General features: G+C 41.5%; 1 protein-coding gene across 3 annotated transcripts; it reads right to left on the bottom strand.

Moving 5' to 3' along the window:
• Positions 1-20753: 20753 nt before the first annotated feature.
• Positions 20754-122544, bottom strand: PAG1 (phosphoprotein membrane anchor with glycosphingolipid microdomains 1). Of its 3 annotated transcripts, XM_057370099.1 has the most exons (10): positions 122259-122544; positions 121208-121274; positions 98437-98496; positions 60108-60172; positions 37287-37498; positions 34567-34618; positions 33948-34044; positions 30689-31278; positions 26195-26254; positions 20754-24666 (listed from the first exon to the last, which is right to left on the bottom strand). In XM_057370099.1, the coding sequence occupies exons 5-10, from the start codon at positions 37409-37411 to the stop codon at positions 24316-24318; spliced, it is 1275 nt and encodes a 424-aa protein (XP_057226082.1). In that variant the 5' UTR covers positions 37412-37498; positions 60108-60172; positions 98437-98496; positions 121208-121274; positions 122259-122544; the 3' UTR covers positions 20754-24315. The 3 variants fall into 3 exon arrangements, with proteins under 3 accessions (XP_057226082.1, XP_057226081.1, XP_057226083.1); XM_057370098.1 differs by lacking the exon at positions 121208-121274; XM_057370100.1 differs by lacking the exons at positions 98437-98496; positions 121208-121274; positions 122259-122544 and adding an exon at positions 62730-63075.
• Positions 122545-134127: the final 11583 nt, after the last annotated feature.

Below are 134127 nucleotides of genomic sequence, written 5' to 3'. Positions count from 1 at the left end.
TTTTTTTTTTTTTTTTTTTTTTTTTTTTTTTTTTTTTAATATGCCTCCAAGAGAAGAATATTTTTTTTGTTATTGTCGTTTGATTGTTATTTGATATCTGAATATTTTTCCCCTTATCCATGAATGTCAGCTTTTTATCACTACAGGCAAGATTCCCGCTTGCTCCTGCCTCCCCCCAGACTGATGCTGTGCTTCAGTTCTAGTCTTAAAAATATTCTAGCAGCAATAGGAAGCAAAGAAACCCTCAATTTACTGCACATTTAATCACCTTTTTTTTTCAAATGTAACCTACTCAAGTAGTCATTCACTTTTCACTTTTTAGTGTGCAACAAATTATTTGTTTGAGCTTCGGTATTCAAACCAGCATGTGCGCTAGCTGTGTGTGTGTGTGTGTTCCACTTCCCTCATAATCCCAGGCATTTGAGCCCCTGCCAACTTCTTTATTCGGGGACCTGCCTTCTCCACACTCCCTTTGTAAACTTTGCATTTGTTTTGCTTTCTAGTGATCATTGAAGTTCTCACTCCAGCTGGGAGGACAGCCAGGCACCTTCAAGAACAAGGGAATGATTGACAATATTAGGCAGAAAATTGTCTACCAGATGCTCAAAAGGAGAGGTGGCAACCTTGCGACCCCCTTCTCAGTATGCGAAATCATCGCTTCTGTGACACGSCTCTGCCCCACTTGTCAGCTGAGTGGGGAGCACAGGGTCACTTCTGCGCCTGGCTGTTGTGCAGCGAAATGCCACCCTGCAGACAAGGCTGTGCCTTCTTCGTGAAGGAGGTCCCAGKGCCAGCCATGCGTTGGAATGAAGTGGAAAATTCACCAGACATTACACATTACTTTTCAGTTACCACTCTGAAATATTGACTAGATCTGAATAACCTTACTGGTACAGAAACAGAAGGAATTTTGGACAGTCCAAACCTGGACAGTGAGAGAATAAACACCAACCAGAGCTGCATGGCTTTTAAAAACACCCTCTCCAGAGGTCTTCCTGTTGCCATTAGTACTTTACCACAATTTRCATGTTTATGTCTCTTAAAAGGCTTTGTTTCCCCTTTGAAAAAAGAGGTGAACTCACTGGAGTTTCATGCTAGTAGTAATACAATGACTACAGTTCCCYTTTTTACACATTAACTAGTCTGAGAAAAACAAAGGGATGAACTTGAAAAAAGATAACAATTTCCTACTAAATGAGCTGACTGAACAAAAAGGGGGAAAAAAAACCAACCAGAGAAAACACTTTTTCTTAACCAAAGCAGTGCAGGACAAAACATCCAAAGACTCTACACTGAGGGCAGACACACAGGATACATAGACCTTGGCAATGCAAATGTTTGAGCACAAAATAGAAATAACTACATATACATAGTTGGGTTTTTTTTTTACATACAAGCACAGAAAAAGCTATTTGATGAGTTTGTAAGTTATTTGTGCTCATTCATGTGAGCTAACAGCAATGTTATAGCAGTGTGAATAACAATCCCTGAAATGACACCAGAATTAAAGGAAGGATATAGGAAATGAAAGATGATAATTGAAATGCTATTTTAAGCAAGCACWTTCATTAATTGTCTTAATTCAGGTGGAACTTCCCATGCAAATTAGATTGAATATATACTGAGAAAACAGCAAGATTGGCATGYCAACTTCCTCTTTCTCACTGAAGTGTCAAAGAACTCAGCTTGACTCTGAAAGTCAAAGCTGAATTTGCAGAGGTAGCAATTAGAAAGAAAATAACTAGCTGTTCCTTTCAAAATGAACAAATTAGATCAGGTTCTCAGAAAAACATAAATATTACAGGACCCGTAAAACTTTCAGTCTCACTTTTTACATGGAAACTCCTATGTAAATTTTATAGAAGCAAGAAAAAAAGGACTACATAGCTACCAGTAAACACCAGAATAAAAATATTTACACCAATAAATCAAGCAACGGGTACAGTTTTATTTTGATCACTTTGCTACTTATCATAAGATAGTATAGTTTTAGTTATATGAATTCTTTATCTTGGAGAGGAATAATTTGCTTTGAAAAAAGGSACTCCACGTTTTTTGGCTTGCATACCACTGACATCAATCCTAAAGGCTCTAAGTAAACATCACTGTAACCAAAATTTTAGTGAAACACCAGATAACCAGATAACTTGAGGATCACCGGCACTTGAAAGATTCCTTCATTAATCAGCTGAAAGCCAGTTCATTAGCTGGAGATGTAGGAGATATTTTCTGTGTTGTACATGTTCCCATTTTCTAGTGAGTGCACAGAAGAGCTAATTCTTGGTGCTGGTGGAATTTTCTGTGATTSTATTGGTGTTTTTCTCAAGGAAACTCCCTGAAAAAAATGGGTTACTCTGGAGGTTTTCTTTCCAGTCAACTCCTTCACAGTGTCCAGAAAAAAGTGGATAGTTCTTGTGGCCCTTTTTTTCCTAAAAGGCTGAACAAGACCAGTCCAGATTGTTTGTTCCGCCTTACTCTTCCGTCCTCCTTCGGGATCAAGCTGTTCTGKTCTCCATGTGGAAAGTCGGCTGACCTCTTCCTGCCTCTCCCCCCCTGCTCTCCTCCATGAAGAAAAACCCTGAGTAAACAAACAATTCACACACACAGGGAGCTGGACTGGCATGGAARGGGGCTGTGCCCGCCAGGCCCGTGCCCCTCGCTGTCCCGCCGCACCGCCCCCGGGTGCTGAGGGCCGGCCGAGCTCCGGCAGCCGCCGCTCCATGCTCCCGCCCGCGATCCTGTTCGGCTTTTGCCGCGGATTCCCGCTGCCGCTGCCGGCGGAGCGGCGCATAAACACGCGTGGCGGGGCCGCCGWGCCGCCCGGCGCGCCGCGGGAGGGGGTGCGGGGAGCGCGGCGGCGGCGCCGGGACGCCCCCGGCCCCGCCCGGCCCCTCGGAAGGGGAGGCCCGAGGGCTGGGCCCCCGACAGGGAAGGAGGGCCCTGTCCCGCCGGCTGCGGTGTCAGCGTATTTCCTCAGCGGCGGCGGAGGCGGGCGCTGGTCCCGGCTGCGAACAGCCTCCCCGGCAGCAGCCGCCTCCTCTCTGCCCCTCTCCGTGGCCCCGCGCGGTTCGGGCTCTGCAGTGATCGGTGCCACAGCGGGCTATAAATAAACACCGTAAAGCCCCCGCTGCTTACACGTCGGAGAGTTGTGTAAGACTTTCGGCTTCCTTAAAAAGAGATCCGAATAAAGCCATTGTAATCTTCCTCTGTGAGGGGGAAAATTTTTTAGAATCTTTAATACAAGAGCTTAGATATCGGCAAATACGTAAAATGACCCAGCCTTGCATCTGTCACACCTCATGATTGTTGAGCTRAAATTGATGACCAGGGACCCTCTGACGTGAATGCGGTTGGGACAACTCGTACTCGAGCAGTTACCTGCCTTGCAGGCACAATRCAAATGCAAGCGTGTACTACTAAACATGTAGTGGGATTTGGGTACCATACACATAATGTAAAATGCAGTCAAGGTCGCAGCTAATGGCTGTGGCAAGTTCAATTCAACAGCAGCAATCCCCCTAGGAAACAGGAAAAGGTCTGAAGTTCCATGTACTAAATCTCACTCGTTTCTCTTCCTGGAGATTAAGGCTTTGGTTTTGTTTTCAAGGGGAAGATGTAGTAAAACAAAAACTGAATTTTGAAATAGTGTTTTAAGCATTTTCTTGTGATTATCTTTTCAACGTTAATGTTTTGGCTTGAAGTTTTAAATCCTTTTAATTACTTTTTTTTTTTTTGTTTTGTATCTAAATGCTTGGGCTTTGTTTAGAAACACTTCATCTGTTCCATTCTGCTGGCTTCCTTTGGTAGAGGTGTGTTGTATTTTARTCTATGATTTATGTAAGCAGAAAGAAAACCTTGTGGGTACTAGCATGCTACTAAATACAAAGGGTTCTTTTCAAGTGTTTATAGAACAAACTTATTTATATATAATTCTTTTAAAAATTTGAATGAACTGTCAAGTCAGGCTTTATTGTGGGAGGAATGGAGCAGCAGAGAAGGGCAGAGCAGAGGGAGAAGCCAGCATGAAGGCTTCCTGAAGGCTTTCCATCCTGTTGGTATTAAAGATATTTGGCCAAAAGGTGCTAAAACAATGCACAAGTTTGGTGTAGATGGCAAGACAAGGAGTTTTATTTGAGCTAGATCTTAATGAAGCATCTACGGCCTTGTCTGAAGTACTAATTTGGAACATGTTACTTGGGTAAGACAGTCTCAGAGCAGAAAACAAAGGCAGAGTGAAGCTGCTCAGGGAAGCCCARCATAGAAAAGAAGGAACAGGAATGGCAGAGGATTGTTCTAGTCAGAGAGGAAGGACACAGAAGAAGACTGGAAGGGCAAGGGGATTGAGTAGTAGGAATGGGAGGCTAGCCCCAGGGCAGTGAAGGACAGCAGAGATGTCGATGAAAYCAAGAATTTTGTTTTCTAATACTTATTTCCTCACAACTTTTCCTTGAACACAATTCTTCTTTATGGGCAACTTACTGAGACAGAAGAGAAGAGGACTAGACACACTCATGAAAGAGACATGTGATAAATACTGATAAACCAGGCAAGTGTACGAAAGATACCTGATACCCGTTTTTAAAAGTTTGCATAGTTTCCTTTTGTGCCTCTATTTCGTGTCACATTGCTCTTTGTGCTGCTCATTTCAGCTGTCTGAAAAACCCAAATTTAGGAGAATTGGGACCTAGATTACCATTTTCCTCAACTTCTTATAGAATAACGACACTGATTTTAGAGACGAATTAACCTCTTCTGCCACAGAGCATTAGGTGAACAGCCTGTTACATGAATTATTATTTTGAGTGTTTTAATTTTAATAATGAAAGTGTAGCATAGTTATTTCTAAAAGGAGCTTGGTTAACTGACTCCACCTAACCTTGCTAGTTATCTACAAGTAGATTACAGAGAATGATTCTCCGTTTGCACATGCGTTTGGCAAATGTTCTCCTCGGTTGTACCCTTTATTTTGCAAATTGCAGACATTGAGATGAAGGGTCTATAATTTCCTAGCTTGCCTTTCTCTTGGAACACTGGTGCTGCACTGGCATGCATCCACTTTGCTGCGACTTCATTTGAATACAGCAAATTCTTTATTATGATGAACAAAGGGTTGGTCTCTGGTCYGCTTTAAATCTCAGTCTGCTCATGGAGATTAGTGGGTTTTGAGCAATGCCAAGTGCTAAATATCTCCGCTTCACTGATCTCAAAGACATTTGTGACAATGGATTTAGTAGTCATTTTCATGCAYGTTCTTGCCTTTGAATGRATAATACCTTAGTAGTTCTACTTCCCGTTGCTATTTGTGTCCATTTAATTCAAAAGGGTTTAAATTCAAAACTTCTCTTTACTCATATGTTGTTGCTTTGAGATACATGAACACATTTGTTTGTGGTTTTAATCCTCGAATACAACTCTCCTTCACCTCTTTGCTTTTATTTGCAATTTAGGGTTTACTGTTATTCATACTACTAATACCTTGTGGCTAAACARTGTCTTATATTGATGTTTATCATATTGTTTCTGTCAGTGCACTGAACAAAATCTTGTATAATAATGCAGGATCCTGAAATGACAAATTTTAAATTTTCTGAGAGTGGTGGTCAGCCTTTTTCTCTTTCCTGAAAATTTCTTAAGGAGTATTACTTAATCTAATACTAGACAGAAAGTGATTAACGCTTAAAAAAACATTGGGTTACATTTTCCAGAAGTGGACAGATTCCAAAAGCCTTGTRTTGTTGCCAGGTCAAGCTGTAGGCTTCTCTTTTAGTTGTTCTAGGAGTACAGCAATTAATCTTCAAAGSTGGGTTTGGTTTCATGAAATGGATGAGCATTGTGAATTCGTTATTAAATGAAAGAAATTTACTAAGCCGACTTCCTTAAAAGAGTAAAAGCAAAAGTGTTCAGAGCTCAGTTTACAGAACATTCAGATCCACCAACACAGACATAAAATAGATGAGAGAAGTAGTAAGAAATGCTGGRAAAAAAACGGAAATAGACCTTGGTGGTTGTTTCTCTACAATAGAGTTGCACCTAGTTCAGGATTTGGCTGTTGTACCCAAAGTCCATGCATAGCAAAGGATRTAATTTATTCATAGTACTTCAGAAACTTTTCCTATGTGAATCTTTGAAGATTTGTCCTACTCAGTACCTTTACCTGCATTCCAATGGCCTGTACTGTCCTCTGAGGTGCAGGTTTCCACTGATGAATCCAGTGGATCAGCCAGGGCCTTTGCTTCTGTACATAACACTCTGACATCAGCAACATAAAACCAAAGTGGATGGCACAAAAACCCTTCAAGAAAGCTGTGTCAGTGCTGTGCTACACTCACAGCAATAAGCCACAAAGAATGTGTTTAGAAGGAGCAGCCTGCCTGGAAGAATTGCTGTCACATCTCTAGCTCCATGTACAGATCAGCCTGAGCTGTGAGCCACTGATCACTTCCACCTGCTGTTCATGATAGTGGTCAGCAAAGATACCTAGCCTCAGGCTATTAAATCTAGGGTAAGGTTTCACTAAGGGCTGTGTCTGAACTGCCACCCAGCAAAGTGAGGTCCTCCTGCATCATTATTTGTCCAGGCATGTAGTAAATCTTGCTTGGTGGGATTTGTGTCATTATAAGGTGTTAAAAAACTGACTCTTGTTTTTCTACTCAAATAGAYGTTTTGTTGCAATGTGACCCTGGTCTTTGCTTCTCAGGTAGCCACCTCCAGCTCTTCCTACCAGACCCAGGGTTTGCACATGCCTGTTTTCAGCTGTGCTCCAGAAGGATCCCATCACCTTTACAGATTTACATAGCTTCCAGCACAAATGTAGTTAAAACATCTTCYAGCATTTCCATCCCAGGGGAAAAACATAAGCAACTCCAATCCCTAAATTCTAATCATGTTCCAGTCACCTTGGTTTCAGTGTTTTGACCTGGCCTGAAGATGCCAACAAGGGCAAGAGATGCTATTATTTTGGTGCATTTCTTCCCTCAAAGCATAATTATAAGCCACAAGTTTTGCATGTAGACATGTACTAATAGGTGCTAGGCCTGCAGAAAATTTTCCATTGAACAAACTTGAATTCCATTCACAGTTATAGTCAGGGAAGCAGCTTCCAAAGCATGCACAGAAMATTTGCTTGGTAATGAATAATATTGAACCTGTCCATGAAACTTTGTAGTACTAGAKGAAGCCAGAAGGATTGTTACTGTATATCTACCCAAAATGCCYACTGCTATAAAGAGCAAGATGATTGAATAAAGGCAAGATTTTCCAGTTTGCCTGTCAACAATTATAAGGAACAGGAGATAATGAGGAAGAAACTAATGGCATTAATTTCAGACCAGAGTGGAAAAAAAGAATTCAGTGCATGGTTCATCACAGGGCTAATACTCTAGARTGATTGATGATTCTGTAATCAGAGCCCACATAGAGAGAAACARGCTGTAAATTAAATGGTGTATTTCACAAATGGTTTGGAATTGTAATGCAATGATCAAGAATTTGCAGAGAAAGACTTTATGCCCCCTTATAACAAGCTGCAGTGCTTCTAACAGAAATAATTAGGGTTCTGACAATGTATTTGTTTGAATGAAGGATTGAGTTTGACAATAAMAAATAGCCTGTAATCTGCATGTCACATGCAGCTTTCTACTGACACAGAGCCTCATGGTCTAGTGCACCAGCATTCAWAGCAAATTAGTCTCAGTTTTACTGTATTCCTTAGTCACACCAAGTGGTACTTAGAGAAATAAAGTTCTTTTTACATGTCACTGCTAGTTGGATAGCTCTTACAGYTGAAAAATCATAAAATGAATCAGTGATAGACTTAAAATGAATGTTCTCACTATGATTTGAACTTTCTTTTTCAGACTTAGTAGTAAGGAAAAAGGAGGAGGAGGAGGAGGAACCCAGCTCTCTTTTGCTTTTGAAATCGCCTGTTTGGCAGGACACTGGCTTTCTCAAGCAATTCACTGCAATTCCTTCCTGGAAAGCTTCCTCCTCTCTAGAAGCAAAGCACCACTCTTAGCTTTCACAGAAGTGGAGAAGTGGATATTAAAAATAAATTAGAGCATTCATTTGAGGASATGAGTAGAAGAGTGGGATTCTGGTTAGGAAACTGGACTAACATCAGCAAACATGCACCAAAAAGTCCATATCAATTTGAGCTAAACAAAATAACTCTCCTTTGGTCAAACTCAGCTGTGTCCAGCACATGGGCAGATCAGCCATGCAGCACACCTAATGGCTCTAACACCTCTAGGAAACAAGAGGGTTGTTGCAGCCTTTCAGTAAATTTGAGTTATCCATGAAGTTTTGGATTTGTCTTGCCTGTGTTCCAAGTAGCATATGTACATGTTCTTTTGGGAAATCCCATAGGCAGCAGCTGTGATTCTTTTTAATGTTGGGTGTCATTGTGTCACAGTTAAGATAACCTCTTTCTTAAGGCAGTCTAAGATGCTCTACAAGTGCCACCTCTCAGAGGTCCTGAACACATTTATTCACCAGCTCATCAGAGAGCTGGACAGTGTATTACCCATCTCTTAACAATAAAAAGGGATCTTACATTCTGTGATCATCCAGTCTATCAAAACACCATTTCTGAGTTACTTTTCCATTTTTGTGGCCAGCTTAATTGTTTCAGGTCCCGAGGAAGGTAATTCCAGCAATGACTGTTTTGGGGCATTCAGAAACTGCTTACAGAGAAGTCTGAGTCTCTACTCAGGTTGGGGCAGTCCTTACCGGTGGCATCCATAATAGTGAGAAATTTATAAGCCTTGTTAATACCTTCTTTTTTTCTGTTTTAATAATAATTTGTAAAAAATTTTGTAACTTAAATAYGTGACAGAGTTCTTGTCCACCTGTGGTGATGCATTTAAGTCAGATTTTTCACTGGTGCTGGGAAGAAGGTGTATGTTAGCATGTGGAGGAGACATCCATTCACAAGAGTTGTATTTCTTGGCTAACTTTTGCACCAGTCTGGTTATGACAAGAAGTGAAAATCTGTCTGTGTGGTAGCTATCAGTGAGGATTTCAGTGGCTGTCCCCAGGTTTGCAGGAATGAGCATGTGACAACTGTGAAAAGGGGCACAGCCTAGGGTRACGCAACCTCCTGTCTGTTGGCCTCTGATTTTGATCATCAAGGGAGTTGAGAGAATTTACAATATAACTGTATACCTCAGTGTGTTAAGGATTTTTTTTTTTTTCAATATGATTTTGTGCAAAGGTTTTATCTTGAATCTCCCTTGTGTTATGCATATACACTTGCATGCACGTACCAAATTGTCTGATGTGTGTGACGGATTGCATGGCTGTGGGGATGCTGTGCTGTAGCCACCTACCAAGCCATCTCTGAGGGTGAGGGATGTGACAATAAGAGCACTCCCCATTGCTTCACTTTTTGCTTGTTTCTCCACARTAGCCACCTCACAGTGAGATGTTGTATTGCTTAATCCACTCCCACAAAAGTTTAATAGAAGTCAAAAAACTATTGGTTTTATCCTGCGGTCATAGGACTCTCCCAGGYGTACATCAAGTATGTGATGAGATATTGTGATGAGATACTGTGAGAGATCTCATTTTCTGGAGAATATGAAGATATAATGGTACAAAGTGCTTCTGTCCCCTGTTAGCTCCCAGATGTGGCCAGCCATGCATGGCTGCCCCTCAAAAACCGTTTCCAGCTACTGCAACCAAAAAAGTCTCCTTCCAGTGCTAAAATCAGTGGTCTCAGACATGTTGGTGGCAACGACATCTGTGACTGCAGTGAGTTCAGCAGACCCAAAGTGAGATCTGGGCAGCCACTAAAGACACAGAAATTAGAGAAATATGTTCAATTCCAAATTTGCACAAATGAAACAATCCTTYAACATTTAATCCAGGGAGGGACCTACTGTGCTTTTGACTTGTCATGAGTGTTTAATGCTCTCATGACAGTTTTAGGGCTAGAAACAAATTTGAGGGGTGTTGAGCCAACACTTTTCACACATACTCCATTTATTTACACTGCAGCTTGTTTTGTACATTGCCTACAAAATTATGCTTCATAGAAGAAAAGCCTGACAACATGAGGGAAATTGTTGTAAACAACCAGAGTGAAAGCTCCAGCCTGTGTACAATAGACATGCTAGAACTCAAAATAGCATCAGAGAAAAAAAAAAAAAAAACAACCTCCCTTAACAAACAGTAAGAACATTGTTTGTTTTTAAGAAACACTGAGCTTTGTTTTCAGTTTCTAGATTAAGCCTAATTGCCAAAAATGCCTTTGTTACTGCCTAAACCAAACTCAAGTTGGGAAGCATAGTCAAGAATTATTTCAACTAAGAATGTACTGTCAAAAACCTAAGGGTGGGAATGCAAGAAGTGAACAGTTATTCAAAATTAATTCTTATCCTTTCTCTGTCCTTTGCCTCTTTTTTTTCCCCCTCAGGTATAAAAACTGTAGCTTTAATGAACAGGAATAGAAACTGATTTTCTGAGAAAAACTAAGTTCAAAACGGAGAGCTTTTGGCAGCAGTCTCCCTCCCCCTCTTTTTGAGATCCTTAACACATGCCAAAGCTTTCCTCTTAACGCTTGCCAGAGTTATTGAATGCTGAAGTCACTGTTTTGAACTTAAAACCTCCSAGAACTATGAGACATCTGTATGGAGGGTGCTTGCTGCCCTGCATATCTGCGAGAACCCAAGACTAAAATGTTAATCATAGATTCAACTTTGCAGTCTCAGAAATGAAAATTATCCTGGCTGCATTTTGTCTCCCATCATTTCCCTTCCCCTCCTGGCTCTTCCACCCCATCAGGCACAAACAATAGAGTTTCTTGTACCCTGCAATACCCACCTTCTTCCCATTAGGAACAGAACATTTGGCAATCTTCCTGGATGGCTGTGCTGGTCCAAAATTGTCTCTGGGACACATGCCTTCTTTTGTGGTCACTGGAGTGAGGGGTACATCTCTTGCAGAGCAGATATTACTTAGTAAAATGAGCAGGAACAGAAGTTGTTCACTTGTGGCTGTTCCAACAAGCGGATGCATGTTGTATAAACAGTAAATAGGCTAAAGCTGTCCAAGCCCATGGATTCTGGGGATKGCCTCTCTTCTCATCCTTTTGCTACTGAATCTGTTCATTGGGGACAGAAATGAGTTAGGGAACTAGGCAACTTAATGGCAAGTTTTTTATTTCTGCCCCAGCAGGGATTGCAATTAATGAATTAAACAGCCCTGAGAAAAGCTATGAGGGRGCCCCAAAACCTACCTACAAGGATGAGAAAAGCATTTGAAGCTCTGAACCCTGTGGAGACCACTGATGGGTTCAGAGCAAATCATGCCAAGGGCTCRCAGCTGTCTAGGAAAAAGAGAATACTTTTTCTGTATGGTGAGACAAACATGCAACAGCGCTTACTTGATAGGCCTTTAGTGAGAAATCCACAAGCTGGGTGTAGTAATGTGGCAGATRCTGGCAAAGTCTGATTGAAGAAAATTCCTGTAATTTTTTCGCCTACCTTAAACTATCTCTTAAACTTACTCTTAAAGAGTAAGCAGCAAGAACCCCTTGAGATGTGATAGCATTCTCATTCTTTTTCCTTTGTTGCAAATGTACAGAGTTGAAATTGAATTAGCTTTATCATGAATTAACTGTACTTCAAATGGCACTGTTTGGCTGTCAGTGCTGCAGCTTTCTTCTTCCTGTAGGTATGAAAATACCACATGCATCACTGGAGGCAAGTCCCTCAAGATGCAATTTCTGTTGTTTTTTCTGAAATGCCAGAGGGAAATCTGGACTTCAGTGTTATCCGTGAAAGATGTCCTAGCCTGACCAGATCTTAATTGAGTTCAAGCACTCCTCTAAATCAATTCTGAATGCAGCCTAAAGTGTACAAASCACTTTACATTTCCCACCATACTAYAATGGAGRTGACACWTGCTTTAAAGTGTTGGATTTATGCAGATTTGCCAAGAGGGCAGTGGTGCACAAATAGAGATGTTTTCAACTGAAAGGACATGTGCTCCCCATACGGATGCGGTCATGGTTGCTTAGTCTCTGAGTGAGTTCATATTGCACTTCTCCAGAAGAGAACATGTGCTAAGTATTTCTTCAGGCTAATTTTTTCATGCTACAAATAGTAGTTGTCATCATCTCACCCAACACGCAGGTTTCAAGACGCAAGCTGTCAGAACATACTGGAATGGTTTGYGTCTGTGAAAGATGAGTGCCAGGAAGTACCTGCCTATCCTATACCAGGTGGGCAAACCCTTAATATCATCCTCTTGTGTTCCTCAGTGACTACCTCAAGCAGTTTGTTCTCAATACATTGCCTCTTGGAGACTCCTTTGAAGTCACCTAACTCTATCAGTGCTGCAGGGAACCCAAACACTCAGCTCTTATTTYGTGTAAGGATCCAGAGCCTCACAGGTATCCTCCATACATGTTAAAGTGCTTTGAAAGCAAATGAAAGTTGATYGGCTTGAGTCCAAAATGAGGTCATTTATTTTGAAGGCTTTTTTTAGATTAATCTAAAATTCATTTATTAAGAACATGCTTGTACAGCCACCTCAGGCAACAAGATAGTAATTTTTGTTTTAATTTTGTCATTTATGTGGCTAAAAGTGAGAAAGTAGAAAGACCTCTGAATGCTAGTTTGAATGCCAACCTTCAAGTATCTGCTTGGCTCTCTGCTGGTTAACATGCAATGTAATTGCTGCCTTAGAAAGTTCAGGTTCATTTTTATTTGTTTGTTTTTACAGACTCCCATAATTTCTCAGAAAAATTAAGGAAAGAAAAACGGTGACTTTTAGGATGATCTGACTTTCGTAGCTCAGCCAACCCCTTAACAGAATTTTATGGCATAAAGGAAAAACAGAATGGTAGCCTTAGAATTTTGTCCTTTACAGATTTTAAGGATTAATTACATAAATATGGAGCATGTGTGTAGTTTTCAAAACAGGTGACACAAAACTTCTGCATACAGTCCAGATTAGAGATTGCTACCAGATCTTCCTTATTTTTACTTCATCTTGTGGTAAACTGAAATCTTTAATAATATTGATCCTTGTTATTATTAGTTTATATTATCCTAATAATATCTAATTACATTAACTGGTGATGGGATTTACATGCCATTTCAGTCACATCTGTAAGGACACAGATCTTGACTACTTTGGTCAATAAACTCWTTAGCAGGAGCTCTTTCAGAAGAAACTGTTGTAGCTCTAATATGGTTTCTAGCACACGATACATGTAGGATCCCTGTTTTCTGCCTGAACTGACAGTTCTCTGTTCTTGCCTATCAGTCCTTCCACAAAGGCTGCACAGAAATTCCAGTTGTGTGAGTTATACGAAGGGTCAACCTCATTTATGTAATAGCTAACTGAGAAGAAGTAGTGTTAAAGTATCATGCCAGCTACAGTGCTAGGAAGATCATGTCACTGCAATTTGGGGCTTTTGAAACAGATCTGTCAGAGACATTTTCTGYGAAGCAATGTCAAGCCACTCTTTAGCTCCAATGCTTTCTAGTTCAATATAATGCTACGCTTCATGGACACAGGGTGAACTGTRAGTCTTTGAGTGAGTATGTACCCAATTAAAAGTAAATTGTCAGCCACACTTCACARGGAATAATTCTATTTTAAACACCAGGTGTCACTGTAGTGATTCCTGCACCGAGCTCCCATTAGGTTAAAGCGTTTTAAGTGATGTCAAAGCTCAGTGGAGAACAAAGATTCTCGTACTTTCTGTTCTTCCCAAGCGTGTGCATGCAGCCTCATGATTAGTGAGAATCTGGGCAACTTGTTCAATATTTCAACAAGCCACATTTACAGTTCTGTGTGGCTGGCCTCAAACCTGAGCTATCCATTGTAATAGAGCTATTTTATGGATGGTAGCAACTGTTCAGAATGAAGAAATATTTTTTTTTAAAAAAATCTGTGAAACAGTTCTCTTGATAATAATGCTGTATGCGTGTTTTTTTTTTTTTTTTTCAGAAGAACAGCTCGTATTGGATAGTATTGAGCAGTTGCTTATTAAAAAAATTGTATCAAATTACATGTTTTGCAGCTTCCTGGCCCATGAACAAATGTCCAGTAAAATGCAATCTTCTTCTACACTTACCAGATCCCGAATGATTTTGCACATGAAATATTCCTTATTTTTACAAATTCTCTAGTTGACCTATAACCTTGTATCTTTTGAGTATTGAAATATACTTACCCAGATTAAACATTAAAGAGCCATCACATTGACAGTGAACAGATACTATTAGACTGTTCCTGTCTAATTTCTTCAGCCTCCCAGCTTGCCATAATTAATCCTTGTCTGCACTGTGAATTTTCCAGAACTTGTTCATCAGTAACTACTTTGTATTAAATAGGTAAAGCTGCTTTTTTCCTATATGTAATTAAAGATAATGAGAAGTAAGGTGCAAGATACGGAGAATGCAAGCCCCAAAATGTTAGGTACWACTTCAGTCTCATGCTGTAGTGTACAAAGAAGTCTTGTTCCAGTGATGTGCTTAAAAGATGACATTTCTTTGTGTTAGACTTGCATGCAGAATCTGTGTTACATATTCAGCAGTGGTCCTAAGTCACCTGCCTCTGAAATGCTTCAGGATGCTCTTAAAGTATTTCTACACAAATGAGTCTTGCTACTGACAGAGCAGTGCAGCAAATGGCTGGGGAACATTACCTAGAGAGCATCTTTAACAAAGGAAAAGGAATCAAATGCCATGGCAATTTCAGAGGATAATCCATAGGGCTGGTAATTGCAGCACTTTAAAAATGCTGAAAGCTGCACAAYTTTCAAAGGCTCAGACCCAGTGTTCTTACCTGCACTAAAGAGCATAGTGCCACTGTATTCGTGAGAGTCCCTGCTTTAGTCTAGAGACAACTTACAATTTTCAGGATGCTGTTGTGAGCATGCCTGAATCTTGAAAGGATTGTGGCTTTTGGAGGAGTAAGGTGCTGCACAACACAAAGAAGTCTTAGTCGTTCTTGTCAGATAATGAAATCAGCACAAAATGACCAGAAAAAAACTAAATTCTATAAAATAATGCAGATTTTAAGACCTGCAGGATGAAGTGACTGCAAGAACTGAATAATGTATTTGTTAAGAAAACACCAAAATGTGGCACAGGTAAAAACAAACAAACAAACAAACAAACAAACACTAAAACAGAAAACAAAGCTTATTTATTGTGGTTTATTCTGTCTGGCTATTGATTTTATATAGAGGTTTCAAGCCAATGAATTTTGCCAGGATTTTTGAATTAAATTAATTTCATTGAAATGTGACATGTTTCCCATTTGACATAATTTACTTGGATTTCCAATAAATTCAAAATTTATTTGCAAATATATTAACCAGAGAAGATGGCAGAGCCTCTTTTAAATGCTTTCAGAGAATACAGTACAGAATATTATGATTTTTTTCGGCATATAAACAAGTAAATATTAGGATGCTACTGTACATAAATAAAACCTGTATTTTATATTATTGACCTATGTTCTTACTTTTAGATAACTGCTTCATATGTTCATGTAGCATTTTCCCCCAGAAATATTTACATAAAACTTGCCTRCATTTACAGTAAATAACCATAATTGCCTACTGTGCTTTCAGCAGCCAAAAGCTGAATTGGCTATAGAAACATCTGATGAAGATTCTTGGAACAAAGGTATGATTAAATTTCATCAACTCGTATATACTGTTACAAAATGTTGAGAATGTTGAGAGGAATTTAATGGTGTTTGTTAATTTACAAAATGCAATTTAGTGTTGGATGTGAACTGCTCTAATAGTGGGATAAGCCCTGCAATTATAGTTAAGCTACAATTTATGGAACATATATTCTGCAAAYGACAGTATTTCAGTGTTTGCAGTGGTGTGGATAAAACTATACTGATTTCAAACAGGTAGCAAGCCAAATAACCCTTCAGGCAGCAAACAAGCCTTAGCTTATGCCATCTTGGAAGTCTGCATGCATTGACTCCAGATGTACATGGCACAGTCATTGAATCACTGAGCTGCTCTCAATGCCTATGCATCTGAACTTCAGTATATTTAACTGTATCCACTCTAAGACAGGCAAGACAGTTCTAACCCTCTCTTTTCACAAGCTCACACTGGTTTGAGGATGTTTTGCAGTTCTGTGTCAGTGATCAGACACTCAAAATGGTTGTCCAGAAAACACATTTTGTTGTTAGAACACTATGTGAGAGAACTTTGCTGAGAGATATTCCAGAAAAAATATACTATGTGAGAGAAAAACACTATGTGAGAGAACTTTGCTGAGAGATATTCCATTCTAAAGCAATGGATAAAATAAGCAAAAGTGTCTGTAATTACAAATTCTTATCCACTGTGTTCTTAGTATGCAATGTTCCATATGTAAAGCAATTTTATGCTGAAGCTCAAATAGCACCCAATTTTAAGTGACTCTTACTGAGGTATGATTTTAATAATTAGCTAATAGACATAATTATTCATATAACAGACTATTTTTGTTGTTCTTGTGGAAGTCATATCAATTCACTAATATAAAAGAAAGAAAATACATTTCACTGGAAATACAAGCAGAAGTACCTATCATTAAACCAAACTTCTAAACTCTTAGGGCCCAATCCTGCAGCCTGGCTCAATTCTATTTAAATAAAGTAATCCAGCTAGAGTTGGTTTTTGTTTGCTTGGTTTTTTATTTTGGTTGTTTTTTTTTTTAATTTTTTTTTTTTTTGCTAAAAACCTCCCATCGTGCAAGTCCAAATCTACACATGGTTACTTACATTAGTGCATTTATATTTGCCCATGTTGGGTTCATTATATAAAGAAACCATGTATTTAGAATTTGTTTGTTTCAGTTCTGTTGATGTGGAGGCTCAATAAAAGATAACCCAGGTGCATCATAATTGGGCAGAGATTACTTGCCCTGACTCTCTGTGTATAGGGAACACYGAGAAGAATAAACAGTCCTATCTGTCTCCTCTGAGATTCTCAGCACTTGTCCCTTTACTGTAACCTTTTCTACTTTAAAAATATTTCAAAACAGGTGGTTTGTGAKATGGGGAAAGTGCAAATGAAACTTAAGATATTGTTCCTTTACCTCTTCCTTCCTAGCTGCTGCAGTGGGCCGTACCTGTCTTGCCCTGACAGTGAATGCTCTTTTCTGGGTCTGAAGGTAGGCTTTTAGCACCCTTTCATCTAGAAAGACGAGTCAGACTGAGGAGAAGCAACTCACATCCCCTTCCTTAAATGAAAGGGGTTGGGACTGTGAAGCAAAGGGCCATTCCTAAGCAGTCATCACTGCAGAGTGAGATGAGATGAGATGAGATGAGATGAGATGAGATGAGATGAGATGAGATGAGATGAGATGAGATGAGATGAGGAGATAGGCCCTGCTGGAAATCATAAAGGTAATAAATGCAGAAATTCAGGAGCCACCACAGTGGCTCCAAGACCTGTCTACTGGTAGAATGTTGTGAGGAGACCGGTTATGTGACTTTTCTCAGTCTCAGATATAAAGAGCATATTCCAGTATCCTCAGACATATGAGAAAGAAGGTTCTTGTGCTCTTAGGTGWCTCTTTAATAATATATTTAAACATTGTGACAATTCACATCTTACATATATGACTATGAATGTCACCTGAGTGCTTGCAAGCTACAGAATTTCTTGCCTTTAAAGAAAGTGAAGACCTCCACAGATGTCCTCCAGACAGGATGYGATTACCCCAAAACTGAAGTCCAGGCTCCTAAATCTCACAGGTGYATTTAAAAGGTCCTATTCAGAAGTGTTATGTGATGCAGATTCTGTGCCCTCTGTACAACTGTCATGTTTCAATAAGGACAAAATAGGTACTCAGATGGTGACAGCTGAACATAGTGGGGAAGAGCAGTTCCATAAATAAGAGRGTAGTCCAAATCCAACCTAAGCTGAAAGTTAAAATATGAAAGTTAAAATATTAAAATCGTTCTCTTTGTAGACATTAGGAATTGAAAATATCAGCAGTATCTCTTTTTTTTTTTAGGTAGGAACATTTGCATGATTTAAGCCCCCCTCCCCAAAATAACAAGATTAAAAGGAGAGGAACTGGTTGTATTGTTTTGTAGTGAACAGGAGGCATTCTGAAATCTCAAATGAAGCATTTTTAAGTCAAGTGATACTTACAAACTTTATAAATAATCTAAGCTAATTGTTGCATTATTATAAACTATAAGAAATAACCTGTTTTCTAAATGAAACAAAATCTCATTTTGTATTTTCTGTACAAACACATGCTAGTTAAAATGAGCCAATGAATTTGCAGAGACAAAACTCTTGTCAGACTGTGCTATTATAACAATAAATGAACATCACAAATGAAAGACTGTTTAGGAATGTGTATGGCAAGAGAGTCCCACATACMGTAGTCAATTGGTTGTGCAATAACAGTGAGCATGTTTATCTTTACAGAARCATCTGTATTTTTAGGCACTTTGCTATTATGCTTGTAGTGACTGTCCTTCTGGCCAGTTTTAGAGTGAAGACCTCCAGAAACAAAACCTCACAGCTTGAAAAAACAGAACTGTAAGTTCTGTTGTTATTATCTGTAAGTTATTATCCATAGACTGGGCACAGACCAATGGGTAAGTAATGCAAAGACAATCTGTGCATTTGCTATGGAAATTGGGGTGCCAGAGCTAAAATATATCTACATTGTGTAGACACTCTTGCTGACCTTTGGATTATATGTAAATTAAGTTTTATCAATTAATCAATGGGAACATTGATTCCCATCAATAGGAATTACAAGTAAGGTTCTCATCTTTCTGCTGTTCAGGAGAAAAGAACAGTGCCTAGTTCTGTAATATCCTAATGCACTCCTGGAAAATTAYCACATAGGCAATTAATTTGTTTCATGCTTTTTGTAAGACAGGGATATTTCATGCTGATCAACCAAAGGGGTTGTCTCTCCTTGAAAAAAGGGAACCCTGTATTTTTAGCTCTATGATGTTCCATTTGCAGCATTTAGCATWATCCTGAACACATATTGCTTGCTAGCAAGGGATATATTTTATATGTATTTTCTTTTCTGAGGCTGAGATCTGCTCTGGCAATGTCTACAGCCTCCACCATCCCAGAGATGCACAAATTGACTTCAGGGTATGAAATCATATTAACAGTAATTATGTTCTCTGCTCCCAGGAAAAGACGTGCCCTTAGAARTCTTCACCACCACCACCAAAGGAGCATCTGTCAGGCTGAGCATCTATCTGCATTCTTCTGTTTAGCAGCAGACTACCCCACCAAATTACTTGTGGGCACGTAAAAGCCTTATTCAGGCATATTCCAACCTCAAAAAATAACACTAATCTGAAATAACCGGTTATTTGCCTAAGAGCACAAGTGCCTCATTGGCGTGTGGTCTGAATTAAAAGGTTTGTTGCAGAAACAGATTTCTTACAGTCACATGGCAAATAAATGTACATGCACAATAGGAGACAAAAAAAGTCCTTGGGCTGGGCTATGATGTTTCCAGTGCCACAGTGCACAGATCAGAGTCGTGTCTCTAGCTGTTTCCAAGCCAAGTTGCCTGGCCTGAATGGCTGCTTTTAAACACCCGTGCCCCAGCCTAGGCTTGTCACACGTGGTGACTCCACTTTGACTGCGGTGAGGTGAACAAGAGACAGGGCAGCACTGTCAGCTTTTGTAGGCAAGAGTAGCACAGTTAAAGCCAACTTCTGGGGAGCAGACAATACCAGAGAGAGCACTCTGTGTCACAGCTTTACAYGTCAAGCTTTCAGAAAGCACATGCAAACCATTTATCCAGCATCTTATAAAAGCACCACTGAAAGGTTGAACAGAGAGCACCGCAGATATGGAATTGTGTTCAAAACAGCAGACACGAGCTGTTCAGGGAGCCATGGARAAGCATGCAGCCCAGAAGCATCCCTGCAGGATGGATTCCTTGAAGGCACGATAGATGAGGGCTTAGAGAACAAGGCAGCTGGTCATCAGCCAGTTGAAACTGTGGGGATGGCCCAAMTCTGGGTTATTTATGAATAAGAATCCCCACACCTGCTCATCTCTCACTCCATGGATCCTGCTACATRTAAGCAAGCCTGCAATTTGTATTAGTAGAAAGACTGAAGCAACTAACTGTTCACAGTTGACATGGACACCACCTCCCTGAATGCTCACTATTGTAAAACTTAGGTTCTTCAAAAGATTGRTAATTCTTATTGCAAAGCTTAGTCRTTGTAGCTACATCACTGGGCWTTTTAGTGGATATTTGTCAGTGACTATTGCTATTGTAGGGCTAACTGAGGTGCAGTACATTAAACTTGTTTCTATAAAGATGCTTSCACCTTGGGACAAGTAAATGCTGGGGTTGTCCCTTTGTACTTTTGCATTAAACATCTACARTATGGAAGAGAGTATGGAAGTACCAGCTACTATGTAGAGAAGGCACTATAACTGATCTAACTGKGGTAATTGGGTACATGCCTGTGCTACACGTATCTGCAAAGAATTATTTCTCTCTGTGACTGAGAAAGTAATTCTATACTYACGATAGGAGAGGATGACTGGTTTACATACAGGATTAGCACTTGCTTAGGTATGTGGTAAGAACAACTCTCATGGGAGAACACAGGTTCATGGAAGAGATGTCTGAACTGCATTTCTAATTTTCTACCAGTTCCCACAGGGAAATCAAAAAGACCTTTTCACTAGGGCAGTTATATACACATTACAGCTTCTCTTGGACTTACTGTGGCATTTGATGTGTGCATCAAATCTGTGGCATTTGATGTGTGCATCTTATTATACAGCTGTGCCAAAAAATGGAGGCAAAGAAATAGGCTCCAAACCTTCCACAGAGAACATCACCAGGTAACAAATACTTCATTTTGAATGTTGACATTTTATTTTGGGATATGGTGAAAGAGTAAAAAAATAGAAGTAAAGAGACAAGTAGAAAAGACTCCCTTTTCTTTACAGTCAGATTAATCTCTTTGGGGATTACTGTTGAAAAAATCTTTCTATTGAGTATATTAGTGAAAAGGAAGCCTTGACAACAGCCAGGAACAGATCTTACTTCTGGGAAGAGGGAACTAAACCAGAAGCTTGAGAATTCACTTGAGAATCTTGGGTTGAATTCTAAAACATTTTCCTTTAGCATTAGACTATATAATAGAGATTGAAAGGGAATTATGGACTTCCCTGTACATCCTTTTTCAGGAGGGTAATTCTCTTTTGCAGCTCTGAAAGTCCAGTGTGTGTGGGTCTCAAGGCTGAGGGCAGGTATACATCTGAAAAGCAGCAATCCAAACTGTGAACTGCCTCTCCACGAGACTGAGATCTGATGGACCATTAAAAGGTTGTGACCAGCCTGAGAGCCATTTAAACCAGAAGGAATGTGCCACTGCCACAGGACTGCAGACATGGTACCAACTCCCAGTGCCAGCCTGTATGGGACAGGTTAAAAACAGAAAGGAAAGAAAGAAGAGAGGGGGAGGAAAATTTTTCATTTCACTATGAAAAATGGAAGTCTCGGGGGGTCTCAGGAGCAGTTGTCAGAACAGAGGAAAGAAAGGAAGGAAGGGCCCACATCTTGTGTCCCTTCCTCCAAATCAATATTCTTGCTCCAGCTGTGAAAGACAACAGAGTGACTGGACAGGCCTCCACCATCCTTTGACCTGCTGGTCTCAATGGGGGCACTTGKAGAGTGATGTTTGCTTTTCTTCTTTTGCACCTTGAAATTTTACAATCAAGAGTTCAGTTTTATTTTTTGCTATCAACTGACATTATCTTTGTATTGGTCTTGAAATTGAATCTGGGGAACCTGGCATACCTCATGTTCCCACTGTTTCTTCAAAAGCAGTCACCCCTGTGAGGGGATAATTAAGATGTATTTGGGAATTTCAGGAGTTGAGGTATGCCTGCCACTGAGCTGCAGAGTCAGACTGAGGACTACATATATAAACTGGTACCCCTGAGAAAAGACAGACAGCAAACACAGAGTTAAAGACTAAAGAAATTCTCCAGAATGAGCTCAACAGATCTTCTGAAACATGGTGCATCTCATCTTTGGCATTAAACAGTGTGAAGTAGAAGGAGAGAACAGTCAAAGGGGAACTTCATGAATTCACATTCAAGGAAACAGAAACTTTCATAAAGGGAGAAACTCCAGAATGCAAAGCCAAAGTCATCCTTAAAAAGCACTGAAGTGAAGTGGAAGCAAAGAGTTTGCTGCAGCTGTCAAAACATGGCAGCATGGTAAAGAACAAGATGGATCTAGACTCGTCTGAACTGCTTCTCCTCCAAGGAAGAGAGTCAAAGATCAAATGTGCTGTGCTGTCACACAAGGTCAGGATCCCTGAAGTTTGAACTCCCCGTGGGCAGAGTTTGACTGAACACTTGCACTGCTCCTCAGAGCTGTACTATTTACAGGCAAAGCCCATAAATMAGCACACTTCTTTCAGTTATGAAGTTATTTCTAATAAATATGCATAACCAGATCTGTGTTTGCTCTTTATGGTACCAAGTAATGTTGAACACTGACCAAGAATCCAAGAAGGGCTCAACCTGGAATATCAAAACCCAGTACCAACTGAGCTGAAAGTAAACCTGTTCTGTTTACTACAGAATAAGCCAACCTCAGTTTATGTGCTATTCATTTTCAATTAAAAATAAACTGCTCTTCAAGCACATGCCAGATATTACGTATGTGAATGTCACCAAGCTCAGACTATAATTTATACTTGTGTCCAAATTACAAGTGTATGCTTATATACATGGGGGTGTGTGCACATGCATGTCACACMATGCCAATTCTCCACCGTTGGACTATTCTCGTACCATTGTACTATTTATTGTACTATTTTTGAAGAAAAGAAGTACCAATCCAGTACCTATTTATTTCATCCAAGCACTGTACTTTGTTTTTCACAGTAACAGAGTAACTCGGCATTTTTGAAAAGCTAGTGGCTTTCAAACTGCGTGTCAGAGACCCRAGAAGGTCTTGGTTGCCCTCCTGCTCCTTTCAGCAGAAGAACAAGGAAGACCATGGCTATGCCTGACTAAATCCCACTGTTTCTTTTGCCTCCTTTTTGCCCTTCAGCAGTGTCCTTTTAYGTAGACTCCATTATTTTGAGCTTAAAAACAGCAAGGCATGTTCTATATCGCTGCTCAAGGAGACAGAAAAAGCCAACAAAACAACCTCAAAACAATTTTCATTTATCTGCTTCTGAAATAAGAAAAAAAAAAAAATTAAAAATCCTGAACAAATAAAGCCCAAATAAAGAATGGGATTCCTCCTGTTACAAAACCCGGTAAGTTAATCTACAAAAACTTTGAAGATGAAAAATATATTGTAAAAAATAAAAATACTATCCACTCAACACAGTACATAAATTTTCCTATATAATAAACTAGACGAACATATTAAAATACTTTAAGTCTTAAAAAAGGAAAAATTCTGCAAAAAAGACTCAATACTATTAAGATTAGACTACACATTATGCTAAAGCATTCATTTGCACAACTTTTTGCAACATGACAATTATCTGGGGTGTGAATGTGTAGGTGTTTATGTCCATTTGAGGCAAACAGTGCAAGAACACTAAGGTTGACCAYTGCCATTTTAAAGGGATATTTCACAAATAATCAAACCAAACCCCCACAAATATCAGTACACATCTCAAATACTGCAAGTCACATTCTACAGCCCTTGACATTAGAAAAAAAGAAAAGGAAAAAGGAAAAGCCAACAGAATTAATTCAAGTACATTTGGAGTCAGTCCCTTGTGAAGTACTGTTGTTTGCACTTTAGTTGCAGTGAATGTGGACAGAGGTCCCCRAGAGACACAGAAGTGAGTGCACCTTCCCCAGCCCTCCAAAGTAAGTCTGAGTTGAGGTACAATGAGCTGTGGTTTGCTCAACATCGTGGATGCCAAAACCTGAATGAAAAATTATGCTTGAAAAATGCTTCGAAGAAAATGACACAAAATAATTTCTTAAAATGARAAGCTATACTGGTGAAAAGGCAGTCTTTTTGGTACGTAATCCTATCAGGATGACAAGCATGGCACTCCWTCCCAAATTACATTTGCCTTGGAGCTAATCATAAAGAAACCTGGACGTTGTCTTGGTCATCATTCAGACTTGATGTACCCTTTCCCATGAGCCTCGATCCAGCACCCAGAAAAACCAGAAGGTATCACACCCTGGCTGAAACATACATTGCTTCTTCACAACTTGTGTTCTAGACTTCAGCTTTGTTCCTCAAAAGAAGATGCACTTCCCTCTCCGTGTTTCACTTGCTCCTTTGAAAATAACAGTGGGGAAATCTGCTGCCAGAGAAGTTAAAGTCTGGTGAATTCCCTGTGGTGCTGCAGGTCCCCTATGCTCTCATAGTCATTCTCTCCTGAAAGAGCAGTGTGGTTTGTGTTAGGCACGGACAAGGTCCTGTCTTCTTCTTGGCTCACTGACTGGATAGCTTCATAATCCGGCTCTAGCTCCCCGTTTGGTCTGTCTGCTGACTGAGGCACGGTGGTGGAATTTAGGGTGTTTTCAAAGTCCTTCACRCTTGCATAGAGGCCACTGCAAACAGACGGGGACCTCTGAGATGTGATTTCTTGAATACAGGTGTAAGGAGAATCCAGTGCTTTGATGGCCTGTCCTGGCTTACTCACCGATGAATACATGGCTGAGATCTAGGAAAAGGAGACACCTCCTGAGTATGAAGCATGGCATAAAGCTTGTGCACCACTCTGTACCCTTKTACTCCAAGGATGTTGGCTACTTAAGAAAAGACAGGATCTTCTGATAAAAACGTATCCTTTCTTGAAAGGATATGTTTTTTTCTTGAAAAAAAAATTATTATAATATTCCTTACAAATCCTTCCTTTTCGGGCATGCATTTATAAATTGATTTTCTTTCAAAAAAAAGAGTGCTTTATCAAGTAAGTTTATTAATGKGAAACTTCTTTGAATATAAATCCCTGGCAAGAAAATTAGACCTGGACAATAGGGRCTGGCTTTGTGAGCAGGAGCTCTTGCAAGTTTTGGTATGGTCCTGGAGTCAATTTAGTATCAGTAGGGAGACAGAGATCAAAGGGAGGATCAGGTTGAACTTCTGTAACGAAGGAAAAGAATGCCGTCTGATCCTTAGGGCTTTTAATATTGTTAATTATTTTTAATGGTAGTGGCTATTTTTCTGCTTTTAGAGACACTGCAATAGGCAGGACTAAATAGGTACCACGTCATGTGAAGACAACATTAAAAATCTGCAGATAATTTACACCAGAAAACTGCGAACAGTCAGTGCCAATACAGTTATGCAAGGTCTGTTCTATTGACTAAATTCTCTCTATAAAGAAGAGCTGCTTCTAAGGCACTGAGTATCTGGACTTTAGACTGGAGACTGAAACCGCTCAGCTGTAAACACCAGAAAGGGAGCATTTCACTCCTAACCCTAAAAATCCCCTCTGCTGAGGTGCTACACATCAACTTGGAGATGGCAACACTTCTTACTTTTTACTGATTTTAGCTAACCAAACAAAAAATAGCTTTTCTGCTCATTTTCATTTTAACTCTTCTCAATATTAGATTACATTAACCCAGTTCAAAATCAGCTTATTCGTTAATGCCTGGGAATGCTTCTCCCAGCAGAGAAGCACGTAGCTCACTGCCAAGTTTGTGTTTACTTTTATGTCCRGAGAATGTATTTATAAATGGCATGGGTGTATTGGAGATGATGACAAACAGCCTTGTTTCTGTTTAACTTTTCTCTTTGTTTAAATCTCCTSCATTTATTTGACCAAGAGACATTTTAAAGAACAGTTTATGTTCCAGTGCTTTTATTGTGTTTCAGTTTACTTCCCAGAGCCCCAAAAACTTTGCATGGGGAAGGCGGTCCATGTTTCAAAAAGCTGCTGGTTATTCTTCTTAAGAAAATCTTGTCATCTAAATCAAGAAATTWCCCTAACGATCAACTAATTGTGGCTTCCTAGTATTTTCTGACACCTTTTTCAATCTATAGGCCTCATACAGCCATATGTCAGAATATTTCTCATTTTAGGAATATGGCAATAAAAACTGTGCAGAGAAGCTTGGGCTTTMATTTTCTCCTCATAGAAGTTTCACCTTTCTTAGATTATGCTTAATCATGCAGAGTTTATGCTAATTTCTGCCTAAAAACTGGTCTCTAGTTAGTTACTGAATTTCATGCAAGGAACCTACCTCATCTTCTGTAAGAGATGGATCTTCCTCTCGAGACTTGTAAGACACTGAACTAAGCCTCTGTAAAAAAGGAAGAAAGAAAGAAAATAAAAAGCTCGTTACCCATCAACAGTGTGAAATYTGTAACAAAACCCTCCCATTACAATCAATACATTGTATTTTTTTGGTCATTTGCTCTCAAGTTCCATTATACATARCTAATATCCACACTATTCAGAGTACTTCTCTGGAGAGAACAACCSTGAGGTTAGTAAAGCTTTTTAATGGATCTGCTCTTGTCCTGACCTGAAAAGGGTAAAAATAATGTAATGGTTAAAACAAACTTTGCACTGCTGTATGGCTGCATTTACACTTCTTATGAAGTGTCTGCAGAGACTTCTGAACAATTAGAAGTYAGCTGTTGCAATACACCAGTTGCCCTTTCACAGGATTTTCAGATATGCTTTTAAAWAACAAAAGAACAACACTCAGCTGACACCTTCCTGTTGATTATTGTCCTTCATTCTGTGGATTCTTGAGGTGCTGCAGGGGAGAGCTGTGTCCTTCCCATCCCTGGAATGCAGCCCCTGTGCAGAGATGCTCAGCAGCCCAGCCTCACAACCATTTGGACCTGCTGTAGCCCACCCTGAGCTGAAGGACAGAGGGCTTGGTTTGGAATKAAGTTTAACTTCAAGCATGTGAAGTATTCTGTGGAAAACAGGCTATGAAACATCGGGGGGAAAGCATTTTGCTCTTATGAAAAATGCCTTAGGACCTTTATAACAATAAAGACCCTGCAGCAGTGGGATGCCTCCTCCCTGGGGCAAGAAGGCTTTGCCAGACTCCTGCTCCACAGTGATTCAGAGGGAGCCTTCCAGCACTATAAAAGGCCATAGTTTGGACTTTCACACAACTTCTCCAACTAAAATATTTCATACCACTCCCAGGGCAAACCAACATGGAGAAGTAGAGCTATTTTTAGCACAGTCAATGAAATACCACTTCCAGGCACACAGAACTTGTTTTCTTTTGTTGTTTTTTTTTACAGAGGCACATTATGATAGATTCTTTTGTCCTTTCATCTTCTCATTGTTTTTACTTCTGGTAAATACCAAACTTCAAGTTCCTGGGCACTTCTGACAGACCTTGGCCCAAAGCACACTGAAGTCTGCCTGCTGCTCCCCAGGAGCTTCCCTCACTGACAAACTCCCTYGCTTCTTTCTCAGTGTCTGGAGAACAGCACTCTTTAACCTGTGGTTTGTTTAAAAAAAAAAAAAAGAGGAAATTAAAGGAAAAGTTCAAATGTATTTAATTATTTTGGCCTTGTATTAGATCTGCTTCACTACAGCAACTTAGTTTAGTCTTTCCTATCTGCAGTATATTTTTTGTGCTGAGGAGTAAGTTACTAATTTCATCCTCACACATTAAAACAAGTATGTGTTCACAAAGTTCTTCAGTGATTTTTCTGTCATCAGGGTTTCTGTAAGCACCACATGTCAGGACCCCTTCTACAGTTTCCCACTCAAGTACTGATAAATACCCCAGGGTGTTTGCCATCCTGTACTGTTGCCCTGGATATAGCRTTCTTTCTTCTAAATGTGAAGCCTGTGACACATCAGTTTTGGAGGACATTGTTATCTTGGTAACTTAAAAAAACTCCACTTGCTCTTGAACATTTTGCACCTAGTGGAATCATCAACTATGCCTGAAACCTCAACAGTAGCAACACAAACATGTATCCTTATTTGCCTTCCAATTCCCTTTTGTTCCTCAACAGCACTTGATTTTTTGCTCTCTGGCTCAGCTGCTGCTCCTGACTTGGGCACCAGAACAAGAAGAACATTCTCCTTTGGTGCATTTGTAAGAGATGCTTTGCCCTCCTCAGGCTGCACAAGGCTGAAATCAGATGGCAGCAGCCAGATGTACACACAGAGATAATTTCTTCCAGGGCTCACTCTGGAAAGATCTGGGTGAAAAACGAGATCCATACTGCCCTTCTGTTTTAAATAAAAGGAAAAAAAAAAAAAAAACCTGAATCTCTTCTGCTTTTCCAGTTTTATTAGAAGAACTATGCTCAAATTTTTGCAGGTGTTATTAAAGATACCTTTCTTCACTGAGTCCTTCCAAGGGCTTTAGCTGGGTCACAGTTTAAGTAAATTTTCACCCATTAATTGCACACCTGGCCCTTAAAAGGATGCTTTGTCCTTTTCATGTTGTTATTATGTGGGAATGGTCTCTGGATTCACCTAGCTCCCTCCCAGATTTGTGCGTTTCAGGAACTCACACRGGCTGGGGATCACCCTGGCTGCCCTCCTTTAGACAGTGAGACTGAAACAGTCTCAGACTGAAACAGCTTGGACACAGACTGTTCCCTCGGTTGTCAGGTACAAGCCTTGGTTACACAGGTGGCCTCCCTGCCTGTCCCTCCTTTGTGCACTCATTGTAGTTAGGGAGACTTGCACGACTTACACACAACCTCTGTCTTCATCAGGGTCAGGGCAGGTTTGAGAGTTTGGGATGCAGATGTCATGATAAACAGAGCAGCTAAGTAAATTCACCGGAGGGGAAGCAAAACCAGAAATACGTATGGAATCTAACTAAGAAAGTTATCAATATAATATATATCTCCATAAACATCTTGTTTTTGGTTGCCACATTGAAAGAAAACGGGCATTGATCTGCATGGCTTGAAGCAGCAAAATAAAGGGAAAAATTATCACCATCACAACAGAAAAACAATCCCATAACCACCTCCCCACACAATGCCAACAATAATGACATTTATATATTCCATCAATTACCATTTCCAACTCTGCTGCAGCTGTAGCTCTCAAGGACAGGACAGGCGCACGCCTCGATGCATAATGCATGTACCCAGCAGCGAGCACGGCAATGATCTGATGCTGCTGAAGCTTTAACTCGGGGTGGCTACAGCTCTGAATAAATTTTAATTAGACAAACACCTTTTTTTCTGGCATTTAGGGGACTGCATGTGTCATCTCTTGATTAATCCTTCAAAACCAGAACCATTTWAATCAATTCCTACTCCTTGCAGTTACTGACACTGCGTGAACAGTGTGCTCGGGAGCTACAGAGCAGCAAAGGCTTTTCCTTTGTATTGGTGCCTGGGAAATACAATTACTACTTTCTGCAAGTCTTTTCACACGTGGTAGGAAAAATGTCACTGCKATGCAAAGCTGTTTATCTAAAAGTTTAATGAGAAATTACTTTTGGCCTGAATGTGGGAGGGAAGGGTGTTGCTGGATTGTTGTTTAAAATAACATCTTAATTYTTTACTTAACGAGCTCATTATTTGTAAGAATGTGCACTGAAGAGTCCAGCTAAATAATTTTCATATGGTGAGTAGTCTTTAGTGTATTCATCTGGACTCTGTTGTGCTTTACAGGTTACATGGTTWGTTAGTTATTTAACAAGATATTCTTCTGCCTTCTTCCTGGATTACTGAAATTCTTCAAATAAGATAACCAGAAACAAGTAACAATACCTCAGCTGTGCTGTGATTTTTCAGGTAAACGTTTACATTAAAAAGTCACGTTGCATCTTAAGAATTTCTTTTGAAATTTTCATCAATACCTACCTAATATTACTTGATGGCTCAGACACCAAAAAGATGCTAAACCTACAGTCTTTCAGTCACAATTAATAAGAAGATAACTAAACATTCTGAAAAATGCAAACTCAACAGTTTAAGAAAAGTCTCTGCTATGATCTGAAAGCATCCTTAAAATGACTTCTGATTAAAAACTACAAGTGGGGGAAAATATACGGTTGAAAATTTCATAATTCTATTTTTCAAGGGGTTCACCACAACTTGCTCCCAGGGAGGACGCATAAGCAGCTGAGAAAACTTTTGGGTGTGGTATCAGCACTTAGAAATTCCTTTGTCTGTTTATGTGTGACATACAGAATTTGACAAATATAAAGGCATACAGCTTTAATCTCTCTTTCTATCCCTCTCTCCTACAGCAAAAGACAAGGTSAGTCACTTGGAGCAAGTGCCTAACACTTGCACAGCTCAGTCAAGGTGGCCCTGCAAAGGAGGCACATCTAAAGTTAGAATATCCACCAAGGATGCCTCCCTCTCTTTTTTGTAAGTTGTGGTTTTATTAGAAAAAAAAAAGAAGAGAGGGATTCTGAACAAGCTATAGATCCTGACAAAGATACTGGATACTCTTTGTAATAGCTTCCACAAATATAATACTATCACACAAAGAAGTAGAGGCCTCCTATGCAATTCCTCGGTAATATTTGGCAAAAGCCTTATGTAGTGCATAACTGCAACCATCAAAAATACAGGCTGCAACAGAATGAACACACACCTCTAATACAAACACTATACTGTAAATTATCATATTTCCACTTGCAGTCTTGCTTCATCTCGAGTGGTGTTTTTGTCTTGCTATTTTTTGTTACTGAAAAATAAAATCCTCTACCACCCATATGTTCTCATAATTATTTGGCTGTTTGATGAGGACAAATATTTGCAGTATTTACCTTTTCTGGTTTACTTGCTCCTTCTGTCACTTCTTCTTCCATTTCTTTTTCTTGCACATTCTCATTTTCATCAAGAAGTTTCATGGGTACCGGAGGGGGCAGCTCGTCCTCTACAGGTGGTAGGTTGTCAAGAGGACTTTCTGAGTTTGCACTTTGGCGACTCTTCTTGTTTCKGTCAACAGATGCATATTCTGCTGACTCAATTCTGCACTCAGGAATCTGATTCTGACCTTCAGAAACTGTCAGTGAAGCCTTYGATTTGCTGTTGGACTTCCCTTCCATGCTGACTGCTGCTCCAACATCTTTAATTTCCTTCACAGTTTCATACAAGCARTCTTCAACTATGTTCTCCTGCGAGGAGCTGTCTTTCAAGACTTCATAAGGCCCTTCCATTCCAAGACCTTGATCATTTTCTGCATTTCTAGAGGAGATGATTGTTTCCATGGGGTTGTTAGGGGGAATACTGGGTAGTTCACGGCTCTGGTGACATTTTATGGACTTTCCAAGACTATCCTGTTGATCTAGTAGATCAGATGTCTGCACTTCTTCATAAGGCTGGATACAGGCAGCTGTACTGTCCTCAGAAAGAACTAAAGAAAATTACAGAGAAGTATTACAAACAAATGCATAACTAAAAGGTGTGAATTAGTACTCTCTGCATCACTTTGCTTTTGTGACACGCTGGAAAGGATAAATGATATGAATGCCTGGAAATGCCTAKTGATCAACATGCTTTTTGCTTATCAAAAGGTTTCAGTTACAGACATTTCTGTTCTCTACTGATAAAACATCTTTCTCACAACATCTAAAATAGTTTGTGCACCCCCAAGTCACATTATATGGCAACAGCATTCCCTATCAGAACAGGGGATRGGAGGGTAGCTGTGCGTGGGTGTTCAGCTGCTTTGTACACAGTTTCACTGAATGATTACAGAGTGCTCAGTAGTCTCAGATGGAAACAGGTGGGAGGCCTCAAAACAAGTGCCTTAAAAAAAAATCCTAGTTAGATTTTCCCCTTTGCATTTCCCCATTCTTTGGAATCAAAAGGAAAGCATTCCTACTTCCTCCCTACCATCCCTCAGCTTGTTTAACATGCTGGCCAAATTCTCGTTGGGATTTCACTTCGCTCAGCCCTCCCTGCATGCTACACCAGAAGCTCCTCACCGGAAGGCTGTGCCATACTTCTCTTAGTCTCGCAGCACATAATGCAGGCTGACAACCTACTAACGAGCTGGCCATATGCACAAGAGAGAAGACTAGACTTCAGAAGGTAGTGTTAGGCAGAACATGTTGTTTTAGGTCTCAGAAGTGGGCCACATGTCACTGTCACTAGATGGGATTAGGGACTGAAATCTATGGGGCTTCTCATCTTACACTGCACATGTGTGACATTTGCATGTATTCATGGCATATACAAGTATGTTTCAGGTAGCACATGGTATGTAACTTTACCTCACATGATTTCTTTAAAAAAAATCACTCTTGAACAGCTTTACTTAGGGTAGTTCCTGTGGCACTATCTCAACAAAAACAACCCATTCTTCTGTGTCCTTCAGTGAGTTTGACATGGTTGCCAAAAGCAATCAATGCCCTTGATTTGGTGGTTGCCATGGACATTACTTTCTCCTGTGGTCAGRGCATGCAGATGCAGTCAGCACCTGCAGGGAGCCATATCCTGACTGCAAAACTCAGGACACAACTGAAGGAGTAAACTGGTAATCACTGACTGAGTGGAAGATGGGTGTTTTGCCTTTCTAGACCTTGATTCCAAGGATTTCTGTGCTGTGCAGAGCACCCTTACAGAACCCAAAGAGCACACACCTCATGCAGCCTGGAGGAGACAATCAAAAGCAATGAGAGCTCAAGTTTCTGTGCTTCTGTAGTCATGGGTAGTAGCACAGAAGGGGTTGGTGTAGCTGAGGGGCTGGCATTGATAAGACAATGCTGGCAGGTTGGGTAAAGGAAAAAAAAAAACCAGCATTTGATGGTTCTGCTTCCATAGGCATGCTCCTGCTCAGAAAGCTAGCAGAAACAGTAATAAAAAGAGCTATTAACAAAAAGTGCATAAAGTGTAAGTAAGAAATTAAAACACAGGGGTTCCTGTTATTCAGAAGGGCTGTTATGCAGAGTTTAAGACAAGTATAATACCAGGCAGTCTGAAAACTGTCTGCTGGTTGACAGTGCACCTTTTAGCAGCAGCTCTGACAGCTGCACATGTGGTGACTCATGGCAGAGAGAAATACTTCCATTCTGCAGGGCTTTGCTCTGCACATCACGTCCCTCAGGGAACCACACACCTACACACACAACAAGCCAATGGATGGGAGTAGCAATTAGCTGCAAAAACAAAGTTTAAAAATTACTTTGGATATTTCTCTCTAAGGGGTAAAGTCTGAATAGCTTAGCCTCTAGCTGCAGGAGATGAGGAGGAGAGCTGTAAGTTGGAGTGCAGCCCCTGGTGTTGGTGTTAGTGTGAAGACAACAGTTGGCTCCCAGTGGCTCTGAGCTGAGAGTGAGTTTATTTTTAGGTACAGCTGAGTAAAATATTTTCCAGTGACACTTCAGGGTGAATCATTTTAAGTGTTCAGCAAAGCAAAGACTAAGGAAAAAAAAGGAAGCCTATTTATGTTGCCTGTTTTCTAAAATATAAAAATATATTATGTGTGGCAACATAGCACAGAATGGATCCTGTAATCCCTGGAGGAGGACCTGAAATATTCCTATGGCCTCCTGGAGCAATTCTGAAGCTTTAAGATGCAACTTCATCTTTTGGTTTTACCCCGTTCCATAGCTTAGTAAGATTAGGGACTGTCCCATTCTTTGGCTGATGGCCTGGTCAATCTGCAGGTATGGCTTGGTAGCMCACACCTGTGGCCCAGAAGAGGACCTCAGCACCTCCCAGTGCTGGCTGGTGTGGAGAACTGGGAGTGGGGCTGTAGGGCTGTGGCAGAGCACACCCAGTAGTGAAGATGCAACCTAAACCACCAGAATCTCCAYGGGATGATCACCTCCACTGACTTCCCAGCAAGGCAAACGACTTCACGGCATTTTTTAACTTGGATATAAATTCTGTGTGATCTGGTGCCAGACCTGCAGAGGTGCGCAGAGTATTCAGACAAASGGCTTGACTGCTTGGAAAGCTGATGGCTGGAAACCTAAAAACTGAGGCATCACCATGTGCTGTGCWGCTCAGGTGGGAGCTGTGAGCCCTGGGACGGTGCCGCTCGCTCATCCCACCCACAGCGGTGCCACTACTCACCCTCACCGTTGCTGAGTGCTCCGTTCTGCTCACTGTTTGGGGGAGGTTCTGTCACTGAACTGGTGATGGAGTGGCTGAAAACCTCCTTGTCRGAAGGCTGCAACACAAATCAGTGATCATGGGATCAGGATAAATGTTCACAGGAATRGCTGTGCGATGAATTTCACTCTGATCTCCAGAGCTCTGACTCACAGGCATCATWAGCAGGAGAGCCAAACCATGCCAACTAGGTTTAAAGATTTAAGTGCCTGTGTTTACAGATTTAAAAAAAAACTATAAATGCAAAGATGTCCAGAGTGATGTCCTTTCCAAGCTTTATGGYAATAGACATTCCTATGGCTTTAACCCATGGGAAGATGGCAGCTGACAAAGGGTACACTGCACTTCCCTTCACTGAGTGAAGGAAAAGAAGGAGAGTTAAGAGTACAGTGGTAGCAGAAAGGGCACTGAGAAATTGCTGATTATCAGGATCTACACAAGTTTTCCTCCTCTTCCTGTTCTGCAACTTTTAAAGTTCCCCATGCTCAACCATCTTGAAATTCCTGAGCTATTTTCTAATCTGTAGTATTTTGCAAACCAACCACAAGACAGTCACAAGCCACCAGAAATAAATACTTACCACATTCATCAGATTTTCATGATCTCCATTCTGATTTTTGGCCTTCTTCTCCCTTAATGAAAAAGGCACATGAATTTTTACTACAAATTATGCTAATATACAAATGCCAATCATTAATAGACTTTATACCCCTGAAAGGAACAAAGCTATGATTCACAATAATATTGAAAATRGAATAACTGAAGATTATTACAGGGACTGGTATGACCACTGTGAAAGGACACCATTGAGGCAGGATGGTGATAAACATAATTGAAAAGGTAAAACACACACAATTCTATTTCTCATTCAGTAAAAGATTACAGTGAGGAGTCACTGATGATAATTACAATATAATGTTTACAACTATGCAGAGACAGGACAAGGGGGAATGGCTTCAAACTGAAAGGGAKTAGGTTTAGATTAAATATTAGGAAARAATTCTTTACTGTGAGRGTGGTGAGACACTGGAACAGGCTGCTCAGAGAAGCAASTACTTATGGATATCCCATCCCTGGCAGTGTTCAAGGCCAGACTGGATGGKGCTCTGAGCAACCTGGTCYAGTGAAAGGTGTCCCTGCCCATGACAGGGAACTGGATGATCTTTAAGGTCCCTTCCAACCCAAGCCATTCTATGATTGTATGATAATGAAAATATTATTATCTTAAATTTAATCATATCTGAAATACACATTTTGGTSACAGACTACTTGGGAAGATCCTTAAACTGTGTCAGTAAAAAGTGTGTGAGGAATTAGAAAAGGCCAAAGAAAATCCAGCCAACTTCCACTGAAAATGCTAGTCAACTTAATAATACACATGAGCAGTTCAAAGAGGCATACAAATTTCATAGCAACAGAGGTCTACATTTTAAAAGGAATTCTACTTCCCTTCACAGGAGTCTAAGTATGGATTATGTTTACAGGTTTTACCATTTGGGAAATAGAGCTCTTACTCAGAAATACTGCAATGAAGTATGAGCTTAAAAAATGTTAGTCCTTCCCCTAGATGAAAAGTCAAGTAAAAAGGTGAGAAAATATTGACAATATGAAATCTGTGCTGCTTCTAAAGGGAAGCAGGGAACTGTACTTCCACACTAGCAACTGTTCAAATTCTACCTAATTGGGAAACAACAAAGAACAAGTGAGCCTGCACCAATGCAGAGACGAGAAAGTCAAAAGCTGCATTTCCTCTCTGGAAGTTTTTCTGACTCTGATATTTTAGAAAGAGCAAATTCCATTCCGTTTTCTATGTCCTCATCCATTTTTGAAGAGTAAGCCAGGAAGAAATTCTGCATAATTGCATTTATGCATAAACAACTCGCYCTAGAGAATGACCGGAAACAAAAGATACTACGTCCAAGCTAGTGACACAAGAATTTATTAAAGAACATCACAAGAATGTTTCAGGCAATGTACCTCTGTAACTGCAAAGACTACTCAATGGTTTGACTCATGTTCCTAGAGATGTTTCAAGGATTGGTGTGTTACAAAATAAAACACAGAATTATAGAACCATTTGGGCTGGAAAAGGCCTTAAAAGATGATACAYAGTACCTACTTGCAATGTTTGTGGAGTAAAGAATATTTGAAATAGGTGTTCTACTTTTAAATAACTTTAAAAATATATATTTCTACCAGTTTTTACACAGATATCACAGGAAATTGTGACAATGATACTGAAGTGCCAACTCACAGTTTACCATTACCATTTGATCCTTACTCACAGTTTACAAAAGTGTTTCTTCTGAATCACATGAAATTTCAAGTTCCAACTAAAGCTTTTTAGGGTTTCAGCCAACTTTTGGGGCCTGTTTTTGTCCTTGACTGTTTTTTGCATGGTGGGAGTTACAGAAATCCTGCTGAAAACCAGGAATTTCCACTGCAGACTACCTTGTTCCAATAGAGTGCATTTTATGGCTGCAGTTTCCTCAATGCTCTCAAAGCTGAATGAGTGAAAGCACATGCTCCTCATAGGCACGTGCATCCAAAGTGCAGATTTTGCTGCTGTACTGCGTTTTTTCCCCCCATATACTTGGCTGATKGAGCTATGCTTGCAAAATACAGCARTATGGCCCACAKCAGTCCCAGTCCTCACAGTGAAGGTCTGACTGGTCTCTRGCCTGGTGGAAGGGCACCATGAACAAAGTCCAGGCTGCCCAGGCTGCTGTGCAGGCAGCAGGGCTCAGCKTACATGTCATGAAGGAGCCTTTAAATGTGAAGAAACAAAGCCAGTAGAAGTGCCTGTATTGGTGAAATTGAATCTTCTTATGTGAAGAAAATAAGGATAAGGTGTAAGACATTAATTAGCATCACCATTTGATCCTTACTCATTTTGCTTGAAAGGCAGGATCGATTCCCTGTACTTCAGGAATGGCCAAAGCAAAGCTGAAGTACATCATCACTTCCCTTTCCTTTTTAACCTCTACTTTTTCAGCCCACCTCATGCTCTCACTTTCAGCTTAGGGGTGTGAGCTGATAACACTCAGTGTCCACCTGTGCACCAGGCTTCTGCTTAGGGGAAACCACCAAATATGCACAATGATGTACCTCCTCCACAGCAAAAGAAAAACATAATTAGATTTTAGAATGAATAGAACTGTTCAAAATCGGGTTTGCTATGAGTACCTTTCTTTATATCTGTATTTAAGTCCTCAGTATTTCCTGCTAACTATTTATTCATGAAGCTGTGTCAATCCCTGTAGAAAGTAAATCAAGAGCCATTAAACCCTGGAGCCTTACCCATTGCAGCTGGAGCAAAGRAAGATGAGGAAGGTGAGGAACAAGAGTGTTGTCATGGCTGCCAAACTTCCCCACAGGATCACRTGGATCTGTCCACTGCCCAAGAAACCACCCTCTGGCCCCATGGTACTAACAGGAGCTGGTATCACTCGGGGCTGAAGAGGTTACTCCTTGAAAAAGGCCGACATCTGTGCTGCATGCACCTTCTGTTTCTGCAGAAAAAAAAACAAACCCACCATCAGAGGTTAAGAGAAATTTTGAAGATAATGAATCTGACAGCTACAAGTCTGGCAGGAGAGATTTTCAGATCCAGATCTTACGAACACCAGTTTCAAGTACAAGCCAGCCAGTCAAAGAGATTTTCAGCTCCATTTCTGACAGCAACATGGAACAGATTTGTCAAATATTAACGCAAGCTGTTACCTATCTASAAGCTCAACATGAATAAAAGGTAGTACAGCATCTCTGTACTTGTATTTTCAGGAAAAGGTTTATAAATCAACTTTGAGGGACAGAGTAATCTATTTTGTGGTCCTATTTATAAATTTCATTGCAAAGGGAGCTTTYAAAACTAATGCCAACTTCTGCAAAGTTAACAAGCCTACAAGAGAGCTGAAGTAAGTTTTCAACTCTTTCCCTCTCAGTGTCTCCTGCCTGCACATGACTCGAGGCTTAAAGYGCAGTGACAAATAAGCTGGGTAAATCTTTGAAAGGAAGACCCAGAAACCTTTCTCGCAGCAGGTAAGATCTGGTCTTATTTCTGTGTGATATGCTTGTTTTCTTAATAGTGTGTCTGGAGAGTAACCACAGTGAACTTTCTTTTTCAGCTTCTCCCCACATGAGTCTCAGAAAGCAGCAGAACAAARTAAACAGGGTGTTTTTTTAATAACTTGAATAAAAACAACTTTTGCTACAGCACAGCAGCCTCTGAGGAAGTGAACCCTATTTATCATATATAAGTTTTGGTATACAGTACATTCCAAAATTATGTACATATTTTTAATGCAATTCATTGCTGATATGGCAAAATTGAAAAGACATTATTAATTATTCACTGCTGAAGGTATCAATTTCTCCATCACTTGGGAATAGGTTATGCAAAGCCTATTTACAGGCTTTCAGCCTGACTCAAGATTGATAAAAACTGAAATAGAATACAATGGCTAAGAAATGAGCAGATATATTTCGGGAATGAAAAAGTAGCACAAATGTAAGATTGAAGACTGTCTAAAGCCACTAATGACTTCTTTAATGCATATATTTTCATAGATACATGKTTTTGTAAATGAAATATGTATGTACATATATTTATTTTTGCAGCAAGAGCATCCTTTGTAAAAACGAATTCAATTAGTTATTAATATCATACTTGTATATAAAAACATATCACCACTTTGTTATTAAAATCATATGAGAAAAAGATTTATTTCCAGAAGAAGGCCATTTAGATAAAAGGAAATCTGGTGAATCAGAGGATATACTTAAGAACTAAGTTATGTGACTGGGTAGCTCTTACAAGYAACATTTCTGTTCCTGAATTAAATGGGCTCATTGATTTCAACAATGCAGGATGAGACTTCTGTACACCTTCCAAAAACCAAACATTACTAATATATCCACAGTGGATAAAAGCTTTTTAATTTTTTTTTTTTAGCTAATAGTGGCATGGATATTGAAATGGGAAGAAGGTGTAGTTAAAATGTTTTTGTTCGGTCAAGCAACAAAAAAGCCATACAATGTGTAACTTCTCCAAGCCCCTAAATACACAGGAGGAATGTGTGCCACACTTTGGCAAAGCAAATACATCTTACTGGAAAGCCTTGTGCATAAACACCAAAGAGCCACCTCCCTTCAGGGATGACCACTGCCAAGCAATGTGCCTCTCCGGTTATCTTGGCAGAGCCTGACAAATTAAACATTTWAAACCAGTGGCAGATCACTCTAAAAATTATGTATACAGCAAAATCACTGACTGTGAAATGGAGAGACCTTAAGAGAAACAGAATCAGATTGAATCAGGAGAAAACTTGGTGTAATGCCCACAAGGTCATCTGTGATGGCATGCAAGGGCACTGTGCATTGGTGTGGATTCCTGTAGAGGTGATGGACTGACCTCATTTAGAGAACATTACAAAGCACACTGTGCTGGCTGCCTTAACTATCTCCAAACCCTTGTTAAGAAGGTTGAATAGAAAATACTTCACTTTTAAACTTTCTTTTTTTGGTGAATTTTCAAAGACATTTCCTGCCCTGCTAAAACTTACAGAAAATTCTTAAAAGATCTTTTMATTTCTTTTGCCCAATCCTTTTGCCTTTAAAAACCTCTAATTTTTCTTTTTCCTTGGGAAAAAAATGATGAAATAAAAATGGAATGTAARAACAAAGGAAACCAAACCAAATCTTTTTTTCAGTATTTTTGTTGTCTTTTCTTCCTTGGTTTTCCCAAGAAATAAAAAGAACACAAATGAAAAGAAGAAACTTCCCATCCCCCCCAAATATTGGGCAAAGAAAAGTATAAGAAAAGGAATAGGGATTTTAAAATATTTTTCTTAAAACAGAAACACATGTTTATTTTCTTTTAGAGCAGACACAGAGCTGTCTTGAAAGTTATTTAAATTATTTCTATTGCTAAGTTCCTAATTTTGTACCACTCTGAAGAACAATGCTATACTCCTCTCAGAAGACCAAGTAATGTAACTTAAGCTCACACTGTAAGAAAAGGGACTCTTTTATTCTAAATATATATTCTTAAGGTTCCTGGAATAAAGATAATATTTGAACCAAGGAAAGCTGAGGATATATGAGGAGCAGCCCCATGGAAAAGCTGCGTCTTTGAAGGCTTCAGTACTGAGTGAGGAAGTGTTAGGATGAGTGGAGCAGATGGAGTTCAGACAGAACTTCAAAAGGAGCRAGATCAGAAAGAGTCAGTCAAGGGAGACCTCTACGTGTGATGTCAGGAGTGGAGCTCAAGACTGATGCTACACATGAGGCATCCCACYGGGCACAAGTCAAAACAGCAAAGGGAATGACCAAGGCCAGGAGATGTAGTTAATTYACAGGAAAAGAGCACAAAATGCTTTGACTGTGTGTTGAGAGAAAGAGGTCAGCAAAGGACAGAAGAGCACAGTGACACTTGAACCAGGGGAGGGGACYGCTGGAGGCAGCTGTGCAAACTGAACAGAGTAATAATAACTAGGAACAGATTGATGATAGGTGAAGCCCTGAATGAAGGAMGCTGAGCAGGCAAAGTGTGACCAATGACTCCTCTTAGCTCCTTGAACAGCAGGAGTTTGGCATAAGTGCTAAAGGATCTAGAARCTGCTCAGCACAGGGCAATCAGAAGTAAATACAATTATAACACAAAAACATCCCGGTACCTAAAGGGGACCTATAAGGAAACTGGTGAGGGACTYTTTAAAGGGGTATGTAATGATAGAATAAGGGGGACTGAGAGTGGGTGTAGATTAGATACTAGGARGAAATTCTTGCAGGGAGRGTGRTGGGTCACTGGAACAGGTTGCTCAGAAAAACTGTGGATGCCCCATCCCTGGAARTGTTCCAGGTCCAGCCAGATGGGGATTTGAGCAGCCTGGTCTAGTGAAAAGAGTCAGGTTGGAACTGGATGATCTTTAATGTCCCTTCCAACCGAGGCCATTCCACGATTCTGTGGCTCTAGATCCACTCTCTGTGAATCCTTATCATGTAGGGACATCAGAGGGCTTACTCCTTCTGTTTAATGCCTTCCAAAAGATGAGGCTGAAATAATATTCACCCAGGCTGGTGCCTTTAACACAGGAGAGTTTCTGAAATGCTTGAAGCTGGACCAGTACCATCAGCTGCCCCAACCAGCCCTGGATAGAAACCTGGCAAAGAAATTCACTGAAAACACAACTGCCTGAACWCCCTCTGCTTCCACTAAGTGAATGCCTGGACATTAAAACATCAATGTCCTGTACTCTGGATTTAGGAGCTGCTCCATGGGCTAGCTTTGAAGAGAAACTTACTTGAAATCATAATGATGGAACAAAGAGCTAATTTCTAAGAGGCCTCTGACAGCTCAAATGATTAACTCCTGCTTTTACAATAGAAAGTGATATTGTGCTGCCCTCTGGTGAATCTCTCCAATCAGGGACTGGGATTTGTGGCTCTTTTGARGGTACTTCAGAGCTGGATGCAACGCTGCTCCTACAGATGGAGTTCACATGGGGCCCTTCATCTCCTGGGCTCAAAATGGTCCTACCTCCACCCCTGGAAGACTCTCAGACTCAAACAGTTCAACCTTGCAGAGAGACATTGCTGAGACAGAATAATGGTCAATGGAACTGTCTGGGGTTTTAAAAATTATTTTCCTGTGTGATGATCCTTTAAAAATGAAGATTTTTTTCACTGTACCCTTTCCACAGAACTCTGCACACAAGTTGCTGGAGATGCTGGACTCTAGAAAAAAAAAATAACAGGGACAAGCCTGAAACACTCGGTTAAGAAACCTGGTTATTTCATCGATGGCAAAATTTAAACAATAGTCTGTATTCACATTTCAAAGTCACTATCAGTTCAGAAAACTAATCTTTACACTATATTGGATAAAATTTCTTCTTCTTGTATGAACTTCTTYTTAGACATCAATATTTGCCATTACTGGAACCCATATGATAAATGATGCCTGTAGCCATTCCTCAAAATTGCACTTAAATGCCCAATTACATTTGTGGTTTCGGAATGACAGATATTTTTGTTGTATAATCCACACTTTTATGGTGAATAATGTTATTTTKGCTTGCAGCTGTTGCAGGGATAAAGCAGGGCTGAGGCAGTTCATCCTGAYTTGATGATGTGGAGAATGCAATTTTGCTCCCAAAAAACCTGTATCTGGAGTGAAGCAGATACACAGGGCTGCAAGTTTGAGGAGCACACGGAGTGTAAATTTTAACTGGTGGGGAAGCTGCAAAAGTTTGGASTGAGACCTCAACACCTTTGAAGACTAGCATCTGAAAGACCCAAAGAGTGCACCTGAGGTCCAGGATCTGGCCAGGATTTTCTGAGCTGAGTTCTGCCCGAGTTTATGGTGGTGCTTCACAGGATGTGCCTGCGAGAGGCAGACACTGTGCTCCGGTGTCCTGGCAGGAGATGGCAGCGTGTCCCCCGCCTGYCACCCTCCCCTTGGCTTCAGGGTTTACAGCAGTTCCATTCATGTCCTGCTGCAAACAATGCTCTGCCCACGCCTTCCAGAGGGAAAAGAGTGGGAAATGTCAACAGCTTCACCTCTCTGGGTTTCTTAATGAATTATAGATGGAGCGTAGGCAAGAGACTGAATTGTTCTGACAGCTGAGCGACTTTGAATGTGAGAAGCCAAACGCGACAGGACAGGAGAGATTGGTGGAGGCTGCGGGGATGGCGACTCCCTGTCCTGGGCTGTCAGGCTGTGTTCAGCTAACGGGGACACTGCCCAGGTGCTGCCCATGCTCACCCCTGGGCTTTGGTTGCAGGGCTCCCTTGTGAGCTGCTCAATCTCCTACTGCTCCCTTCCCCCTTGCCATCCCTCCGGCTCCCAGTGCTTTGTTACCCACTGCTAAACTGCAAAACACATCAGGGAGATGAGATGGTTTGGAAGATCCCCTCCACCCCACAGCACAGACCCAGCAAGGAGTGGGGACAGTGGGAAAGAAGGTTGGAATTTTTATATGAGATTGTTATTACTCTGGTAGCAAGTCCCTATAGAGCTGCATTAAACCAGGAAATAGTACAAGATATGTGGATTCACAAACAGTCAGTGGCTGAGAAGTATGAAGCTAATGTCCTCTTGTTGCCATCAAACTGCAAATGCTGTCATTCAACCACAAAACCAGACCAGAAACCTGGGCTACAACAAATGGGCAACAGCAGAAATTGTCCTGCATGTGTGACTATCACCTCCCAATGTAAGAGCCTTTCATCTTCTGTTCCTCCACATCCTGAAAACAGACTTTCTCTATGGAGATAGCATCCTACTGGAGACCTGAGGACTTAGTCCTGCCCCAGAAAATTCCCTCTGCAACTTCACACCCAGCTCAGGTACCATCAGGAACAGTATATCTCCGAGTGCCCAAAGACTGAGCGTATCCCTTTATGTGACACCCTAAACATCCAAAGGCGGGCAATTCACTCCTGCACCCACAAAAGCTCACACCAAACTATATACCTCATTTAGAGAAGGGGGAGGACATGACAAATGCACTTTGCTCAATCCAGAACCACATCCACATCAGGACTGTTCTCTGCATGGAAATACCATGGCGCTGGCAGGGAAGTTCCATTTATGCTCCTGAAACACCCTTAAGTGTAGCAGTGTAGCACGATGCTGAACTGTGTTAAAATGAAATTAAAGCACCATCCCTTCACCCAAACAACCTTTCTTTAAACCTCTTGACTTTCAATTGATTGTGTTTTTTGATCTTTTCCACTACGTGGCCTAATCAATCTTTAACAGCAGCACAACGGGAGGCAGCTCCTGACTGTCTCCTTTCTGTAACTTGCCACAGATGATGGATTCCTGACAGCATAACCTGGTATGGCGTTACACACATATTCTGTGACRTCATCAGGGTTCCATTTGTTCTGGTGTGGGCAAAATATTTGGGTTAAACTTTTGGCTTCCAGCTGTTTAAATGTAGATCCAGYACTGAACTGCACAAACCTTAAGGCTAAGATCACCTTTCTCAACAGTGCCTAGCATATTTTTCTTTTGGGTATCCTGTGCACTAAATCAGGAAAAATCCTTTCCTACAACAGTTTAAAGCCCTTTTGGTGCAGTTGTGTTTTGAGCTGCTTGGCTTGGCAGCACCCATTTAACAAGAACGTTTCAAGACAGACAGGTTCTCTTAAAATGGTGGAGAATTTCAGAAAATAAGAGATGTCACAAGCAAGGCTTTCTAGCAGTCTGTAAAACTAGATTTTCAAAGGAAGTGAGCATAATTGCATGTGAATGTGATTATGTCCCCGTAAAACACAGTCTGCATGCTGGGGTTAATACACAYGCATAATTATGCACCTAACTTGTCACAGAGCTATCACATTTATTTCCCATATTTACAAGGTCTTTCTGAGTACAAACCATACCCTCACAATCTCTGCCAAAGATAGCTTCCATTATCAATCAGGCCCTGAGCAAACMATTTTCAACCAGTAAATTAAAGTTTAAAGTTTTGAAATAAACAAATTTATTCCATGGTGGCTCATAAGGCTCCCTCCTTCCACTCCCAGCAGCACAAACCTTCCCAAGCAGCAGCAGAGAGAAAGGGAGCGCCGAGGCCACGGCTCTCAAATGCAGAGCATCGGCTGGGCTTGGCCAGCTGCTGAGGAACAAACCCATAATGAAGCCTCTGTGCAACAGCTCCCAGTAACAGCACCACATATTTTCCCCAGGCTTTAGCAGCCAAATGACTGCCTTGAATGTGACAGCAGAAAAGCTTTATCTGSTGAGTGACCATGCCAAAGATTGCAGCTTAATTGTAGCATTATTGTGTTCTTTCCCACACCCCCACAGTATCCCATATTGCTTTCTGGCTGCAGTGAGGTAATTAGACCACAGTTACTGCATACTTTAGAGCATATAGAAATGAAAGCTGTCTTTGTGAAGTGTTTTCCAGCTCTAACACAACTACTCCTGATAGCTTTGCTTTTCCTGGAACTAGATGCTCTTTCCTTTTAAACAAGGCTGTTCATAATTGCACTTTGCTGTTTATGTAATTCTACCATGCCAAGTGCCCTTTCAATTTTGTGCAGTGCAACCACATTTCGAGCATTCCCTTTGTGAACTCAGGTAATAATAATGGAAACTGAGAAATTCCCCCTAGCCTGGGAAGSAGGCACACACAGAGATTGCCCCAGTCATCTGACCAAAAAGACCTCTAAAATCCATGGCAATTGTACTTGTTCTCAAACTGGTGTTTGAATCAGGCCCATGAAACACAACAAATAGATGGGACTTCTCCAGAGACTACTTCCCATTTCCAAAATATGCAACAGCAAAACAAATGCTCTGATTGTCCCCAATGAAATATTGCCTTCTTTTTCCTAAAGAAAAAGGAGACTCCTATTTAGAATGGGATTCCACTTTTGTATGTTTATATTTATAAAACCAGGCTTTTGTTCACTCAGATGCTATCTACAGTGTCCCACCTGAGACATTTCACCTCTGTTTCCATCACAGGGGAAGACTAAGGGACTTCCACTAATACTGAACTTTTAGCTTTCTCAAATTTTATTGATTATAGTGAGAATAACTATCTAAAATGAGAAATTTAAAGAAGTCTTGTATCCAACTGCCAGGACACTACAGTATTTTAATATGAATTGAGTGAGATGCTCCCCACCCCAAAATGAAGCTCACAAAAATCCCAATTAAAAGAAAAGTTATCAAAATAATTTTAAATCTAAACAGTCCAGATTACTGAGTGCCAATGCTATCATAAAATCTATGGATATAAATRTCTGCAAGACAGGAGTGTTCCAAGGAAGTTAAGTGATGGTCCTTGGAGGTAGACTACAAATTAAATCGGAAGGGCCTGTTATACTTAAGATTAAGTAATCTTGAAACAAAAGGAATTAGTGAGAATTTGAGCTGTGTGATATCCCACAGCAAGAGAGGCAGCAGTCATTTAACTTGGTGACAGATCAATTTGAAGAAAACAGCGTTCACTTTGCAATGTGCTTTGTAAAGGTGAAGAGCTRTTTCAAGCTCAAATTTCATTTCACTTTAACTGATTCAATAAAATAGTTTTTAACTCTTTAGCATTTGTATCTCATTAGGAATGCCAGATTTTCTTAAGTATTTGGTGCATATATGCAAAGCCTTCTTCACTGATGGAGATGGCCCCTGTCTTGAAGAGTTTACTTTTTGTCAAGATAAGACCAAGACAGCACATGAGAGAATCCCTGTCCAAATAACTTCCTTTTCATGAAAGAATGTCCAAGATAAAGAAYGATTTGGTGGTTTTTGAAGAGCTCTTTCAACTCATCCAGATACCTGATGTCCCTACCTAGCACTGCTCTATGTGATCTTTGTTTTCTCCTTTGAGCTGGAAACACAGCCATGTGCTCCTTGAGGGAAGRTGCCACCTTAACTTCAATCATGTAAAAATGATTTAAAAATCTAAATCGAATCTGGGTGCCTGTATGCTCTGCATGGTCAGTAAAGACTCATTTAGGGAGTCTGGGGAGCAAGGGGTACCTTCAAAGTCAGCTGTGAAGGTCACACCTCATCTCCTCATACACACCAGTAAATTTTCAGATGCCTGGAATTAGGAGAGGAGATCTCTATAAATCATGGACAAAAGCAGGGAAGGTTAATGTGTGCTGAGCTGCTGGGAAGGACCTCGATGCACTGCTCTGATCCTCCCTCCTCCTTGGCTGGCTCATCAAACCAATTAATGTGGGTAACTCAGCCTTTGGGCAGCGGAAGCAGCACTGACACACCACACCTTTTCACACTGTGGCACCATTTCATYGCAATTCCTCTCTGGGACCAGAACAATGACATCATTCCACCCTTTTAATTGGAAGCAGAGCTGGGATAAATGAAAACACTGCTTGCTTTTGACAATCCAGAATATCCTGTGGATTCACGTCCCCACTGAACCACAGGCAGTGTCCTGCACAGCACTTGCAGCAGCGTGGAGTAGGGAGGGAAAATAAACCCAGCTGCGTCCTGCCCCTCCTTCACCAACACTGGGACTTGTGGTGCATTTCATCCACCTTCTCTCCTGCTCTAGAGAGGGAAATATAAAACTCTGGGCTTGATCCCAACAGACCCAGGCAGCAGAAACTAATGATGAGTCCTGTAGGAGTGATCTACGAGCTGGGCACCGCCCCCCTCAACACACCCAAACCCCTTACTCCCTCATCCTGACACACAGAAAATACAATTATAAGATCTAATCAASTGCAACTAATGTAATTCTGAAAGTCTTCACAGCTAATGAAAACCAGGTCTTCCCTTCTCAATTTAATTGAGATGTTTGGTTCATACACCGTGGAAAAGAAACCCTCCATAAAACTGTGTATGAATATTGCATTTACATATCCAGCCTGCCTGATTGGGCTCTTTCTCCTGACTGCTGGATATTTCACGGTAGGAAACGATCTGTGAAGGGAAACGGACTTCAGAAAATAAACACTTTCTCACGTTGTTTCAAGGGAAATCTCCAGTCTGAATGTCATCTACTAACTACCACTTTGTAGTTTGAACTTGGCATAAACAGAACATTTCCTTAACATGAATAAATCATGATCCCTAGTAAAAATACCCTCCTCTTGCATTAAAGCAAGATTCAGAAGACAGATTTTGGCCTATAGCTTGTAGAGCAAATAACTAAAAATAAATTTRAAAGAATCCCTTTTTCTTCCTTCCTCCAGTCTGTTTTTCTGGCTGCCTCTTGGCATTGTTTTTTCTGCAGTTTAAGCATCACTAATGCTGCGAGACTTTCCCTGCCTCTGTGTCTTCCCATGTTACTATCATTAGCATTATTTTCACAGGAAACTCTACAATATGGGCAGCACTGCAGAGATGAAGATAAATACATCATACCTCCTGCAAAAAGTTTTGCTACTGCTTTGAGTTACGAGCTGCCAAAGCATGATGACAGAGAAGCAATGGCTGGTAAGCAAGATAAGSAGAGCATCACCTCACCTCATGCAATCAATAACCAGCTGGGCTTTGCTTCTTCCAGGTTTCTCTGCCGTGCTGACCCCAATCATTACTTTYTCCCCACAGAATGTGGTCTTGTTAAGGTTTGGAAAGAGTAAGACTGAGATTTGATGAAAGCCTGTCAGGATACAGGATAACTGCTCTCCAGGGACAGCCAAGGCAGACCAGGTAAGAACAATCCTTCACTAGTGAGGGATGAGGGAAGAGCWGACAGCAAGCTCAGAACCTTTGTAGGGCTGATCAGCAGTAAGCACTTCTCATTCCCACAGCAGCTGAGAAGAGCTTTCCAGCTGTGCAGATGTGACCACAGCAGGGACATGAGTGTGCACACGACTGGAGACCTTGGCCCACATCCACATGTATGCTCACCACAAAAGCAGGTCCTGCCTCCCATCCTGCATGGCCAGGAAGCCTCCACCTCTGTGTCTTGCCTCCTTTTGGCAYCTTCAGCCACCCTCTGCAACCCATGGAACCTTTTCTTCCTTCCACAGATGCCTCCTCCTCCTTTCCAAAAACCATGCCAGTGTTGGCACAGTGCCACAGCTCCACGAGCTGCGTGTCATTTCATGTAACACCCTGTTCAGGCCCGATTTTCCTGAACAAWGCAGTCTGGATTTCATCTGCTTTATTCTTTGAGAAATGTGCCATGCTCAGGCCTCTTGTAATAACGTCTGAACATGGCTCATTTTAAAGGATAACCTAATGTTATATGGTGGAAAAAACCCTTTTTTCTCCTTTTTCATCACTTAGGGACACAGTTTTATTGCAAAGCAATCAGATACTGCAGAAGGAAACAATTTTCAAAGAAACCATTTATAGGTCAAGAGACTGACCATCGGTTATTGAAAGCTGAAGCATTTAAAGGTTGATTTGATGGCAGTGATAGTAAATTAATTTTTCCTTTTGTTGAACATTTTTGTCGACTACAATGAACACCTGGCAAAATGCCTGAAGAACAAAGGTCATCCAGCTCTGCATTTACTTAGATTCAATATCAAATTGATGTGCTACTTTCAGAAAAACAACCATGCCATCCTTTTAGAGTGTCCTTTTTGAATTTTCAGCTGACTTGAAAAAAATGATCGCAGACCTGAGTTTGSAACAGCTGTTAAACTATTTGCTTTTCTATGTAGTTCCATGAGTTATTCAAGACTTAGTTCATCTGGAGGAAAGCAGAAACAACAGCAAGACTCATCACGCTACCCCAGTTTCCCAAGTACAAAAATAGCAGAAGGTGCTAACAGATATTATGTGGGTAAGAATAASAACTAGATTGGCACTGGAGAATTTATTCTTAGAAAATCCCTCCTTTTGGAATTGTTACAGACATGCACTGACCCAAATAGATCATGGCTCCTATCATTCCCCAGTGYATGCGAACAGATAAAATGCTGACACGCACCAAAAAGGTTTGGGGCAAAAACAAGCATGTACAATCTGCACGGAAACTGCCAAAAAAAGAAAAAGCACAGCAGCTGGTACACAACTGCTAATAGGCAAAGACAGCACTGCTGGCAAACGCAGGTGAAGCGAAGAAAAGGAAAAGGCAAAATGATGTTGGGAAATGATGTCGGCCCAAAGAGATGGAGAAAACAAGCCAGTGACCATTGGGTACCTTCTGCTGTCTCAGAAGGACAGTCATTTTGAGCCATTTCAGGACACACAATTTATTCCACTGTGCTGGTGCTGCCCAGTGATCAAGCCTCAGGGCCACTGAGGTCCCCTTGGTGCAGCTCTCTGACCTGGCCTGATTGCCCAGTGGCCGCTCTGTGGCAATGCAGATGAGGCAGGAGGAGACCACAGATCAAATTCAGTGTGTCTCACCAGCTGCCACAGAGCACAGCACAGCGGTAACGTGAGCAGAACTAGAGCTTTCTCTCCTTCCTTCATCAGCCATTCCATGATTTTTTCGTTTCTTACCAAGTCCCAAGGCTGCAGGCTCAGTGAGATGTCACACTTGTGACATGGTGTGTGGGGGTTAGCCACTCATCATGAGGGGCATGGGATGCCCAAGTGTGACACGTCTGAGCCTCCTTTGCTTCCAGGGGTACCAATGGAGCCTCCTAAAGGATGCAGCTGACCAACCCAGGGGATGCCATTTAGTAGCCCAAACACTGGCACCAGAGCCACCTGAGCTGCCTAAAGCCATCCAAGATATCTGGATGTTTATGCAGATATGTCAACAGAGATGAACAACTTGATGCAGGAGATTTGTGCCCTTCTGGAGTGGCAGATGGAGGCCAAAAGGCATGGTTTATGGCATTTGAAACACCATTCAGTGTCCTCTCTTTAGGCAGATGAAACCTGCACCTGCATGTGGTCAGCACACATGGCACAGCACCAAATCCCATGATTCTCAAATAGCTGTGAGAAACTATGAAAAATGTACCAGGGCACCTCAAATGGCAGCAGCTCCATCTGCATGAGCAGCTGAAGGGGGCTCTGATTGCCGCTGACTGTAAAGGGGCCGTGCAGGTACTTGCCTAAATTTAGGAGTTTTCATTTGCACTTGAATCTCACACCAGTACCACCATGCTTTACTGTTACACAGGTACAGATAACTTCCCTAAAATCACTTCCTACACAAGGCTGAATGCTCTTAGCACTAAATCCTTCTCAGAAAGCCATAAGGATTTATGCAGGGATGAAATGTTTTAATCTAATATCAGAAAWACATTTTTCTCCAAGTAGAAAAATRCCAGAGCATMGCACTCCTTCCAGCTGACAAAACACAAAATTCATGTCCAGACTTTCAGAAATGCTCACTATCACAGACCCTGTAATATTTAATTATCTGGTGCTTAGGAATGTGGGTAGAGAAAAAAAAAAAGAGCAAATAAAACAACACAAATCTAGTCATCAAATAAATGTTTAAGACCCCTCTGCTGGAGCATCAATRTGTGGGCTCATATCAACACTGTGTTAAATGTCCCTGTGCAGCTACTGAACACATGTGTAAGCATAAAAGTAGCAAACAACTATCAAAAGACTTCTATTCGGGGGGAAAAAATGTTCTTTTCCCTTTATGAACATTTTTAAACAAAGTGTTCTTTCTTCCTCTAATTTTTCCCCATTAAAATTTTATGTTACTGCAAAGACAGAGCATGCAGGGAGCTTGTGGCCCAATTTTACTCCCAAAAGCTCTTGCATAGTAACTAGAGGCAGAATTTTGCTTTTTTTTCTGTAGAATTACGTGCAACTGTAGATTTCATTATATTTAATGCAACATTAACATACAGCTATACAGACTCAAATATTAAAACTAAATTACAGGCTACACTTCTCCAATTAGTTCACATAAAAGCAGAATAAATAATAAAGCCTCTTACTATCTAGTTAAAGAGCAAAATTTATAAAGCCACAAGAAAATGCAGAGACATTAAGAAAAATAAAAAAAATATTTCTGTTGCAACAGGAAGCTTACAGGCATTTCAAAATATTTAAGTCCAGTCATGGACTTCTTTTGTAGGCTATTATATCTTTAATACTGGTGTGCTGTTATTAATAAAATAGCTAAGTGTCCTGCAGTCAGTACTGAGGACTAGTTACTATTTTCTGAAAGTAAGTTGCARCTGAAAGCGTCAGCCTTCAAAGTAAATCTGCCGAGATCCAGTCTCTTCCCAGAGTAAATCCATTACTTCAGTGAATAGATGAGATACAAATAAAGAAGGAGCTCTGCAGAGTGTAAAACAGGCATTGCCACCACATTAACAGGCTTATGGCAGTCTTACTTGGCTGTATTTGTTTTAAAGTCTCAGCAGGCTTGTCCTGCTGAACGTTTTGTGTAAAACCATCTGCTGAACAGACAGAATCGATCTCCGAGTGTGTCCTGCTTGGTTTGTAAATTTACCTACTGTGACTAAGTACATAACTCATTATTAAAAACAGTCAGACCTGGTCTTTCCTGAGGGTAAACTAATGTTTCTCATCATCCTTAAAAAAACACACAACATGAGATAAGGGATGAGTGAGGCATTTAAATAAGAGCTGTTATTTGAAAGATTCACTCCCGTGGCCCGAATCAACATGCAAACGTGGACTCCYAATCATCTTCAGAAGATAATTATGATTCATAATTGGCACTTTAAAGCGTTTTCKCGGAGCTGTGCAAATATTGACTAATTAGACACACCAGAATCCTGTGGGGTAGGCAAGCAGGTACACCAGCCCCCTTTTTAACTGAGCAAATTGCTGGGGAATAAAACCCCAACCCTGACCTGCTGCAGGGAGGAAAATGTGGGGAGGTTTCCAGCCCCATTCCCCTSGCCCAGCCCACACTGCTCCCACCACTGACATTTTACCTGATCTGGAGAGGGAATGAGATGAGTTCTGTATGAGCAGAGCTCTGGAAACAGGGGACAGAMCTCAGTTCATTAGCTGAAGTCTTGTCAAGCAAAACGTCTAGATACCCAAATGTCAAAATAAAGCCTGAGGATTTGATCCAAGTGCATGCAGTATTTGCATGAGGAATGGTAGCCTCTTCTGCTGAGAAACACYTAAACAATGATGTATTGCACAATTATGGCTTACTCCTGGAAAAAAAATATTACACTGGAACTTATAACTATATAGTAGGRAAAGAGCTCTATATGTATGGAGTAAGACACTTCTTCATTTAAAATTTAGAGAAATCTTATTATTCACTGGGTGCCCAAGATTAGGGGGAGAAAGTGTGGTGTCCTGTTAGAGCCTCCAAGMGGCGCTACCTTCACCATGCAATAAATTGCACCAGGCAAGTGATATCTTCAAGATGGGTCTAAAAATGGACTGAAGATCCTTGGAGGCCACAGCATCCAGAAATGAATACTGAATACATCCCCCATTAAATCCAGCTCTTTAATTAAATTGCCCATAGGAAAGCAATGATTAGTCATTRGTGTCCCAGGTTTTCTGGTTTAAATCAGCAAACACTAACGATGGCTTTTTTTCCAGAGCTTTGTTACGAATCACTACATTCGGGGGACAAACATTTTTTTTTTCCAAATAACTGTATTATTACAAGCTTACAACATACACAAGATATGCAACRTGAACCGTTTTATTTGGTGTAATCCTGCTTTGTCTATTGAAGTAATTGGTTRTATGTTGTGTCTAATTTCAGCTACAATCTCTTTAGGGCAAAGACTGYGTCCCTGTGGTTTTGTAAAGCCTCATTCACAGTTATAATGGTGTATAAATTAAATAAATAACGAGAAATTATGAACAGTGGGAATTTATTCTGCATTTATCAGGAATTCACAAGTGAGGATTTACATATTTTTAAAATGGATTTTTTTAAAGATCTTCCAGAGATCTGGTTCTCTCTGCTGTTTTAGAAATTGGGAGATGCCTTTAAACTGCAGCAAGTATTTAGGTAAAAACAGTAACAGGAAAAATTAAGTTAGTGTGGTGACTGGTTGAATGATAAATCCAGGGTTATTCCTCTCTGAAGCTCATTCTTCTGCATGGTTCATGTATAACTGCTTCTGAGACAWGCAGGTTTTCATCCATGGCAAAGAGCATTAAGATGATGGTATTTTAACTACTGCATTAATTATCTACTCTGAGCAAGGCTAGACAAAACAAATAGCAGGAACAGAACYGGATGCCTTAGTGAGCAAAATCCATCTAAATATGCCCAAACCAGAGTACAGATTAGGTGGTTTGGGCTGCAACATGATAAGAAAGGCTTCTGTGCTCAGAAGGTTTGGAAAATCGTGAAACAGTTCAACAAAAATTAATGTTTTATRCATTTGGCACTCCTGGCCACTCATCCCCTGTATGCTGCAGCAGGGGCTGGGGGATCATGGCCACAACAAGAAACACACAATTGGCAGTAACAAACCAGCCTTAAGCCAAAGCAATCTACACTAAAGCTCTGAATGCTATACCTTTTTTTTTTTTTTTGGTGCACTGATTTTTTTTTTCCTTTTCAGGTGGAAGAGAAGGGGGAAAGAAGAGAGAATTTTTATCTCAGTAAAGAAGAATGTTCATGCAAACAAGCATTTAGCCTGCTCTGAGGATTCAATGAGCAGCTCAAAGGATCTCAGGAGTCTGCYGGGATCCCACACCTGGACCTGGCAAGTCAGTGAGAACCTGGGTGCCTTGGGTCTGTAAAAGACAAACACCAGCATGTGTGCCTCTTTCCAGGTACCCCAGTGTACATCTACACAGGAGAAAAATCAGCGTAACRGTCAAATAAGTTTGCTTTGTGATTAGAAATGTCAATTGTCCTGGCTGGCCCTCTGCCCTTGGACACCTGCAGTTTCCCAAGCCTGCAGGGTGAGAGGTCGGGTCCCCTCAGTCTGAACATGTAATTACAGAAGGACATTCCCCATCCTTCAAGATGCCAACCCAAACTCATCAAACATGCCATTTTTCTCATTTTTCTTTTTGGTTAACGGAGCCAAAATCTGCAAAGGGAACAGCGTGTGAAGTCAACTCTGTATGCTAAGATGGAAAATGCACTGATTGGCAGAGTTAATAACATRCCCTAAAATGGCCATTCACCCTCCAAAGACATTAGCACGTAATAGCAGCTGCTTATCCTCTGAGTGCAGATGAATATTGGAAAGAGGTGCTGAGAGGCTTTGTCCTAGAATTACATGTCACTGRTTTAAACATGATGTGTGGAAATTATCTTAATTGCCCATATTAGTCTGGGGCTGAAATGGTCTTGTATTGTTAGGACTAATGCAAATGTCTCTCTCTGGTCAGGGTGTTGTCTGAGAAGAACATGTACATACCTGAATGTCTAGAAAGCCTCACCACAAAATAAAACAAAACAAAAAAACAAAAAAACAAAAAAAAAAAAAAAAACCCAACCAAAAAAACAACAACAAACCAAAATAAAATCACCACAATAACATAGCTTTGAAAAATGTTAGCTAGTTAATGATAGTTTTTGACTGTCTTACTTATAAAGATCCAATGTCTTGCAAGTATGAGCACTGAAAGACCAAGAACTGTTTTTTTGGGACAAATGTTGCAGTTCAAACATTACAGACTACATTATGGACACTCACAATTGGCTCTGAGATTTAGGGAAAAAAATACTTACACTGTTGTATGAAGGTTGGCAATGATCACAGTGCTAATGACCACGAGAGAAATACGAGATTTTATTTTTTTTTAAGCATCATTATCTGGTGGCCTTGAGTGCTAATCAAAACAAGGACTATAATGCCTGCTTTAATGGGGTTTGTCTCAATAATGCTCCTAAATGGAATAAACYACATTAAACCCAGACAAGCTACAAAGAGAGACAAATGGCAAAACAATACACTGAAAACTCAAAAATTCTTTTAATCTATTATTAACTGAGTTACCATCCATGACATTCACAGTTAACTGYGGTTTTGTAATCCATTTGCTGATTTATACAACTAAAATAGAAATGTTGCTGTCCTTCTCTTTAAAACAACAGACTAAACAAGGCCCAAATTAACCCACAAAATGGYCTGGCAAAGACCATACTAGAACAGGCTGCATATCTGTTTTCTTCTTTAAAATGCAGGAAAGCAGCTCCTCTGGAGTTTTTTCTCAAAGTAGAGGGAATCTGACTCCACTGAGGTAGAGGCAATCCTGCACATAAGATGAGCCTGTGTGCACCACAAGAAGGATGCCCTTGGAAAACAAAGGACCCCACACTCTCTCTCACTGACCCAGTGCTGCAGGGACAGTCCCCAAATGACACCCAYAGGCTTTGGGTTATCCTCCTAATATTTACAGGAAGAGGCACTGAATGCCAGGAAGATGAATTCATCACCATCCTCCACCTCCTCCTCCTTGTTGCTTTAGCCTTACTCATCCCCCCTCTGCATATGCTGACCAGACATCCTGAATTTCTTCAGCTTGATACCTCAGAGGATCAGTTACTTTTGAATCCCTCAAAAGCAAGAAAATAGGCTTTCTAATGCATCTCTTTTGCTGTATTTCTCACACTGCGATGGGAGGATCTACAGTGGCCGAGGGGGAACGCAGACTATCGCATTTTGGGCAGATCCTTCAGGAAGAGGTAACAATTTACTGATAAAATGACAGCCGAGGTTTAGAGGTAGTGACACTTTTATGTTTGTTTAGATGCATGAGTGAAATATTTTCAGGGGTCCAGTCTTAAAAGGATGGATTAGCTCTTTATGGTATACACAAAATGTGAATCATGCATCTTATCTTGAAGGAATTTTCAATAAAGATCTTCACAGACTGAAGCTGTAGCTTAGGGAACATAAAATTCATTCTGTAATTAATGAGTTCCCCCCAGTATTATGGAGAARGAATTCCTGTGGTTTTATTGCTTTTGTAAAACGCTTGTTCTCCTGCTCTGAAGGGATTACAAAAGGTCAGAGGTGTTGAATATACATGATTTATAAAGTGCYCTGGGATGAGATGTGCCATGTAAATATAAAATATTATTAAAGCATACTCTCTTTAATTCACATGCACTGAAATGGAATTGGCTGTGCCACAGGAGCAGAACTGAGAACCCAAGCCAGCCTGATGACAGCAGCTTGTCCAAGGCTACTGACAGGGCAAACAGCACAAGTATAAATWCATTTCACAGACATATTTACCCAGTGCTGAAAGTTACTGCAGTTCATCTGGAACTGGCTATATGTAGATGTGAATGTGAAGACTGTGTTACACAGTGATGAACAGGCAAACACTGGGGACTGCTCTGTACCATAATCAAAAAGTGGCTTCTGACAAAGCTGCAGGCACAGGAGCAGCCCATGCAGCCCATCCACCRTGTGCAGAAACCCTGCCTTACACAATTCTGCTCTCAAGTGTATGCCACAGATGCTTGGGATGCCATGGTCCTCACGTACTCTATAAAGTCACACTCAGTTGGCACTTTCAGCCTCAAAATATGCATCCTATTTACCCCTGGCTTCGATGGAGCCTTCCGAGTTTCCCTTGCAGATTTGAACCTTGAGATTGGTTCAGTTCCAGCTACATCTGTCCAAAGGGGCTTCTGAAAACACAGAGAACTGAACTAGAATGAGCTGAACTGGACAAGCAGTCCYATTCCCTCTCAGGGAAGCATTAATTATGCTTTCAACCCACTTTTTGGGATTGACTCCAATTTCTCTTTTTCTTCTGTCCACAATGGTCTATATTTTCACACTGCAACAAAGAATCAGTTTGAAGTAGATATCAAAATATTTTAACAGCTGGAGCAATGACATTCTTACTCGACTTTACTGTAAATGGAAAAATTCCCATTCCCATCCCTCAAAGACAGAGATTGCAGATCATATTCTGAATTCTTTTCAAAACCTTGTCCAAAAGATATCACCAGCACAGTCTGTTCCTCTTCACATTATTATTCYCACTCTCACAGATTCTTTTATCTAATTCCCTTCCGCCCTGAAGTTTACAATCTCCTTCCAAAAATTTTTCAACTGCACTTCCCTTCTCTTAAACTCCCTCTCTCTCATCAGCTTTTAAATAACAYGACTTTATTTTAGAAAAATGATGCTGTGAATTCAGCACTGCAGAGCAATTGGTTCCTACCTTTTTCCTTGTGTTAAAACACAGAATCTAATTTTAGATCCTCTTTTTTTTAAAAAAAAGGCACAATGCAAAAGTATATGAGATCCTGCTCATAAAGGAAAAAAATGAAGCTCTCACTTTTGACTGTATTCATGCTTTCCCATGAAAATTGATACATCTGTCTGGGAGATAAAGGAGATTTGGATTATCTGTATTCAAAAGAATAATTACAAGAAGTTRTTGCATAAAATGATTACATTTTCTAGCAACACAAGTTTGATTCTGTGATAATGTTAAAGCTATTCTCATCTATGCTAAACACTTCTCATCCACACAAAAGGGGCTCTTAATTTCCTCTGTACTGAGAAAAATGCCATTGTATTTTCTCTTCACTGATGATGTTTAATATTTGGTTTCTTCTACTTTCTTTAGATATTTAAATAGATTTGCTCATTTGGTTTTAGCTAAACTGCTGTAGCAGTGGCAGGCARTAACACTCTTAGGGCTACACTACACATGATTAATCTTTGTTCCAGCTGAGAGCATTTATCATCTGGGGGTTACCCTTCCCATTTGACTTTTCTTTCTGTTTTTAGTTTGCCTTTCCTATCTAAGGAGARCAACAAAAATCTGTATGGGTTTTTAACCTAGGGAATGACATTTTTAGCTCTGAGGCCTATGTGTAAATGTAAATTTCCAGCTGTTGGAACAAAGAAATAGCAAATGTGAGGCAGATGTTAATATATTATCCATTGCTGGTAAAAAAAGCAAAAACCAACTTTGAAAAATCCCCCAGCTATGCCAGTAATGAAAGCTTACTCGCTTGGGCATTTACTTGTAGCTGTGCTTACAGAACTAAGATCTAACAAGTTTCTAGCAATCCAGGGAGTCTACACAAATCCTCTGTGTTGCTTCTTCCTCTTCTGATATTAACAGTTCATGGGCAAGAACATACAGCCAATGAAATAATCTCCAGATGTTTCTCCTGCTTAGCAATCTGATGAACACCCAAAGATCATGTACTCCACAATGAAGCCAAGTGGAATCTGGGACAGTTTTGGACAGTCCTATGCTGTCTTTCATGACCACATTCAGCACCAAAAGTTAAACCACGTTTGGTTTCTATCAAGCACCACTTGAACATAAGTTTTCACGCACTTACAAAGGCAGTTTAGGCACAGCCAATGAGTAACCACACCGAGCTCCCTCAGAACTCTGCTTTCCTTTGAATCCACCAGCAGAAAAAAAACATAGCACATCCGTGAATGCAATAAGGTGCCTCTTGCTGTATCCAGTTTATTTGCTGCTTCTACTATCCTCTGTCACTCAGAAACTTCTGAACTGACCATCCTGGCACAGTGAACACAACTCATGTCATGGAGGAACATGGATATTCAGAGCGTACTTACAAGTTTAGGTTTCCCTCCAGAGAGTCTCCAGCCTTTGTTTAGCTCTTACCATAGCTCATCTCTTATCATCTTATCKCTCTCATCTGGCATCATCCTCCCCATAGACCTCAGATCCCCATGAAACCTGAAAAGTCCTTCATTCTAACATTAATACAGCAGCAACTTCCCAATGCCTTGTGTCAGGCACATTTGTGTTTGTAATTCCTTTCACACTAGGCAATTCATTAAGGGCTCTGTTTTGATTATCAAAAYGTGTGAACACAATTTTGTATCTCATCTATACAGGGTCACTCTTATGTCAGCTCGTTTCTGACTGTGACAGTCTTTTCCCATCCTAAAGGCAAAACAGTGTTTACATTTGGTTGGTTAAAATATTTACATTACACATTCAAATGATGCATTTTCCCAGTGACAGGGCTCTCCCTGGTATTTCCTCCTGTACCTAGCATGCAGTGGAAATGATTAAGATGAACATTCTGGGTGTCTCTAAACAGGCAGATAAAGGAAAAATGCAGCACAGCTACACCACATTAACATTGTTGGACTTTGTCACATGCACTGCATGAAAGCCTCTCTTTTAGGGCCCCAAAATCAGAAGAGTTCCATGTTTTCTAGTCACAGTATTTAATACAGAGTCTTCATTTATTGACAATTCATTTATTTGGCCACTCAGTGTGTGAGGGAGAGTAAAACATGACAGACAGCGGCCCTGGGAGAGGAGGTAAGAACGGAGCTGTTTGTTGATCACCAGTCTGCGTGTGGATAAAAGCCCTGAGTGCACCCTGTCTCCAGGGGAACAGAGATGATGAGGCTGCTACCCAGACAGAAAAGAGTGGGGAAGGAAAGGTGACACTAAAGCTGGCAGGGGAAGGCCACAAAGTGATGGTGTTTCTGGCAATCAGAAAACACAGTGGGCATTCCTGTTTTAATGTAACACTGCCAAGTTGAACGAAACACTGCGAATGATGCTGCACCAAAAGGTTCTCCAGACACACAGCATGAGCCTTTCCCCAAAGGGGCAGTGGGAGGCTCACAGCAGAAAAACTGAAATTCAACATAATTTAAGACATATCATCATCTACACAGCAAACAGCTGGTCTTGCTCATGTATTTGTTACTACCAAACAAGGAAGGAGAACCATATGCAAGTCTGAAAGGAAATTAGAGACAGAGCCCAGCAACTTCTCACACAGAAACTCTGTAGCAATGCAAAATAAAAATCATAACAAACAACACTTAAAGTGTATTTCTTACCTTATAACATCATCCACACARGTCTTCATACAGGCTCTCCCAAGGAGGAAGCAAAAGCTTCTGGGCTGAAAAGATCATGAAGCACTGGTTAAGACATTACCTCAAAACCCCTGCCTGTGCTTATATYCATCACAAACTCTGCCGCATCTTTTTGTTTACAGAAACATAAACAATAGACTGAAGTCGACYTCACAAGCAAAAGCTATTTATTTTAAATTGACCCGGCCCACTTAGTGTCATATACTCTGGAGGAAATGGGTTATAAAAGTCTCTGTRTAAGTGAGGCATGCAACATCTAGCAAATTAACATTTTGTGGGATTACTTAATGTGTGGGAGATTACTTTAATCCACTTTTTAAAACTAACAGCAAATGAAACTTGCTTGCCAGTTAAAACCCATCAGTAAAGTAACAGGCTCTACACCAGTATAACGCATGTTTTCAAAATAATAAATAACCAATTCTGATCTAACCTAAACCACATTTATCCACATATGTATTTCCTGATATGAGTGCTTTCAGTAAAGCATTCACTGAAAAAATGATAGAAATTGTAATCCTCTTAATTATTCTGTTTTCATGTTTTGGTTTATGCAGACAAGCTCTGATTTGGGATTTCCACGCTTGTTTGTCCCCAACACGCATAAGAAAATAATTGAAAGACAGAGAATCTAATATAGGGTCTCAATTCTTTCCCACGTGGAGGTAATGACCATAAATATCCCTCATTCAATAAGGTGAAAAACTATTAGGCAGGTCTAAATATGCTTACTATTGCTTTAAAATGCCCTTCTTTACTGTAGCAGGTGTTTTGTGTGTCCCTGTGTCCCTGATGCAAAGGGTATCACTACAATGCTGAAGCCCAAATGRCAGGATGTGGAACCCAGCATCATCYGMGCCTGCTGCCCAGCCTAGGGGACTGAGGAGTGGGGACACTGGGAAGCCTCAGTTTCCCTCTCCCTCAGTGAGGAGAGGCAGAGAAAGGCTGCATGGAGGAACAGGCTCCTTGCTGCCCACCTGGTGCCCGAACCAGTCCCACTCCCAAGCAGCCGGAGGGCTGCACAGCGATGAGTGGGGCGGACACTCCCGCAGAAAGGGAACGCCACAAATCCCTGGGCTGAGGGCCAGGGTAAACACAGATTCTGCATTCTGAGCCAGCAGCTWGCAGCCTCAGTTTTAATTCAGCACTTTGAAACGTGATTTCCTTTGGGCATCCTCGGGAATACAGTTTGCAGCGCTCAGCCCTTGGCTGGCCAGCCCACAAAGCCTCGCAGTTTTTGGCAGAGGAACGTCCAGGATGATGGGCAGCGGCTGCCGCTGTCACTAGCAGGATGTTTTCTGGAGTTTCTCCTACAAGGCAACGTGTTTATTCTTTGAAACAGTTGCTCCCTAAAGATTAAAATTGAACAGGAGCACAAAAGCAGCGTGTGTCCTCTGGGGCTGCTGCGTGCCATCGGGCAAACAGGAGGTACAAGCTGTGTTCTCCCGAGTGACACAGAACAAACGGTGCTGCGCTGGCAGAACGGAGTGAAGTTCTTCAGTACACAAAATACACCCTCCGCATTTTAACCTCTTCTTAGAAAACAACTTTCAAACGCCACTTGTGTCATTAAGAGTTCCACCTCTGGAGCTGTGTGGGGGGTCTTCAACACAGCTGAGGCTGTTCACCCCAAAAGCATGACAACCTGGGCACACAAAATGAACGACAGCCACAAGACCATGTTCATTATCATCCACAGATAGCAGAACACACTCCCAAAAACAGACTTAGCAATCATGAACAACAGGCAGCAATACAAACAACAAACACTCTGACAAAAGATATCTTTACTCAGAAACAAAAAAAAAGTAATTTAAAAACCCCTAAAAATAGGATCGAAGTACTAAGAACACATGAGTAATACTGGCACAACAATGTAAAATCTGTTTGGCACAGTCTGTGTCATCACAGTTATTGCAAAGTAATAACTGGAGAAACAAATGCAACAATGATTTTTCTTTCTGCTGAGGTATGTGGAACAAAGGTTAATTTTTTTTTTTTTTTACCACTGTACAGGATGCTTTGTACCCCACAGAGTACCTTGAAGGTGAGAAACTGTCTCTGGTAATAAGAAGTATTTACCTTGCCTAATGGCTATATATCGATGTATTTTTATTAGCAGATTTAATGTTGCACATAAATAGTAAATTTTGGATTAAAAAGTAAGATGGAGACGGAAACTAAATAGTCTTTTCTTCCTCTAATGGGAACACACACAGATTTTCTCATTAATGGCTATGCAAACTAAGCCCACMTAAAGGGGAACAGAGAGACTTCAACAACACCCAGCACGATGCCACTGTGAAGCTTTATTCTCCCAAGGAGTACAGACGACTTCACAACTYTCCTCCCTGTTACATCACTCTTATTTTAATAAACAACCAAACAGCAGCAATCACCATTATCTTATGCTACTCTAAAGATAAAAATATTACCTTTGATTAACAAGGACTCSTCATCCTAGACCCTGTTTGCATTGTGCAGAAGACACCAGGAGAAGCTATTTTAGCTGTGCYCTAAAACTCCCTCGGGGTGTTTCTGCAGCTCTGGGAGCTCCTGTCCCCTGTCCCCTGTCCCGCTCACCGATTCCGTATGCACGGCGCAGATCCCACCTTGTCCGGCTGCCCAGCCGGGCACAGCCTGCGAACAATGCCGCCTCTGTCAGCCCGCCCAGCGAGCGGTGCCACAAAGACACGCTCACCCACAGCCCCGGACTGCTTCCTTTTTTTTGTTCTTCTGCTTCTTCTTGGAGTACAGAGTGATGAGAGCGGACGGGAGAGAAGTGCTCGTGTATTTGTGTCCAGGAGCGAGACGCTGTCAGCGCATCCCCACGGGCATCCCGGTGCCTAGAGGGGAGATGGAATCCGCGCTGGAAAGAGCCCTCCCTGCCTCGCTTCGCACATTTTTGTTTCGGATCCGTGGGTGGTTGCATGAGCAAGCAGCCGGAATAGGGGAGGAGTTAGACAAAACGCAATTTAGGACTTGGAAGCCTTGCCTGCCGTGTCGAGAGCGGGACGAGGAGGCGAAATCGCAGCGCACTGAGACAGCGCCGTGCCCGTCCCACCCTCCTGTGCCACCTGCCTCTCCCGAGTTCCCGGGAAAGCGCCTCTCCCTGCCTGGCCCTGATCCCCGGGACACAGCACAGGCACAGCAGCTGCTCTCGACCCCTCAATAACCACACTCAARAGCCTCTGAGCACGCTGCCTGTTCGCTCCTGCCCCACAGCGTTACCGGTGCAATTTTCCAGGAGGCACGATGCTTCATGATCTTCATGAGCAACTACAGGATGAGACAATAAACGACATCTCAGCAGGTGCTTACAGCTGTCACTAGGCGGAGGAGGCAGCACCACCTAAAATCTCAGTTTTCTGCAAAGCTTTCCTTGGAAATCAGAGGGGGAAAGCTGAAAGCACTTTCAAAATCAGATGTCCATAGTTTTCCTGTTTTGAAAGGACTATCATGTGCATATATTTCATGCAACTTCAGCTTTGTTTTCTTTCTTGTCAGAAAATGAGAAGCAAYCTGGTCTGGCTCAAGATGAGACAGTGATGATCCCTGCTGAAACCAATTAGAATATTACAGTTCAACTCAAATATTCCCAAGCAAAACTCTACAATAGATGTGAGATATTTCACCTTCCTTCACATTAACTCTAGTCMAGACCTTAAAACATTTCAAGCAACAATGTGTTTTCTTCTTGAAGCAAATAGCAAGGGACACACAGAGGTTGGGTGCAGCACAGCTATGAACTCATTCCAGGTCCCTGATGAACCATTGCAGCCTGACAGTACTTTCCCATGCAATTAGTATTAATTGGTGACTTGCTGGCACTCTCCCAAGGGCCCTATCTCACCCTTTTAGCCAGTCCTACCAGTTCAGGCTCGAGATGACGATCAGGGCTGGGCAGCCATCCTGCTGCCCCGCCTCTCAAAGCTCTTTCGTGCTYTTAAATTTTTGGGGACTTCGGCAAGGGTTACCTTGAGTAATGAGCAATCAAAGATATGCCTCTGCCAAATTAACACGTTTAAATTCGTAACATGAGAGCAAAGTAAGAGGGTGACTTCTAGAGGGAATTTATAAGCATATTTTGAAAATACATTGTTTCAAAGCATTTCACTGAGGCTAAACTCCAACTAATTTTGAGGAGAACTGAGCAGCAGTGATCAGTTCAGCACCTGGATAGTAACAGACCAGTTAAACTCTGCATCTTGTACTCAAAATTAAGCTGATAAATGAGAGTAAATGAACAATCATGTCTTCTAATTTTATTCTTTAATAAMAATTCTTAAGGATGCTATTTTCTTTTATCTATTAATAAGATAAAATTTGTCTTAAGCATCTTGTCAAATGGACTTAAGCAGGATCAAGAGTGCTTTACATCAGCAGAGCCGCACAAGTCCACGGCAATAAATAAAATCAGATGTGCTTTGACTGAACATTGTAAACACCAAGAACATTTCAGAGTAGCTCCCAAGGTAAGTATCACAGTATGAATCTCTTTTTKCAGAATTACATAAGTAATCTCAAAACTCCATATACCAGTATTCTTTAAAAACCAGTGCTGAGGTGGTTATTTGGAGTTAAAAGGATGTCAGAAAAGAGAAGTGAGCAGGGGTCAGCCTATACACACCATTCAAGAGCTAGAAAAGGATGCAACATCTAATGGTAAAATATATTAGGAAATGCTTGTGGCCAGAGGCAAGCAGAAATACTTCAACTAAAACAGGTCAACTATGATCAAGAGCAGTGTCCAACAGGCCAGCTTTATTCCTCCTCCCTTTTCTGCTTCTCCTAAGTTCCCAGTCCACACAAAACAGTGATACTCTTCTTGTATCACTTTTGTCTTTTACTGTTCATTATTTAGAAACCACAGTATAACATCAATAGGTGCCCAAAAATGGTGTATTTTGGTTTGGAGGTAGMTAAGTACACTAAAGATGGTTATTTCTCTTGGAAATCTTGAGTCTGGAGTGGAGGAGCCTGCCTGTGCCATCTCACTTCACCTCTAGCATGCCGTACCTTTAGGTTTTACTTAAGGAATCATGTACTTAGTGCACACAAACTCAAATGGAAAAGCCAAAATTCAGTCTTTMCACTGGTCAAAAGATGTAGAGAGATTTATCACTTACATAGAAGTGGTTTATATGACATGGTTTATCTATTTTTTTTCCTTGGAGATCCTTCTCTTTCTGAATCTTTGTGATCCTACTTGATTTTCAGTTTTTAAAGGCCTTACTGTCTTTTTYCCCCCACATCTATGGCAAGTAAAGATCCAGCCATTATGTGTCAGGGCCACATGAAAAATGAATACTTTTGAGACTATTCTCATGATTATTTTTGAAGCACAGAAGAAAACGTCCCTTTCACTGGTGCAATTTCTCAGCAATTCCATTAACTTCCAGTATCTTTGGATGTACACCATCCATCTGAGATACCCCTCACCTCTATCTCACACATCCTTAGCTCTCAAAGTTTATAAAACCACAAGGATATTACTCAGGGCAGCTTAGGTGGCAGAGGAGTTCTGTCAGTCAATGGAGGGATGGATTAAGGAACCTGTCGTGGTTTTGCTCTGTCTGGTTTTTGGTGGTGGGGGGATGGGACCAAGAAACGACAAAGATGGCTCCTGTGAGAAAGTTCTGGAAACTTCCTCCTTCTTCTACAGCAAAAGGAGCCCTACCCCCTGTGTTTCAGAGCCAATCCATCATGGCTCTGAGGTTGATGGACAGGCTGCCCATCAGGCCTGGGCCAATTGCACAGGTTGGTTACACCTCTGTGATGACGTATTGTCTTGTACTTAAGAGGAATTCAAAACAAGATAGAGTGCGGCTGCCAATAGTTTTTAGGTTGTTGGTATCATCCCCTGCACCAGGGGAGGACAGAGGAGGAGGGTGAGGAGATATGAGAAAAAATGGAGACACAAGGTCAAAGGCATGCAGAGAAGACAAGTGCTTTTTGCTTTTTGCTGTGGTGCTCCAACTGGAGAAAACAATCTGCTCTCGAGATGACTGTTCTTCAGTGGGAGACCTGGAGAGAGAGAGAGGGGCCCTGCACTTGAGAGAAACAACAAAGAGGGCTGGACTGATCATAAGCCCAGGAGGAAGAGGTGGCCACCCCCCTCCCCACGTCGGAAGTGAGTTGATGTTTAGAAGAAACATGTTCTGCTGGGAGATTTGAGAGAGTGGCCTTGCTCCCGGAATGAAGCAGTTGGCTTTGGAGGACTGTTTTCCTTTCTCCCACAAGGTAAAGAAAAGAATCCCATGCCACCAGCAGTTACACTCTGGCTGCTCTTGGGATAAGAACCTCCATAGCTTGGAGCTGCATGAGAACTCTTCTCCTATGGTGCTGGACAACAATGGTACAGAGATGGACTGGCCATAAAACTCTCATCCCCTGCCCCCCCTTGGGCACAGGAAGGCAGTGGAGGGGTGTAGGGGGGTGATCTGGGAGAGACAGGCTCCTTGAGGGAATAACAGGTGTCTTAAAATGTCCGTTTTTCTTTTTCTCCTCCTCGTAAATTTTTGTCCCACCGCCTGTCGTTCTTTCCCCCCTCCTTCCTCCCCTGCCCCTTTTGCACAGTAGTATTCTTAGCAGTTTTTAATAATAAATCTATTTTGCATCTTAAGTTTTCCAGCCTGTTTGACCATTCCATGGAGCATGAAAATCTTTCTCTCAAATCCCTTATCTAAAAGCCATAAATCTTGGTGTTATTTGGGCTTTGCAAATCCCCTCTGCCTCTCCTGGGGGTGGGGGGGAATGTCGTGGGTGCTTTGGGATTCGGCCAGGGCTCAAACCACAAGAGAAGCACATAATGGAAGTTTCAAAGAAGATCTTTTCCATAGAATCGTGCATAGAGAAAGGAGCACAGTGAACACACACTGGCAGGCACAGGAAGCTGCCACATGTGTCTTTAGAGGGGTAGAAAAACTATTAGTTTTCTTAGTATGATGCCATTCTGAAAAATCTGGTTTGCTTAAAGGATTTTAAGACACCCACGTTCAGACTCTCACTTTAAATCTACAACTAAGAGAAAGAGGGACACAACATTCAGTTTTCAGAAAACACAAGGCCAAGAGATTCCTTCTCCAGTATGCCAAGACTTATTCACTGCCACTCTGACACCCTGACAGCAAATTCAATCTTTACAAACACAAAGCAAACATCTTCAAGCAAATTATGAACATCTCTGGCCATACAGATAAGACTTACACTTGTAAATTACTTTCCTAAATAGGTGTTATATCAAATCTCCAACTAGTCCACGATTGACGTGTTCAGCCTGCATCAGGTGATAATGAAACCTGAACCCTAGAGATCTTAGCTAAATTTGGATTAGCAGTTGATGAAAACCAATTTGATAACACTATTTATTCTAGACTTCCCTCWATCACAGTTTTCCCAGTCAAACTTGTCACTGCCATTCCTTCTTTCTAAGAGCATTGCTTTCAGTGACAGTTTTATTTGTAGGGTTAGGTAGCATTGGTGCATGCACCTCATCAAGTCCGTCTACTTGTCTGAGATAAATGCTGGATTGCACCAGGTCYTCTCCATCTGTGGGAGACTAAACACAAAATCACAATCAAGCATCACCTTTTGCTCAGGCTGGGGCTCTGTCAGTGCTGGGAGGTGCATCTCTCCTACACATGCTGAAGACAAACACACAACAGACTGCCCCCACTGCTAAGAGGTCTGTGTTTCATTTTGAGCCATTGATCAAACTGAATTATTTCCTTTGGACACAGATCAKTTGGGTCTGTGGTCTGTTCTCTGCTAAAAGCTCTTGAACTCTTGACCAGCTCAGCCCCTGTGGATTTTTAATTTGGCATAACTTGCATGTGTTCAAAGSCCCAACTCAGAGCAGTCAGCTCAAAGCCTGACAAAGATCTGAAATGTAGCAATACAATCTAAGCCTTATATTCTGTACTATAAGAATGCAAATAATTTTCTTAAATAATTTTTATTCTGGAAGTAGATTTGCAAGATTACAGTAATTATGTATTACTACACATCCAGCAAAGTATGTAAGAATAACTGACGTAATTTGCAAATTTATTTCTCACCTGTCTGATTAGCACTGAGAGTGGAACTGAAAGTTTCACCTCATCTGAGGTGAAAGCATTTGAGCATAGCTCTTTGGTTTCCATTTGTAACAACCAGAATTTCCAACTGATTTTTTACCCACAGAATTGATAATTTGGGCTTTTTTTGTCCAGACAAGATCAAATGTATTCAATCCATTACAGTCAAGACTTAATACTTACATATGGTTTCCTAATGTTACTCATTAGGATATGGATGGCTACAAATGTGCTTCCCTGGACTTCAGCTGTCTTTTATTTTTCCCTACAGCTTGCTCATTTTTTTGTTAAAAATGAAGGAAAACACCAAATTACTAAATCTTCATTTTCCACTCTTCCTAATTTTCAAATTTATGCCATTTATAAGGCCCAACTATTCTATGACAAAGAGCATTTGACACCATTTAACAGGACCAAAATCTTGAATGAACAGAGATTTTTCTTTTTTGTTTAATCCTCTCCTGCATCCACCCACTTTTCCTATTTTCTACTCCTTGATAAATTTCAGGTCAAAGACCTTTCTGACTCAAGATGTGCAAATGCTTTCAGATTTGGTTGAAAAATTGTGCAAATTCATTATCCTGTATTGTCATATCTAACCAGGAGAAACTCTACAGAATTATTTGCATATATAGACAAGATCTGATTATCGAAATCAAATTGCTAAACTCTAATGCACAAGGGAATGTAATTTTTTTTTAAATAATGTTAAATATGATTAGAATAAGCTCAAAATAATTRATCAGACTGTTAAGATACTAGTGGGCAGAGGTTCTGGAAATGGAAGTGACCATGCTAATTAGGAAAACAGCCACCAGAAGATATAAATCTACACACGAGGGTTTAATGTTAAGATTATAAGAGACAAAAAATGACATCCTCCTGTCATTTGTTGACAAGCTGTGATAGAGAGAAGCTTTGTCACTTCTTCATCACCATCCACAACTGCTCTGCATCTTGCCTCCAATGGCTGACTTGCATTTCTGAGTCCTGATCCTGTCAGACCTCTCTGAGTTATCCCAGTTTTGCTGCCATGAGGGGTGGCATAAGCATTCCAGGGGGTGGCACAGCAAAAGCATTCCAGATAAAACTGTTTGTGCTCAGGAAATTGCATTATATGAAAAGTAATTGTTAAAATGTGATTTTCTCCATACAAACATTTGCACAAACTATRTAAGTCCTCTTTCCACAGCCACTGCCCTGGAGAAACTGTGTAAGCATATTTAAGTACTGCAGCAGTGATAAAGGTGTCTATAGCCCTTATTTAGTCATAAAATAAGGAATATGCAGAAAAACCCCCACAAAAAAAACCCCACACTTATAGAAACGTTTGTTTATCCACAGTGAATTGAGATAGTGTTTAATACCCAAAGTTTAATTTCAGAAAAAACAGGATGGGATGTAGACTGTCAGCTAACAGTTCTTAGTCTCTTTGACTGACTCTCTCGCTGTATCTTTCACAGTGAAAACTGGTTTAAAAATCAGGAAAAACAAGATGAACAACCTTAGACCCATTCCWAACAAAAAGCTGGTTAATTACATCAAACATTTCWTAATGCAACTAATGSCCYTTGTGCTGTCCTCCTAAGTACCCAYAGGACAGAAYAGTRAGCTGGCTGTACCTGCTTCATGTGAGACTAGACTGAAATCTATCAGTATTGCCCAAAGTTTGACCTGCGTTTCTGGTATAAAAGAGAAAAAATCCTAAAGGATCTGCAGGCTCTTCAAATTCACACAACTTCTGAAGGAGGTGGGCAACAGATCAGTAAGAGATGGTGTTTCTACCTTCTTTCTGCCATTGTTGTTGTGGGATTTTATGCTTTTTGTCTGGACTCCACACTACCTGTGAGAGATCAGACCTGGTTTTTTATCTAACATTGTCCTTTGATACTTTGCTGTCCCTTTGGAGATGCCTGTCATGGATGGACAAAATGAACTGGAGAAGACAGCAAACAGAATTGCTGATGCCAATTCACTGAACTGGGAGAGATGCTAGCATAAAACCCTAAATCCCAGAAATGGGATTTGCTTAATCAAGCAAGCTTTGCCAGAAGATGTAATCACACACCGCAGAAGATTACATTAGCCTTTTAGAAAAAAACCCACACTTAACCAACTCCTGAAATTCTGCTTCRGTATTTGCATTGCATCCATGTAAATTGTATGGGCTTCAGCATGTGTTTTCTCCCACACCAAAGCAGCCAGATGGACAGACARGGATGTGAGAAAAATATTTTCTGCTAAGCCTGAGGGGAGATGAACAAGAAAAGAAGCCCCCCTGTGCTTCTCCCCAAGTCCGGCGCATACATCCCACCCCCCACATCGCGAGCCTGGTTTTCACAGAGCTCCCTTCCCCTGACTGTGGACAAAGCAGTGTCCTGGCAGGCACTGGGCAGAACTCCTCAGCACCTCTGCCACAGCCAGGAATGCACCTGGAGTGCTCTGTGCTGTGTCAGAATGGAAAAAAGTCTGGGGGTCCCAACCTTCACTGCCCTGCCACCCTGCAAGGCCCTGGGAAGAGGGTCACCCTGTGGCATAGCCATCAGCTAYTGCAACACAGAAGGTGGCCTTGTTTAAACAGCTTTTGTTCCACTAAAATTMATCCACACGAGTCTGCTTCCTTCCTAACAGTTGTTAATGGATTTCATTACAGTTTTCCTCCCTTTTCATGTACATTCCTCCCTCCACAAAGAAGGCATGGGAGCAGCTGCAGCCAGCTGTGAGCTTCCCCACTGGGGCCTGGCTGCAGCCTCTGAGACACCAGTGACAGTCCCGTGGTGACAGACAGCATCTTAACTGCACACAAGATTGCTTGCTGCTGCCATGGGAATCTGGGCAGCAAAGCACTGCTCACATTCCAGGCAGGGACAAGATGAGTGTGCCTTACACACTGCAAGGAGGGGAAGCACTTCATCTGAATTCAGTGGGGCAGAAGAAACAAATCCATCATRTAGAATGTTTAGGAAAGCCTCACCTCCTCTGAAGTGTTTCAGGAATAATGTTCAACAAATGGTAAYTGCAACCTTCCCATCTCTGCTTTTACTAACTGAGGAAGGGAAAGACAAAACACTCATTCTCTTTTTCCATCACTTTTAAAATCCAATTTTCAGGTGGCTGTTAGCATCCTCTCTGTATTAGATACCAGAATTCACCATGAGTCAACGCCTGAATATCTTAGCTTGGACAAATTTCCTAGAAACATCAGCCTGGAAAGCATGCCCTGGGAAACAAATCACTATTTCCTGATGCGGGAAGTATCTCAGCCAAGAATCTCAATAGGGCCAACTAATGTGGATCTCTTCAGTGTTTTACTTTCCTAATTTTATAGAACACAGAGAAAGAACACTCAAATAAGGGTATTTCACATGTGCACATCTGGTACTTCACATGTGCAGCCACTTCAAAWCTAAAACCCAGACATTAAGAATGTGAAATACCAGACAGATACAGATGTTCTTCAAGTGATCCTATTAGGACAGAGTTGTAACTCTTGCAGACACATTTTCAAAAATTACAGGTCTTGTACACACAGAGAAATCTCCTTGCCTCTTTTCATCAAGCAGCTTTTTACTGTTTGTTTAGTTTTTTGTTTTTTGTTTTTTTAAGTTCAGTCTTTCAATTAATTCCAAATCCCGATAAAACAAAATTTATTTTGCTTGGTCATAAGGTCATAAAACACAAGAAGAGCTTAATGCAAAAAATGTGAATAAGTCAGGCAGCCATTTAGATATTTGCTCATTTTAAGAGGGGACATTCTTTGCATTAATTTAATGTTGTCAAGTAAGGATGGAAGGCATCAAATGCTTTGGCTTTTATGTTGCTCCTTACTTATAAAATAATAATTGCCAGTAACTCCTTTTAAAGCACACCAAAAAACAACAACAACAAAAAAAAAGACCATGCTATTTGGGGGTTTTATAACAATATTTAACAAAGGGGAGAGCATAAAAGGGTAAGGGCCTGAAGTCTTGCCTCCAGGCAAAGTATATATTCACCACCCACTATAAACTATGTGCAAAACCAAGGTCTGCTGTTACCTGTGACCTTCCTTCTCCAAATTCTGCTCCGTGCTCCTGTTCCTCAGCCGCCCCTTTCCTGCAGCTGCCTCCCTGTCCTTCCCCTGCCTCTGCTCTGACAGCGTTAGCAGTGCCTCTCACAGCACTGGTGATTGCCTACTTGATCCGTCACTGAATCAACACAACACAAATCCCCACGCACACCAAAGCACTGCTACATTAATGTTTCATCTATGCTGCAAGAACATCTTTTAAACTGCCCAGAAAATTGTTTTAGAAGACCGTGGTTTGGTTCTTGCAGAACTCTAGCGAGGAAGAGGTTAAAAGAAATGGGAAAAATCACAGCAAATTATCTGAAATACTGTATTCCCATCATGTTTGCCACTTTCAATCCTATTTTTCCTATATAAACCCTTATGCAATTGCTGTTTAAATCATTAGGAAGGCGCTGGCTTTCTGCAGGTGGAAAAGGCCAGAACCTGATCCTGTGTTGAGGAGCAACACCTCTTCACCCACTGTGAGCCTGCAGTGCTGTGTCARTCCTTTATTTCTCCAGACACACAGTGCTTGGGAAGAAGCTTTTACAGGAATTGTTTTAAATACATTCTGTCCCATGCAAGTATGCAGCCAAAAAATTTAAACCCTGCTCTTGACATAGTCTTTTTCAATACAGATGGGAGTTCATAGGAGCCATTTGTCTTTCACATTTCTGTTTTCATCTTTATAATTTCCATTTGCTCAAGACCCCTTGTCACATCTCATTTTAGTGCTATTCCTAAAAGAGTTACAGAGATGATTATTTGAACTCAGCATCATCCTCCTATCCTCTCTTTGCCTTAACGTAAAAAAGACAAAAGAARCAGCCCTACCACTCCACTTCTCACTAATAGTATCTGAAAGGCGGATAAATGTGTGAAAACAAACCAGAGCTGCACACGTGCACGGAGACCCCATCTTCTGTGCCTTCCTGACTCGGCAGGAAACTTGAGACACTCTCTAATGGTGACAACGAGCAAGGATGCTTGCTTTGCAAACAATTTCCTTAAAAAAAAAGCCTTGCAAGGCTACTATTTTGTAGTGTTAAAGTTTCTGTCTCTTAAACACTCAATTCTCTGCTGAATGCAGATAATGTTAAGTAAAGCACCGGAAAATGAAGTGGCTTAAGATTATACACAGTCAGTTGGGCTTTCTGTAAAGAAACACTACACAGACCCTTTACAGCCAGTGAAGCTGAGCTTCTAGAAGCCAAAAGAAGCAGCGTGGAGTAGGTGAAGGCTTGTGTCAAAGGACAGCAAACAGGCATGACCCCAGACAATGGGTCTGCATTGCAACCGCACTAATACCCTCATTGCATAAAAGGGCAGGAGCAACAAATAGGAATTAAAGGGAAGATTAATTCCCAGTGGGTTTTACAGCTAAGAGGCATATTATTGGGGCAGCAACACCAGCCAGGAAGTTTTGATCCCAATAGTTAGGTTGGTAAGCACTCCAAACTGGATCTTGACTCTGCGACATCACAAGCAGGACACCCCGTGAACGCTACAGATGAGGAGGCTTCGGAGGGCTGAATTACGGAAAACATAATAAATAGACCATGCCTTGTTCAAATAACCTTATTCATGGCTTTAGTTTTTGAAAGGAACAAAAATAAAAACAAAGAAATTACACTAGCAATGCTTGCAATCGCTGTCAAGAAATGGAATCGATCATATAAGCTGAAAAATTATAAATACAAAAAGTTTAGGAATGTAGATAGAACTAGGTGAAATCAGAGCAAAAATGTGCCTTGCAAAAAAGCTATGAAGAGAAAAATGAAAGCTATGAAAGGCAAAAATACTGGAACAGCCAAATTAAAAAAAAAAAATAAATAATTAAGTTCAAAGTAAAACTACTTGTCCTTAGCTACAGACATGAAAATACATACACCTAGAAGAAGGAAAATAAAGCAAAATGTATTTAACAAAAAATGTAACTATGCTTAAAATAAAGCCATATTAAATTCTGTGCAAGTTGTGAAAGACTCTTTGCCTTTTTTTTTTTTTTTTTTTTTTTTTTGTGTCAAATAGTAGAGCTCACCATCTGTTTGTGGACAGCACACAACAAGAGTCCTGAAGCCCTGAAAAAATCTGTACCGGAAACCCCCATACTCCCTCTGGTACCCCACAGCACAGCCRCACCAAGTTCAGCACTCCWTACGTCACTGGAAGTGTTTCCAAGCAAACGGAGCAGCTCCACGTGGAGAGCTGTGGGATCCCGAAAGAGCTCGCGTCTCCACCARCATCGAGCTCCTCACAAACCCCAGAATCCATGGAACACATCCTTTAATTTGGGCACTAAGCTCACCTAGGGGCTTARCACAACCATCCACACTGTTCTGCAGCAATGGATGTCCCCCAGGTGTGACACATGGCGTGGTGTCCCATGGACAGGCCACCATCCCCCAGCCAGCCTCGGGGGGTTTGCTGCAGGGGAAAAGCCAGGACACACAGAAAAACTGAGACAAAAGTTCTTTCCTCATTCTGCCCTGTGTAAGGATCTGAATCTTCAGCTTTTGTGGCAAATCATCACCTTTCAATTTTTAATCGTCTCCACTCTGAGCACTGCTACTGTGAGCACTCCCAGGCTRAGGAGACTGCCACCACATCAATATTCATCAAGGAGATCCTGAAGAAAGTTCATTTATTTTTCAGAATTATTACAGTTAATTGGAAACATCTGCTGCAACTATCTGTATGCCAGAAGCATCCCAATCTACTAGGCAGTCTCTGCAGGAATACCCACTCTGTCCTTTTTGGATTGGTTTTGCCAACGGCATCTTTATTGTCAAAGAAAAGACACCATAAGACTAATCGGCCAAATGCAGAGTTTAAATTGTCTCTGCTCATTTTCACACAAAGTGGTAACATATGTTGTGCTGTCACAGCTGTGAAAGATATTTTCATTTCCATGTTGGCTTTTAACTGCTTTCTTGTGGTGAACCAGGTCAAAAAGTTTTGGGAACAGTGCTCCCCTTGGACAACCAGTAGCATCCTTAACCTAACAGAGTGCTGCAGTGAGAATATCCAAGCACAAGCCATCAACATTTTACATTTCCATTGAGATTAATGTCTATATATTAAAGTAAGTACATTATTTAATGTAATGTGAATGTTAAATATTTGTTGAAGTATTTATGGGAATAAAAGATAACTATTTGAATGTCCAGTGGAAAAACATTCCCATGGGGACAGAATACAGCCTAACTATGAAGTATTTTGAATTCCAATAAATATTCACTGAGACCTAGTGAAAATCTGGGCTGGAATTTACAAACATAGAATTTCTAAACAGGTTGTCAATCATAATGAAAAATGCATGTGCAGACTGGACTTCCTAAGTATTATTAGCCTTCTGTCTGACTCTGTAGTAATTTTCTTTTTAATAGGCTGAAATGTGAGGCATGATCATTTTTAGTAAAAAGATTCTGTCCAAATTGTGAATGATTAATGAAAATCACCACGTCAAYCTTCTTTTCTAAGGAAAAAGATGAACAAGACATTCATATTAAGGAGTGAAGCATGCTTGTATCTCTGATGAAAAGAGACAAATGTTTATACCATAGACCTTGTCCATAAAGGCTGGAGACTTACTGGCAGCATGATGGAAATACTTGYTAAAAAGGTAAGGAGTAATAACTCAGAACCTCCAAACACATCTTTGAAGCAGATGCTCTTCCTTGAGATGCCAGACTAGGAAACTGAACTCGGGGAGAGAAAAAAAAAAAAAAAAAAAAAAAAAAAAAAAAGCTTGAGCTTTTGAGCCAGATTTTTTAAAAAATTAAATTACTATGGATAAAATTTTTACACAGATGGTCACTATGAATTCTCATCCCAAACCAGATTAGAAATAGATTTTCTTTTTACATGAAGAGCAGAAATCAATCTTCTTTAATATAATCTTCTTAGGTCCTTGCCTACCCCAAGGGTAAGAAGAGCCACGAATTTATTGTTTAACAGTGTGGGAATGTACAGTTGTTTGTTGGCACCATTAAGAAGCTTCAGATCATRGTGAAAGAACTTGCACACATCAACAGTCAGGAAAAATGAACTGTGAAAAGCAAGACGACCATGTAATGTCTGRACACATATTTTCATTTGGCAGAATTGTGATGCTGATAGTAACAATGCAAAAATAATAGRGCCCCTGACTGAAAGAGCAAGTATTCCCTCATTGCCTAGAACRGAATAGTTCCCACACTATATTGTAACTGCAGCAATAATTAGGATGTGAACTTCTGGTCCAGTTTTCTTACTTTTGTGTAATGAGATTATGAGGACCTTCATCACTTCATCTCATGAGTTTGAACAAACTGGTTTGTATTTTTTTCTGCCTTCCTCAAGAAGAGGCAATAATAAGGCAGACAGTGATTATCAGTGAATATTAAGAGACATTAAGTGAAAAAACCCACGAACCTCAGAGTTCAGGTTAAAGTTCGATGCCAGTTAGGAAGTATTCTTGAATTCCCATGATRCTGCTATATAAAAATAATACAACTGCTCTACAATTTTAAGGCATAATCAAGTAGAAAATTATAGAGTGAAGTGTATGGTCCCTGAGCACATTTATAGGTTTTTAAGCCATGAAAAATAAAATCCTTTCACTCATTTGGACCRTGAAGCAGATTTTTCTCAGAGAAGCACTGGGTTTGGTGGACACAGCTTCCTCTGTCCCCTTGGGGAAAGYCCTGATCAAATTTTTCTGGACTGACTGCAGAAATGCAGAAGCTGTACTCACAGGGAAGTGGGAGATGTGCCATTTCTGTTGGTATTAAACAGAACTAGATGACGGAAAGAAAATCACACATTCTCGTCTGTAGCATCAAGTCACTCTCGATTCTCATGTTTGCTGGCTTGCCATGCTGCACGTCTGACACAAAAGACAATCTCACTCCCAAGCACAGTAAATCAGCAAGTAAAAKTCTTGGAATAACAACACTGAAATCTGTCCAATGCTTTCCTAAAAATGCATATTAAATCTGCTTCAGCCATGGAAACTTGATTAATGTGTTCAATATATCTGGAAGAAATAATCATTCATGTCAGGGGTAAACAATGTAAGCATGGAAACTGGGTGAAATATTAAAAGGAAAAAAAATATAAAAAGAAGCAGATGCTTTAGGATACAATCCCACTACTGATAACCATTGTGGTGGCTAATCCGAAAAGCAAGCTTTATGTGTCTTAAGTGGAGTAAACTGTCATCTCTACTCATTCCCTATGTGATAGTTAAGGCAAAATGAGCATTAGCATATGAATAAATGAAACTAATGGCTGGATTTTCTGTGAAATCTTAAATTCTGCTTTTTCAAGATTAAGGAGAACAGAAATAGTGACATATGCTTTCTCCTGAAATCCACAGAGCCCAACAAACCTCAAAGGACCATGTGCAAGGGGGGAGGATGAGCAGTGACAAGWGCAGGGAAGAGGCAGCACCTGCTCTGAGCCAACCAAGCACCACAAGCTCCARCTGCAGGCTGACCCTGGGCCCAGCAAAGCACCCTCCACACCTCACACTCCACCTCCTCAATGCCCCAASGTCCCCTCCCAATGACAGAGAAGCYAGGCTTTGCTCAGAGCATGGTGACASTACCTAAGGGTATTTGTATGTGCCTGCCCTTGGCATCAAATGGTGCTGGAAGGGGGTTCAGAGAGCTCGTACTGACCCACAGTGCGCCTGGCATGGATCAACTCCACCAAACAATCAATTGAAGAGCTCCAGCCTGCCTTTGGAAACTGAAAAAATGTGGGATATGGCACTTACTTCATCATCAAGACACAGCTCTCTCATCTTCCAAGAGCAAAACTTAYGTGCTGTAAAAAAGGGATTTTTCCATTTCCCTGCAGTCAGGCCCATATTTAGGTTGTGCTTACGAGCAGCGATGGCTGATGATCCAAAGAGGAGCAGAAACTCAGCCCATTCCCCCAGCAGCAAAGGGCCTGGGATAGGTGGATGTGACTGCCAGCCATCCCTCCAGGAGTGCAGAGTTTGCTCTCTCTGAGCCGTGCCGTTCCCGCTGTGCTGCAGCTGCGTGCACAGAACACATCATCCTTCCCGCTGCTCGCCCTGCACAGACACACACAGCACTGGGGACTGCTTCCAACACATGCAAGCAGCCAGCAATTTAATTAAAACATCCACACACAGCRAGGCACAAGCACAGCCCATTCCTCAAGAGAAACACCTCAAATAAACACAGGACTACAAGGAAACTCATGAGTTCCTTCTCTGAACTCCATGATGCTCCATTCTAAAGCTGCTCTTTATTTTTACCTCTGCTACATATGGAAAAGGCTGTTAATGAACTTCTGAGATTATCAGGGACTGTTTTTTATTGCTTAGTCTCATTTTACCCATAGAAAAAAGCATGGCTTGCACTTTGCACCATTACATTTCATGCCATATCTATGAGACCAACTCAGAAGAAAACACAATCCTTGTATGAGGCTATGATCCTCTTCTGAAATGTCAGTGATTCTTGAGTCACCTATAAATTCACAAGAATTCTGTCACCTGTCAAATTCATGAGCATACTACTGCTTATTTATGACAATGATAGGAAAATATTAAATGTATTTCATCTCCTTTGAGGAATTAAATTAGCAGATTCCAACACTCCTGTTGTAAGATGAATATTGACATCCCCTGTTTATTCAATCCTCTACATATTTAAATTTCTTCTTGAAATGAATCTTGTTTTTCTCTTACCATACTGATAGATCTTCATGTGGGTACCACATTCAAATTATTTATCAAGACAGAGATGAATCATATCTATTGCTTTTATTTGGCAACAGAATTGAAGAAGATAAAACAGCTACCCTTGGCACAAAAATATTTATCAATAATTTTTTATCCCACTTTCCATTAGTTTCCCTGACTATTATCTTGTTCAGCATTTGTTCTAAAATATTATATACTCTAGAGGTTGGCCTAACAGGCTGTTATTTTCCCAAATCCACTTCCCCTGGCAACATCTCAAAATCKGCAATTTACATTTTATATTTCTCATTCTCATGCCCCAGCAGTTCAATATATTCATTACAAAGTCTGCAATCTCCTGTAACAAAGAATGGTTTTCCAGGGAGAAGAAAAAATTTTTAGAAGTAACATCTGACAACYTCTCACTGCAAGTCTCTGGAAAAGAAATTATAGAATATTGTTTCTCTGCCTTGTCCCTGAAAATGCACTGCTGTTCTTGAAGTTGCACTAGGCTGTTTTTCTCTAATAGATAATATAGGAAACATGGTTCCTTTTAAAGAGACCTCCCAAATCAAACCTAAAATCAAATACCTTCCCAGTAACTTAATTTAACGGGTTAAAAAGGTCAGGAGTCTCTTCACCACCAAAGTACTTGTCCAATTCTCAATAAGAAATTCAATTTCTGTCATCTGGAGCAAACGTGTATCATGCAAATGGCATTCAGAAACTCTACTGCACTTTGAAACTAAACCCACTTTTTGCAGCTGCTGTTTTAAACATCATCAGTCTGGAAATGAAACAAAGCCTTGTCTCACTGACATATTCCTGCATTAATATGAACTCCAACAAATGAGTTTAAGTGGGTTTGGCCACCAACTGTGGAACTCTGCTGTACATTCCACTGTACACCAGCCTACAACCTAATTAACAGCCCTGCAATTATTCCAGATATCTGCTAATATTATGCACAAAGACACAATTAGAAGCGTGTGTGAACACAGATATGTTTGAAAAAAGAGGAGAACAAAAGTGCAGCTCTGACTGATGTCTTTATTAACTCGTTCTCCGTGGCAGTATCATACACTGGGTTAGTGTAAGGTTAATGCATACCCCACACTGTGACCTTTCAGACTGAATTTAATTGCATCCCTACCAAGGATATAGCAAAATGATAAGGTGCACCCTGATTGATTTTCTTCCTTGCAGACCACAAGAGCTCGTTTCAACCAAATCTTGCCATTAAATTTACAGCACAACTGAAAAGGAGTTTAAAATGATATAYACCCTAATCTAATTTCTGAAACTGTTATATCAAAGACACTCCACTCTAAGCTGCAAAATCCCTATTTGCCTCTTCTGTAAACCCTCTACACTGCGTACAGCATTATCCTTCAATTGTTAGCATGCTTAAAATGTGTGTCTAACACTGTCAGAGCCATGCTGTCAAGCGTTAAAGAGCACTTTTAGGCATTCTGCCCCTGTAATMCTTGGGGACTTCAGTAACTACAAGTCAGGGGAAAATCAAAGTAAAGAGAAAAGGCAGGGCATCATGAACCTAAGTGCAGTGTAATCTCATGACAGACATTTCTACTCTACATGCACAACACATTTAGGTTCCACAAGAATTTTACTATCCTTACTTTAGTAAAGCTGGGGTGAATATTTTTGTTAACATAACAGTGCATGGTGAGCTACCTGAACTGGAAAATGTTGTCAGAATATTTTATACACTGTGATTACTGTATAAAATATTATGTGCCTCATTATAGAAGAGTGTATTCAAGACTTAGTTTCTTTTGTTTGATACCAACTTAGATTTTTTGTGAATTTTTCATTATTGTTTAAAATCAATTTTTTGTGATGTTTTCAGATATTCAATASTAAGACTATATTCTGTATTAAAAATACCCAGGGGAAACTTTGAGATATGTGTCTGTTTTAAGCAGTTTTCACTTGCAGTGGATGAAAGTAACAGCCAGTCACGCTGGGATTTTAGAATTTTTTAAGCAGGTGATGGCAGGCATTTTTTGTTACTAGGTAGAGGAGTTTTAGCTCTGGCACTCATTATCATGGTCAGAATGGCTCATCTGCATGAAAGTASTGCAGAGCACAGTGCACAGCTGAACCATCACTTAGACCACTTGCATTTAGAGGAACAGAAACTTGGATGAGCCCCAAATTATGGCAGACCTAATGTCTCATTTGCCAGCAAATCATCTGTATCAGAAATGACTTTAAATGACAATATTAAAATTGAATTTGTCCCGTGTTTAACATGCCCATTAAAAATAAATCCTTCAAYGCCATTCTCTGTGGCTCAGATGCAGGGAGTCAAATGACTGTGGTTGGCCACAGCCCACCACAGCAATATCCCCGAGTCTGATAACCTGCAAATGCTGTGGAGTCAAGSAGGAACCTCCCACTCAAAACCTCTCACCTTTACAGCTGTTCTGTCTTCACGAGTCTCTGATGCACAGTTACTGAGAGCGCTACCATGAGCCTCAGAAAACAAAACCCTGGGGAGATGGGGATAGCCTGGTCCACAAGAGATTTTATCACTTYACCATGACTCAATTTTAATTTCACAGCAAGGCCATACTCAAAGCCATGYTGGAACCTCCTGAAGCCTTCAACCACCCCTCATTTCCCTTGGATGATCCTCAGGAAACAGCACAGGGTAGCAGAAGGATGGGGTGARGCTGGGTGAGTTTCACAGAGCTTTGAGCAAAGTCATTGCTCTAACAAAGCAACCTCCTGAGAGCCCACTGTGAACCCAAAATCCTAATTTATCATGTAATTCATCAGAATGCAAGTGCAGTGTGAACCACCAAGGCAAAGACAGAATTAGCCTCATCACACATGCAGCAGCATATGTCTCTTTCAACATGCACTGCAAAATAGATACTGAATGGAAAACAGATGATTTTAACTCCCTATTCTGTCTACCAGCAAAAAAAAAAAATCTTAAAACCTGCATATCTTCATGTAAATTACTGTATTGMAAAGATAAATATCAAAGTTATGCAAGATGCTAGATAAGTTGAAAGAAAGACTTAAAAGAACAAGGAAGAAATAAAAACACCTACAAAATCTCCAAAGACAGAAAACAAAAAACAGTTTATTTGTGTTCCCAGGAAAGTCCAAAGCCAAATATTAACATTTTCTTCTGGRGGCAACTTTGTGCATATTGAGAGCCAGCTTAAATAAACGGTTGGCTTTTCTTTTTAGAATATTTGGGGAGTCTGCAAATTTTTTTCTCCTTTGAAAAAATAAACATTAAAAACATTGCAGGAACAACTTCACACAGAAGTAGTGAAGAAGAAATTCAAATACCTAGTTATAATTAGAAATGAAATTTTAGCCATGCAAAATGCATATAAAATGCTGTCAGATGGAATGTTTGCCAGCCATTCTTTGGAGCAACAGAAATACACCCTTGTAAACTCCTTGTTGATCTCCTTTCCCARCTCTTCATTTATGTATTTTCCATGGCTTTGTTTTTATTTCCATATTTCTCTCTTAACCTTACCTTAGCCCATTCCCTGCTAGATCCCCAAGCTCGTCTTTGGTATCCCAAAATCTCAGCTGAGGACTTGCTGGTGTCTAACATTAGAGGTTCAAGGGCTCCAGTCAGCTTTGAGCTGCACTAATTTTTCTGTTCCATAAAGCCTGAAGGGATAGTACTCTTCCTTCCTTGCTAAATAGTAAACATTCCTCTTCCAGTGGGCAAACAAATTATCTTCTGTTGTTTGTTAAGACATTCGAACAATACCCTTGTTTACCTTTATAAATGGCTTTGTGCTATCCCTGGTCTAGCTCAGGGAACTGAGCAGAAGGTGGGGCAGCCGAATTAGAGCAGACAGGAGTAAAATCCTGAACACTCAGGGAAATCTGTCCCCAGCAAAGCACAGAAACAGTCACCGTGAAGTCTTGAGTTTGGGCTAAGTCAGCAGCAGCACACCAGATCTCAAGACAGTAAGTATCTTTAGTGAGCAAATTAATTTTAGTCATCAGCTCAGCAGAAACACGGTTTTGTGCCTCCAGGGAAGGGTGCACCGTGTACCCATTAATGACTGTTTAGAAAGATCAACAGAACCGCTGCATTAATTCCCCACYACCAGCACCTTACAGGAGCTATTTCATGATCAAAGTATTGAAATYAACACTGCCAAATCAACATTACTTGAGCAGTCAAGTTAAGCACATGCACGTTTGAAGGATCAGACCGTAATGAGGTTTTTTGGTTGTTTTTTTGGCACGAATACAACAAACACTTCAACACAAATATAACTCTGCCCATGCAAAGTACAGAGCTCTGCTCATGCAATTAGCATCTACAAGCACAAGTGACTGTTTGTAAGAATCAAACAAATCATTAAATATTATTAGTTTATTCCATAAATAGAATAATTATTTCTGAAATAGCTGCTTTCTTAAACTACATGGCTGATATGTAACCTGTTAACCTTCATTAACCAGTTTTCATTTAAATTAATCCTAATAATCTGACCCAACTTCATCAAAACCAACAAATGTCGCACAAATCTTTGCACGTGGCACATGGAAATCAACACATCTAAATGAAAACCAGGCTACTGCCATTCCAGTCACCAAGGCTGAGGACAAACCAGTGCCTCTAACTCAGCCATCACAACCTCAGCTCTGTGATGTGCATCTGTACACACCTTAGAAAGCGTAAAGCCTGTGAACTCGCAGGGTCCTTGTGAAAACGAGAACACATCCACTGCTCACATGGCTTCGTTTAAAAGSTGCTTCTAATTTTATTAAACACAATTTGAAACTCAAGGCGACTGAAATGTTTTGAACTATTACATCACTTCCTAAGAAAGCTGATGTTGGATGTATTTCCCAGATGTGGGTTAAGATTTCCAGATGAATAGAGAGAGCAAGGGAGAGCAGGAGATGCACGTTCCTGACCAAAAGCCACCGACGGTCTGCATTAAATGGCATTTGCCCAGGATGTGTCAGACAAGAAACCCAGGGCTGGGCTCCTGATGGTACAGAAAAGTGCCTGGCCAAAATACACTTRGCTGCTCTGGCAAGAATTTCTCTCCATATTGTTTCATTACTGTTTCCAAAAGGTTCAGTTTGCTTTTGTATGAAAAAAAAACCCAACCCTGCAAGTTTCAGATCTCTCACTTTGCACCAAAACAAATTGTGGGGTTTGACCAGTCACAGCCCCAGACAACCAGACTTCCAGTGAATCTCCTAAACTACTAATGCACAACAGAAATTTAAAATGAACTTTTCATAACATCCAATATAAAATCTTACCTATATATGTCCTCCAAATTCTGAKTACTATTTGCCATGTCTCAGATTGCTTTTTCCTTTTTCTGTGCATTTTCCACAGTCAGAAATATTTCTATGGTTTTGGGGTTTTTTATGGCATCAATAAGCTATGTGAGGAATGAGACAGACAAAACCAAAATATAACACAAAAGGTCTCTAAAATATGCTGTAATRTTGTCAAAAACAGACAGTAACTACAGAAACATCATGGAAATAATACAGGCAATAAATAGAAGCTATGTGAATATTTATTTTTTATTGTCAAGAYGACTCCTGAAATTATGAGATCAATTGGGCCTTGTTTTTCTCTCATCACTTTTCRAACTTGTCAGAAGGAAGTGTAAAAACACTGCAATCAATACTCTCTTGCTAGSCTGGATTAATAGATTGATGTTAATTGCAGATGTCTACACAAAAACACTTCTTAGTATTCTTCTTCCATAGGACTTTTAGTGAAGATGAAATTCGGACCACACAAGGAAAAAGAATTTTTTACTTTATTTATTTTTTTTAAYGGAAAACTTACCTTGTAGCACATTTTCAACAAACGTCATGAAAAGGTCTGAATGCTTTGATCTTTTCACCAYGCAGCAGCTCCTGACTGACTCGGGGGGACTCTGAGGGAATGGGGATCGCTCATCTTAGAAAGGGTCTCCTCATATCAGAAATGCTTTTGCATACTCTTATTTACTTTCAGGTTGGACTGCATGAAATATCAAATCTGTGCAGCTCCAGCTAATGGGATGGGAGTTATCAGCTCCTCAAATGTTCACACTTCTCCGCTGTGGATAGAACAGCAGGACACCTGCTGCCCCTGAGACCGGCTGAGTCTGTGGGGTGGTGCTCAACTTCACCTCGGTTCTCTGGAGAGCATCCCAGAGTGAAATAACAGAAAGACAACTGGCCAGCACAGATCACTCACAGCTTTCAGACAGGAAGAAAAAGCCTTAGCCAATGCATGGGGATTTTGCAGCATTTGACATTTCTTTCAACAGCATGAACTAAGCCCCAGTAAGCATCAAGTGAAGAATGAGTTGCTTGTCCTGGCTAAGCACTGAGCTTASATAGTGGGATAGAAACTAACAAGARAAATCATTGAAAATGCAGTATCTGTTGACATTTTCCAACATGCACTGACCTTTCCAGTACCATTACATTTGGCTTTGCAGCACAATTACAGTTTCAGCTGTATGTATCGATAAGACCCTCATTATCTGAATTCTATCAATATCTTTACACTCCTCGAGAGAGCAGAGAARAAGGTCTGTCTTAAACAATTTTCAGTTCAGTGACACCAAAAAGACCCTCACTCAGCTGCTGGGGTTAATCACACCACTGCACTGTAACCTAGCCAGGTAAGTAGAGAGAAGAGACTGACAAGGAATGTGAGGATGATTCCTCATGACAGTGACAATAGTAGGTAGCTAAAGAGCACAAAATGCAATATTCAAGGACAGAGCCTAGAAAATGACCCTTGTAATCACAAGCTCACCTGCGAACCAGAAATCATTTCATGGTATGTGAGAAGAGTTCAAGTTAATTTGTCACTCTGACCTCAGAACCCCCTATTATCCCTTGTTTAACTCAAYTTATGAGGTTATAATGGCTAGGTTTTTTTCCAATAAACCTACAGACTTGCTTTCCTTCACTTCCCCTCCTCCACTTACATTTATTTCATATGCAAAGGTAATGTATTTTATTGCAGAAATAAGGAAGATGTGCATTAAGTCATGTCTACTTCAGAACTCAGTTGACTCCCCAGCAGCTGGAATCTATTATTTGATTAAAAATATTGTTATGCCAGCTGCCATGCAGCACGTTTCACTACTCTGATTCCAGGTGGAATTCAATCCTTACTGAAAATGTACTCCAGCATGAATCACCCTCTTCTCAATGCTAATGCATACCTGGAAAATAAAAGCATTAAAAAAGCCCCACAAACCCTGCCCTTCTATACCTATCCACTCCAAGCTTTCAAGCAGGTGTTCAGTGGGGAAGAACTTCAAATTTCACATATTATAAGGTAGTAATTTCATAAGGCAATGTCCTAATTATACCCTCAGGTTTGCTTTTAAAAGTGATCTTTCTTACCATAAAAACAAACCTAAATCCTCTTCCATTAGAACTAGTCCTGAAAAAAAGACAATTGCTGAGTTAAAAAAATTAAAAGCTTTTGTATTTCCCTGATACAGTGAAGTATTTACTAGCAGAGGGTAATTATTAGAGAATGTGCCCAGAGTAAAAAATAATTTATAGTTAAGTCTGTTACTGCTAATTCAGTTAGAATGAGAGACTGTATTGGGCAAAAAGCCCATTTAATTTGAGGGGGATTTCTGTCTGATGTGGACTGCAAGAACACRTGCCAAGAGTATATGCTGTGAATAAGCACTGAAAATGTTGCTTAGCTTCTTGCAATACAAAAACATTAAAAGCTTTAAGGCAATTATTGGCAAAGGCAGCCTCACAAGGCCTCTCAATAGAAATACACTGATGGCATATTGATAGGTCTGATTCTAACTGTTCTCTTTTTCTGTTACTTAAAAGCTCGTTGCAGACTACAGCTTCAGTTGCTCTGAAAAAGTCCATTGTTAGCTCTGAAGAAAGTTTACATTCAATGGATTGTTTGCAGCTCTCTCTTTCAATGGATGGCCATAAAGTTAACAAGCTAAAAGGTTTTGATGGCTTCAGAAAAGACACAATCTCTTAATATGCAGACATAAATGCATGCAGAGGTAAGGCTGAAAGCCCAAGCCCACACCCCTTACTGGTGGTGTCAAGGCAGAGACAGAGTACTCAATACTTTATTTAAAAGAACTAGGTAAATATCATGTGGATATTTCACTGATTAACAACAGTCAATCTAAATTCCCAAGTGGCACTTATGTATAAAATAGCTTCAAGAGAATACAGTAGGCTTTAGTCACAGCTTTGAACACAACTGAGGGGTCAAATCCCTGCTGACCCACGCTGCTGTGACTCGGTGTTTGCTTGAACTGAGCACGGCAGAGCAGCCCAGGGTGTGCACCACACAAAGTGCCAGCAGCTTTGCTGGCAGTGTCTGCAGGGAAGAGATGCCCTGTAGCTGGAACCCCACAGGTACTGAACTCCTCCTCAACCCTGAACCCAAGGGCAACTCTCAGGAGAAACAAAAATAATAAAGGAAATCTTCTGCAACTCAGAGATCTTCCTTTCAAATATATTTTAATTCAGTTTGGRAAAGCTTGACCTAGTACCCCTGATTTTGTGGGTTTAAATTATTTACATTTCCAGACCAATTATAYAACTTCTCAATAAGCAAGAAATTTYTTATCTAATCTATTCTTAATGACTAAGTTTTGTAGATCTTAACTTGTCATTTTACAGCAAGGTACTGTAGTGTAACCCTTTCTATGCTGGTTCAAGCACCAATTAGAAATGCAGTGTGCGTGCACATATTGACAAACACTCCATAAATACAGAACACATGTAAATAATGCTTATGCACTTCTCCCACTCACTTCTCTGGCAGCATGCGCCAGCAAACTCAAATCCACCATCGTCAAATGAGTGGACTCGTCACGGATGCATTCCTCTTGTTCCCCATGCAAAATGGGAGATATTCCCCATGCCAGGCACAAGCTTCCAACAGAAACTGCTCTACTGAGAGAGAACAGCTCATCTAAAGACATCACRGGAAGGATTTACACCACTGGAAAGGACCTTTAATTTCTCCTGGGTGTACTTGTTTCAGAAGTGTCACAGACAGTGATATTTAAAATCATGATGCTCATACACACATAAAGAAGCCATGCATTGAGATTTAGGATTTGAGAGAGGGAGCCCTACATAACAGGAGTACAAGTCCCAGATTTGCCAACAGAGATATTGAAAAATAGATTCAATGGCAATTACAATATTCCTATCCCAAATGGTAGCTAAAACTTTATCCCACCCTACACTGGCATGCATTGTGTGCAGGCCCTACATGTCAATGAAAGGAAGCAAATGCTTTTAACAGCACACTACAGAGTATACAATCTACAGAAAGGYTATTATCCCTCAATAAATATTTGCTGACTAAATGTACTATTTCAATTAACTAACCCTTATTGAAATTTAAAACAAAAAATACCGAAATTTAACTAAATTTAAAAAACCCACTGAGTAGTAACAGCTGTAAGGTATTTTATGGGAAAAACAAATATATATGTGTATTTCTATTTCAATAGCACTGGTGTAAAATCCTCCATAAATGTTGCAGCTGAGGAGGAACCTTTTGTGAGTCCAGTGCAAAACCACCCGAATCTGTCCAGGCTGATGCTCTCCCAAGAGCAGCCCCCCTGCCTCAGCCAAGTGCCATGGCAGCACACAGAGCCCACGACTGCCACACACACGTGCCTGAATGTGTAAAGCCATGCTGCCCCAAAAACACAGCTCCTGATGCCTGCAGTCCTGCCTCAGCCTGCCCCCACAGCCCAGGCACACACCGTGGCCTCACGTGAAAGCTGCACAGAGGTGCTGGTGAAGGCTCCTATATTACAGATTTTCTGAGTATTTYCAGTCCACAAGACTGTGTTCCCTTTCTTCCCTAATCTATAAAGCATAAAGTCATCACCACAGGAGACCTGAGAAAATGTTAGGATTAAACTGGTAACAGGTTCAGGCAAAGAGTTCCTACAGGTGCCTGGGAAAACACTGAGTAAATGTCCTGTCCAGACTCAAACCCCCATTTCCCCAACTCCTGATGTGCTGAACATGCACCTGCAAACGGAAGCTCCAAGAGATCTGAAATGCTAAGGAATGCCACAAGCCCTTCTTTTCTTAAAAAAAGAGGTATCTGTATTTCAGCTCAGCTATTTCATAATTACCAGAAATATTTTAAGAACATTCCTTATTAAGGACATAAGCCATCATTTTTCACCTGTACCATATGATAACATTTGTTTACCTCACATGATGGTGTAAAAGTCTATTACAGCTATGAAGCACAGAGCCATCAGTTACTTTCTCCTCACTATGCTGTGGTAACATGGAATCATAGAATSATAGAAAGGCCTGGATTGGAAGGGACCTTAAAGATGATCGAGTTCCATCCCCCTGCCATGGGCAGGGACACCTTTCACTACACCAGGYTGCTCAGGGCCCCATCCAACATGGCCTTGGACACTTCCAGGGATGAAGCATCCACAACTTCTCTGGGCAACCTGTTCCAGTGCCTCATCACCCTCACAATAAAGAATTTTTTCCTAATATCCAAAATAAACCTACACTCTTCCAGTCTGAARCCATTGCCCTTTGTCCTGCCACTACACACTCTTGTAAAAAATCCCTCTCCATCTCTTTTGGAATCTCTCTTAAGGTACTGGAAAATCACAATTTAAGCCACCCTAAAGCCTTCGCTTTTCCTGCCTAAACAAACCCAATTCTCCTCCTAGGAAAGGTGCTTCATCTCCTTAATCAACTGGTGGCCCTCCTCTGGACTCATTCCAAARGGTCCAYGTCCTTTCTGTGCTGGGGACCTCATCTAGCAGTCCCAGGCAGGGCAGAAGCACACTGGAGGCTTGGCTCAGCAAGAACAAAAAAAGAAGATTCACATGTGGAAAGCCACATTTAAACATTCAAAAAAGGTCCAAGAAGTGGATATGGACTGTTGACAAGAAAGGAGAAGGAAACAAAGAGACCACATCAGTCAACACAAGAGGCAGTGGCTCTAACACATCACTAACCTACTTTTTTTTTTTTTTCTTTTGCAGGGATTATGACAGAGGAGACTTTAAGAAGGGATTTAAAAGGAGAAAATGAGGTTAAGTGTGTTGATGTCTGCCCACAGCTCATCCTTAACTTCAGTGTAGCAATGAATAAAGGCTGCAGATGCTGTTTTGAATACACAGCAGGTCAGTGACAAAGCTGGTATTGCAAATGAAGTGGAGGGCTGTGTGGGCCAGAAGGGCTTTGGATATGAAATCASACTGCTTCTTTTTACCATTCGTATGAGAAAAATATATGAACATTAAAGAAACGCTCACAAGGAAACAAATTTCTTTTAACAGCAGGTTTGAACAAGGTTAAAGTTACACAAGCTWTACATGGACCATACTTGACAGTGGACTGAGGGGTGGTGGCATTGCTTCATGGCCACCAGACAGCTCTAGGGCTGGCTCCTAAACATATCACAGTCACAGACACGGTCAGAGGAAGAAGCACGCCTTATTCTACAACCTTCATGGCTCATTTTTAAATCTCACATCATTAACTACATTGATTGTTATAAGGAGTTATTATCTTCTAATGACTCCTAAAATATCTGTACACAACAGTCGCAAACCTCTGCGTTCCATAACTAATTTTGTCTAGCATAAATTGATTCACAAACGTACTTGCTATCAAATTCTGTTACAAAATAGTTAAGGCAGTATTTTTTCTCTCATCTCCTTAGCTCAGCCATTTACCAAGTTAAAAGAGCAGTGGCTAAGGGGCCCATTTGAGCTCAGTAGCAAACATTGGTCTTAGAACACGTTTGCCTCTCAGCAGATGACAATTTGCAATTAACAGCAAYACAGCCTTTGATCCAAGTGACTAAGCCACTGAAAATACCAGTTTGTTTGGTAAGGCTAGGTGTTTTACCAAGGATATGTTGGCATTAGGAATTACTGCCACATCAGGCAAATTATTAAAGCAAGAAGGTAAAAAATAGGAAATGGCAACAGATATCATCTTCCCATACAAGACCTTTTTAACAGTGGTTTACAAATCAACCACCTTTCATCAAAGGTTCCAGCAAAACATCAGAAGAAAGCTATTTTAGGAACACAACAATATGACACGGTTAAGAAAATTCTCTGTGTTGCACTGTATTCATCCAAACCTTAACAACAAAAAATGTGTTTGTCAGCCCAAAACTGAAATCCACCCCACAGCTGGGCCCTTACACTCAGACTACAGCACTGTGTAAGGTTTTTACCAGACACAACTCAATGTACAATAAAATAAGCCTGCAAAATATGGGAAATGAACCATGTCCTAAGAGTAGCCATTTCCCTCTGCTGAGTGGAGCTGGACCTTGGGCCAGCTCTGGTGCTCACATCCTCTGCCTGAGTGTCCTGGAGAGCACTCCAGGCCAGTGAAGCAGAAAATGAGCGTATTCGTGTTTTAGCGCTTTATCTGGGGTGGTACTCTTCTGCTGTCAAAAGCCAAGAGTTATGTTCTTGACAACAGTAAGGACAGAACTAAATTAAGAAAAGAATTGAGAGAGGCAGAGAAATGCAGCAGAGCTTTCGATGAACAAACCTCATTAACTGACTGGCTGCCAGCAACGCCAATAGATTAAAGTAATTTACATTTACATTTACCATTACAGCTGTAGTTTTAACAGTTTGGAGAAGTGGCAATTGAAAGTCACTGCATAACGCTGTCACCTGCAATGCTATGCTAGAAATTTGTTATTTAAAACCTACTTGTAAGTACACAGCACTTTTGCAAGTTATTGGCTGCACCCAAAGGGCTGGTAAGAGTAAATGAAAATGTATTAATTTTTGGGAACTTAAGTATTCTTATGACTTCATGTTCTCATCAGATAGCAAGCATTAAAAATGTGCCCACTGCACTGTGTACAATAGCCCAGAAAAATGTTGGGTTTGCCACACGTTCTTCAGATTGAGTCAGCTGAAATTAGGTTTTCAAATCCATGAAAGACGGGCACAGTAAAACACTGTAGTGCTTTCCCAATGCCATCGTATGTGAATGCCAATCCCAATGCCAGTCCATGTGAAAGTTCATACATTTGGTTTYCTAGAAGTCACCACTTTTCCCTTCTTTTCAAAACCATGCCATTTCCAGGGGAAAAATACAAATGTGTGCATATTTCAGGCACTCTTACTTGTTCTGGATGGACAGAGATTATGCTGTCCCAGCTGAGTGATTTAAAATTGCATTTATTGTGATCCTTCATGACTGAAGAGGTTAAAACCTTCCCTGGGGAAAAAAACTATAAGGTTTTCTGCAGACCAATTTAAGGAATACATGTGAACTTCTTAGCTTCTCAAGGTTAATGTGTGTCTTGGTTTCACTGTAAGTACCAGAACCTTCTTATTAACCAAGAGAAAGTAATTTTCATGTCTATAGAGTAGAAATGAATTATTTTCTTACATTTTCCCTCCCCCCTCAAAATATGCAAAGCAAATGTTGGAATTCCCAATCCAATATATATCAAAGAAGATTCAGGTTCAAAGTCAAGTCCTAGAAAGGCAAGAAATGCCAGAACAAATTTAGTTCAGCTCCCTTGTGCTTATACATCAAAATGAAATATTTAATTACACGATGACATGCTATTTTTTGACTGCATCATCTGTGTTTTAAAGAACAAGAAACAAATTCCACAGTGGCCTGATTGGACCAGATGTTTAGATGTTCATCTCATTTCAAGTATAATATTTCAATACTTACCTTGTTGAAAGAGGTACAAAGTCAGATTAAAACTTCCCCCAAGATTACCTGTTGGTTTGATTTTTTTTCAGTAGAAAAAATATTATTGGAAATAAAATATATCTTCTGCCAGCAAATACTGCTTGATACTATGCTGTGATCTAGTTTTAAATGAACAAAACCAGAACAAATCTTGTCTGGCCTAATTTTTGTTTTTTTTTCAAACAGGTCTATCACAACGACTAACTTATCAAAATATTTCAACTCACATTCTAAAAATACCAGMTATTTATTATTTTACTCTGCTGTACAGACACCAGTCTAACACTCAATTAGGGTAAGTGGTGATGAATCATGCACATTTTAGGAATGACTTGGCTCTCTGAACAATGTTGGGATTCTAAATCTTTACTGATAGAAATATCTTACTTTTAGCAGAAATCTACATACAAATGTGCAAATCAGAGCTAGAGCAGCAAGCCTGTGTTATGGCTAAGAGGTATCTGGGCTTGGCTAGCTGCCTTCAGCGCCTACTTCCACCTTGGCTTGGATAATTGGAAAAAAGATGAATGAAAATTTAGGCCTGGAGTTTTAACAGTTACTATTTGTTATTTAAATTTCTTGTTCCACACTGAATGATTGCAAGAATGTGTGCTCAGAATTAAAAGGCCGCACTTTGGCATCAGCACATTGATTTCTTGGGGTCCTTGCAAAGCTTTTGACATTGTTTCTGGACTACAGCTCTACACCCCTCTAACTGGCTGTCAGACATCATTTCTGCTTTATGAATAAATAATATGATGCCCAGGGGAAATGCTGGGCTAAGACAAAAAAAATCAATATGTGTCTAGCACATATTAGGCAGTTGTTCAGCTGAAGTCTGCCTCAAATATGTGGAGTAATTTTAATAACAAAACAAATTCTTTCTACACTGAGCTTAAAAGAGGGTTATTAAGAAAGCGCTACCACTACATCACTGTGTATCCTATTTGAAGATTAATAATATTATTCTCCTAAAATGTGAATAAATCTCYTGCTTGCAAAGTATGTGGTGATTATTTGTCTACAAATTTCAAATATTCATGCTAGAGAGAAATGGTAGCAAGTGATTTTTTTACTCTGTTCCTCTTGGAGTAGCACTGGTGCACATCTGCGTAGTAAAACTGTTATTGCAACTGGCTTGTTTGTTATTTTAAAAACATCTTCCAAAATCGCCTTTTTTTTTTTTTTCCAGAGGACTAGGGATTAAAAGTGAAACAAAAGCAGGGTAAATTAATCATTCATGCAGCTCTGTAATTGTTGTAGTCGTTCCTGCAACATAAGCCTGTTTTTACATTGGTTCAATCCCTGCTTCAGCCCCCACCACACAGATGCAGACCCGCTGCAGGAATATTTGAATTGCTCYACTTCTACAGGACCTGTCTCAATAAACAGCCCTAACTCTTGTCACGAGGCAGTTCTTAAATTCCTTTCTGTTATGCCCAGTGAGCGCTGGTTATGTTACCTGCACCACACAGCCAGCAGCATTGCAGGAGTGCTGCTCACTTGCTCTCCCGCAGTTTGTTGGAGCTGGACTTGCACAAGCGTGACTCCTACACCTCCTTCCTTCTTTCTCTGTGTCCTTCAGCACCAGGAAAGCTTGGGCTGYGCCAGGCAGCAGCACTCAGCCCCTGCTGACAGCACATCACCCCMCTCCCAGTTCACTGATGGTTCACACTGGGCTAAGTCTCACCCATCCTTGCCTCCTCAAAAACTTTGCCTTCCCACCTTCCCACAGGTCTGAAAACAGACCTCATGGTGGAAAATGGTGAGAAGATGGACAGGTTATTTTGGGACAAGGGGCAAGCTGCCAGTGCTCCTACAAACCCTCATGAAAGCCATAGGCACCCCAGATTCAGCAGCATAGACAGGCAAACCGCAGGAAAAAAAGGTAAAGACAAAGTAGCAAGCTGCAGTCAGACCCATGGATGACCCCTGAGATCCCTACAAGTCACCAACATCCAGCTCGGGGACATTGCTCTCATAGGGGGTTTTTCACCCCCCTGCTGTCATGCAGATCTTTTAGTGCAGATCCTCCCCTTGGGAGCTTGCTGACAAGGCAGCTCCTCCTGTTTGTCCAGTGTAATGAAAAGCACAAACTTCACGTATTTATGATCCTTTCAGACTGAGGAGCTGCAGCTGAGCGCCCTTGCCTAGGGGTGCTTGCTCCTGCAGGAGAGGCAGCCATCTGGAAGGGCAACCTAACGAAAGCACAGGGAAAACCTGACATCTYGGGGAAAGAAACCTGCAGAAACTGCTCTGATGGTGGCAGAGGTACGAGATATCTTAAGGCTCACTCCAACCAGTGTGGTGGAGCCCATTACACTGATAGGAAATGCTTTAGCCAACCCAAAGAAAGTGAAATGATAAACACAAGAACAGGGGACCTCTCATAACAGCAACAACAAAAAGGAGCAAACAAAACATCCCCCACAAACTCAACCTAAAAAAAGCCCATTAACAAACTAAACCCCCCCACACACCCACCCCTCAAAACCCACACAAGCTATGGGCTGAAGCTTGTATGGATTTCTGTTTATTCTGAATAACTACACATCCCAAATCCTCTGGTGCTGTGTTTAAAACAGACAGAAAGGGAAATTATTGTTCTGCTTTCAGTCTCAACAGAGGCAAGCTGTAAACTATAAGCTGAGTCATGTATCCTGTGCACCAAAGTGCCCCTTCAGCCCTTCTTGCTGCCTGTCTGGTGAGGGGCATGGCCAGGTCCCTGGCAGCACTCTCTCCTTSATGAGCACTCCAACACCACCAAGCCCTCTCCAGCTGGCACCTGGCTAATTTTCCTTTAGCCACTGGCCTTGTGCCTCTGCCACACCATCACCAGGCCAGACAACCCTGAGCAGAGACACTGGGAACACGTGCAGACCCGTGTGATGCCCTTCTGTGGCCATCACACGTGACACAAACCACTCCTGCATATTCTTCATGAGCTGTAAGTTACAGGGGATGGCCTGCAAACACCTCTGCTGTCCTSCTGTAGAAACCAAGAGACCCTTACCCTTCTCTTCACCCCTCACATGGCCCTCACCCACCTACCACAGGGAATCTGTGTTAGAAGCCACTCCTCTGTTTCTCAGAAAATGACTGCACAACATGTATTTCTGCCAGCCCCCAGGAGACAGGAGCACTTGACCTTGGACACTTGACTCATGACCACTCTTTTCTATCCTTTTGATGCTATTGAAATGAATGATTATGCTTCCTAAAACTACCACTGGCTGTAATCTCTCAGTGTTGCCTTTGAAAGTCACAGGAACCTCATGGAGGAGCCCCTCAGTGAAACACCAGGCCCATCTGTGCGTGCAGTGCCTGGGGATGTGGTCCCTGACTGGCTGAACGAAGCTCTCAGCTCAGCAACCTCCTTTATCACCTRCCACACTTGCCTTCCCTACCTCCATCTGAAGGTTCTCTAAACCATACCCACCCAGTGACCCATGGAGTGGTCATTTGTTTTTTTACACCGTCCAAAATCTGCCAGGCTAAAGATTGATACTGTCACCACCAACACAGCTGGCTGAAAAAGGATCCTGTCCTCATCTTCCAGCCTTGYTCATAGCCAAACAGCTGCTTCTGGGCTGTACTATAAATCAGAACATCCAGATTTCTGAAAGGCCCTAGAATCCAAATAGAACTTTTTTTTTTTTTCCCAGCTCTAAGGTTTACACCTTTTAGCTGAAATGATAAAGCTCTGGACCTACAGTTGCCCTCAGATGGCCCTGTGTTGCTGTCTAATGCTGATGGAGGATTACATGGCATGATAATATCTGTTCACAAGTTCTGATTTCCTGTGCAGGAGTTCAGATTGTGAAGGTGCATCAGACACCCTTCAGAGTCATCAACACATTTTTATTGCAAACAGAATTTCCAAAATGATGAGCTACTCAAAAGAGGAGAGAGAAAACCCTGAGCTTTCAGAGGTGTTTCATTTCCTGATCTGAGTACTTTTCACAGAAAATGAGAATTCAGAAGTAAAATGCTTCATCTTTGACAGATTTAAAGGCAACTATCACAGACCTCTAGCTTCCACAAGRTAAGACACCAGAAGTATGAGTGGCAATAAATTGATTTTACATTAATTTTATCTCTAAGGTRTCTGTACAAAGTCATGGATTTCTATATTCCTTTTAAAGATAACTATTCCCAAAATGAAATGGTTCTGTGAACCCTATGTATGTTGTGTTTATTTATGCCTTTCYCATGAGCTCAAAATCTGGGACAGAAACATCTCTGTCCCACATAGAGGTAACAAAATGAGACAAAGAAGGACTCAGAGTATTCACACAAACTCATACAACCAGTCACTGCAGCTTAGAAGGTACCTGATCACACAAGCTGGGGTAACCAAGTGTGTTATCAGAGAAGTGCACTCCATTTTTCAAAGGAAAAGTTAAACCTGTCTAGGGTTAAAAAAGTTAAGCTTGTCTGAACAATCCTTCTCTGAACTTTCCTTGAGGGAAAACTAGGAACATGGCAGCAGGTCAGTCAGCAGTGTGGGGCTGCCCTGAAATATTTTGTTTGCAATCCTACCAATATGCAGTAAGTAAAGGCTACCTGCAGCAGCAAAGCACCGATTCCTTGTAAAGTGTCCAGGTCCTACTGTGCTTAGAAAGGGACTTGAATCTTCCCAGTACTTCTCAACTCAGGCACAAATCGTGTGTGTTACACACAGCCAGGTCAAATCCAGTCTGGTACCACATCATCACTTATTAGTTACAGCCACCCACGAGGGCTGGGACACTTGGAATTAAAATTACCTTCAGTGTTTGAAATCTACCCTCTGCCAGGTGTTGGGTGATGTTAAGTGGCAACCCAATAGAAATTTGGTGTTGCTCCAATCTCATGAGAACTCCAGTAAATGAAGGTAAGCACCCCCAGCCTGCCTTCAAGGCTGTGTTGTTGGTCTCCACGCAGAGGTACCAGCGCTGCYCTGCAGACTGCATGCCCACACCAACCTCCTAAACTCAACACTCTCTTCTGCACCCAGCACGGTGGGAGAGCTTTCTACCTTGAACATGAAATATGAACCCTCAGCAGTGTGCTTTGTTCAGTCRCTGTCCACACCCATGGTGACCTCATTAGCTGTGCTTTCAAACAGGTTTTGAGACAAGAAAATTGATGTACAGATCAGCAGCATCTACCACAACTGCAACAGCAGAAACAGCTTTTACCAGCCTGGCAAAGCGAGCTAAGGCAGTGATTTCCCATGAGTTGGTCATCACTTTGCTTGACCAGAACATTAACMCTGACCAAAGCTACCTTCCTGGGGCAGGAAATCCTGTGTCAGCACTGCAGGACACGTGRTGCCCCTCACACAGCTCCAGGAAAAAAATGAGCTACAAGACTGGAATGCTGAGGGGTAAGCAACAACTTTCTGAATGACCACATTCAAACCCATATTCAGCAGATTTTACCTTTCTGCTGGCASTGGTACTGCTGCTTAAGACACAAAACAAGAAGTGTGTTTTCAAAATTTATCACATCTTTATTTTATATACACACACTGGCAATCTCACACAGCTCACCATGGATCATGAAGCTGCAAGCAACGGTTTCTCTAAAAGCTGCTTTCTGACATTGCTGCTACCCAGTTTAATTGCTTAGCACTGGCATCTTAATAAATTATGGGGGTCTTCAGAAAACTGAGTTAAAGCCAAGCTGACCATCTCAGGAAACAGAAAGCACACTTACCTTGCAGTCTGTGTAGGGCTTGATGTTCAAGTGAGATACAGTATTGACAAATGCTTCCTCCTAGGCAGAAACAAACAAAAAAAAWTTATAAATTCACAAGACAAAATTCAATTATGCCACACTCTAAGAATATGACAATATAAATTATATTCTATGGTTCATCAAATTTAATATCATATCCAGAGAAAAGTACCTTAGGAAAATGTTTYCTTCCTATATTTAAGATACCCAAGAGTAACTAATACAATCTTTAAATTCTTTTTTATTATTTTTGTCTGTTAATTATTTTCTGRCTTTTAAAGATCCAATAAAGAACCTAGGCTGAGAATTAGGACATTTTTACACTCCCACCTCTGCAATGTTGCCAATAATACAGATTTCATAGACCACATCAGAATTAAAGGCTCATATATGTAAAGTTAGGGTAGTTTATACTCATGCATTCACAGTATCTTCAACGAGATTTCTGTAACTGCTTGGGTTTGATAAGTAAAAACTCACTGTTACTTAGCAACTGTACTGGTTTRACATCTAAAGAAAGAGTATCCAGGTCAGCAATGAGAGATTTACCGGAAACAGAGAGTGGTAAAGAGGTTGCAAATTTCCCTTTGGCACCAGCCTTGGAACACRTTCTTTTATTTACGGGATAACAGAGGGGCCATACGGTGGCAATTTGTCCTGCAACACCTACATAATAAAAATTACTAACTTCAGACTTTGTATTTTCCCCATTGCCTGCATGAAAAATTAACTAACTTGGTTTGAAAATTGACTTAGCTAGAAGCAATTACCTTCCATTCCCTGGATGTTTATTTCTGATTTAAAGGGTCTTACACCCTTAAATTTGTAGGGGTCTAGCTCGCCAGGGCATTTAAGACTGGTTTAAACCAAAGTTAGAGCACTAAATAAATTAGGCTCTGCAATACTAACCTGTAAGATTAGGAAACATAATTACCATCAAAGTAAGCAGAAACAGATATAAAATAGACTACTTCTGAAAGAATACGCCATTTCTTCTGCACCATTAATTTTCAGACGAGACTGAAGTTACTAAAGCTGCTTAAGAAATCAGAGATACTGTCAGACTATCKGCTTGTTCAGACCACAGAAGGATATATTGATTCAATTACTTTCCTTTGATGTAAATCCAAATTAAAACCGGTATAAGCATATATTACAACTCAAACTTTGTGCACAAAGAATTTTTCTTTTTTCTTTTTTTTTTTTTTTGTAACCATTAACCAGTTGTTTTGCTTATTCATACCATGTGTGTGACCCCCCCCACACCTTACTGGTGCACTCTACTAAAAATAAATCAGTGCATGCTCCCGGAGAACTGTTGCTTAGCTACATTCTCAATTATCACAATGCTGGCCTTACTCATTCAGTGACAAGGTCAAAGCAATTGTTTCTTTACTTTAACGATGAAGTATCCTGTTTATAAAAATCTTATCTGTTTCCTCCTTGGTGAAATATTGCACATTTCAGTCAATCACTGGTGGCAAGGCCCCCAGAGAGAGACAGTGTGAGAAGATAGTTGGTAGGATTCATTTTTGCCCTTAACAGAGAGGTTTTTTCCCAATCCCACCCTGAATGTCAACTGCCTCACACTGACACACAGGCAACCAATTATACCAGTATTTTTTTTTCCTCCTCTGCTGTGGCCAGACAAATATGGGAGAAATGCAGTAGCTGTATATTTATTCTTATTCTTCCCCCCATCCAATGACAAGTGTAAGTAAAGTGGCCATTTTTAATTAGTGTGGACCTACAGTCAGCGCTGTGGGAAAGCTAAAGAAAAGAAGGAATTTCCCCATCACTTTTAAACACAAGAACTTTTTGGTTTTTCTTTGCCTTTGAGGGCAGGTGTTCRACTGCAAAGACTGCAATTCTCCCCAGGCTAGTCCAGGCTGCTGAATATTTCATTGCCCCTGAGAAATGCAGCTGTAATCAACTTGCAAATAATGAAATGGGCAGCAATAATAGAGCAGAGGCAAAGTGCACCATTAGAAAGYGTCAGTGCTTTGACTGCTGCTGCAATCTTGCTGCACCAATTTATCAGGTTATTTGASAAAATAATAATCCTATCAACTATGAAACAAAAATTAATGTTATGCCAAAAAAACCCAACGAACAGTGTCTCAGGTGGCCAATATGAATTGGAAACAAAAAAGTCAGAAAGTGTGCCAAAGGAATCACATTCAGGAATGAAACTCAATTAAACACAAGCCAATTACACACAACCACRTTAGGGTATTAATAGAAAAGTAAGTTTACAGAAGTTACTTAACTCAGGAAAAGTTTGATAAAAATTAAAGAAAAACCAAGGAAAATATTTAGGAAGTAACAAACATATTCATCTTAATCATATCTTGTAGGGTAACCCATCTGCTRTCTTAATATCTTTGTAACAGGATCTTGAGCTTTGACATTCAGAACCTCCACAGTTTACAGTGTCCCATCTCTATTGTTTGGTGCTGGTAAACACCAAAAGACAGCAGAAACCAGCAGTGAGATTACTACAACAGCATTTCCTGAAGATATGACATAAGCTAAGATGAGGAACTTCATCCTGAAAAATAGGATTGAGCAAGCAGTAGTGATATGGGCTGTAACTGGGCGGACATCAGTATCTGGGAATTACGCAGAGAGGTTMCACAGAAAGCAGCTCTTCATCTCACTGCAGAAACCCAGCCCAAAACCTGACTGTTTCTGATGTGCCTCAGGTTTCTGGGGAACAAAGCATTGACTGCTTGCACAAGTAAGTACAAACATAAGTTAATGGCACCAATGAGGCTACACTGSTTATGTGGTGAAAGGGGCAAGCTCATACACAGTGATCCACATGGATGGACAGTGAGACAACCTGAATATTTTCTACCAACAAAGATGGAAGATCTCTACACATCTCTATGAATTTAGATGGAGGTGTGACTTAGACACGAACTGCCTACCCTGATCTGCRTTGATCAGCATGGATAGGTTAGAAAATGCATTTCTTACATGTAGGAAAGGGTTCAAACGACCTCATCCAGAGCAAAAGGAGTGGTGACTGAGGCAAATGTGGTCTCAGGCATGGCTTTTGTTAGCCTCATAGTCTGCTGTGTATTATTAGCACAGGTGGATTCCAAGACCAGTGACCAGATTAAAAAATATTAGAATAGAAATGAATATTTCATTGAAACTGATTAGAACAATCCCCTAGTCCATCTGCCTGACTAGTTCAGGGCTGACKAAAAGTTAAGGGCATTGCCCAAGTRTCTTTTAGGCACTGAAAGGCCTGGGTCATYAACCACCTCTYTAGGAAGTCTGTTTCAGCRTGTGACCACCCTGYTTRCATAGAGATATTTCCTATWGTCCAGTCTRATTMTCCCTTGACACACCTTTGAACCATTTCCCTATAATGCATCCTATCACTRAATGCCAGGCAGAGAGATCACACCTCCTTCTCTATTTCCCCTGCTCAGGAGGTTGTAGAGAGCAGTGAGGTTGCCCCACAGMCTCCWYTTCTCCAAACCAGGCAAGCCCAAAGTCCTTAGCTGCTCCTCCTGGACATTCCTTCCAGCCTTTTTACCAGCAAACAGCTGGTGAAAAATCTGTATTTCAAGCAACTCTGTGATGTGCAACTGTGGGGAAAAGCAGCTAAGAAACAAACAGAGGCTGAAGAATGAACACAGTGCTTCAGTCTTGCCTGCTGGAAACACAGCAATCTCCCAAAATGCCCCTCCTGGGGAGCAGAACATGGTCCAGTGCACAAAAGGGCTGACACTGTGTTCCCCAGCCCACATTTCCCCCGGTACTTTAGGACACCCTGCTGAACCCAACTCCCATGGGTGCACAGTCCTTTCTCATCCTCCCTCCAAGCAAGGGCTGACACCACCAGCCCAAGCTGTAGAAAATTCACAGACGACTGTCTGTGCCTCCTTTAGTTAACTCCTGAYAGTCACAGGAATATGCTGAATGTTATTCCTAGAAGCTAAAGGAAGTTCTGCATGCAGGGCTGTTGATAGGTTCACATACACTGCACATTGTATGAAGTCTTGACGAAAGTGTGAAGTTGCACAAACACCTGTGCAAGCAGAAAGCCAACAGCAGTGGGAAATAAAAATTGCTACACCCTTTGAGAAATAACTTCTCTTTCAATTTATGTCAGTCTAACCATCTTTTACATGTTTCAAGAAGTAATTCACAGGAACTCGAAGAATTTAAACAGATTGTGAAAGAAATCAAACTGAAAAACACACCCTCTTCCTTCTTCAGTCTCTTGTACTTGTTATGTTCTCTACAAGGATATGCTATATTTTCATTTCTTTTCTCACCAGCAACAGATACAGATTGTGGACAGGTTTAATACTGCCAGAGAAAATGTGGTGTACACATGTTCAGTGCAGCAGGAGGAAATGAGCTCTAACATCCCAGAAACTCATCACCTGTCACTCTGAAAGGAAATAAAGTCTCAGGGTGATACTGCACTGGAGCAATTCCCGTGCTTTGATAATTAACCTCCTRATGTTATCTTCCATCTGCTGGAGAAGAGATCACACAGATAGACCTTCCAGGCACATGGAGCCACCAAAAATTCTCTTGAGCTTTCAGAAAGCTCAGACTAAGAWGCCCTCATTCATATTCTTCTACATTCCCTCCTGCAAATACACAAAGATAAATTACTCAGACAAATGCCGATTTGGACTTTAAATGTCAGAGGAAAATCTTATGTAGCTCATTTTTCCTTTCACTTTTTTCCYCTGGATGAAAGAATTATTATTAACTCCCTGGAGATCATGTCTTCACTCTACTGTGAAAAAGCACATGAGAGACAGAGACAGACCTTGAACAATATAAGGCTGGTGGAACTGCTCCCCAAGTTTATATATTTAAAAATTCAAATATCTATTTCAAGAGCTGTGCATTTTCTGTCCTATCACCAATCCTCTTCCAGATAGCGACATCCCAGTCTGGCTCTTCTGTAAAATGGTAAGACTGTGGTGATACAGGTGGCTGCAATTTGTAAGGTTTCTAGTTTTTTTTAATTTGCATATATAGAATTAGTCTTAGAGGAAGGATGATTAGGAGACAACACACACACACACACTAATGTAGTTCTACCATATACTCACAAACCACTCCCAACTCCAAAGTGGGGCTCTCACTCCTCAACTAACTCTTACAAAGCAGCAAGGAAGGCAGCARTAAAATTTGCAGCATCATATTAAATCTTTCCAAGACTACATATTTGCCAACATGCTGTGAAAAAGGACTTTGAAGACATTCAAAGTCAAATTGGCATTTCCTGATGAAAACTACAGGAGGTGAGGCTAGTATTTGGGTATCTCCACTAAAACAGTGCTTAGGTCTCTGAAAATRAAGCCAAAGAAAAGCACTTTTCACTGCACAAGTTAAAAGGTCTTGGCATCCTTTTTCTTTGGGAAGCTCAAGTATCTCCACTCTTTGAAGACAGGCTTGACAAGACCCAGAAAAAAGYTTTATGTCAAAGAGATGCTTTTTATTGTCTTCTGAAATGGGAAAGGCATAATTATGACTTCAGACAGGAAGTAACCTATGTCCTTTGGCACAAAAAGTGAAAAYACACAGATTGTTAAGCTGGGAAGAGTAGGTACAGAGATCAATACACTTAGGGGAGCTGTAAGTGTGAGGAAAACATGTAAGAATGAGGGTCAGGAGAACATAAGCAAGATACAATTAGAAAGAAACAGGTCTAAGTCCAAGGCAGAAGGTCAGAAGCGATGATCTTTGGGCAGAACTAGACAGAAGAGTCTGTGTCACTAAAGCATATTCTCTCCAGAGCCAGGCCCGTGACTGAGGGCAGCAATGCAGCCACAGTAAAACACACACTCTRGGGACAACTGGATTAGAATGTATTTTTTGCTTTACCTCATTTCCCATCTCTGCTGGCACAGCAGCACAAGGCATTACAGCAATAAAATAAACATATATTACAGGATAGTTCTTCCAAAATGTGAAGTGGTAACACCCTGTCCTTTTAAGAATGTGACACCAATCTASACAGATTTTGATTCTGTTCAAACTGACTTCTTTAAATATGCCAACTGCTCAAGGGTCTGCCACAGGGCCCTCACTGTCTGTGTATGACCTGACTGGCCTGCCCTGTGATCTCTCCTACCCAGTGTCAGCAGGAGGCTGCGAGGAGCCAGCTACAGCTCAGCAGGGCACTGATACCTCCCATCCTTGAAGTTCCTCCAGCACAGTTAATGCTTTCCAAGTACAACCACAGGGCTGAAAAAAATGACCCTTAGCTTCTGCTAGGCAAGACAGGGGCATGGCTGGCAAACTGCATGAGACAGGTGGGCAGATCTTTTTGGTGCTYGTGATGGAAGGGGAAAAGACACCCACCTAAGTAAACAAATTCCCAAAACTTGCCAGAAATATCWAGGTGCTCTTGTCACTACAGCTTTTCCCAGATTTCCAGAGGCTGGCAAGCAAAGCAGAGCTGTAGGGGGCTCACTTGGAACCCCACATCCAGGCACTATTCCTGCAGAAACCACGATGCAATGGATGGAGAGAGACAAGAAGTGCCAGGACACCTGACTCACTCTCACTCTTCGGGGTCACACACACTGTTCACCCAGATCTGGTACTCACAGGCTCACTGCTCTAAGTGTACCCTTAATTGTTACCACAGCAACTGGCAGGTACACAACCACCCCCTTATGCTGTATCCTCTTTGTCCATTTTAATAYGTGCAACTGATGTGTAGAGTCCAGGAAAAAGGATATTGATATTTATTTCTTAACTGAAAGAGCCTTGCCTCTTACTCCTAACAATGAGCAGTGTAACATACCATTAATAGTGGTATTCAATTGATGGTGTCTAATTCTGGTTTTCAGAATAAATCAGAGTAAATTTACTAAAGCTCTCTCCCAGAATTTCCCCCATTTCCTGCAGAGTGCATGCCAACCCCATACACCATCATGTGATCTGGCTCACAGCTCTTKAGCCAAGCAGGTGAGGTTCCGGTCTTTTATCTCCAGAAACCTTTCTGCAGCAATATCCCAGTAAATTCACACCACTTAGGGCTGCATGGCTTACTTCTGAAACAAAGACACCAACTCCAAAAAAACTGGTAACTTTAGGCATGTTTCATATTAACTGGGGATTAGATGATTTCCKGCAGATTTAGAAACACTGTTGCTGCAGCTTGTACCACTTTTTGCTATTTTTTTCCTTTGCCCAAAGGTTATCTGCTACCTCAGACTGCTCCTGTGCCTACACAAACCCAAAGCGATGGTAATAAATATGAAAGGCCAAAAGTCTCCATGTTCTTCTGTAGTAACCCACCACACTGACTGAATTTTAGAAGAAAATACTGGACAGAGCACTCTTCATCCCAGAGGAATTCGTGGGCTGCAAATTATTCCTTTAAAAGTGAGATACAGCAAAAGGCARCTAGTAGAACAGCTGCTGGCACAACACCCAAAATGCTCTTTCCCATTAGTCCAGACCCAACTGCAAGGCATCAAGGGTATGGGATACATTTAAGAATAGTTGCCCCACACCATTTTTCTCTCCTGTCTTCCTAAAGGCCCAGCACAGAGCAGGCTAAGCTGCCTGTGGAACAGAGAGAACAGCAGATCACTGTCACACACTGGGATCTAAGGAGACTTGCCTTTMATCAGGCACAGTCCAGAGCCAGTGCAAAAAAAGGCACCACTAAGAAAATACCCTGTGTCTCAGGCACAGAGAGCTTGCTTCAGGAAATCTGTGGACAAAGCTGAAAAAGCAGCAATTTAAAACAGCAAAATGAGACAGTAAGAGCATTTACCTTTTACCTAAACATGATTCATGAGACAGCGCTCCAGAGTGTCAGACAACAACAAAGCAGCTCATCTACTATTGATAACCCAGCATTCCTAAGCCATCAATAGCCATTTGAGTACTCCTAAAGTAAATTTAGCTTCATCTTCATTATTTTCTGTATTGAAAGACTGAGGACATGTTCATGGATATTTACACAATGGTAAGAGAGCACAGTATTGTATGTTTTATTACACTACCAAAGCAGAATCTCGTTCAGACACCACTGGTATATAATTTCTGTCTCTCYCAAAGCTGGAAGGCAATCATTAGCATGTTGAATCTGGCAAGTTCCTATTATCTATCTGGTAATTATAGAAAGATGGAGAAGCCTTCAAAAATACCCTCCAGCTTCTGCATTTACTACACACCTGATCAAAATACTATCCCCATWACCTAAATTAGCAGATATTTCCCATAAAGTATTATTCAGAACAGATTAACGATAGTATAAAAAGCATGAAATAACCATTAGAGGCCATACAGACTGTTAATTTTTCTTTCCTTCCAACTTCAAAAATATAAAACCATGCAATGACAACCTGAATGCAGGAAAACATCTTACTGAAGGTGATGACAAGCTAGGCTACATGATCATTTTTCAGGAATTACGAGCCCAAACACAACTCTAGGTTTTCAAAATATGTATACCATTACTCAATGCTATTCACACTRTGGCAGCACAAATTGCTAAATACACACTAAAAGATAATCCCACCCTTCAGAGACTGCTGTGGAAAAGGACAGAAGGATAAGAGACAAGGCAGTGGGTGAGGCCATACATGTGCATATGTATACAAAGTAATTGGGGAAACTGGCCTCAGTTATTCGTGCCTGCCTCAGTTATTCGTGTTTCAGGTAGAGGGGAGAGAGGAGGTGCCAGGAATATATTTCACAGAAGCTGGGACTAGATTGGTACAAAAGGATCTGGAAGAACAAAAATAAATCAGAGCAAGGAAACTAAGACCAGACAAGACCATGAGATCATGAATGAAGAGGGTCAGCCAAAATCACAGATTGGGGTAAAAGAACCCCAGATAACTGCTTAGTGAGCAAGGGGGTGCAGGAAACATCTGTGAGATGCTTTGGTCGCTCTGTTCTCAGGCAGGGGCTGCACAGAGCCTGGCACCTCATGGAGCCCAATGGAGCCCCATGTCACAGCCAAGCAGCAGAGCTCCTTATCTCTCCGGCTGATGCACCATTTTAATCACCCTGGCYGTCTGTCCCCTCAGGGAGGGGTGGCTGTTTTCTGGCTCAGCACCAGGACTGATAAGCAGCATGTCCCCAGGGAACCCCCACTCTTGTCCCAGCCCCTGCCTGAGCTGCAGCACTGCCAACCCCCAGCCCAGAAATGCCTCTTGTTTTCAAAGAAGCTTCACTCTAAGGTAAGGCTATGAAGGTTGCAGCAAAACCATGTCAGTACAGGCACCTCGCTCCCCACTAATTCCCAAAACTATGGCAACAAACAAATAGATTCAATTACCGAGATAGACACCAGCCCAATTYAAGGGGATTGGTACATCCATTACAACAAGATGCTGGAGCTGCAGTCTAATCACATTTACATGAAGAAATCATCTTATGCAAATCTCTCATGCACGGGTGAGGGCTGTGCAGGAGAGGAGAATGTATCCACTGTATGGAGATTCACTRTGCATGGCAGATAGGCAGTTTAAGGTAAATCATACAGATCAGTTATACAAGACACATAACCTGGGGAGAAAGTGTGTAGCTTCAAAGCTATAAATTATTTACAAATCATACAGCCTCTCATGAAATATCCAGAAGGCCAAGCACCTATTTTTCGCATTATTTTCCTCTACTTCCACAAATCRCTGTGAAACTGAAGATGAATATCTTGCTAAGAATGAGCTAGTTTTGGGGGARGGTGACTTAGATGGTGGAGATAAGTTAGGGGCTTGCAGGCAGGATGACAKGAACTGAGGGCAGCAGGGCTGCTGTGCTCACCACTGGAAGGGAAGCATCAGAAAACAAAAGGAGGGAGCTGGAGTGGGCTGAGGAAAAAAAGTTGTCCACCTGGTGGACAACTCAGAGCCTCCCAGGACGGTCACTTCCACCCTGTTCAAAATCACCACCTAATTTCCACCAAATATTTCAGGATTTTTAAAATTAAATCCTGTCCTCTTATTCACAAATCACAGCTGTGGCATCCAGACRTGTGCTGTGTTTTCTGTCAGCAGAGCTGCCTCTCCAGAGCCTTGGCTTGCTCTGTACGACACACAGTCTGTATTCAATTCACCCTCTGTATTCAATTTCCAATTCTCCAGCTTCCTTCAGCATTTCTGTTGTGACACCCCAGCAGTCTGACACCTTCTCATCTTTGCTACCCAACAAAAYACCTGCCCAAATTCTCCTGCAATGACCGACTCAACTGAGTTATTTTTTCTGATGTCCTGCTTGGTGACCCWGGATGCCTCCCAGTGCTCTTACAGRTATCAACCTTTTGATAGATRTATACACRGTTCATAWTTTTCTTTTATGYTGCAGACTCTTTACTCTTCAAAGCCTTTTTCAGATCTTCATGCTCAGCTTGCATCAGATTCAACACAGTCTGGTTGGGTTTTTTTTGTTGAAATCATTAGGGGCAGATACCCATCTGCTCGAGGATATTTCTGTAGTGTGAGCAACTCYTAACRTTTGTGGTTTCAGCAGACCACTGTWTCTGCTTGCTTATATACAGGTGCCTTCAKTGACTTTTACAATGTGTTTAAGCAGCTTCCAATGCTGAGCCCGAGGATACTAATTTTCTCTCTCCTGACTTTCTCCTATTTTCAACTGATCTGCTGTCATTTGGGTGTGGGACAAGTACTTCAAGGTATAGAAAGCCCTTATGATTAAAAGATTCATTTTTACACACTAATTCAAAATTTTTCWGAAACCCTTCAAAGTCTTGGAGTGCATTTTGTTTGCATTACAGGTTTGCCTAGATGCAACAGCAATGTTATTTTTGAGTTTGCACATGTGCAGGCACATAAGGCAAATAAAACACACAGCAGGAAAAAGAACCTGGTTCATTTTCTTATTAGCTACAGATATTATTGGCATCTCTGAYTTGTATCAATTGGTTGCAATAAAAAGACAGAAATACCAATATACTTCTTCCCAGTTTTAGGACTGCATCATTCTTACTTACATTCTTTGCATGAGCAAAACTAAAAACAAATGTACCACTTGCATAATAAAGAGCAAATGTAGCACCAAGTGTCACTTCATCCATGCAGTCACCTCTCTGCACCAGGGGTTTCTATGTATAATRCCCCCAAAGCCACAACAGGGCATGAAAATGCAAATTACAAATGACATGAAATCTGACTTTTCAGCAGTCATCATGAAAATCTTCTCAGTAGCTATTGCTCAAGTACACCTATGCCAGTCCACATTTGCAATGTTGTGGTTAAAAAAGTCTGTTTCTGAGTCCTCCTAAATATTTTTAAATGAACTAAAATACCATATGAACTCCAATCCCCTAAAGCATTTTTCTTCCTACACATTACACTTTAGGTACCAAAGCCAAAGAACAAAATCTCTTTTCTGGAGGAARGGATATCTCTCCTGGCTATACTTGTTTCCACCTAAGTCTATATCCATTTCCTAGGTCAGCTGTAAAAAGAGGAAGTTGTCACAAATTTTGCAGCTCCCTGAGGTCTCAGCCATTCTGTCACACAAGCAGCTGTTTCTCTTTTGAAGTCTTTGCTATTGCAAATAYATTCAAATCTTAAATGATACATAAGCTCTTGTGAATGACTTTAATTGAAGAAGACCTATGTAAAGGCTAGGATYTCATCCTGTCCTAAAATGGGAAAGCTCCTTCTCCTTTGGGAGAACCAAACAATTTACACTAAGACTGCGCCTCTTTTGCCTCAAAAACTATCCCTGACCTGGAAAGCCTCCTATGGTCTCCAAGGATTGCACTAGAGCAATAATATTTACACTGAGAAGGAAGACAGCACTYGTATGTCTAAGATCAGGCTCTCTGCGAATTTTTAAAATTAATACAAAATAAATTTACATGCAAAATGCTTCAGTCCTAATTTTTYAGAGTCAGGGGATAAAGACAAATTGGACATCAGCAGTGAAAGGGCAACACTACTGCTGCTATCCTGTTGACAAAGATTAAAGCTATGCCCGTAATTAATATAAAATTAGCCTGCAAGGCAAGGAGAGATGGCTGAGGTCACTGATAACAGCTCCACTGCTCCCATGAGCACCAAAAGCAGCACATTTGGTGGGGTTTGTTTCCAGGGGTATTAACTCACCAGGAGGAGGGAACATGCAGGGCACACCTAACTACAGTGCTTTACAAAAGCCCTGTCTAGAGGCTTGTGTTGATAAAAGTCTCCTGCCTTGAGTGTCGGGGGTGACACTGCTAAAGGCTCATCAATGTGATATCCAAGCTCTGCACCTCAGCTGCTGTGCTGGGGAGGCACATGGGACATGGTGGCAGCTACAAATGGCTTGGAAACAGACATAATAAGAACCAGGCTTTAGGGGAAAGGAAATGCTTCAAAAAAGCAAGACAAGCAGCTTGCACAATATGCATGATTTKCTCTAGAAACACTTTTTCCACTGTGGGGGTGGCTGAGTACTGGCACAGGTTTCTCTGGGAGGTTGTGGAGTCTCCATCCTTGGTGGTACTCAAAACCCACCTGGACACAGYCCTGGGCAGCCAGCTCTGGAAACRMTGAGCTGAGCAGGGGTGTTGGATCAGGGGACCTCCAAAGGTCCCTTCCCACCTCACCCTGATTGTGTGATAACACCAACTGCACTCCYAAGCAGCTGTGTTTGATGGGTGGTAGGACCATCTCTGTGCCTCTGCAAGGCCACACCAGGAGTGCTGGGTCAGTTCTCAGATCGCCAGAACTGGAGAGAAATGGACATATTGCAGGGAATCCCACAAAGGCCATGAAGATGCTGAAGKGACTGGAACATCTCTCATCTGGGGAGAGGCTGAGAGAGCTGGGGGAGAATGTCATCAATGTGTAGAAAGAGCTGCAGGGTGGGTCSTGAGAGGACAGAGAGAGCTGTTTTCAGTGGTGCCCAGTGACAAGATGRGGCAGTGGGCAAAACCAGAAACACAGGAGGCTCCTTGTCCCCAGTGTGTACCACTCAGAAGTTCAGCTTTGGATATGGGATAACTCCAAGCTGCTCCCTGCAGCAGAGCAGAAGGCAGCATCTCCTGGACACAGCACTGGTCAGCTGCGGCCAGCCACAGGCCCCACTGAATTGCCAGGCTGTGCTTCTGGAAATTAACCCTTTCCTGTCCCAAACACCAACACTGCTCGGATGAGGAACAAAAGTCCACTGGAAAGGATCGTGCAGGGGGTTGAGATGAGGCAAGTTTAAATTTCAGCCCCAGCACTCCTCTACTGCTAAAATGAAACACCAGACACAGGAAGGAAGAGAAAGCAGCACTGCACTTCTCCCTGACACCAAAACCTCACTCTTTACCGTACAACTGACTTAACAGAGCTATTTTTTTYACAAGAGCTTTTTCCTGTCTGTATACAATCAGGCTGATGCACAGACACACACCACAGGTACTGGAGCATTAATAAAACCAGGTAGCTGGGTGTTTAAGAGGCAGCAATCTCACAGTTATTCTCCTGATCATTTACCAACAGCAATCTTCACACTTTTTTTTTTCTGAATTCAGTCTTTTTAAGTGCCAGCTGCTGATGAACTGCAGGGAGCATAATTTTTATTAAATGATGAACACTAAAGCATTAGAATTATACCTCAGAAAATCAATTTTCTATTGCCTATGGAAAGATAGCTTAAGCACAGAAATTCCTAAGGGTTTTCTGGATGTGATTTTTTTGGTTGATGTTTGGTTTTTTGGTTTTCTTTTTTTTGTTGGTTTTGTTTGGTTTTTGGATAGATTTTCTTCTCCTTTCTATATAACCCAATGAGAGAAAGCTTTTGCTGGTTTAAGTGGTTGCTTTTTTTAAGCATCAGTGTAATTAATTAGACAAGCTAATACTTAGTATAGGAAATACAACTGCTCTGTGGAGCAAGGCACGCATCTTGCTGGCTGGAACATGAAAACTGCCAAGACTTTGAAATTCTGCTTCTCAGGGAATCACACACACCACTTCAATGCGTAATTTCTGCCTAGCTCATAAAACCAAGGAAAAACAACTTTTCTTGTTTACTGTGTTTCTTGAATAAAATAGYATTTACTGCTGATTAAAACTAACAACTTGTGCTAATTTTACCACTGCCCAAGAATAGTATTTCAGTAATTCCCACAGCTGGGAGAAGCAAAAAGTGACAAAAATCAACCAAAGTTTTCCAGGTTCCCACACTGCCAACCATGAGGTCCAAACCTCCAGGGCTGTGCTGACTCAGGGTAGCTACAACCAAGTCCCTGGGCCACCCTTAGAAGAGTTTGGAAGTTCCATCACCCATTTCACAGCCTGGGCTTCTCCTCCYAGACCAGCTGCAGATGTTGATGTCCTGTCAAGAACCAATTGCATCACAWTATTTGAGTACACTATGTCTAAATGCTGAGTAAACGTGAAACCCAGAAATGCTGGGTAACTGCTCTGCCAAGTAAGTAATATAGCTAATTTCCTCATATTTGCTTCCCCTTTTGGTGGGAAACCAATCCTCTGCTTCTAGTTTGCTTTCTCCAGTTCTCCTCTAGTGCTGGTTTTAGCCAAACCTGTTGAGGATGATGAAAACAGGGTCACCTGGAAACCAGCATCCATTTATTCAGCATGACTGGTCAGGCCCCACACCAGACATCACCTTCTCCCCTATAATTTACCTACTGTTAATGCTAATCAATTCCTGGTGTATTAGCTTTCTATGAATGAGATGGACTTGTCAAGCAAAATTAAAAATGGAGTCACAAGTGAATAAGAGCCTCAGGGTGCACTCACACAAATTAAAATGCACAATTGATACTGAAATGTAAATCAAGAGTATGAAATTGCATCTTCAACAATTGAAAAAATAAATTAATTCTTCCTTGCACTTCAGTCAATATAATTGACTGGAAAAATTCAAAGAACTTGACAGACTGTCCACCAAGATAACCTGGAAAACCAAACTATTGTACCTCAACATTACTAGAATAAAACCATTTCCCAATGAAGTAGCAAATTTCATGCACTAAACTGGTAAGAGTATTTTCTTCCAAATTCAGTTACACCTATAAACATCAAAAGGACTAAGTGTTTGCATCCCTTTGGATTACCATGGACATAGTTAAGAAAACAGATAAAACAAAAGGGAAGGAAAATTGTGTTAGGAAAATCAAAGTGCATTAACAGATAATATTTGAAGTGCACATTCACYATAGGTGGTCTAAAGGTAACTGTTTACCTCAGATCCACACGTATAATGTCACATGCTGCTACTCCCTGGAGTGATTGATCAACCCACAGAGAAAAGCTCTGTGACAAGTCACTCCACAAGTCATGAAATGGAGGTCACTGTGCCAGCAAGAAAATGACACATTAAAAAGGGGGAAAAAAGGCAGAAAATGCTCTTTATGCTTTCCACTTCAGTATGAACGTGAGGGATTTATTTCACTAATCCATGGCTGGCAGTGTCAGGGCTACTTGGAGCTGCAGAGACAGAGAGAAATATCCAATTTTCAAATCCCCTCCAGCTACATGAAGGTAAGAAAGAAGAGAAWGTCTGCCCCCACTGAGCTGTTATTGCACCGTTGCCAACGCTATCTCCTGAAAAGGCTGAACTAGGGGAAGGCACAGTCCCTCCTATAACTAAGGAAGTCAATTAAGATGGACAAGATAGTGCCAGAATACACCATTTTACAGTGTGCTCATTTGTAGTTTATTTTGCCTGTCCAATCACARCATTACATTCCAATATGAAGAGTGTGAGAGGAACTGCACAAGCGACTTTGCCTATGCAAAGATGAGCTTACTCAGATAATCTAAACATGAGGTCACAATTTACCTTTCTGGGGGCAAAGAAGTCCTTTCTTACAAAGCGTACTAAAAATCAGGCAATATTTGACAGCACATCAAAGTGTGAGACAGAATACACACACATCTAGTTTGGCCTTTTTATATGCTCTTCTTCTTTTTCCTTAGGCAAGCAAATCTATAAAGCCTCTCATTTAATGTGTTAGATTAATAAATTATGAAGCTACAAACAAGAGAGCCCCAACCTTCCATGATGTRTGTTCAATTATTTCACATTTAACAAGAGTAAAGGATAACTAAATTAATTTAATCTCTGTAATTGCCAAACTAAATGACACAACCTTGCTATTATAACAGATCAAAACAATACACTTACATTTACCAAGYTGTTGCAAAAATATTTAATCTGGATAGCTTTTTCTGAAGCATTTGTTTCCTTTTGTGCAAAAGTAACTATCAAATGTTGCCGTAGAGGCCATGGAGATTGTGCTTTTCTGCACAACTAGGCTCAGGATCAGACCCATTTCTAAGCTAAACTCTATGACAGCGTTTCAAAAGAAAGTAAAAGTGTATTTTGGAATGTGCTKGGTGAATATTCCAAACTAAAGTAAGTCTGCAACCTCAGGTTTTCTAGTTTTCAGGTTCTAACAGTCTGAATGCTGGTCTGCACACTCCACTAGAAGGAAAAGTAGYTATTAGTTATTAAAGGAAGAAACTTCTGGAGGCAGTGCAGTTTGTTAGGAAATCACCCTCAACACCATCAGCAGCAAATTCTTTAGCAACCTCTTCAGCAATTTCTTCCTGTCTCTCTCCAGTCTCCTAAACCAGCGTGCCTGGGTGCCAACCTGAGCAGTGACAATGTCACAGCGTGGTGTAGGGACCATGGCTGCCCTTCACAACTCATCCCCAAACCTGAGCCCCTGTTCCATGGCTCTTCACTCCTGCACTCACTGACCCCCTCATTAACAGTCCCCCATCACAGMACACCCCTGGAAGAGGGCTTCAGCTCATCTTTCTCTATGCACATTTTCCAGTTTGAAATCAAACTGGAGGAGCAGCCTGCTATTGGCAGCACCCCAGGAAAGCTTTTCCTGCAGCCCTGCACAGTGGCCCTTCCACAGACTCTGCCCCAGCCTGACTGGGGCGACTGAACATTTTCCTTCGCTGTTTTTTGTGGGCACACCTCAGCAGTGGCTCACAGCTCTGTGGCAACAAGCATGACCAGGGCTTTCTCTCCCTCAGTCACTTCTGAACGATGAGTCTCTAATCCCTTTGGCTTCAGCTGCAAAATTCTCATTGATTGATAATGGATTTTCCACTGATGTAGAATCGGGCGCTTCGACTACACCACTACGAATTAACAGAAGAGAGCTCTGTTAATCCTTTATAAGCAAGCTTAATCTTGTGGTTTAGGGAAGGAGCGAAGGCTCTGTTCTCTCCAGTATCAGCCAGAATGTGATTACCATTTCAGAAAATCTTTCTCATTTCCTTTGATTGATCCAATATTTCTTAGGAAGACACAAATCCAGATACCACCACAGATGCATGCTTCTGYCATGTAAAAAAATGAAAAGTTTGAGCCATGAATCCTGATGCTGAAAACTGGGATCAGCACTCTAGGACTTGCAGTTACTCTATAGAAAGTGYTGTCATCTGGAAACAGCAGTCTGACAAAGCCTTTGTAGCATTCACCTTTCAATTAAAATGAGTAACATCTAAAACTTGACATTAAAATAGCTGTAAGATTTGYTGGGGTTGTCTCTCAATGATGTGATTTGAACATTTCCTGTACATTACCAATAGTTAGGGCTATTAAGTGTAAGCAAGTATAAGCACTTTTAAAGATTGTTACAGAACTTTACTAATAACTCTAAAGCAATCGAATCATCAGAAAGATGAACTGAACTAACATTAAGACACTTTTTCCATTAAAACCAGATTTYGTTAGATCAACTCAGACTTTAAGTCACTGGACACAGAATGGTTCTTTTTTTGCAGAAAAGGAAATCCATCACTTCGCATCAATGTCTGGTAAATGGGAATTCATTCTCACTCCAATGAGAAAGCACTGCTCACCAAGACTTGTCCCATTTGCAGCAAACAGTCTGAGCAAGGATACTTGATGGTATCCTTAGCAGTAAAATCATGAAAGATCAAGCCCAAATATTACAGCTGTAATTGGTACTGCACAGCAAATGACCCTTAATTTGATGTCCTGTCCGGCAGCGCACTAGATGCAAACATTTCATTGATTTGGTAATTCATCATAAGCACTGCTCCTATGCTAGGATGCAAACAAGTCTTAAATACCGCAGCTTAGMGGTGCCTCCAAAACACTGGAATGCCACACATCTCCATGAAATGTTCATCTTTGYCAGGCATTTCACTGCCACTGTTTAGCTGGGTGACCTTTGGAAGGAGCAGCGGAGGCTGACGCGCACCTTCATTAAAGCAGCGCCTCGTTCTTCCCCCGCCCAGGAGAAAAATGAGCATGGGAGGGAAGAGGTGAGCAATCCACGCAGTAATGAAGAGATTTTGTTTCAGAGGGTTATCAATTATTTATGAGTAAATCCCCAGATGAACACATCCGAAGCTGAACAGTTTTTAATATGTTTCCCTTCTGTACACATGGCACAACACAACCAGATGCGAGTTAAACTGGGCCGATCTGATTATTCGAGGTGTCAARCAGTGCGTTCACTCTGGACTTCTGTTAATCACTATTATGTTTTTCCAAGTACAGTGGTCTCCTAGATTTAAATCTCTACCACAGAATTCCTCTAACATTCACAGAAATTATTCTTTACAATGTTTCCCATTCATCAATATCTCAGTGAAGAAAAAATCTCATCCTGAAGAATTTGCGTAATTATGCTGACATAGTTGTCTAAATAGTCTAATACTCAAATTCTTATACTGCCCAGCTCTGAATGGAATTTTATTCCACAAAGGAACTTTTCCTATTAAGAAAAGACCAAGTAAAGGTCGTATTCTCCAGAACAGGGTTTATCCTTTTCAAAACAAAGACTTGTTTTTAAAGCAAAATTGTTTTACAACTGTGCTTTTTAAAGAGAAGACCTGAAGACTCTTTTCATGATGCGGGAAAGATAAATATTACACATTCCTCACAAGMAAGGGCAGCGAAACCCAACAGTTGTTTGTGCACGACACATTTGCACAAAAAGTTCTCAATCTGTTTACCAATGTTACAATTGAAAAGTCATCCTGCAAGTCTCCAAATGAAACCCAATCCACTGGCATGCAGTGAATGACCAGATCTGCAGAACTGTGCTTTGAGCTCCAGTTTCCCATAGCTCCCAACCAACAAGATGCTGCCAAAGTCAGCGTCCCACCACTGCAGCCACACTTCACTGCCTGTCTGTGGCAGCTGTCATGATGGCACTGATGCCACCTTTAACACCCAGCTCAGGTACTCTGTGAGCCAGAACCCACCTGGGCACTGCCAGGATGTGCCTTGCAGAGCAAGAACCTGGCTAWGCAGTGACCTCAATGCACAGGAGGCCTCAGAGGGAGGCAGACAGTCATCCTGAGCTTGGGGGGCTCTCTTGGTGCAGCCTGGGCTGAGTGCTGCCGAGGGGGAACAGCCAGCTGGCCCTGCAGGTTCCCCTGCCGCCTGGAGCCCTGTCTGCAAACTGCCTYCCAAAGGAACATGTCCAGGGAGACACTCATCAAATAACACCTTTTAAACTACACATGGAATGACCACTTCCTACCTTTATTTCACAAAACCACAGGAGAAGAGCCAGGTCTCTCCCCTTCCCTCTGCCCTCTCCCCTTCCCACCATCATTCACCTCAGCATCTGCAAAACCCGAGGAGCAAGCTCCATTCCTGGCATAAACTGAGTAGACTAAACTGCTCCAATACCAAGACAACAAAAAAAAGCCACTTAGAAATCCATTTYAGATTTGTTTGCATTACTTTAAAGGGTTTGCTATGTATTTGGATGAAAGAAGCCCATTAAGTACGTCTATATTTACTTCATTACAGTGTGGCTCTTGAAGTTAGATGAAAAGATTTACCCTGGCCAAGTCTGTTTATTCATCAACATCAGCTAGATATATTTTCAAAGGCTCATCCTCATCACATTTACATGAAAGCACACAGATCTTTTTTTTTTTTTTTTCAACAGTTGTAAGGCATTCTGAGAGCTGGGAAAGGGCAAAAGAAACTTTAGTGAGAATTACAAAATCAAGGAACAGTTCAGGCGCAGTTTCTATCATTTCCACTTATTTATGGGGGTGGAAATCCACTCTTTCCCAACTGGAATYATTCTTCTCACCCTGCAGATGTATCAACAGCAAAAAACTGCAGCTGGATGGTCAGTCCCCATGACTCAAGCCCTGATAAAGGCACCCAGCACATCACTTACCCATGAACACCACAGATGAAGTGTTAACCCCTCCTGAAACTCAAGAGTTTAAGCAAATGTAGCCTCCCAAGTTCCTAAAGTTTTTCTCTGCACTTTGTCAAGAAAAATTAGATTTTTTTTTCCACAGGTGGTACTGAAAATGAGCTCTTCATTACTGCTAGCAACTCCTATGTAGAAGTACAGCCTACCACCGACCAAAGCCAATTGTACAAGCCCTTGTTATCTTTGACAGGAACCCAAACATAACTTGGTACTTGCATGCCTTTATTATCAAAAAATTTACCCTCAAGTTATTTAAATATTTAAATGACATTTATGGGCACTATCTTTCCTCATGAGTTTACACTTTCCCACGGAAGACTTCCAGAGTGATTAACAATGCTGATCTTTATCCTTCACACTGACTATTCATTCATCCTTTCTAAAACGAATACTGCTTACATACGACCCAAGAGGGCTGTAACAAGGCAGTATTTATCTACCCTAATAATCTACTGCGGCTGCTTTAATTAAAACTGGGTTATATCACATCCATGAAGCAAAGGCACACCTCCTTGTCATTTGTCATCTCCACCTCACAGCTGTGTTTGGTGCACCTCTTCARGAGAAAGCCTTGGAGGTGCCACCACCTGCAGCTTGCCCACCTCTGCACATGTACTGGGGGCACAGTGTTGCCAAAAAAACTGCTTCAGCACAGAAGAGAAGCASAATGAAACTACAGAGGGGTTTGCAGCTCAGGGCCTTGAGCGAGTCACTGAACACCTGCAGGCTGCCATTCACCCTGGTTCACAAGCAGGGCAGCGCTGCTGGCACGGCTCGTGGGAGTTTTGGGAGGTGAGGGACCWGGGGGAAGGAGTGACTGATGGGCAACCTGAGGGACAGTGCAGCAATTCAGGGCATGAGGAGGATGGAGATGGGGAAACAGCAACCAAGGACTTCTCARCTACCTGCAGGAATTGCAGCCAAATCAGGCTTCAGCTTCCTCATGTGTGTTGCAGCTTTCACARGTCCTCCATGAGCCCACATGATTGCATCATAATTTCACAATTTAGTGTTTATTACTAGTAGTATTGCACAAATCAGTGTGCACTGCTCGCCCTTCCCAYGTTTCACTCCATGCAAACAGTCTCTTACCGTATGAACATTTAGAAATGAACCATTTTCCCAAGGAAGAAACTTGAGCTTCTTCCCTAGCCAGAATTTTTTGGGCATTATTATGCACAGTATAAGACCYGCAACTGATGGCATCCTTGGGATGCTGGGATGGGCAGCAAGCAGCCAGGGCAGCCTGCCTTCAAGCTACAGACTGTGCAACCAGGGCCTCAGCTTAGCAGCCCAGGGATGATGGTGTCAGTGTCAGCACTTTGCATCCCTTCACCCTGCCTGGGCTCCCTCCCAGGCACAGCACAACCACCAGACTCCAGGACACCTTTCCCTTTCCAGTGGTACTCACATTCTGTGTCTGAAATCAGCTCCATTCTCRTGACCTGGAAGCAGAGGCATTGCTGTAGGAGCCTGGGTAATGTTATTTGAATGATTTATTGTTTCAATTAAGCGTTACATGTTTTTGAGCCTTCTTGGTCCATTAATCTTTTTCTTGCATTATATTTTGCAGTCACAAATGATATGGGTTTGGAACCACTTTGAAAAAGCCCCTCAGTTCTCTCTCCCCATCCTTACTGGAAGGAAAATAACTGTCCTGTTCCAGCCATTGAACTCTACAGTACTTTACCACGGGCATCAATGAGCTGACAAACAGATTTAACGCCTTTGCATGTCTATGAAGTTCCCGGCGCTCCAGGAAGGAGGGCTCCTTAAATAAATGCCACAGCACACCCAGCAAGAAAAACTCAATTTCTTTTCTTGTGGATTCCTCARTGCTCCCTAAAATATAAATTACCTTGAAGATCATCAATCATTTCTTGTTTAGGACCTGGAATCCAGTTGCCACTTTCTGATCAATACAACTTTAATAGTAGAATAAATGCAGAACTTGAGTTATCTAGTAGTAGTCATTTGTATACAATACATAATCTAAAGCCGCATTCACATTCAAATGTCTGGCAATGAGGCTTATGAGGAGCACTGTGTCTTAAAATGCAATGGATTGTCTGTTTCTTATCCTCATTAAATGACATCTTATAAAAGGAATCAAATAAAAGATAGGTGAGCTTGATRACTGTCATATCCCACAACCTTTACTCATACATGCAATGCGCTGCCTTCAGACCAGGTTCTCATTTGGAAGTTGCAGATCCCCACTGCTGACCTGAATATTGATTTTATGCTAATAAAGTTCTGTGTTGAAATGCTGGTTAGAGACAAAATTGATCTTGTACTTCAGGCCTGCAAGGTGTTACACACGCTGTACTATTTTCTTTCTAAACGAGTGCAAAAGACAATCACCCCTTACAGGAGATGCCCCACAGGCTGCAGATTTCAGCATTTGCTAAATAAGCTAAGACCTGAATTAATCACTTTTCCAATTAGGGGAGGCACTTTTGCAATAATGAAGCTGTGTACCTGCAAAATTTTTAAAGATGTAAAATAAAAGCCCCTGAAATTTTAAATGTCTCGTTCCGTACCGTCTAAGAGAAGCAAATACAATGACAATGTACTTCCATTTACCTATTGGGTATCTTTAGCAGTGTTTCTGCAAATTCTCTTAACAGATGCTGGTCCAATCACTGCTTATCTGCAACACAGACAGACTTTGAGAGGACTAAGGAGGATTTGCTTCTGGTTTCACACAGCATGCTTGTTTTTTTAAGTTTAATTTAATAAAATAAGAACTCTGGATAAAAGTTAATCAAGCAGAGCTGCTAGGCTTCTTAGGCTGTTAGGAAGGGGGAAAAGATTTTCTGCCAAAATTTTATCTTTGCTCTTTTTCTGCCTCACTCCTTCTCTGCATTTGTTGCTTAATGGCTCAGTATTTTTTCAAAGGCCATTCCTTTTACAAATGTAATCAACTCGSGCATTCAGCACCACAGATGATATATTACCTCTCCTTAAAACCAAATCTCTGAGGGATAGATTAGAAAAAAAAAGGTTAAAGAGCTCTATCGTTCAAAGCATTATAGTTTAGACACCTATAAATCACTATGTTTATTTATTTAGATAATTGGCCCATTAGCGGCTGTAACATCTCAAGCTACACAACTTTGTGGTGTGATGGTGTGCYAGGGAGCCCAAAGCTCCGCGCAGCACCGCCGGCACACGACGCGTTAGGGACGATCTGCAGCTCCCTTCCAAGAGCAGCCCCCGCTCGCTCCAGCCACCCCTTCCCCTCAAACACTTTCCAAGCCCAAGAGCAGATGCCACTGTGGAACAAACTGGAGCCTGTCACCACGTAATAGGATTTCAATGGAGATACGGGGCTGGCTGGCAGCGGGAGCGGGGAGGCGCGGTAACCCCGCACCATGGAGAYCCGCACGGCTGACCCCGGCGGGACCGTGCCCCGCACCTGTGACCGCTGCCGCCCCGATCGCCCCCGCAGCACCGCGTGTGCGCCGCCCCGAGCCCCGCAGCGCCAGGCAGGGCAGCCAGGAGAGGCAGCCCCGCGATCGCGCCGCCCGAGCCCCGCAGCCCTGCGGCTGCCCCGCCACCGACCCCCGCAGCGACTGCGCCAGCACCCCCCCAAACACAGCCGCGGCAACTTCGCGCACCGCCCCCAACTCACCGGGAGGCGCCGGCCCCGCGGAGCGCTGCGCCCCTGGATGCCGCCTCCCGCGGAGCGCAGCCCKCAGGGGCCGGGCAGCGGCGCGGCCAGGGAGCGGAGGGAGGAGCGGCGGCAAGTTGCGGCGCGTCTCTCGTGTCTCTTCTCTCCTCTCCTCTTCTTTTCTCTCCCCTCCCGCCTCCTCCTCCTCCTCCCCCTCTCTCCCTCCCCCTCCTCCGCCCGGCAGGAGGGTCGGGGGAGGCGGCGGAGGGGCCGGAGCGCGGCCGCGGAGCGCGGCGCGGGCAGCGCGGGCACTGCGCATGTCCCCGCGCCCGCCGGGAGCCGCGCACGGAGCCATGGATGCGGCGGCGGCGCCGCGGGCCGGGAGCGCAGAGCAGAGCGGAGCGGCGGAGAGGAGAGGAGAGCAGAGCACAGCGCAGCACAGCGCAGCACAGCACTGCACAGCACAGCACAGCGCAGCACTGCACAGCACAGCGCAGCGCAGCGCAGCACAGCACAGCACAGCACAGCACAGCACAGCACAGCACAGCACAGCACAGCACAGCCCAGCACTGCACAGCACAGCACAGCACAGCACAGCTCAGCTCAGCACAGCCCAGCACAGCACAGCCCAGCCGGCACGGCTGCCGCCGCAGCGCCTCGCTCCGCTGCCCACCTTGCGGCTCTGCCGCGGCCCCGGCGGCTCTCGGCTGCCCCCGAGCAGCGGGGAGCGGCTGAAGCCGAGCCGGCGCTGCGGCGGATGCTGGGGCCGCCGCCCCGATTGCCGCACAGGGGGCTGCGCTGCTGGAGGATGCTCCGGTGGCCGGCCTGGAAAGGAGGAAAAAAGGAGGAATCCAAGCATCCTGGTTTTGGTGGTTTTTGTCCCCGTCGTTAAATGAGCATGACTAATGAAGACAGGTATTTCGGCAAAAAGGACCTCGGCGTATTTAYTGGTGGCTTTTTAATGTTGTACCAAGGTCTTTAAAGGAAAGAAATAATTGTATTTTTACATGATGTAGGGAAGTGCAAGGACTGCAAGTGAAAAGCACTGTAAGAGCAAAGGCAGGAAAGGCTGCAAAAGCAAAATACCTAACTGAGATCTCTGGGGATTTTTTAGGGAAATTGCACAATTACTACAAGTTTCCACCCATATGTAAGGACTGACTTAACACCCAGTGAGCTCTTGCTTCCTGAGAACAAGTTCAAACCCCATATGCAATTCTGCAGTAGTACTGCTGTCAGATGCATGGCTGGCTCAAGGTTTGAGCCTGGATCTGCATTTGTTTTCCGTGCAAGGATTTGCCTATGCAGGAAAGGGCTGGTTTGTTGCTTGTTTGGTTGCTTGGTTTGGGGTTTTTTTGTAATCCAAATACAGCAATATCACCAGCATTTTCATTTTCATCTAATCTTTGGCAAGATTATAGCTTAGTTTATCATCTCCATTCCCATTCATCCAGTGAATCCTCAGAGCTGATCCTTCCTTCATACCACCTTTCATTATTGCCAGCTGTTGGGTTCCTCTGTTGACTTGTTCCTTTTTTTTTTTACTTTTTTTTTATATTTTGAGCCTTCTTTGAGCTCTCTATCCAACAACCTCTGTCTGCACTGGGTGATACAGTCCATGTTTAGCAGAGTCCAGCCCATCTCAGTTTGTCCACATGGCCCCTGCAACAAAATGCATATTTTTCTAGCATGTAACCTGCCAGTTCTTGTCATATGCAGCTGCTGTTCTACCAGTCTGGTGTTGCTTTTCTCTCTGTTCCTAACATGCCACTCTACTGGCACACTGTAGCTGACCTAATGATGTTTTTCTCAGACTCTGGTTTCCTTTACCTGCCATTCTTGCAGAAAGTTCCCATCAAATCATTCCATCACAAACAAGACTGTGAAACCCTAACATCKGTATCCACATCACACATGGTGATGCTGCAATGAGCCCAGCTAYCCAGGAGACTTTAACTCTTTCACCTCCAACTGTGTTGGTTTCTGGTTACTGTAGGCAGTGAAGATTTGCACATGTGGAGTTTTGAATCAGCACTTTTGTTCCACTGCAGTTCCTCGTTCAGACCAGTGGTTCCTCTGCCCTGCTCAAGCCTTGTAGTTGCCCTGTGAAGAGTGGTAGGTCATCGTAGCCATTTGCTGCCTCTGCAGTGTTTTCAGTTTGAAGTTGAAATCAGATTGTGATTTGTAGGGAATTTTAGAGGCTAATGGTAGTGTGCAGGTCCAAAAAGACTGGAAACAAATGTTCTAACAGCCATTCCCCTTCAGCTCTATCTTTTGGCACAGTTTGATGTCATCAGCAAARTACAGTTTTCGTTGAGTCTTCACGAGGGATGTACAAGACATGCCAGCACACTGAAACCCAGAGGAATTTTCCTTCTCTTCAACCCTACTGTGGACATTCCTGGTGCCTCCAGATAGTTCATTTGGATTTAATTAGTTGGAAAAAAACCTTTCAAAAATCATCAGTTAAATYAAGTATATATTCTGGCTTTTGAACAGTCACTATGTACGGTGTAAAAGGCCAACCCTAGCAGTTTGGGCTCTTGCYGTAATCTGTATTCTTGTTAAAATGGCAACAAAGCCAAAGATGGCTCCAAAGGAGAGGGGTGCCTTTTGTTTGCCTCTTCCTTTCTTCTCTTCCACCTCTCATCTCCCCTTTGTTCTCCAGGTTTAAATACTTTTTAGTTTAATTTGTCTGCCTCTGTATTTAGGGCAATTATTGGATGCTTCTCTTTTAAATCTGGGGAAGTGGGGTTTGCTTATTACCTAACCTTTATTTGCAGCTCTTGTCAGCAGACAGGCTGGCCAGGAAGGTCAGAGAGGTCAGAAAGGAGAGATGCAGAGAATGAGGGACAGAACCTTGTGATCTCTTGACGAAAGAGAAGGATCAGCCATGGAGCCGAAACAGAGGAGTAGGAAGGGGGTGTGAAGGTAATGGGTGGCTGGCAGAGATGGAGGGATAGGAACTGTGGAGGCAATAGGTAGAGATGAAGTCCTTCAAAAAGGCTGGCGAAACCCAAGCACTCTKAGATATGATTAATTCTGCACTCCAYRAGAGTGRAACTATTCCCTCCTGTCATTTGTGTGACAGGCGCTCCCAAAGGCCCCCTCTSCTGCTGGAGCTCCATTATCTGACACATTGTGCTGGCTCTCTGCCACAAGGCCTTACAGTTTAGCATGGCCCAAAATGCAACAAAGGAATGCAAAAAAAAAAGATACTGGGAGAGGAAGGACAGCTGAAACCGTGGGAGCCTACATTGCAGTTTAYGTTATGCAATGTCACTGTTATAGTCAGAAGTAAATAATATACAAGTGATGTACGTACATAGTAGCGACCTGCCCTCCATCTCAGGCATTTCCATTGCCCTTTTTGTCCTGTTCAAGAATGAGGAAATCCCAAGCACTCGATTTAACCTCTTGTCCAAGGGCCTGCTGTAGGCAGGAGTTAGGGCATGAGGCTGACACAGGCACAGCTGAAGCAGTGTACGAGCTGCTGGAGGTCACAGCCTTTGACTTGTAACATTCTGTGAGAGCAGCAATAAGGAGGAGCTGGACACGTACAGGCTCTGCTCTGACCCAGCCTAGAATAGCCCATCTCTGTCCCTTGTTCTGCCCTGCACCGTACTCTCACAACGCTTTCTAAGTGAGCTGGGCACAGAAGTTACTTTTCAGCTGGACCAGTTCCCAGCCTAGCTCCCGGGAAGGCATACAAATATCCTGCCAGACAGTGTGGGAAGAGTGTCGGGGCAGGCTGGGGGCAGCAGGGCTTGTCCAAGCTGCTGGAGACATTCTACTCCAGAGGCACAGGACTGAGCTCAGTGTGCTGGTGCAAAGCAGATTGTTTTACTAAACTCCATTTTCAGGTGACTAAAAYGTATTTTGGTGTTCAAGTCTGACACCTTAGGTTTCACTTCTTAGGATGGTAATCACCAAGCCAGCAGTTCACCTCCTCCAGAATGAGGAAGTCTGGTGCTGCTTTTCTGTTCTCAGCCACGCATTCCCATAATCTCTCTTCTGTCAGCCCAGCTACCTGTGAATAAATGAAGCCCTTCAGTCACCAGTGTTGGTCAGTAACCAAGCAGAAACTTGACCCTGAAAGAAACAGCTGCCTGGTTTTCTGCTGCTCTATCAGCTCACAGACATGTCAAATAAGCCCCAGAGCCACCACCAGTGCAGAGGCAGGGTCTTWGGCTGGGGAGAAGTTTGGGTTAGAGAAGGAAAAGGAGAAGGAACGAGTCTTCCCCCTTATGGCAAGATCAAGCCACTGGATATGCTTAGGTGCTCACAGATGCAGCTTTAGAGGTAAATTCACATGTGCTAAACCAGGAATACACAAACACAGCAGGAGCCAGCAGTGCTGCAGTTTGCTCCAATCCCTAGATTCACTCCTGTTTTATATAACAGCATGGTCCTAGCTCCACATCTCTTATTCATGTAGAAATACTCATTAAAGAAGTTTTAGTAAATAATCAGAGAAAAATCAGTCCTCAGCCTGCAGGCTTCTGTGCTTTGAGGAAACAAGCATCTTTTGAAGATRTGTTGAGGTACATCCCCTAATTATCATTTGCATATAGCATAAGCAAARCTCATTATAAAGAGAATGCAACTTTAAACCACACAAGTGTAAATTTCCCATGAGTTCCTAATGTAGAGCAAGGGTTTGAATGAGCCTTTCCAGTGCCCTTCACCCATGCCAGTTCCTGTGAGGAAGTGTGCTCTACCTGCCTTAAGACAGGGAAGATGCTCATCCTTGCTAAGCTCCCTCTCACTGCACACTGGAAATAAAGTTTGAATAGACTGGGGCTACCCACAAAGATGGCACTTACTCCTTTATACATACATTGCTGGCTTTCAAGAAGTCTGAGCAGTCCTGCTTCKTCAAGAAGCAAAAGGGCCTGAGGATGCCATCACCTCTGGAAATCAARCCATTAGGRATAGGAAGGGGACACGAAAGAAAGYGTGAGGTGTTGTAGGAAATCATTGCTTCCATTCAAGGAGCACATCAGTAAGAAGCTGTCACCATCAAGGGACAGAGTGAATAATCTAACAGAACTTTCTTACAGGCCAAAAAATCCYGTGAAAGCCTGGATGGCTGCACACCACATCTCTGAAACCAGTGACAAATCACATTATGGTTGAGGCATGTAAAATAGTTCTGTCAAAGCAACGGCTCCTGGCGTGGCTGATTTGTCTGAGCGAGACGGTCGTTGTTAGTGCCGCTGCCTGGCTAATGCAGAGGCCTCGAGGGCAAGTAAACAATCTTCTGACCCAAGTGTTGGGCCTGGGCTCTCTCCAAAGAGGAGAAATTATCAAACAAAGTCAGTCCTTGGGATACCACCATGGGGGCAGCTCTCTTCTGTACCTGTCACCAAGGAGGAAGGAGAGGACACCCAAGTAGTTGCTGTGTTTGGTGAGCATTGCCTGGACCCATGGCCAACCTTAGCAAATAACTGTGGAGCCCAGCTGTGGGGTCCAAGTCACCTTGGCAGCCTTGGGGTGCCTTGGCTTGGCTGCCATTACTCCTCAGCAGCACAGCTACCAGGCCTGTGGGACATCTGCCCACCACTTTTCCACACACAGCTTTCCACCCAGGAATCCCATTGTCATGAGAGATTAGATGTTTTAGGCTCATTAATTCTGGTGACACAATTCAGAATGTATTCTTAGAGGGAGTGAGCAGGTGTCCGTGGCAGCATTTTAGCTGACACTGCTGCAGAACWGCTATTCAGGAGTACTTTGTTATTCTTTAAATTTTGATTTGTTACTGGAAAATATGATTATTCTTAATATTTTACCTGTTCTTAGCTTCAGGAATGGCCTGGATGAGACAAAGGGGAACACTTGCACCCTTGAATGGACTTTCTTCCATCAGACTTTCACTGGGAAACTGGAGAAGTGGAGCTAACGATTCATTTGTAGTATTGATTGCAGATGATGTTTGGGAAAGAGAACAAACATGAGAAATTAAAACTAATGACTGTAACAGATTGAGAAAATATTTTGGTTCAAAAAATCACATTAAAACCGTGCTTTTTTYCCACAAATATTAGAAATCTGCATATAAATTATTCAATCAGAAAATTGGTTGCTCGTATTAAAAATAATGACAATCTATATTCACAGTTTCAAACTATTTTCATTAATGTATTTTTTTTTTTTTGCATAACTACTTTAATAAAGTCTTTAAGGCTGCTGTAATATAATCCATCAATATTTTTAAACTGCCAGACAAGAATATGTAGGATCATAGAGCTCGTTTTCTGGGAGAAATAATACAGCAAGGGAATTTGACCCAAACCCAACTGAATGTAGTTACTAGGATGGCAAATTGGCTTCTAATGACAGTCACAAGCATTGTATTCAAATCTACAAATTATTTAGTTTATCTGAGCTCCCATTCTTTGTACCTATAAATTCTAGTTTGCAGCAGTAAAGTTCAGGACACTCTGTTGGTTTTGGGAAATTAAGAACCTCTTTCCTGTTGTTAAATATGAACAGAAATGTTACTGCATCCTATGTGTAGAGGCTGAAGTGAATCTTTAGAAATATACCAGAAACCCGGTCAAGAAATTCATTACCACAGAGGAACCCATTACAAATATGTAGCCTGACCACAGGGCTGACCACAGGGCAGGTATTTAGAAGCAAATCAAAACTGAGTTTAAAAAAAAGAGATTTTTCAAATTCAGTAATGGTCATTTCAATTAATAGCCCACCTGCTAAGTGTAACAAACCTGAACATATTGTGACCATTAATACTCTAAAGTAACTTTTTGTAAAAAAAAACAAACCACAAAATCAAAACAAAGCACTGTTGAAATGCAAATCAATGCCATTGCCAGTCTCTCACATACTGAGGTAAAAGTACTGATTCTTGCAAAGGCTAGAAAAAAAATCTTTGCCTTTAGGCTAAGAATGATTAATTATTACTCACAAAGACACCAGAAAAATATGGAAAGTAGGAAGGAGGAGTGTTGAAGTGTTAGTCCAGAGCAAGAGCTGTGGTGGTACATGAAGAGAATTACATTTCTCAAGGTGAAAATTGTCCCGCTCTGAGATCAGGAATTAGTGGACAGGGTACTGCAACCCATTCCCACCCCAAACAGGAAAGGGCAGGGCTGTCCAAGTGGTTCGTGGACTGGGCAAGTAAGGTCCCAGGTCATGGTGGGGGTGAAAGGAGTCTGGGCGAATGCTCAGTTCGAATGACGAATGCTTCACCCGTGTGACTCCTTTTCACAGCTGGCTGCRTTTAGGAAGAGCTTGGAAGGATTACAGCCTGAAGCCATTGACCTTTCCCACCTCCCTAGCCTGGAAGCCGGAGGTCAAATTAAAGGTTGAGAGTTCCATGGCACGCTAAACTCCACGTGTGGGGTGGGTCTGGTGGCTGCCTGCCTGAAAAGAAGCACCATCACAAGGGCTGCAAGTGGGGGGAATGAATCAGAAGTGAAGCCTGGAAGACCTTAAAAAATTAATAAATGTATTTTGAACATCAAGAATTATTTTTATGGGTATATGTATATCTCCCATCTCTGTTGATGTCTTACAAATAAGTAAAAAGGATTTTTWAAAATAATTTTTAAGTTAATTTTTAATACAGGAATCATAATTAATTAAAACTACAGAAATTAATTTTGAGCYAAATGCATAGCTCAGGTGCCCCAAGACAGGGATGTATTTAAAATGACAAACAAAATCCATTACATAGACAGAAATTACAGACTGAGTAAAATTTAAACAAGTCATTATTTGAAATGCAAAAATGTAATGTATATGTTTTAAAATAAGTTAGATGAATTATTTTTCCACTTTCTTTTCCCACCTTTTAAGATCTTGTGGAAGGACACATGCCTCAGGCAAACTCAGGAACTATTTCCTTTTAGATAAAAGGGTCTTTCTGTTTCAAAGGCTATCTACTCAGTAATATAGCTAAAGCTATTTCACATTCAGGAAAAGTAAAGCTTTTGATTTAGTACAGTATTAATGTTAGGGAAGACATTTAATCCTCAATTTTCTGAAGTGTCTTTAAACTMCTGTCAGACATTACCCTATATCAGTATGCAACATTCACTCTCAAAAATGTCTGCTACCTTCTTTTTCTATTTTTACTTTTTGTAAAAAATATCTTAAAAATCCAATTATTTTCTTGGTTAATATTTAATCACTTCTAAGGGATTTCGTAGAGGGGCATCAGTTGTCCTGTGTTGGCTGGAACAATCCTGGAATGCAACCCCATTTTTTTTGACATCTTCAGACACTTTTCTTCAGGTCATACAGGCTGCATAGCCTGCTTCTGCCTTTGCCGCCTTGTATGTGCTCCATGGGGCACCCTCTGGTATACTTTTTGGGGGGTATTGGGTTTCAACTACAGTAAAATCTGATTTCCCCATCTCCAACTTACAAGATAGGGTAACGGAAGAAAAACTGAGAGAAACTCCTATAACCCTGTAATTTAGCTGGCATGTACCATGGTTGTTCCCCTCCATCTTGCCTGCCTAACACGTCTCCTATGCCTGCAGATGAATTCCCATGCCGTGTTAGTCTGGACAGGGCCTGGAAACAATGGAAAATAAAGTAGAAAACCTTCCCTCTTCCACATAGTCTGTGGTCCGAACCACAGCGAGACACAGTGACAGAGGCCTTCCTTCTGGTTGCAGCAAACCACAGCAGTGTGAAACACTCTGCTTCCTAATTCATTGCTGTGCTGGTGCCACCACTTTTTGACTTATAGTATTTATATCAATGAGCCCCAATCATTATTTTTAAAAATGTAATTGTTTTGCTGTCCTCARTTCCTCGAACTGGTGACCAGGTCTTAAGAGCTGATGAAGAAACAATACACAATTCCCTGTGTGTCTGTCAAATTACCGTGTAACAGCTGAATTGCTCACTTATGTCCTTTYTTTCTTCACTAGATCCTTTTCCTCCCCTTCCCCACTGGCTGCCCTGTACAACCATACCACAGAGATGTTAATGTAATTACTGGGCAAGACAAATCAATGCGGGCTTTGAAGTGCCTGGGTGTTCTGTTCATTTCTGGGGCTGCCCTYGTACAGCTGGTGCAGGGAAGCAGAAACATTCTCTGTAATCACCAAGTCCTCAAAGGACTAAAGCAATGCAGGACTTCATTTTACCMTTATGGTGGTAGGGATACAGCAGTTACAATGTCTGTCCAAGATTCTGCTGCACAATAACATTCTTCAGGAGTTCCCAGCATAGATACAGAAAATGTTGCTCCACTTTTCACTGAGGCTGATATTATGAAATCAGAAGCAARTCCTTAAAGAGCTTAAGATAATAATCTGGTTGGGTTTAATTTCTGAGAAGTCTTTCTTGTGTTTAGGGGAGCGATTAGGGATTTGGTTTGTATAAGCTCACACATCTGTGTCTGCTGGCATCAGTCAGGTATTGCTTTGTCTTTGTTTTGGGGTGAGCAGCTTCTGCCCTGCACCACCCTGTGTGACAGCATCCATCTACCACGGGCACAGCTCRAGGGGCACAAATGCAAACAGTGGTGGAAGGTGCCAAACACATCTCTCCTGGGCTTTTACCTTCCTCCCCAGCTGATAAATATCCCAACACTGCCTTCCTGAGAAGCTGCCTGAGCAGGGAGAAAGGAGTATGGAGAAAGATGGTGTATTTTAACATCAAGAAYTAGTATAGACTGCAATAGACTGTGCTGTGCTGGTGTCATTCTATATACACATAAGCCTGGTTTTAGCAGAGCTGCTRTATCACATGAAGAAAGAAAAAGCAAGGGGAATCCTCTAGTAACTTTTTTACAAAAAGAATAAGAGCAGCAGAAGGTTATCAAAGATTATAACATAKCTGGGGTTGCAGACTGCCCTTTGAGACAAATTCCTGTCGGGCATTTCCATGTCAGCTCATTCCCTGTGCGTAYTTGTTATGAACACTATCCTTGTTTTTCCCAACCTTGAGAATTCAAATTCCATTTGTGACTTAGTTTTGTATTTTTTGCTATTTCAGAAAACGCTCTATTCCTGTAAAACATTACAGTTTCATGGTGCTGAAATGCCAGAAGGATTTGTAGTGACTTTCACCAAACCACCTGAAAAGTAGGTCAGTAGCTATGCAGTTCCAAGAGAACTGCAATGCTACAGCAGAAACTGAGTTAATCCTGATGTATAAGATGAATATACCTCCTAACCTCACTGCAGGGAACAGTGTGGACATAAATATATCTTCATTAATCTTTTCTCAGCTGGTTATTTCCAAAKGGGAGGGCCTCAAGACATTTTCTTTTTCATTAAATACCATGGGGCAAAATCTGTYGAGCTTGTTTGTTCAAACAGAGGCGTCTAAATCCAGATTTAGCCTATAAACTCTCATGAGGGGAAAATAAAATTTCATGGTACAGCAGAGTAAGTAATAAAACATAGTTTAAATTAATTTATATCTGGAATTCCTCTTCTCAAAGTAAATCTGCAATTAGCTGTACTCAGATAAAGGACAAACCTCTCATGGTGATGGTTCAGCTAAATGTGTAGATTTAGGTCTAAGCAGCTACACAAAGTCACCGTTAAAGCCTGCAGGAAAATCCTGGTGTATTCTGACTTAGTGAGTTTCCCTAGAGCAGTTCTTTCCTGCTGTATTTCATTTCAGCCTTGGTTTGTTGCTTTTAAATAGCTATTTTTAAAATTCTGAAGTCTCTTTATAGCTGGCAGACAGAAAGCGTAGGCTGTAGGCAGAGAAATGGGTAGGGAGAAGGAGCGGAGGAGGGAGAGCAGATCTGAAGTACGTCAGAATGAATGCAAACATTGCATTACATAATGGAACATGTAAACTCCTTTAAAGCAACCTTAAAGCTTTTTTAGGCTGAACTGACACCCGAGAACACAGCAGGGATAGGCATGCTGACCTCACATGTATTGCATGGAATCACACTCAGAACAGTTCCCATTGAGCTATAAACCCTTGGACTAAAGGGATGAAAAAAGGAAAATTATGTGCCAATAAAAGAGAAATAGAAATATCCAAGTAACTGTAGCTTGCTTCAGATGGGGACTGATGGGGAGATGAGGGATCATGGAAAGGATCTCTGTGGCCTCTTCGGTGGTGGGTAAACMCGAGCTCCTGGTGGGATGTGTGGCTTCAGAGGACTTACAGCAGGCTCCAAGAAGCAGGAGATGACAGGAGGAGACACAGCAGTGACCAACCCACTGCACAAATGACATCCAGGCTTCAAGGACTGATGTCACAAAGGAGGTGGCAGATGACAGCCAGTGCCGTTGCTGGTGCTGCTGGGACCATCAGCAGAGTGGGCTGTGCTGAGGGCTGTGACAGTCTGATGGCCTTGGAAGGTCTTGTCCTGATGGAGAGGGGACTGCAMTGGTGAGAAGCAGCTTCTGTGCAGATCAGATGGCACTGCTGAGAGGTAGAGGCATGAGTGAGAGGACCACAGCTGTYCTCCAGGGCTTTTCTTTGGGTGAGAGAGCTAGAAATAACTGTAAAAAAATCTAATTATCTTGTAAATGAGGAGATAGCTGAAGTGATCTGTCACAGGCTATAAATAACACAGTTCAGAAAACAAATTTCTAACAAAGACTTTATGGGTGGAAGCTGAAGCTGGGTAAGTTTGAGCTAAAAATAAAATGTAGATCTTGACCAGTGAAACAGCTTATGACAGGATGTGGTTAGCTTCTCTCTCAATCTAAATCTTTAAATCAGGATTAGATTTCCTTCCTTAAAAAAAAATTCTCACATGCAGTCAGCAGAGAGTTGTTCAGCAGTGTGTTCCCAGGGTAAAGRGTAAAATCCTAGAGAGTTATGCTGAAGCCTGCAATGATCCACCCTGGGCTTAAAATCWGGGACTTTAGAATAACCACCCTTGAGCAATATGTGATTAGAAGGGTTGAAAATGTGTATTAATTAA

Source organism: Malurus melanocephalus, unplaced genomic scaffold, assembly GCF_030028575.1.
Source record: "Malurus melanocephalus ecotype Western Australia unplaced genomic scaffold, MMel_1.1 scaffold_119, whole genome shotgun sequence".
NCBI lineage: Eukaryota > Metazoa > Chordata > Aves > Passeriformes > Maluridae > Malurus > Malurus melanocephalus.
The sequence above is the reverse complement of the archived record's forward strand: the minus strand, read 5'-3'. Positions and strand labels throughout refer to the sequence as shown.